This window comes from Onychostruthus taczanowskii, unplaced genomic scaffold (assembly GCF_017590055.1).
Source record: "Onychostruthus taczanowskii isolate IOZ18803 unplaced genomic scaffold, ASM1759005v1 scaffold1, whole genome shotgun sequence".
Lineage (NCBI taxonomy): Eukaryota > Metazoa > Chordata > Aves > Passeriformes > Passeridae > Onychostruthus > Onychostruthus taczanowskii.
In genome coordinates, this window is record NW_024496525.1 from 23,581,924 (window position 1) to 23,684,619 (window position 102,696).

General features: G+C 36.3%; 1 protein-coding gene across 4 annotated transcripts; it reads right to left on the bottom strand.

The window, feature by feature from the left end:
- Positions 1-563: 563 nt before the first annotated feature.
- On the bottom strand, positions 564-91,645 carry EML5 (EMAP like 5). Of its 4 annotated transcripts, XM_041397063.1 has the most exons (44): positions 91,438-91,645; positions 72,124-72,283; positions 69,646-69,744; positions 69,022-69,090; positions 66,672-66,857; positions 59,247-59,382; positions 57,639-57,840; positions 56,392-56,529; positions 55,434-55,690; positions 53,264-53,476; positions 52,192-52,359; positions 50,775-50,881; positions 50,255-50,373; positions 44,526-44,712; positions 42,699-42,804; positions 41,366-41,459; positions 39,430-39,530; positions 38,041-38,243; positions 36,878-36,989; positions 35,791-35,918; positions 34,004-34,145; positions 32,085-32,237; positions 31,132-31,263; positions 29,760-29,848; positions 28,868-29,044; positions 27,808-28,009; positions 26,002-26,128; positions 24,486-24,500; positions 21,512-21,520; positions 18,105-18,183; positions 16,972-17,101; positions 16,153-16,251; positions 14,268-14,288; positions 11,313-11,486; positions 10,199-10,407; positions 8,115-8,272; positions 6,140-6,254; positions 5,464-5,652; positions 5,092-5,264; positions 4,071-4,233; positions 3,082-3,185; positions 1,874-2,027; positions 922-1,022; positions 564-600 (listed from the first exon to the last, which is right to left on the bottom strand). In XM_041397063.1, the coding sequence occupies exons 1-44, from the start codon at positions 91,632-91,634 to the stop codon at positions 564-566; spliced, it is 5,934 nt and encodes a 1,977-aa protein (XP_041252997.1). In that variant the 5' UTR covers positions 91,635-91,645. The 4 variants fall into 4 exon arrangements, with proteins under 4 accessions (XP_041252997.1, XP_041252978.1, XP_041252968.1 ...); XM_041397044.1 differs by lacking the exon at positions 21,512-21,520; XM_041397034.1 differs by lacking the exons at positions 21,512-21,520; positions 24,486-24,500.
- Between the last annotated feature and the right edge of the window lie 11,051 nt (positions 91,646-102,696).

Consider the following 102,696-nt stretch of genomic DNA (forward strand, 5'->3'; position numbering starts at 1 on the left):
ATTATTTTCTGCTTCATCAGATATGATGTTTCCTTTTGACCAGCCATAGAAATATAATTTCTATTATAATAATTAAACATTTATTAAAATACTATATATTTAAGAGTTAATATATGGTCTCTCTCAGTAATAAAATATGGAATACTCTTTTATCTATGCTATTTAGATCTCAAAACTTAAAGGAAAAACATTCATGCTGAAAATAGATCAATGTACAGCACTAGGTCAGAAATAGCATCTCTTGATTAAAACCCCAAGAACTTGCTGTGGAACTGTACATTGATTAACAATTCACTTTTTCCTTTCATCCACATATTTTGTTTTCAACATCTGGCAGTGAGTGGAATACAAACCCAGATTATCTGACACTGAAGCAAAACTAGCAGCCTCAGTGTGTCCATCCTTCTGGCAGACTCCAGGTCCTGTCTGTCAGAGACAGATTGCTCTGTGTCTTGGGTCATTTCTTACGCATGCAGGGCACAGCAGAATGTCACATTGCAATCCTGGGTGTTTCATGCCTGGTACTTCATGCAGTTTCCTCTTTGCAAGTCTCCATGTCTCTCTCAATGAGGCATATGCACACACTTCCAAACAAATAAGCTGTGTTTTCAAAAAGATATTAAATATGAGATATAGAAGACTACAGTGTTGTTAAAGAAATGCCTAACACAGCCAAAAGAAATTCCCATTAAAAGCGTGCTGTTCTGAATATTCATGTGCACATTGTAACTTATTAAATATTAGCTGTTCACATTAACATTAGGGATATTTATTTTGTCACAAATATGTTTTTCTCTGTGTACAAACAGGAAAGCAAGCCCATGGGCAAAAGGCTGAAGGCTGAACTTGAGCTTTGCATTGCTGTGGACTGTCCATGTGCAGTGCTGTGCAGATTGTGGCACTAATGGCAGGAACACCTACCTGCAGTCGTCCCCTCCAGCGCTGACCACGTATCTGTCTCCACTTGTGAATCGAATATTAGTTAAGTGGGCGGAGTGACCTAAAAACCGTTTGTGTTTTGCCTGGAAAAAAACCCAAACAACAACAGAATGAGAGAGTCTAAATATTCTGTATCCTCCTAAATCAAAAAAGGCCTGCATGTTTTTATCTCCCTTTTTATTGCATTACATATTTACAACATTCAAAAGTTATATAAGTTATCAAAGATCTCCTGAAGGAGAACTACTATCGAGCTGCAATGCAGATTAAATTGTCAGCCAAAAAGAGAGCACTTGCAAATTGGAAAGAATGCTCAAGGTAACTCAATAATATTAAATACATCTTGCCACACAACTAATGTCCAAGTTTTGTGTAAAATTCCTGACACTGAAATTATTTTCATTGCAATTATTTTCATCACAATTATTTTCATTGCAATTGTGTGAGCAGTTTATCCTGTGCAGTCTCAAATCCTGAAAATTATCAGAGAAAACAAATTGAAAAAACATTATAAATTAAAATCATGAAAACCAGTGAAACAATTTAACAGTGTTAGTGAAAAATCTGTAAACTCTTTATCCACGAAGATCCACAGATGGGACTAAAATCACCAGCTATCTTCCTCATCTGTCAAATGTATCAGAGATGTGGAAATTACTAAGGGCTTTGAGATTTTTCATTAGGCAGGCACTATGCTAAAGCAGACTGGCAGATAATATCAACACCTTCAAGAGGGTATAGCAAGAGCTCCTGCACAATATGGTAGGGAAACTCTGATGTGGAGCATGTGATGAGACTATGGAGCTAAGGAGGTACTAAAAAGCTACAAATTTAGAGAAGAAAATATTTCTATCACATGTCTTCCAGAGAAACAAGGCAAGATCCTAATATCAACAGTACATGTTGTTGTAACCATGCAAAAACAAGTTCTTACAAATTTTTCAGGACATGGAAAGTCAAACAGTTTGACCATGCCAAAATCATCGCCGGTTACGAGATTGATTCCCGAGTGAGAGACACAAGCACAGTTCACATCAGCTTTTTCAGCATGCCTGGACCAGATCCCAATCACTTCATCCCCTAGAACACTGAAACAGAAGACCAAGAAATTCTTTTGAAAACCACTGCAAAAACAAGAGTCAGGTAATAGAAATCAGATCTCATAGTCTAACTGGTTCTATAAAAATGCAATGTTTACGCTTTTTTTTCACACATGCATACCTTATGTAGCTTTTATTCTGTAATTAATTTTTGAATAATTCCATAATTGCACCTGAAACTGATTCAGTGATATAATTCCCAAAAATAATTTGGCCCACAGCAATGTGAGAGAACCAGAGGTGAAATCAATAGAACTACTGTTGTCCAGTAAGGCATTTGTAAAAAAAAAAAAAAAAAAAAAAAAAAAAAAAAAAGAAGAAAGGAAAATTAGAAATAGAACATTATAGCATAAGCCTCAGATGAATAAGCTTCAGCTTTTGGAAAATTAAAAATTTTATATTCCCTCTTGCACATAACTATGTTCTGTTGATTCTGTAGTGTTTTCGTATCAATCAAAGAAAAGATTTTCTGAGTCCAATGAAGATTCTTCATTATAATCAGAGAGAGAAAAATTGCCCTGCCCTGAAAACATAATTAAGAGTCCAGAAAACTTCCTTTGCAAAGTCTTGTAAAAGGGCTTTTACTCAGCTCTGCTTACAAGGTATATGCATACTTCCAGGAATGCACAGAAACAATAAATTTATCATTTTTTAATAAGTGAATTATTTGTGAATTTTTCAGTGATTCTTTCCCCCCAGTTCAGGACACAGTACACTACACGCAAAAAGGCATGATTTACATCAGACATACTGAACTGGATCAGGAAATACCAGTTTCTTGGGTTTGTCTCAAAAAGGTGACAAAAACTGGTAACCCAAAAAAACCTCAGAAACTGACACAGGGTTCAAAGAGCCCCTGTGCACTGAGGGGATCTGCTCTGTACTGCCTTTTGCAGTGCTGCATTTGGGGGAACTGCTGCCAGAGCAGATGGGTGCATTAAAAGAAAATATCTGACTGAAGGGATTAAATGCTTTTAAATAGTAGGTGCATCTCCTGGAAGTTCCAGGTGTTCTAACAGGTGTAAATACATGAATCATTTACCTTGTCCAAGTAGCCCATGTTATTCTGTCAATCACAGCCTGGTCCACAAGCTGCTTTCCTGAAGGCACTTCATACACTTGCCTTTTGTAAGACCCCGTAGAGACCTTTGAGGTGACCACAGAGAATTTACAATACATTAACTTGTTTCAAAAGATGAAAATATAATTTCAGAGGCCTTTGAAAAACATTTTTGTGAGTTACTTTTTACTCCACAGAGTAACAGCTATCAAGAAAACTTAGTCAATGAGTTGAAAATTCTCAAAAAAATCTATAAAAGCATAAAGCAATAGTGAGAAAGCATAAGAAATCTTGACATTTACATGTCTAATTAGTAAAAAATAACTGAAACAACTCACTTTCTGCACGTATGTGTTAGTGTGTGAGTATATACAAATAAGGCAAAATAAATTCCTATCTTTAAAGCTGACACACAGGTGTTCCTCTTGGGCTGTAAATATTGATTTGATAATGAGAGAAGCTTATTTGTACTTTCAGATGCAAATAAAATATAGAAAGCATACTACATTTACTTCTTTTTTATTTTAAGAAACGTCTTAAGCCCTCCTATAGTTGATGATTTTGGTGCTGCTACACAAAGTCTAGCACCAAAAAGACATGTAATGCCATCATGATGGTCAGAGAGACTAAGAATTTATAGATCCCCAGGTCCTGCAGAATGACAGACTGTACTCCTTTTTTCTTTTAAGATAGCCCATCAGCTTTAGAGGTAAAAAGGCAGGGAGACACATCACAGGAGGTTTGAAAACTGTCTCTCATTTCTCTGCTTATTTTCTGTATTTCATCTCCAGGAAAACTATTCAAAACTAAAGGCATCCACTTACCACTACAACAAGGTAAGTCTAATGTCAGCAACATACTGCAACACTTAGCTTAGAACTCCAACACAAAACTTAGAAGGAGAATACTTGCAGAGTATTTGCCACAAGTATGTTTTCCATTCAGTACCTTGAACAATTAATGACTGATACCTGGAGATAAGAGCTATCAGCAGAGAAGTCCATCTGGATCACAAAACTTGGGATATCCTTGCAATAGCTGATTCGATTTAGTGTGGGACCCAAAGTCAGATCATAAAAATCCACTGCATTCTCACTGGAGCCAACTGCTAGGTAACGAGAATCTGGGCTAAACCTGAACAGATAAAAGGTTTCATGAACACAGGTTGGCACTTACAACAGATTATAATATTTGAGAAGTACAGAAATTTGCATTTCAAGTGTCTGCTATCCAGAACTAGAGGAATGCAGAGTATTCAGTCTGCTAAGCAAAATAACTTCTGAAATTAAATTTTCAGGGAATGCATATCCAGCAGAAGGTGGCAATAATTTTGGGACACATAATTACACATATAAGTGAACTGGGAATATCACTTGAATAACTCTATTCATTATCAGATTTCATGGTCTAACAACTTGTGACATCCCCCTGATGACACTGACTCCCTTATGCTGTACTTACAAGGTTAAAAACTGGAAAATTGAAGTGCTCTAACTGAAGAAAAGCCAGAACTTCTAGATGCAATGTACTGAATAAAAAGTTGTAAATGAAACCTTTTGTTTGCCCAATACATCTTTGCACACTGGTTTCTTTCTTACCGTTTTCCTTTCTAGTCTTGAAACTCAGTAGTTTCCTGAGCTGAACAAATCACTCACAGCCACTTCTATGTTACTGGGGAACTTTCTTTATTTCTGTTCTCTCTGAAACATACCTTGGGACAGCTTTCCAACTCCAGCAACCCCCTAATTCCTAGCAGAGCTCTCCTGCAAGGTCCCTCTTTGCTTATATTTCTCTCCCATCACACTTTGCTATCCAAAACTTTCCTTAGCTGATTACAACCAATTTATCTCACAAAAGAAACAGAAGCAAAATTTTACTTCCAGCTCTCTGAAATATAATTTCAATATTTCCCACAACACAGAGTTGTATTTTTAAAAAGCAAAATATTAGAGATTTCTAGCATACTACAGTAGAGCAGGAATATTTTCTGACCTGATATCTTGAATTGCTGATCTTCTGTCCCGTTTTTTCCCCCAAATTTTTAGAGATGTCACAAGCAGGATAATAAATTCTCCATTTTTCATGCCAATAGCTACCATATCACCTTCTGGGCTGTAACAAACAGTACGAGCTGCATGTCCTAAGCTGACTTTGTTCAGCATCTTCTGTGAAGAAAGAAAAACCCAGAATAGTAACTGTTACTATTTGTCCATATTTTAAAAGCATCTTATGCTAATAGGTTGTTAACATGCTAATAACATTACATGGATTATTTTCAGAGTACAATAAAAAGCAAGTTTTAAGTCTGCAACACCATCACAAGTCAATGTTTTTTCCCCTAAACAGGTATTCTCTAACACCTACCTTTTCAGCAATATCCCAGAGTCTTACTGTGCCATCTTCTGCAGCAGAAAGGAAAAAGTCTCTGGATGGATGCGTTGCTAGGCCCCAGATGGGTCCATCCATATGACCATTAATTAGAATGTTACATGCAGCATTTTTCTCTCCAACTTCAATTATTTCAGCATTTCTTGTCCCAACAAGAATTTTGCCCTTAAACAATAGTAAAATAATTATCTCTGATAAAACACATTAACTTCTCATGATGAACTGTAATTAAAATATCATCTAGAGCTATAGTTCTGTCAAGAAAGTTTGCTTAAGTCAAATTATTAAATAATCAAAGAAAATTTATTTTTTAAAGTCTTCTGAGTTATTAAAGCACAAAGCGCTGTAGATATCAAGATGCTGGCTGAGTTACTGCTTGTCACTTGATATTTGATATCTGAAGTGTGAAAAGAAAAGGGAAAATAAATCCTTAATTAGTCTTCAATAAAATATATATGGAATATTTTCCTAAGAAAGACTGAGGTCTCACAAACTAGATGTTTTTCTGCCACAATATCAGTTGTAGACACCTTCTAGCTTGGTCTTTCATTTCAAATACTAGCTAGAAGAGAAAGCAAGACTAATTTATCTAATATTCAGGAATCAACCACAAATTATTATCTTTATTTTACAGTCAGGCAGCTTTGTTTACCTTGCCTCTACAAACAGAGCGAACACAGTCTGTCATTTGTCCTGTCTCTAGTCTGAAGGCACGACATCGTTTCAGCTCCTGGTCCCATAGCTTGACTGCTCCTCCTTCCTTTGAGCTATGAAGACATCAGGAAGAACCATGAGTACAACAGCTGCCACAAAAAGGACAATTTGATGAAAGAACGACATTATTTAATACTAAAATGCCTCATTTGCATGTTTTAATTGTTAAAGATTCTGTTTGCTTGAACAGTTGATGTTAACATGCTGAGCCTCACAGCCCAGCAAGACAAACTGATTCCAAGTCCTCACTGTACTGCTTTACAGAACAAGTTGAAGGATGGGTGCTGCTCAGCTTAGTCTGAATGAGTAGCTCTGAGGGAATCTGTCTAGTCAGAAGAACCATCAAGCAGGCAAACCACCATCTTAATAGTCTGACAGGCAAAGATTTTCAAATTAGAGTTGAGAGAAACAGAAAAGGTATGTATTTTACTTCTGTGAAATAAATGACAGAACATTTTCACTTCTGTGAAAATATCACTATTTTCACTGCTGTAAAATAAATTACATAGATACAGCAGAAAAACCACACAACTAATAGGTATTAATTATGCAAACACTAAGTATTTCCCTCCCATTTGCAAAAAAACCCTGGTATTTCAATGTAGAACACGTTGAAAAAAAAAAGTTTCTAAAAAGAAGATAATGTTTATTGAAAGAGGGGCATTATGTTTATTGAAACAGGGGCATGAAACCTGACATTTCTAGTTGAGCTAGGACATGGCTTATCTGTCTTCAATGTCCCCTAACAGAAACAAAAAATCAGTGTTCCACAATACCAAGCTGCTTGTGTTACAGCTTTGATTACTGAAGAATCTTACTAAGAACTTCAGAACGTTTAATCACAATTACTGATTTGCACTATTATTATTATTATTAAAAGAACTATAATGAATTATAAATTGATACTTCTTGCAATAGTATATTCTTTGCTTCCCACTAGCACTGTTTTGACATATGACTGATCATTATACTCAGCAAGAAGATTTTACCAAAACAAGGCCGGTGAACTGCAACTAAGGTAGAAAAATGTGTGCAGTCTTCCTAAATGAAAATTTGTTTTGCATACTGTCAATACTTCATTTTCCCACAGGAGATGACTTCTGGGTTCTTATTGTTATTCAATACTATTTGTTTCAGGTCAAATGCCAATTATTAAGAGCCTCTGAAGCTAAGTGGTAGAGAGAACATCCTCCAAATAAAATCACAACAACATTTAGAAATAGTAGAAGGAAATATTTCAAGCACAGAGGTAAGTCTTCAGTTGAGTCTGAAAATATAAGTGGCCTGTGCCCTGCCAAGTGGGACATTGTCATGTCATCAGATGGACTGCATTACAGCTGAAGCATTTTCTGATCACTAGGAAGGCACCAAAAAAATTAAAATGCTTGAGGAGATATTTTGCTTGCAACCCCAGACAAAGAATCTTGCTCTCTAGACTTGAGAGAAGACACCTTGACTCTGCCATCATAAATAAGCAGATCTTTAATTTGAAAGAAGTTGTGCATCATACTGCTATAAAATGTATCATTCATGTATTCAATCACAACTGTGCAAATCCTTTGGGTTAACCAATTCAGTACATCTTCAGTGAAAGAAGTAACCCACAAGGACTAGGTAACTTTTTAGTGTTTAAAGCTAAATGGGTGCTGGAGCTAGAACATCTATAAGGCAAATTTCAGACTAAATGATTTCTCTTACAATAAATGAGGAAAATAGCTAGTTGAAGTTTATATGGGGTTACCTGCACTTTGGAGGTGGTGGCTGCTCTTTTTTTTAATGCCTGTCAGGGATCTGAAAGGGACTGTTCTTCTGCCTTTAATGTCTCGAACATCCCATCGAGCTGATGGGATGAATACAAACCATCTTTAAAGAGTACACGTGCATGCAGAAAAAAACAGAAAAAGAAGACTCACGGCCTTTCTTTGCCTCCTGTAACAATCAAACCATCCCTCAGTGTGGTGTACATGGTGAAAACAGGTCCATTGTGAGCCTTGGCCACAATTCGTATCAACACATGGTCTTTCCAAACACAAACATCTCCACTGATAGTACCTGTAAATGTCAAGTTATTCTGAAAGGGGAAAAATATACTCATCATCTGATTCTGAGTAAGGTAGGAAGAAAAACATTCAGAAATAAACACCATTTGCATTTAGAGGCTAATTTGCTTTTATTTGCTGCTGCAGAAGAGGAAACTGTGGAAGAGGCAACAAGGACCTCCAGGGATGAAACAATGAGCTGCTCTATTCCTTGAAGTCAGACAGATGCTTTCTTGTAGCTTGAAGAAAATCACTGTATTTCTTTTTGCAATGATTTCAGCTTCAGACATATGGCTATCTATGCTTTTAGTCTATCAGGTGTGCAACATGTGGCAAAAAAAGTAGAATATCACAGTAAGTACTGACATTCTACACAAGCACACAATTTGCACCCCCTTGCTATATACATTATGCTTGCAGTAATTTTTGTGGTAGGTGAAGGAGCTCACTCAATTACAGTAACCTTTAGTTCAGGAAGAAAACATTTTTACTTAACTTAGAATTAAAAGCTGTCTGTTCTTTACTTCTGCTTCCTGCTCTTGAAAGGCAATAAAAATAAATTTCATTATCTCTGAAAGTAAAGGATTTTATCCTATTTATTAAATCCTATTTATTAGGATTCCAACAGGAACTGGTTATTGAGCAAAATGGTTTAGTAATTTAGATGAATCCTCAAATTCAGTATCATGTGTAATATTATCATGTTTCAAGAATATCAGTACACATGTGGCACAAACACTTTCCTTGACTGAAGTGGGTTGATGTCCTACACACTTTATTTTGAGGGGGTGTGTGTGGCTCTAATAAAGCAAAAGAGGACCGGAAATGAAGCTGAGAGCAGATCCTCAGACAATTCTCACAGCATTACTGTTGGGCTGTTTCCACCTTCTGTTTAGGGAGAGCTGAACCAGCTCCTTCTGGGACAAAATCAAGAACAGCACTCCCAGAACTGCTCCCTACAGAGGTATGGAGAACACGCCAGGTTTGGCTTTATTCACTTTGCACAGCTTTTCACAAAACCCCTGAAAGCTCTGCATCCTCAAACCTCTTACCAAACCTCAGGCCATGGAGCATACAGCCTGATTCTCACACTAAGAACCTGTCTTTTCCTAAAAAAGTTTACAGAGGTTTTCCAAAGCCCTGACTAATGCCTGGGCTGGGCATCAATAACAGCTATCATTTGGAAAATATCTTGGTGTTTTGAAAGACTCCCATATAAATCAGAGAGACATCACTGTGTAAAAGAGATAGTGTAGCAAAAGAAGGCAACCACAGCACAGTTAAGAGTTTCAAAAATCAAAATCAGTGTAAATTCAGTCGGACCAAACAGTCAGATGGTCAAACAGGACAGAAATGCAGGCAATCAAAACAAAGGACCACTTCACAAAAGGTATCTGTGGCTTTCTGCCCAGCTGAAGATACTGCTCATGCAGAGCAACTCCAGATCCAGCAGTGCTGTGGAACTTAGCAAGATGGCCTGCACCTGTCCAAAACCTCCACAGAAGAAACCCCTCATGCAATTGCCTAAGAACATCCAACATTAAGGAATGTCCCAGGCCAACACTGCTCTCTGATCACCCATGAGCAGTAGCACATACAAATGACAAAACAATCACTTCCAGGTGGGCATAAAATCAGACTCATTTCTACTGTTTGGTTCTTGCAGTCTAGACTCAGTTTTGTTTTACTTGGATTAAGTAACAAGCAGTGTGTTATCAGCTCAAGGCATCTGTGTTTGTTTTTCCAGAAAACATACAAACCCATAGTCTTTTCCACTGTAAAGAAAGCTGGTACTAGTTCTAACTAGCAGGTAAACATTAGGAATGCTAAAGTGAGTTTAATAAAATAATTTATATACTCATTAGCAGGTTATAAAAGACTCACTGAACTGAATAAAGGAAGAAGGGTAAAAAAAGTTAGGTTTTATGCATTTTCAGGTGGTTTGTTGAAGTACGTACCGCTCCAAAAGCTACAGAAAGCATCGTCTGCATGCGGGCATCTTCTATGGAGCTCAGCAGCCCTTTTTTACTGAGGAGAGCTCTTCCAGCCAGCGTCCAGAACCTTACATGTTTTACTCCCACAGAAACAAACTGTGTATCTGAATCCGGCCTGAATTCTGCTACAAATATACGCTGGTTATGACCAGCTCGGCTGGCAATTTTGGCACCTGGCAGAAAGAAAATGGACATTTTGAATTTGCTGAGAAAAATACACATTTCTGGTTAAAAACGTTAAAATAATTTTGACCCATACGAGGATCCCTCAGTTGGGATCCTTAGCTGCCATTCTGAATTTGTATTGACCCTGAAGATGAACACAGGCATGTTCTGACCACACACGCTTCATCCTACCTAAGATTGTATAAATACACATCTGACATTGCATCCACCCCCACAGGATCTATCAGACAAGCTATGAAAGATCACTTGTTATTAACTTAATAGCTAAGATTTAAAATTCTGAGAGTTACTAGTTATCAACAGCAATCCCCAAAGAGAGAGGAAGTAAACCTCTAAGACTAGAGAATCAGATCCATAATCTGGGCATGGCTTTGCCAGGCAGAAAAGAGACAAGGAAAGGAGCTCAAGTCTCTTTAGCCTAAATCAGAAATACAGATCAAAGCTGATCTGAAAACATGTAGCATAGCTTAAGGCAACAATTATATAAGATGCATAGAGGAGCTATCCTGGCACCCCATTTCTGCAATTTGCAATTTTGGGAATAATTTCAGGAGTATGACAACCTAGTCAGTAATCAGACTTTAGAGAAGAATAAAGTAATAATACTAATAGTAATAACGATGACAATTTTTAAGAAAAGAAATCCCTACATTATTCTTACTGGAAATCAGTAAACTATCTTGATCTTTACACAATAGTTTCAAAGGAGATATATTCAGCAGTCACTAGAATGAGTAAACACATGTATTTTAGATCTTGTTGTATAGTGCACAGCATTTATTGTAATATTTTTTTTAATCAGCTGATGCTTTAATGTTACAATTGCTCTTGACTCAAGCCAACATATCTCTAACAATGTCAACACCTTCTACCAAACCAGCCTCTTTCCTACCTTCCTGCCACTTCCAAATGGTAATGGTGTGCTCGGGATCCAGCCCTACGGACAGCAGCAGTTTGCCAGTGGCACTGAAACTGACTGAGCAAACGCCCTTGGAATGGTAGCACCGCAGAACAGACAGTGTCTGCTTGTTCATTGCATCCCACACGTGAATAGAAGGAGCTGTAGCTGCACAAATAGAAAAACATACCATTAGTAGTCATTTTGAAAATGTGCAATGATTTGTTTATTGAAGCAGTTAATACTTTTTTATAAGACAAAATTGCTGTGATCAGATGGGGGAGAAAAGGAAATAAAAGAAAAGAGATTCTGGCCTCCATTTGGAAAACAATTTATGACAAACAGGATCATTAGGTAGAATGAACAAGTTGGCCTCATTACATTGCAGAGGTGTTAATTTGTTGCTTAACTTGTTATGGGACTTGTGAAGCACAGCAAAAGTTCTAAAAGCAAGAGCTGTCTTCTGTTTTTCTCTTATTAAAACATGGAGCAGCATGCTATCTCAAAAACCTTCATAAATAAAGCTGCTCATCAAGAATGTAACTTCTCCATGGGGCTTTTGGACAACTGATAGTTACAGAGAAATCAGTTGACAGTGCAGGGCCAAAATCTCCTTTCTACACAATGGCCATTTGTCTGAAATGTTTGCCCTCTTTGGAGAACATCAGCCGCATCGCCAGCTTGCTTGCCAATGCTGGGTATTTTGTCTGCATTGTTTAGACTGCAAGCTCTCTGCAGTAAAAAATGTTTTTCCATGCTACTAATGTATGTGATTATCTCTAATGTGATGACAGCTGTTTTTTTCCCAGATGCAATGCCTTCTCAAAAGATCTTGCAATCCATATATAATTTATAATCTCTGAGCAGCATCTAAGGCATTTCCAGTACAGTAAGATTCTCATACTTCTTGACTTCTGGTCTCTAATAAATTTGACTGCAGAGTCCTAAGGTTACTGGTTCTTGTCATAGTTCCAGATTCACATAAACAAAATTCTCTTTTGGATTCATGCTTTGTGTTTCTAATCAGATACATCTAGGCCCTCAAAGGCATGCATGTGACGGGAAACAGTAGGCAAAGGGACTTAGGCAAAATTTCAGCCACATGAAACTCAGTTTTTGAGCACAATTCCACAGCTGTTCCAAAACAGTCTTTAGAACACACTTCCTCATTTCTTTTATTTCCCATTTGAATTTCCTCTCATGGCAGCAACAAGATGTCATTATTACCTTTTGAGAGGTACCACAGCATAGTGTGGTCAAGCCATTAAAACAGAAAGGGCAGGAATTGACAGCAACTAGCACTTCCCAAAAATTGTCAGCAAATTGCTTGCTGTTCTTACGGGAAACTGAGGGAAGGGCAAGATTTATTATGGCTCTGAACTGCTTTTCACTTTTCAACACTCCTCTTGGTAAATCTCTGTATTACCCTTGAATTGTGCACCTTGGCCAAAGTTTTCTCTTGGGTGGCAGACAGAAACTCTCACCTAGTTTTCCTAAATAAGAACTGACAAAATCATTCAGAGCAAGATCTGCAAGACAGAGAACATGGACTCAGGTCCTTCTATGTGGTGGAGTCCTTCTGAAAGTCTCTGCCCTGACACTTTCACAAGACAGATGTTCTACGATGTCTTCTCCTTCTGGGAGCAGTTGGATAAAGCTACCATGGGCTGGCAGGACAGAAAAAATCTTTAGTAAGGTGGACCAAAGCTACATCCAGTCATTAGGAAACGTTAATTGCCATTCCAGCCCACTACAAACACTACTGCTACAAGAACACCTGCATCACTGTAGACAACTGAAAACTGGAACTAGAAAAGCAAAGGCCATTGATAAGACAGATGCCCAAACAGCCATCAATAAATTCTAAGTAAAACTATTCAACTTTTTAATGAAAGCAGGCAGCAGCTTGGATTCCAGAGTAATGGCTCCAGAAAGAAGAAAAAAGAGTGCTCATTTCAGGCAGTGACAACAGAATTTAGTAACATACAGAAGCTCAAACTGAAGTTGCAGTAGGAAGAAGGCACCTGAGACAAGGAAAGTGTCCAGCCACCATATACAGGACTATAAATGTTCTTTTATATAAATATCCATATCATCTTTGGTTTTTATATACAGGCTAGAAGTGTGGGAAAAGGTACCTATGTTCTTCCTCCCATCCTTAGAGCAAGCACCATTTGCCATATTTAAGAGAAGTCAACACACATTAAAGATGTCAATGATGAAGCTTTAGATGCACATGAAGATTATTACACTTTCTATTATACATGACCACATTTACGCATCTCTGAAGATTCTTCACAAGACAATTATGGCTGCTCCACAATGAACTCATTCGCACATGACGGTGATGAGTTTTTGCAATCACAGTTGAAAAAATACATATTAATAAAAAATATCTCGGTCAAGACCATCAAAATGTCAAAGACCCAAAATGATAGAGGAGAAATTAAACTGACATCATAAAAAGCATTTTGGATCAATGGTAATAACTGCATGACAATTGTACATAAATGTGAAAGGTGATTCGTTTTTCACTCAGTCACCTAGGCCTCCTCAATAGAATTTACTTTAGAAATGCAAGTTTAAAATTACACTCAATTGAGGGTCTAACCAAATATTGTCAGCCCCAACATGTCTACAGAACTGGCAAGCATACCCAGGAATGCTACAGCAGCAGTATGTATTAGGACTCATAATCACTAAGCAGCAAGAAGGGAATATGCTTCATCTAGAGTAGCTTTTAAGTGTGTTCTAACATTTTTTAATTTTTCTATATTTACAGTATGCTGAGCTGTTTTGACTTATATTCAGTGCTGACAGTAATATGACTGATACATGGAGTTTAATAAACTAAAAATGAATTCACATCACTTATGGCTCTATAAACCTGCAGATGGCTACTAGATAGACTAACTACATCTGAAGATGTCAAAATTTTGTTTCCCTTACCTGACATATCTGCTGAGTCTCCTGTAATGGAAAAGCAGCAGAAAAATCATTAGATCAGAAATAAGATAAGTGCTAAAGAAAATATATGCCACATTCAGTGTAACTTCTTAACACACACCTTGATCTTTTTGTATTGCAGCAGCACCAATACTGCTGTTAAAGATGAGTATTTACTGATGAAAGGAGGTCACATCAGAAATAAATCACAGAATTAATATATTGAATGAATGAATATATTTTGGTTTCCAGTTTCTGCTACAACACAAAAAATCTAGTTTCGGTGTATGTTAGGTCGCTCTCAGCCCAAGTAAATAAAACCCATATTTTTTCATGTTATTGATATTTCAACAAAATAAGTGGGAAAAAATGCTAAGAAGTAGCACGTGAATACCTGAAGATTCAATAAATGTTTTTGAATCATGATGGGGACACTATTTGTGTCACCCATATCAGTAGGAAAAGTAGCAGCAGTTCTTTATAGAGTATATACACTCCTCAATATCACATGAAAATCAGAAAATAAGTGCTCTTTTAAGATATTTCACTTCCAGCTTATTTTTAATTCTCTGCTTAAAAGTATATGTAATTTTAAAGTGTCATCTGCCTCTGATTGGTATGCCTTAATCCACATTGCAAAACAGTTAATAATTGTCCTACTGCTAATTGATGTAGAAATGATTACGAAAATTAAAAAAGGATTAAGTCCTGTGTTTTGTCTTGGGTAAGATGAACACTGGAGAAGAAACGTTTTCAAATCCCTCCACTACAGAAAGGCAAACAGGGCCAGATTAAGAAATGTGATGAAAAAGCAAATTCTTAAAGGCAATAAAAGGTTTGTAATTCCTGCAAATGTTCAAACCATAGACAAATATCTGCTGATGATTTTTTTCCATTTAAATAATTTCCATTAAAAATTTGTTTTAAATTATGTGATGCAAGAAACTCACCAAGAAAATAAGCTATTTTAGCTAAGAAGTTACTATTATCAATGAGTCAATTTTAATGAGACATGCCAGGTAATAAACTCTGCAGAACTGATTTTATTTATAGGAAAATTCTAAAACAAACCTAAAGGAAATACAAAGCTATTTTTGCTGAAATCAAATAAGGGGTTTTTTTGTATTCTATGCCCTGAAGAAAATAATGTGGGTTTGAATCTGCTGAGAACCAACAGAAGATATGAAAATTACAAAAATCACTTCTACAAAATCTAAAATATATATTTACCAGCTATGCCAATGCAAAATGTGGGGGCTTTTTTTTTTTTTGTTTTGTTTTTGTTTTGTTTATTTGTTTGGTTTTTTTGTTTGTTTTGTTTTGCTTTGGTTTTTCTTAACCTGGTTAGTTCACAGATCTTTATGTCACTATGAAATATATATACCTTTTCCTTCTAAATCTCAGTTTATCTGTAGGGAACACCATTAGGTTTTGGTTCCGCCTGGAATATTTCAACTATATCATATCCAACCACCAAGTAGGTATTATAAATCTACCTGATAAGGTAAAACCTAGATAAGATTGACAGGTATTTTAAGAAATGAAGGTTAGCTCTATGCAGCTTCTTTGGAAGGGCAATGACTCTTTGGAAGTCTAACACAAGCTAATAGTTCAATACAACCAGACTAATTTAATGGGGCTTAAGATTTCTGAAAAAAATAGTTTTGGTAATACTCCAAACAAAAGATAAGTTTAATCTTTCATGCCTTAATATTTTTGTCAACTTTATTCAATTACACTCAAAGGAACTTATAAAGAGGACAGGTAACTGAGTAACACTCATACAAACGGAGATAGCATAATAAAATATTTTATGATTTATCATGAATTTACAAGGTCCTGGTTGCATGCTATTATGTTAATTCTTTTTACAAAAATACAAACATACCTACTTGGCCAGTTGCCACTATGTTGGTAAACTTGGGGTGCTGATTCACCGTGAGGCACAAAATGTCATCATTGTGTTCCTGGTAAAATGACTGAGAGCCTAAAAATAAGAAAAAAAAATTCTAACCTTAGTTCAACTTTAAAACATTTTATTAAATTCCATTTAATTAATTTAATTATTAAATTTAATTATTTCATTAAAACAAACACACATAGACATGGCTAATGTTTGAAAATGTTATAGTATTTGTTAGAAAACAGCATTATGGTCATGTTGCATTTTGAAGCTTAAAACCAGAAAACAGAAACTCCTAATTTTTTATCTGAACTTCAACAAAGAGCACTCAGTAACTCCAAAAAATTCACTCAAGTTTTCCACATGAATTTGCTTAACTATCTCAGAAACAAATGACATTGTGTACGTTTTTAAAGGTCTAAGTTATCTAAACTAACTTGCTATTGGGAAGGAATGTATGTGGTACAGATGACTGAAAAGTAAACCAATTAAATATTAACTTATTCTTAGAAAAAAAAAGTAAATTACAATTAATCCATAGTTCAGCTGTGTGATGATTTCAACATGCAAATTTCAGAAAGCTAATACCAAAAAACCGAATCTTCCTTTAAAACTCAGCCTCCAGGAACATTCCAGTACACTTGTTTGCTTATGCAGCTATTATGAATATTCTCTACACACTGAAATTTTAGGAACAAATAACATTTTTCCACATAATTTTTACAATATTAAAGCATATTACTTTATAAACTGTAACTCCATGAGTGTAAAGAAACATTTTCCCCACAATGGGTTTTCTCCTACCTGTTGCCACATTATACAAGATGCCAATAGATGCAGTGTGATAAATTACATCAGCACCATCATTCAAATAGTGCACATTGTTTCTGCAGTCCTTGCCTCGATACCCAAACACCAGCTCCAAAATTAGGTCCTAAAAAAGATATTCACATCAGTAGATTTACCAAACCTTAAAGCAGTTATGAACTTCACACTCCTTTATAGGATTTTATTTTTTAAATTATGTCCTTATGTAGTAAGCAACATGCCAAGCCAACAGGAACTGAGCTCGTGCCTCCCCTGGCATTTACACCGCTGCTCACTCTTGTCACACACAGCTGTGTCACCCTTTTCACCTCGGGGGGATGCTGCAGAACGTGCATGCAATACACACAGACATGTATATACACTGACAGAGATACTCATACACAGGCCCATAAATAAATAAAATGCAGTGAAGAATAAAGTTCTTTTAATGCAGAAACAAAGAAGGACAAACACTGGTCCACAATTTAATTCTAGCCAGCAACTAGAAACCCAAATTACAGAGTGCTGATGTCAAAAAGCTGTTTATTATGCTACACCAAATATCTAGCAGAATCAACAATATTTGGGTTGGTAAAGAAGTGCATTTTCCAAGGTTAGATGAAATTTTCACTTCAGATTAATCAAAAATTGGTATGTTTATTTGCAATTCCCATGTAATGAAAAAACAGATGCCAAAGCTAAACTCATCATTAACAGAATCTTAAAAATTATTTTTAAAACTCTTATCAGTGATTAATTTAAACTGAAGTTTTAAAATAAATTCTAAGAAGATTGGAATAAAAAAATGCTTAGTATTATTAGCAACAATACACCCTTTAACAATCCACTTATCTAAACAAGACATCCTGCTTTCTACAGACAGTTCTAAGGTTTCATGATTACTAAGAATTGAGTTATACTCCATTTTATTTGCAAGAAAATTAAATATTTTATTTATTTATTTACAAGAAAAAATTCTCTCCCACTTTTTTTACTCTTTACCCACTATTCACTATTTCCACCTTTGACATAGTTAGAATAAAACAATCATTTAATGTGTTCATAGGTGTGTCAGTTTCTGGCAAAACAAAATCCTAAAAAGAAGAAGAGAACAGCAACATTTTTCTTACCTCTATGGGTCTCTTTTTTTTCCCCACATTATTTGTCTGAAGTTTCTCTGGCTGTGGCAATGCCCTACTAACTGGTGGTCTGAAACAAAGAACTGTGAATAAGAGAAGGCTGTCCGTCACCCATTCCATACATACCCATTCCAACAGTAACCTTCCAACCTGCTAAGGCGCTGGGAAATCTTAGAGCCCTGTCCTACTCAACTCAACTCATATTCATATTCATCTTCAAAATAAATACCTCTGTCAAAGGAGAAGGACAAAACCTAAAAATCCTTTGTTTAACATGCTAGGTTCTCTAATTCTTCAACAATCCATGGGCTTAATGCAAAAGCTTGTTTTAAAATGACTGAGCACTTTTTAAATATTCTTTGCTTTCTCAAGCTATGTTTTTAAGGCACTTTCACCTTCTCTGCAGCAATTTTACTGAAGAGAGGCTTACCTCATTAATCTAATAATGCCTATTCCCACATGCCTTCAGCAGAACCCTGTTTTCCTATTTTTGTAATAGTTTGTAAAGAAATCCAGATGCACCTGCCCATTCACTCCTACATCAACTGAAATGTGATATTGATCAAAGTTTACATGGAAGAAAACCAAATGCAGGAGTAACTGCCATAACCTATGTTCCACTGTTCTGAATAGCCCAGATTTAATTAAGCAATCTCAATTAGGTATGTTTAACAAATATCCATAACATCTCTCACATTACATTCAACTGCACTTATACAAAGAAACACAAACAAATAAGCTTTATTTATTAAATAGATGCAACTATTCCTAGTAATTTTCAGGAGCATTGATTATTGATTCTATAGATACAGCATTTGTGGCTGTGATAATAACCCTTTAAGCTTGATCTTTAAGAGGAACAATTAATTTTAAAATAAATTCTATGTATAAATAAATTCAGTGATATCCAGATTATTTAATCCAGTAGGCAGTGTAATGCACTAATATCAAACATGAAGCAACAGGTCGCTTTCATATTCCTTTTTAGTATGAAGTACTTCTAATTTCATCTCTGCTTTTGATTCAAAATAATGACTGTATTTTCTCATAATGATAGAATATGATTTGTTTGTACACTGTGTAGTTTGAAGGACAGGTAAAAAGCATTTTTTCAGTTATTCAAATAAAATACCATTTTCTTGGATTTATTTCTTCATTGTTCCTGCCTACCTTTAGTACAAAACAGATTGCCCCAGAATGCTTTGAAAGACTTTATGTTTTTAATTTCTCATTTGTCATGGACAATTCTGCAACAGTCTCATTACTATTCCTCTAGAAATTACCAAAAGAGAGCATAAAAAAGCCCTTCTTCCACTTGTCAACCTGATATTTGGCACAGAGCACTCAAACATCTCTCCTCTTCTCCTACCCTGACCCTAATTAACTTATGATCCTGAAACACATAGAGAAAAATGAGTTGGAGGGAAAAAACGGAGAAAAATTAAATATAGCAGAAGAACATATTTGAAGTTTGATGAAAGCAGTAAAAACTGAAAGGACATGATTCTTATAGAGGTTTACTTTACTGGAACTGAATATTCCTCTGCTGCTTGGTTCTAGAATTTGGCATTTTTATAACATTTGCAGTCTGCAAATCCCTTGTGATAGAATGGGAGAAGAGGAAAAACAATCTCACATTTTACAGCTGCTCAGGAAGACCATCTATACTTAAAGGCTCTACAGACATAAACACAGGTTGATATCATCCTTAAGTAATAATGAGAGTACATTTACATTTGTACATTACCACACAACAGAATAAAGTGAAGGTATATTGGTCAGGAAAACTTGAGAATTTTTACTCAGCTTCATTATCTCACAGGTCACCTAAACAATCTGTCTAAGTATCTGTCCAGGAAAGGCTAATTCTGTATTGATCCAGAGCAGAACTGGAATGCAAATTACAAGCACATATGGATTCTCTTTCCAATTAAATTTCAGGATAACAATTTCAGGATTTGAAAACAGGGATGCTGAAGGATATGAGTATATGTTTTCCAAGTCCTTTTTCAAAGGTGTGAGAGCTGAAAATATTTTTAATTTGCTATGTAATGTGCAGCAAAGTGACTAATGGCATATACAACACACAGTGGTCATATACCTGTATTCATAACCTGCTGCATGCTCAAAAACTGTGCGGAAAAGATGGGAAAGAGCATGAATAACACGTTGGGGTGAATTCAGGTATGGATAGGGTCAGTTTCAGCATGGGGAAGAAGTGTTCCAGCCATCTGTCATAAGGGAAATAAATACCTCAATATTGGCACTTTATTTTCAAAATTAAAATGCATTTGGTAGATGTATTTTAATATTTCCTGTTATGAAACCATCAAAATAAAGTACAAGCATTTTGAAGTAGTTTCTGAAACAAAAAAAAATACCTTGTTCACAGTTTAGACAAAGCTTAAATATTACTACTGATTTTTGTATGACATATTTTATTCTATATTTTCCTCACTGTTACTGAGTATCTAAAGTTACTAAAAGAACAAGGGATGATTTTCTGTTATACAGCATATGTAAATTACCACCAATTCTTTTAGTTCTGTGGTAATTTATAACAGTGTGATTTACAATATTTATTTCTGTTTTAAAAACACACGTATTATTTTTGGCATGATTTGATAGAGCAAATTACAGTAGCTGGTACAAAAGAAAAAGTTCCCTCCTGTGTGGGGCACCAAAGTTACACTTCATATTTAGGGGAACTTGCAGAGAACCTAGCAATTGATTTTGCATGAAGTGTCTTGCACTGCCCTCCCCAAAAGGTGCTGGCAAGCATGAAGTACACAATGAATTTTAAAAGTAAGGAGGACTTCTTTCCATTTACTCTTGGCAAGTTCTTCAAAGTCATTTGTGAAACTTCACAGAGGTCTGGTTTCCATTAGAAGATAATGAAGGCTGGTAGTTTGTAAGTACACCTTCTGGACAAAAATGACTTATAATTATTTCATGTGTTCTATGAGCAGTAAGAGCCAGTTTTACTCACTAATGCAGATACAGGGAATCTGATGCTCAAATAATTCAGTAACATTCAGTAACACCTTGGCCCGTCAGGTGAGACTGTCAAATCATCACATGTAAAAGAGCTGTCCACTAGGGGGCTGGGAAAAGTGCTATCTTTGTACTTCAATAAATATTACTGAAGAATACTACTTGTGAAACACTGGAAAGTATAATAGTTAATGGAGTTGGAGTTCATGCTGGTAGGTAAGAGTATCTAGCTTACTGTGTGAAACAGAACTACAATGCATATATATAACTTTCAGATTTTTCATACAGCAATATTCTGAAGAGTGATAGGTGCATAGTATGGCACCCAACATGACAGATGGCTTTTTAAGGAAAATGGGATGTGGCAGTAAAAGATGGACTAGATAGGAAAATAAAAGCATTACCTGGAACCTCTTTTCAGCAGCAGATAGGAAAGAGAAAAGGATTACTTATACAAATTTGGCTAAAATTTAGGTGTCAGTGAATTATTCATATAGATAATTATTGCTGACTTCTTGGTTTGTATACTTCTTTTTACAAGGAGATTATTCTCTTATATAGACTATATAAATCTATTATTTGTATAGAAAACTCCCATTCACTTAAATGGGAATTATGAACATGTGTTGACATGAGAATATAATTATTTGGAATAATTCTACTGTAAATAGAGAAAAAAAGCAGAGGCAGAAAAAAACCCATAACAACCCTCTGAACTACACAAACTATTCAGCGTCAGCAAACACAACACCTGAATAACACAAAGAAAGGTTGTGCAGGTTTCATTTCCTGAAATAAGCTGATGGATGGAACAGTCAACTCGCTCTTAAAGACAGATGTTCAAGTTTAGTCACAAAAACATTCATTTATACTAAAATAAAATTATCTCAGCTAACCAGAATGTGTGGGATACTGAGTACTACTGATATGTACTATTTTTTCATGACTACTTAATTCAGTTTATATTGATTGAAGACACTTTGCACTGGATAGGTTTCCTCAGTCATGTGTGATGGAATACTCCTATAATTTGGCTAGCCAAAAACCCTCATTAATAATTAAAGCATATGGGCATGTACAGATTATCTCCTAATATCTGTAGTATGCATGGGCACTTTACATTAGTTTGATTAGCTGGTACACTTCCACTGGTTTGATAAGCTCTTTTTTCTAAAGAGCCACTAAACAACTTCACTAGGTGAACACTAGTTATATTTTCTCACTTATAAGTTAAGCAAAATAATTTAGGGAATATTTTAGGAAAAAAAATCCTGAAAATTAAGAACACAATGTTAACAACTCACCAATTTACAGACTGATTTTTTTCCCCATACTGAAAACAATGGATTTTACTGGATGTCTTCTAATTAGTTTTAACTTTATTTTTCAGTGCAAGACTGATCCACTGTTTATTCATACAGGAAACAGCTAAACCTTTCCCACAATAAAATCCAAATGGAGCTTGAAGAGGTTTTGCAGTCAATAGCATGCAATTCTTCAAGGAGTACAAAATTCAAATACCTCCAGATATTTTTCACAGTAAAACAGTAAAAAAAAATTAACTGAAATTCCTGGTTGTTTGAGATCTCTTGGTACAGCCATTTGTCTGTAAGGTACATTAATCACAGCACTGCCCCCTTCACAGCCACAAATAGCCAGCTTCAGGGAGTAGAAGAACACAGTAAGAATGGAGCATTATTCTCCAGAGGCACCTCCCAACCCTCAGTGCTGTGCAGTTCAGGGAGCAGCAGAGTCAGAAGCATTTTCAAAATCAACCATGATAGACTTTTTTCTGAGTAATTTACTAAACACAAAAACATACTAGGAAAGAACTCTTAGTAAAGGATCAAAACAGTTTTCAAATGTGTTTTGTGCTGCTGAGTATCCATAATGTTATTACACAACCAAATTAGACACACAGTACACATCTTTTCACATAAAAATATTACCTATAAACATTATTATTCAGAAATGATAAATAATTCAAATTACCAACCTAAGTGCTTCCTCACAGCAGTGCCATTTTGTGTTTCCAACAGAAGTTAATATAAGTGTTGCAATTTCAATGATATAGCATGGTAATTTCACTGCTAGAGAACACTGCATCATTAGCAGAGCTGGTGTTTAACTCTGCAAGCAAACCTTAGACCAACAGAATCTGAACGAAATCTGGAGTTCCAGTCACAGAGGCAGCTCAGTCTGCAAGTCTGAAGGGTGGCCTAACAGCCTAAGGATTTGTTGTGCAGCAAGTTTAGCAGCATGTTTTTGCATGTGCACGTATTCTACACAGAGCAGGCGCAGAAAACCATAACCCAATGCAGGCACCTACACCAGAGACTGCCGGATGAGCACGAGGCGCAGCCAGCAGCCCAGACCCTCAAGCAGCAGTGGCAAAATGCTGCAGCCAAGGCAGGAATGCTCCCTTCAGCCCTGAGGCTCCATTAGCTCGGCACGGTTCTGCTCACGGAGCGCCCTCAGGCCCCTGTGCAATGCGCTCCCTGCTCTGCTCTATGCCAGAGCTCCCTGGGCTCCAGACACCCACAGGCCCCTGTGCAGTGCGCTCCCTGCACTGCTCCATGCCGGAGCTCCCTGGGCTGCAGACACCCACAGGCCCCTGTGCAGTGCGCTCCCTGCACTGCTCCATGCCGGAGCTCCCTGGGCTGCAGACACCCACAGGCCCCTGTGCAGTGCGCTCCCTGCACTGCTCCATGCCGGAGCTCCCTGGGCTGCAGACACCCACAGGCCCCTGTGCAGTGCGCTCCCTGCACTGCTCCATGCCGGAGCTCCCTGGGCTGCAGACACCCACAGGCCCCTGTGCAGTGCGCTCCCTGCACTGCTCCATGCCGGAGCTCCCTGGGCTGCAGACACCCACAGGCCCCTGTGCAGTGCGCTCCCTGCACTGCTCCATGCCGGAGCTCCCTGGGCTGCAGACACCCACAGGCCCCTGTGCAATGCGCTCCCTGCACTGCTCTATGCCAGAGCTCCCTGGGCTGCAGACACCCACAGGCCCCTGTGCAATGCGCTCCCTGCACTGCTCCATGCCGGAGCTCCCTGGGCTGCAGGCACCCACAGGCACCTGGCAAGCCCTCTGGCTCAGACAGTGAAGTCAAGCTGCTCCTTAGCATCCCCAAAATACTGAGGAAAGGAGGATGAGCTTTGATCACCTCCTCCTAGAACACTCTAGTGTTCACTCACATGAACTCAGAGAGAGAGCTGCACTTAGGTTTTGTCCCTTAATCCTTTTCTACCTATTAAAATGCTACTATTTAGTAGGAAATAAGCAAATCCCTCACTTCTGTTGCAAATTGTAACTACTTTTCCAAGCAGCTAAAGTTATTAAAATGCATTTCATCCTGCACTTCATGTACATGAACTTACCTTACTACCCCCTGCCTTCATAGGAAGCAAAAATAGAGAGTAATAAAAATAAAACAAAAATTAGTATCTATGACAGTAGACTAAACATTTCTAAAACATTTACCAATCTAATACAATATTAACATCAGAACAGAAGTCAAAATGCATACAGTAACCATAGTCTGGTTTTATTCTTCACAAAAAAAAAAAAAAAAAAAAAGTCTCTGAAGTTTTAGGGCCCCAAACTTTTCAACAATGCAGGTAATGGAATTCTTTCATGATATTTTTTTACATTCTGAATCACAATTTAATTACCTTACTACAAAATTAATTCTCTTAGTAATTTATCTGAAACTGAAAAACACAATTCACTCAGCCTCCAGAAACAGCTTTTGAAAGAAACACAAGAGGTTTACAATTTCATTTAAAAGCAAAACAAAATCTTTAATCAAAGCTTTCATGCCATGCAGATTATTTCTTTTTGATTTTCACATCAAATACATCTAATTAAAAAAGAGAAGGACCATTTCTCATAAATGCAAGACAGGGAACCACAGCTTTATACACAAGCATCCCACTCTCTGCTACAGCAACACAACTGAAAAACAAAAGATGATATGAAACTCCCACCAAAGTCACACTGCATTTCTCAACAAGGGTATCACAGACCTGTTCAGCTTCACTGGGGAAAGAGGTGTGAGCATTGCCACAGAACTCCTCACATTCCTGTAAAACTTTCTACTCTCCCAATTTCCCAGATCCTTACACCCCCGTTATACCCAGCCGTTTTCCTCACTTCCCCATCTTTAGTATTAGCATTCCCCAAATGCTAAGCCCTCCTTCCTTTTTCCTCACATACACTGTCCACATCAATTTGGCGGACAACAAATAACTTTCAGGGTCCCATGCTCAGCTGCAGATTCTACAACAGATAACGTTCTAAAGGTTATAAATTGTTATTTTGCATTTACTTTATTTTCTGGATCCTAGTCTCTTTTAAAGCCTACAACAGTGAACCAAGATATAAAACCAACACTGCAAAGCAACCAACTCCATTTTCCAGGATTCATTAACAAAAACTGCACAACTACTGCGGACAGAATTTTTCAAAGAAAAGTAGAAGTTATGAGGAAACTGAAGCAATGCAAGGAGCAATTAGAGCTGAATTCATCACAGCAGTTTGTTGGCAGAACCAAAAAACAGAGCGCTGTCCTTCACTAAAACAATTGTACAGGCTCATGCCTATCTTGCTAACTACCAGTCAGTATTTCAGTTTCAAAAACCCCATATGATTAAACACCAGCAAATAACTCAATCATCTCAAGGAATCCCCCAAATGTAAAAATATGTATACATACTTTTGGGCTCTCTGAAAATATGTACAACCTTTGGATCACTTTTCTTTTTTTCTTCAAAGTATTTAGATTCTTTTTATACATATCCTTTTAAGTTAAGAATCATATATTCCAATATAATTTTGTTCTACTATTGTCTTTTCAGGTTGATTTCTTGGCTAGAATTGTAATTTAGTAATTACCTTTCATCTAAGGTTGGCTCCTTTTGCTGCAGATGAGGCTTAATTCCAAACATTGGTCTAATGTTTGTTGATAAGGCTTTGATGGTGTAATTAATTTCATTTTCCCTTGTCACATCACTGTCATAACCTAAGAACCAGAGGGAAGAGTATCAAACCAAAATAAGGTATACAAGAACAACAATTTAATTTGCGCAGATTTCAACAATGTACTAGATTACAAAAACAATTATAGCATGGATTACTAGTAACATAAATACACAATAGAAAGAAAGTAGCTGGGAATCATGAACATTGTTAATAAAAGACATTCAAAGAAAAAGAATTCCCTACAATATCTTTGCAGAAAAAAAAAATTATTAAAGAGTCAAGGGACTTTAAAAGCTACCCCATTTCTGCCTGGATGGCCTTAACTACAATCACTAACAAAGAACCTCACTACCTGACACCTGCTCTTAAGACCTGTAAGATTCAGTGCCTGGTTTTCTCAGTTCCAGGATCCATAATTACCATGGGATCTATTGATCTGCACAAGGTTCCTACACATTGCTTAAGGACAGCAAGGCATATCAAGATGATTTTTACTACAGTAAAATAAAAATGTTGGACAAGCTAAGTTGTGACAGGATGTTACTTACTCTCCATTATTTTGTTTTTTCAAAGATAGAGCCAACAACCTGATGGTGATACTTCTTAACTCTAACTGAAATTAGTAGGACCTGACCTAGAGAAACCTTTGTGGATAAAGATGTCAATGTCTTTTCTTGTAAATCTGCACACACCTTGCTCTCTTTTAGAATACTTTTGAACATACGGCTTAAGAGGGTTCTGGGTAAACCAGCAGAGCCTAGGGAAGATGATAGAGCAAAGTTGTTCTAACAGGCCTCAAGCAGAGGCTGAACAGAAACTCTGAAGATTGCAATTTTTGACTAAGAAAGTTAAGGTTGACAAGTCCTCCTACAGGCAATTAAATTACTTTGTGTATTCTTCAGTACTTTTAAGAAGAAAGACAATTATTAAAAATTCTTTTCCAATGAATGTTTAATATGTCTTTAATATTTAATTTATTTCTTTGGTCATGTAGCATATTTTAGTGACAGCTGAAGTTAATTTATTACACAGAACTATTTAATGAGTAGCAGTGATAGTTTAAACATTCTTAAGGAATTGACAAGGAGGAAAAGGCACACTTGGGAGAAGAGAAAACAAGTCTGGAAGCTCATAGACCCTTGGAATTGTAACATGAAAAGGAAAACATAAGTAAAGAAAAACCAGCAGAAGTTAATGCTACAAAATAGAATTAACACTTTATAACTACTGATATTGTGACCTTAGATAGATACATAAACAGTCTACTTCAGTCTCCTATGCTTCCATGTTATGGAAGCAGATGCTACAACATCAAGATAACTATGATCTCACATTATGCAGATTTCAATATAATTTCTTAAGAATTAGGGACAAAATTCCAACTGTGATGATTCCATTTTAAACATTTTAAAGATTTTAATATATTTTAAAGATTTTGGGAAGCTATGTATAATTGATACTTAATATTTTTCATTTAGAAGATATCGAGTCTCTTTATGTACTCTGACTCAAAGCAGTAACTCAAACACTTCATCACGATTTTCTTCACAGCAGTTTATCAGTCCTTTCCCCAAAATCAAATTTTATTTAACATTTTTGAAGAGTATTTGCTACTTAAGATAGAAAAAATCCATAAATTATTTCTAAATTTTCAGTTTTTCATTAACGAAGTCTTCTTGAAATAGCACAATCGAGCTAGTTGTATAAATTACTACTGACCTCCATCTTCTTCAGAATCTAGATCAGACTCCTCGCTGTCACACTGCCTGCTATCCCGATGTCCTTCCATCTCATAAGTCCACAGCATTAAGGAGGTGTCTGCTCCCCCAACAGTGACCAGCAAACTGTCATCGTAAGTCCAGCGCACATTTGTCACGTGGGTGCTGTGAGCAACGTACCTCTTAAATTTTCCAAACTTCCCCTGAGAAGGGAAAAAAGAAGGCAAAGATCAAATTTACCCAGTCTGCTAGACAGAACTGAAATAAGTTGCCAGCACAATGACATTCATCTTAACTTCTTCACAGTTCATGCTTCAGCTGTTTAATATTTCATATGATTTTAACACGTGATTTGCCAAGTGCCTCTCCTATAGAAACCTCATTAAATGTTAACCTTATCTTCATATCAAGCATGAAAGAGTTAGTCTAGAAACATTCCCAGCAACAAACACTTGATCATTTTTAATAAAAGAGACAATAATCTAACTGAGTTGGAACAAAATTCACACAGAATATTTTGAATCAGTACTTGTGCACTGTTACCATCCTTAGCATAGCAACATTTCAAAATTGAAAGACACATTTTCCACCAAATATACAGGAGAACTATGGGTACTTGAAGAGCAGTAAAAATGCAATGTGCTTCTGGAATGGCTTTTCTATGATGTGTGATTAAATACTATTAAAGGTCTTTGTCTTAGAAAAAAAATTACTAATATTGGACAGAATGAAGGTCCTTAAAATCATGAATGCAATGTAGGTAAAAAAGACATGTTCATTATCTTCCAAAGCATTCTCATTCTTAAAGTTTTTCCTATTCATTTGCCACAGTCAGCAGCAGGACAATGCTTGATATGTATCTACAGTCTGACCTGGAATGATCATTCTTACTCATTGGAAGTTTAATGCACTGCCAACTGCAGTGTAATACCAAATGCTTGCTTTGATCAAAATGAGAAAAATATAAAAGCATTATTTGCTTCTGAGTGAGGAATTTTGACAGTTTTGAAAAGGCAGATTTATTAATAAATATTTTCCATAAACAGCTGAAAATTACTTACTTTAGCAGGGTATCGAAACAGTTTCACAAATCCAAAATCATCTCCTGTGGCTAATACTTTACTGTCACTAGTGAGGCATGAAGCAGTTACATCTGTGACTTCACCAATTATTGGCCAGATCCCTTCACAGCAAGAGCCCAAAACACTTGTCCATGATGCCCAGCCAATCTTTTCTACCTACAAAAACAACCCATTTGAGACAGAGAGTTCTTCTCAGGCATTTTTCTTCCATATCCAATTTCGAGAAAAAGTCCTTGCACTGAAAGATATATCACATCTAAAAGATAGTATTTTAATATATTAATCACTTATTTTTTTACCATTCAAAATTTCATTTGAGACCTGCAATTTTCCCTCAATGAAATTTCAATTCCAACATTTAAAGAAGTACTTTAAAAATTTTTACCTTAGCTGCCCTTTCAGGCTAAAGAAAACTAATTATGTTTTTGAACCATGCCTTTCAATACCATGGAAAATATTATTTGGAAATTACCCATTTTTGCTCTCTATCCTATGACAATGCTCTATATTTGAGAAAACAAAGCAATTACAATATACTGCTCTTGCCTATATGTACTATGTAAACAGCATTACCTTGTTATATAAAGACAAACATGAGGTTTTCCACAGCAAGATTAAGTAATCTGCAATAAGTTTTCAAAGGTGTTTAGGTACCAGAAGAGACACACAGATGACTAGTGAGATTTTCATGACTAAATCAGCCAAATGTCTGTTTTGTAATAGAAGAGAAAAATGTGAAATCCCCTACATATTTTATTATTTTAAAAGTTTAAAATTACAGTTTTATACGTCATTCCCTCTTATGTAGTACAGGTGGCTGCATCATAACTCTAATTAGCCAGCAAGTTAAGAAGGCAGTACAGTTCCTCACCTCCAAACTTGGAATAGTCTGTTTTTTCCCCCGAGGGGCTTCAAAAAACAACTGCTCTTTAGCACCAGTGTTGACTTGCAAAAGTTTTCCTATAAAACATAGGACATAGATATTGCAAGTTAATGTAGAAGATTCCATTTTACAGAAGGAAAAAATAAAGGTTAGTTTGAATTTTTTATTGCTAACAGCATTGCATCAATTATTTGTTTCTATTGGAAAAAACTGCATATGTAAATAATGGATCTGGAAGTATAGTCTTCTAAAAAGATCTAAGTCCTTTGACCCCTTAAATCCACAACCCTTTCTCCTCTCTTTGAAAACTTTACTGATGTACTAACTTTTCTCCCCTTATTATGGCTATCCCATCAGATGGTAGACAAAATGTACTGGGTAATGTACTGATAATTCAAAGTTTGTTTATGATTACTGGCTGTTGATGTATGTGCTTTTGGGATGGAGAAGCACAGATGCTGCCTGGCCACCAGCTGCTCCCAAGCAGGTGACTTCTTTACACATTTATATTACTTCATTTCTGAGGGAAATTCTTACCTGTGTTCCTGTGCTCTTCCTTTTCAAAATGCTCAAAGGAAGCTAACTTACAACACTCTTTCAAAATAAATCAGACTGTTTCAGAAGGGATTATGTAGAGGAATAAGAACATGAACAAATAGATTGCACAATTGCACAGCCTTGCTTTTTAATGAAACAGGACTAAATTTAGTATTTTAATAAATCACATATTAATACCCTGGAACACAGGAAATCCAGTCTGACAAGAATATGTACTCCTGAGCTACAGATACAACCACATTGTACAGTATATTATTAAAGGAGTAGAAACATACAATCATGGAATGTTTGGGGTTGGAAGGGACCTTTGAGACCATCTAGTTCCACCCCCCTGACACGAGACCAGGTTGCTCAGAGTCCCATCCAGCCTGGCCTTGACCACTTCTGCGATGGGACATCCACAGCCTCTCTGAGCAGCTGTTTCCAGTGCCTCACCACACTTACAGTAAGAAATGTCTTCCTAGTATCTAATCTAAACATCTCCTCCTTGAGCTTGAGGCCCTTATCCCTTGTTCTGTCACTAAATGCCCTTGTGAAGGCAAATGATAAACAGGAAGGATTTTTTAAAAATCCAAACCAATTTATAGAGACAAAGCATTTTACTTCAAATTGCACAACTTCTAAATATGTATGTGGCAGTATAAATCATGGGTTTAATATTTATTCAGATGCTGTGAGAGCATATTCATAAGCTGAAGAATCAAATTTGCCAGTGTTACCATAAATCCATGCTATCCATGTTCTTTATTAGTCTGTAATGTAATCAGTCTTCCAGTACATTTTTACAATGAATGCTGCTTACCTCTTATGTCCCAGTCCATGTGTGTGATATAGCTGGAGGCTCCCTTGCAGATTCCTACTCTTTTACTGCTCATTACATTGTAAATATCTACAAAGTTGTCACAGGATGCCACAGCTAAGTACTTTCCAGCCCCTAAAACACATCAGTACAAACATAAAATATTTTCAAAAAATTTTAGTGCTCTGCGTATCAAACACAAGTAAATTCTGGAATTTAGCTAGATGCAACTTTGAATTCTTTAACATCAGCTTGCTAATTTATACATATTCTCCAACAAACTGACTTTCATATCACATAATCAGCATGAAACTTACAACTATAATATCATTACATTTTCAAACAATAAAAACCATTTGCTGAAGTTTTAAGCACTTATGGTATTCAGAGAATGATAAAGCTCAGGGAATCAGAAAGTAATGTTGCAGGGGAATTGGTATCAGTAATTTGCATCAAATTTTTCCAACAGATGAGTATTTTAGCTAAAGTAGGCTGTGCATTTTGAGTACCTAAAATATGAGCTTTAATGTTGGAAAAAAGACCTAGCCTCACTGAGAGTGCTAAGGGGGTAAAAATAAAAAAAAAAAAAATTGCCAGAAGTTTCTGGCACATCAGTTTCAAGTATTCTTATTATATAAGAGTAACATCAGTGATGTGCCAAACTTTTGCAGGTCATAAAGAGTAACCCTAGGGAGCTGCTGGATATTCACAATTTCAAACTGGCTGTTGTATTCTGTAGGTTACTATAGGCAAACATATTACAATAATCTCATCCTCAAACAAGCAACACAGGATATCCCACCACGGTCTTTCAAAATGTTAGTATTACTTTTATTGACCTATTTTTTACATCTAAAAGTACTACAAATCTTCACTACTTTTATCTCTTAAATGTAATAAGTCTTACTTGAACAACCTTGGTATTAAAATTTTCTTTTAAAAAAGAAATCACTCACCAGGAGAAAATCTGATTTCTGAAATAACATCTTTCCTGTGCTGGAAAGAGACCAAATCCTCCAGGGTATCTGCATTAACTATCAAAAAACTTCCATCATTGAGACCAACAGCTAATGCTTTTCCATCAGGAGAAAAGCAGCAACATCTGCCTCCTATGAGAAATAAAGAAATTGCATTCAGATACATTTACAGTGCATTATCCTTCTTTCAGATCTATTCCATTAGTAAAGGAAAGCTAGTCTCATCCTAGAAAACTTCCAAGGAAGTTTTCCAGATGCTGCCAAAATAATTTCCAAGATGTGACAGCATCTTGGTGCATGGGCCCAGAATCTTAGAATTTGCATATTAATTGATATCTGTTCTACATTAGTAATAGAGATTAATCACTATTGTCTGTATATTTCTAACTTAATCTCCTTCTTTGTATCTGGTGCTGCCTGTTTGTTACCCTTTGCTCTGATAAGGAGAACACAGCTGGCAAATATCCTCTGGATTCACAGAATTCAGTCATTTGCTATCACAAACAATAAGACACTAAGTCATAGAATCCCCCCAATAAACATGCCAGTGTTGTTTGAAAAACAGTCTAATTTCCAATTTAAATTTATGTATGGTCAACTTATATTGATTTATTTTCACGCCAGAATTTTCTGTTAACATACATATATTTTACCCTACTATTTGTTCCTCTGATTAGTCTGTAGACAGCAATCCTCTACTTAGATGGCTTCACCACAAGGCTTTGCATTCATTATCCTGTAGTTCCTTTCTCCATTCTCAACTTTTAGTTTAATTGTATTCAGCTGAACACAGATGAGACATGCACACCAAATATATCCTGATTTTTGTCTTGTAATTTACATGAATACTTCACTATGTCTTGGGGAAAATACCTCACTATCACATGTAATTGTCACCCTGCATTCAACAACATCCTGAGCCTTCTGCTCTTTAAGTTACTCCTGACCTACACAGACATTTTTCTCACAGTCACTGGATCTGCCTTTTATCATTAACAAGTATTATTCCAATTCCATTACTCAGTCTGCAGAAGTATATATCTTGTTCTGTACAGTACACAGGATCTTTTTAAGATTGCCAAAGCATCTCAAAATGTCTCATCAACAAATAGTCATCAGAGACTCTTTTTGCCAAAAGTACTCATAAACATATTAAAAAATATTGGCTTTAAGACTTGAGCAGAGTTCACCAACTAGAAACTCTTGTTTAATCCCTGCTTATGTGAGCTTGTAACTCTTCTACATTTACTTTGTCAATCTAAATCATCTTCAATTAAGCTTCCCATTATGTTTGAATCAAACTGCATTGCTGAATGCCAAATTCAGATAAAGCCTACTGTATTCCTTTATCTAGCAAAGCATACATAGAATTAGAAGCTTGTCAGGGCCAGTCTCATCTAATCCTGAAAAAATCACTTTATATGATGTCACATGAAACAGATTTTCCATCTGTCAAAAGAGAATTTATTTATATCCTCAACAAGTAAAAATTTTACAATTTCTCTTTTTTTTGACATTCCAGATCCTTCAAACATTCACAAAGAAAATGACAACATTTCTTCTAAGATTTCTTCCAAAAATTTCTAGAGTCAAAGTCTCAAAAATGTCTTGCAATATTATAAGCAACATAGCATTTGTACAACTGACTCAACTTTTATTGTTAATTCACTGACTTAAATAAGTTACAATTGCAAATAATCTTCAGAACAGCACTACACAGAACTTTTTGTGCAGATTCATTAGCTTAAGGGCTACATAACTCCTGAACATAGCATAAATAAAATAATTTGAGCAAAGAAAGGAATTTATTCTGCTTTCAAGTCCTGCTTTCAAAGGATTCATAAAGCTTGTAAATGTCAATTGCATCAGTAAATATTTTTTCATACTAAGCATCTTACCCTTTTTCAATTTGCGAACAGCTAACATACAATGGCTAGGAGATAAATCCCATATTCTTAAGGTTTTGTCATCACTTACAGTGGCACATATAGGTAAGTGAGGATGAGTAGCTAGACCCCAAACTTCCCCCTCCATGTGACCCTGAAAAAACACAATGAATTGGATTTCTTTTTATTTTAAATTGAAATATGAAATAATACATTTATGAAAGTAAAAAAAAATTTAAAAAGAGAGAGAGAGAAAGAATATGCATTATTTACAGGATAATAAATATCTGAATAAAAACACAGAATGCATCTGCTGCTTCTGCGAAATTAAAGTAATTTGTAGGACAGAAAGCTTTGCAAAATAATCCTCACACAGGTGTATGCCAGTGGCATGGGCAGTGGGACGGAGCGCACCCTCAGCACGTGTGCAGGTGGCACTGAGTGGTGCCCACAGGCTGCAGGGAGGCATCCACAGGGACAGAGCAGGTGCACCCATCATCAGGTGAACATCAGCCAGGCCAAGTTCAAGATCCTGCATGTGGGTCAGAGCAATCCCAAGCACAAACACAGGCTGGGCAGAGAATGGACTTAGAGCAGCCCTGATGAGAACTTTGAGGATTTGGTGGACAACAAACTGGACATGGCACTGTGCACCAGCAACCCAGAAAGCAAACTGGGCTGCATCAAAAGAAATGTGAGCAGCAGCTCAAGGGAGGTGATTCTGCCCTTCTATTCCACTCTGGTCAGACTCCAGCACTGTGTCTGTCTCTGGGGTCCTCAGCACAGGAGAACATGGATCTGTTGGAATGGGTCCAGAAGAGGGCCACAGAAAGGGACAAAGGGCTGGAGCACCTCTCCTCTGAAGGAAATCAGGCTGAGAGAGGAGGGGGTGCTCAGTCCAGAGAAGAGAAGGCTTCAGGGAGGTATTGTTGCAGCCTCTTAAAGGGGGCTTATGAGAAATACAGGAACACTTTTTAGTAAGGCTTATAGTGACAGGACAAGGGGTAATGGGTTTAAAGTAGAAGACGGTAGATACAGACTAGATAGAAGAAACAATTTTTTTATGACAAGGGCAGTAAAACTGGGACAGCTTGCCCAGAGATGTTGCAGATGCCCCATTCCCAGAAACATCCAAGGTCAGACTGGATGGGGCTCTGAACAATCTGATCTGTTTGAAGATGTACTTACTGCAGGGAGTTTGGACAAGATGACCTTTAAAGGTCCCTTCCAACACAAACTATTCTGTGAACTAGGGTTTTTTTCTTTACCTTAGGTTCTGATATTTTCTTTTAAAAATTACAGTTCTTTATGTATTGCACTGGCCACTCAGAAAGGAGAGAGTCCAGAGATTTTACTTAAATATGAAAGAAAATACTATGTCGATGCAATGTAAAAATCTGTTTAGTAGTCAAACTTAAAACAATGCAGTTGCTTGGTATGGCAAAATTTTTTACATAATTACAAGTAAAATCTCAAAACAAATGACAACTTTTATTTAGCACTCAAGGGAAGTTAATAAGGAATTTGGAGGAGGATCCACTATTTCAGACACTTCTTATTTTTTTCAAAACAGATCTATGATCTTGGTCTGTTTGGAAGGGTAAACTCATTGACCAAACTAGTAATGAAATTCTATATCCTATCTTGCTCATTGAGTCATAATGGTCTACTCTAACTAAAAGTGATAGTAACTCACTAACTTCATTAGTAGTTAAAGTGCTTCTTATTGCACAAGTCTCCACTTGAGAAATAAAATCATGTTAGTGGTGTGACATATTTGACTGCTATTTAACACATACCTGAACCAGCAGAGTTATTGGTCCACTTTTATCCACCTCCAATATTTCACCATTCTTTGTGCCCACTAGAATATGACCATGTCCTAACGATATGGCACGTATAGAAGGATTATCTTCTAAGAGGAGACCTAGAAGATGAAAATGTTAGAAGACAGGATTCTCAAATATGCCTTAAAGAGGATTTTTCACACTTTGGCACATTACAGTCTCACTGTAGAAAAATCTACTCTCTTACTGTAGAAAACATTCCTGCACGACACAACATGTCTGGATTCATTTGTGAGGATTCAGCAATACATCAAGAAGTTCAATAGGCCTGCATGTTAGTGATCAACTATAACACTATACTGCTACCAATTATGGTACCTCCAATTCTAGCTTTTTGTAAACAAGCTATGAGAACGAGACACTCTGGAGTACAATGTTTTCATTAAAGAGTATTTACATCCATCATGTTTGAAAACCAAATCATGTACTTTAGAACACAGCAAACATAATTTTAAGGAAAAGGGATGGAAGAGAAAAAACTATCCAGAATTAAAATACAGGGAATTGTAAATTAGCATTAAGATCAAGAATAAGTGGTAGAAAAAGGAAAAATAGGAATGAAAATGTTCTCTAATTGTTTCAAAAGACATATGCATTTATGGAAAATTAACTACTAATACCTTACAAAACTAACCACAATTCTGAATTCCTTCCCTTCTCCAAAACAAAAAAAGATCAGGTAAGATACTTCATGATCAGAAATAAAAGAGGATTTTTGCTTGCCACTTTAATAAAAACAAAACAAACCAAGAAAACACCTGGATGATAAGAAACTTACAGCTAGATCAACTAATTTGGGCTGATTGTAAACTAAATATTATGACCTGCACCCACCACATGTGCAAACAGACCCTACAACACACAACTCCAGCTCCAATAGAAAAATTACTTACTAAAAACCAATAAAGCTTAAAAAAATTACTTTAGTATTCATTATGTCAAATGTGGATTCCCTCTTACTGTGGAAAGCAATTTCACAAAGATTTCTAAAGAAGGTACTTTAAAAATAGAACAAAACATAGGATAAAGTCTGTGTTACCTTTGGATCCAGGAGCCAGAGCAGCCCTTTTGATGGCATAGGTTTTGAGACAGCGTTCAAAGGTATCGTCCCAGAGAGCCACCACCCCATCCTTTCCTCCAGTGACAAATCCCTGGAAAAGAAATAAAGATCACTAGTTATAACTGATTATTATATTTCCTTAACTCTTCACTGATTTCTGCCAATACTGAAAATGGACTATATACAACACTGTAATGCACAGAGCTACAGATGTTAGAGATGAAAAGAACAGGAGCAACAGAATGAGTGATTTCTCCTCCTGATGAAGGCAGCACAGATTTAGAAGTTCTAACTTAAATGCTTCTAACATTCTAGAAAAATAAGAACCAACATATTATAGTGTTTTTCCTTGATGTTTAGCCTCCATATCCCTTTGGCATTTCTTCTCATTACTCAAAACAAGACTTAGTACTGCAAAAATTTGATTAGGGCTTATATTTTTTAAATATATGTGCATTTGTGCCATTCTGTCATTAAAAATTATATACAGGTATTTAAAGAAGCAACAGGTATGGTTAATACTGAAATCATTAGTTCTTTCCCTTGGAGCACTCAGTTCTTGTAGTACAAATAACACATGTTGTCCAATGCTACTTTTCCAAAGTGCATATTGGGAGGTGGAGTGACTTGGTCTAACACAGCAAAACACCAACATATACATAACATTAAAGACAAAAACAATCTAACTGGAACACTCATGTTTAAAGGCTTTCCTGAGCTAAAAAGAAGCCAAGAATCTGGAGAAAGTACTTAATGATTTACAGACTGAATTTATCTATTGGTAGACAGTAATTACACTACAAAATAGTACAAGTATGATCTTCCTCTCTCACAAGCTCACATATTCCATTGAACATACTGATGCTTAAATCAATTCCTGTTATTTCTTTAGTAAGAGCTTATGAGAATTACTGAATGTCACTGACCACAAGGGTTTGAGAAACAGCATGCTACATAACAAGAATAAGAGACTGCATAAACACTATTTTGCACTAATGCATAAAACACTACTTTGAATCTGGACCCACAAGACTTTTTTGTAATGAAAATAAGGACATGGATTCCTGAGTCTGGGAAAGGTTTGGCTTTATCATAGACTTTTTTTGTCCAGACATAAAAAAAGCAATGAGCAGTTTATTTACTTTTTCCAATGCGTGCATGCTGAACACAGGACCATCATGTGCTTTGACAGTTTTTATGAGAAACACATCTCTCCAAATACACACATCCCCCGTGGAGGTTCCAGAGAACGCCATCTCTTCCGTCCAGCCATACACTGCACACATCATTGTGTCAGTTCTTCCCAATGCACCTATGCAGCCCTTTCTCCCAATTAGTCCTCCTCCTGGTTCAGACCAAAAACAAGTCATTAGACATCTGCTTGGAACTATAGTACAAGAACTATATAACCATACCCAGAACAACAAGTCCTTTTCTTTTAGTCCACACATGCTCCCCAAAAAAATGAGTTTGAGAAGAGATCTCACAAAATAAATTTTATTATCTGTCAACTTTCACTACAATGAAAACCAAAACCAGCCAACCAACAAAACAAAAACCCAAAAGACCCAACCTTACTTTTAACTTAGCTACTTTTTTTTCTTCAAAATAATAATCTCCAAGATTTTATCATAGTTAAGATTTCTTTCTAAAGACTTTTTAGTAGCTCTTTTAGTAAATATTCTGAGACACTTTTTTCTTTATATAGATAGCATGCTCAATTGTGGAAATTAATAATTTACATAGACATCAACACCTCGCTCTCAGGCCATCTTGGTTAATTTCTGTTGGAGCTAGAACTGAGAAAAACAGTGTATTTTTTTCCACCACACAGTTTTCTCTACACAATTAATCTTTATCAGGACTCATGTGAGTTCAAGTACATAAATTCAGCTTGAATAATTAGAACGTTCTTAGCAGATAAACTGGTCTTCTGTAGCACATGTGTCTTTATATACGAATTGAGGTGTGAAACAATCACATTCAGGCAAATATCAGGGAATGGGTTTTTCACAGTTCAAAAATTCTCAAGCAGAATTAACCTTGGTTTTTAATTCTCAAGATCAATAGAGGTATCTAGACAAAGAACTCTCAACTGACAGATGTGTCCTCTTCAAGTAATTTGTCTGAATTTTGTATGTGAATTTTTTATAACCTTAATATTATTTATATCTTAATATTATTTATGCTTTTTTACAGCATATGTGCTGTAAAGATTCTTCTTCCAAAAACTGTTCTATGATTTTAGAGCAGCACCGTAAAATTTTCATATTATTACTAGATATAAAAACAGACAGTAGAAAATGGAGAGTCTTTTCTTCTTATGTAGCTCTAGCTCCATGGCAGATTGATCTTAGAAAGAATTTCCACTACTGCCATAATACCAATTAACATTATTACTGCTAGGGCAACACTAACTAAGAGGCAGACAAAGAAAACACTTGCATTTCATGCATGAAAAATACAGTAAGAGATGCAATAGTTATACTGTCAGTAACAGAATATGCTCTAATTCTGAAAAGTGTTCTTACCTGCTCTCCGCCAGAATTTCATGTGTTTAATTCCAACTGTAATCAATTTATCAGGCATATAAGGATTAATCTTAACAACAAAAATCTTATCTTTGCTTCCCCTGAAATGCAAAGCAAAATAATTCAAATACAAGTGTAATTCTTAATATTTTTAAATAGGGTTGCGAGAGGTTTTTTTGTTTATTTTTATGTATACCTGCTTTATCTTGCTAACATTTACTTTCAAATCAGTACTAACAGTTAATAATGAGGAAGGAAAAAACTAAAGAAGCAACATACTGAGTCCTGTTCTATTTTCATTACTTTCAGTTTCCAAGGCAGGTTAGTAATTATGTTACCTCAAAGAGGCACAAGAAGGCATTTTCTTTGCAGAAGAAAACGTACTTTCATTAAGTTTGGGTATATGGCATTTAGATCTTTGACAGCTCATAATGACACTTAAAGGAGTAAAGTAAATAATCTTATTTGAAGTTTGCTTATCTTGAAAACAAACTGCCATTGTCATTCACCATTTAGCTGATATTTCTGGTTTTGTTAGAAAAAAATTATGCTGCTATTACATCTTCAATGGAAATTACAGTTGGTTCTAAAAACATTAAAACTTCTTGTGTTTTAGATTTCTTACTATTCTTCTATAAAACTAATGCTTCGCTTCAGTCCTACAGTTTGAAAAACCAGCTTTCAACAATGTTTGCCATCTATGCAAAGAAATCCTTATAAACTGTTTTTCTTTACTTAAAATGCAGAAGAGCCCCCAATCCCTAATTTTTGCTCCTTGTTCAAAAGTGGCAATAATCTTTTATTTTCTGTCCTTTCACACCACTAGATGAACTAATGGCTGAATGCATGAAACAGTTTCTTTCCAAACTCACAGTCATCTTCAAAGTAGATACTGATCTCAAAAATTCCAATAAATCCCTTTGATTTGTGGGTGGGGGAAATTAAAAAAAAAATAGGTGAAAACCAGATAAATGTCTTCAGAGAAGCCAAGGTAACTGGCTTCTGACAAGCAACTGGGAATGGAGTACCCTTCTTTATCTACATGATCTATTCAGAATTTTTGTTCCTTAGTGGATAAGAAATTCAACATGTGTTTAAAAATGAAATGAGATTCAATTAAATTAAAGAGCAAGAATGGATGAAAGGGAAGCTGACACTTTTCAAATTATACTGCAGAGAGTAATAAATCTGTTTAAAATCTACCTAGAACAATGTTTAGAGTATAAGCACTGAATCCAGACAGAATGGGACAAAACCCACTTACACTACTGCTCTATTTAAAGCAATAGATCCTTAGGGGGGAAAAAAATGTCAAAGGTTTAAATAACATTACTCAAAATTAGAAATAGGATTCTATCTTGTAGATTAAAACAACTTAATAAACATATATTAAATAATCTGTGCAGACACAAAGAAACTTTTGAAATATTTAACCTTTGTATGTTACTTAGACCATTTTCCTGTTCAAAGCAGAGCTGACTTCAAAGTTAGATCAGTCTGGTCAGGACTCAGAAAGGAAAAGGAAAGAAGACTGAAGAAAAAAGAACTGTTCAAAACAACTGCAAATCACTATTCCCAGAAAGGTGTGACTTCTGATGAAAAAAATCTGAATATACCATATATCCCCATCTTTAGGAGGGCAAACACAAGTGCATGGAGTTTTAAAGAAAATATTACAGAACACAGCAGTGCCTTCTGTGCCATCTTTCTTCACCAGTTGAGCAGTCACTGCAGTAGTTCTTGTTGACTATCAGACCTTCATTTACTTCTTCAACAGAAAGTTTTTAACATGACATAAATGTTATTGTCTGCATCACTCATGTAACAAAAAATGCTGATTTATTAGAGAACTCTTATTCTTTAATTAATATATTCTTCTTACTGACATCTGACAGTAAATCTAGGAATAGATTTTAAAACATAGTTAAAGTCCTACCTTACTGCTGAAAGCTTTTCTCCTTTCTTCCAATCCCAGAGTACAATAGTGTGATTATCATCTATTCCAACAGAAGCCAATCGTTTCCCATCCGCTAGAATAATACATTTATTATTAAGAGAGTAGATGGATAACTATGTTGCAATAATAAGAAACCATATTAAAAATATTATAACTTCACAAATATAATAAGAATTTACAAACAAGCAAATAAGCACATGATGTTTTTAGAGGCATATTTTTCATCCATTTGCTTTTAAACTTGGATGAAGTGTAGCACTTTAAAATATCCTGTCTCAAATTTGAACTTAGATGCTCTCTGTTCATATTAAATCCCTTGTTCAGTTAGCTGCTGACATAGCTGCACAAAAACATTCACTTCAGGTTGTTCTTGTGAAAATTTTATGTTCATTCGGAAAATCTCTGTTTATTTCTGAACAGGAAAGTACTGAAGCCATACCATGAAATTCTAGAAATGCCCTTAAACTTAGCAGTACTATGAAGTCTTGGAAAAGTTTTGACATATATTCCAAATTAACCTTCAATAAAAAAACTGTGCTCTCTCAAGATGACTTTTTGACATGTATCTATTTTTGGAATTGCTATATATCCATACCAGAATTTGAGAAATGAGATTCATATATTGAAAAAGGAGAAACCAAAGTAAGAGACATCAAAAACCTCAAACCATTCATCTTTGTGATTACACATCGTCATTGTGAGTTCAGAGATTTTATTCAGGAAATCCAAACAATTAAGGAATGAATAGAAGCTAGTGGAGCAGAGGAAATTTAATATTGGTACAGTAATTCAATGTAGGGGGTGCAAAAATCTCAAGGGATTTAACTGATAGCCTTATGTTATAGTTTAAGGTGGAGAGAGAGCCTGTGTCTCTGACCAGAACTCCCTGACTGGACTTCCTGAATCTATCAGTGTGCTACCAACATGGCTTTCAGGATTTCATCTAAAAAAGTAAAAATTGCACACCAGATCAATTTGCTCAGAAAAGCTTCTTACACAGTTGTAAAGCAGACACAACACTCCAGATCTCTGCACCTGCCTCGTACAACCAAAAGAAATTCGGAATTGCTCAGCTGTTAAAGAGGACAGTAGCTGTTCTTGCATTTTCCATGTGCAAGCCTCCAAAGAGGTCTTTCCAATGAATGTTTATTATAAGACAGTGCCTCTCATTTGACATTGAACAATGGAGAATACTTTTAATACAAAATTTGCAGTGTAAAGGAACCCCCACTTTCTCGGTAGAACTGGTTATCTTGTATTTTCACATAGCAAAGGAAAAGTGTAAATAAATAAATAAATAAATACTTATTACCTGAAAAATCAACAGCACAAACACCATACTGGTGATAGCCCTTTAATACTGAGAGTGGCTTTATTGTTTCTGTATCCCAAATGTGTATTGAGGAATCTCGACCAACCTGAAAGTATACATATTCATAGCCATTTTTTTTTCATTTCTCAGTTATTTTACACAGTTGTTTAAAAAGCATTAAGAATATTTCAAAAAATATTTGAAAAAAAAATTACAGTGATAGAATTTTCCTAGTATTACTGTTGGCTGGCTAGCAGAATATTATTCCTTTTGCTGCTTCCCAAAGACCATTTCCCAGCTGACTAAGGCACATTAATCACAATTAACTAAAGTCCTCCTGTGGGGGGGAGAAAAAAAGCCCTTCATTGATTGCAGTGTAGCATATTTATTCCATCAATCTTTCATCAATCATTCCTTGTCTAAAAATAAAAGGTTATTTTTATTGCTAGTATGTCAGCTTGTCTACGTTTCAGAAATCAAGGTGACTTCTGCTACTCTGGTGTCATTACAAGGCAGATTCTAACTGATACCTGTGGCACTAAAATGCATTAGTGTAGGCAACAAATCTGGTAAGAAATGCAATATAACTTATTCTTTTCAACTATTTACAAAAGCACTATTAGTCAGCACTTAAAAGATTATTTGCCATTCCAAGGGTTGTGCACCACACAGCATAAATAAAAAGGTTGCAAAACCAGAACAAAACTCTCCTGCATTTAAGGCTCAGAAAAACTAGGATCTATTTCTGGTTTTGTCACAAACCTAACATGAAATATTCATAAAGCTTTTCAGAACATCCACTATCAGGAAGATCTGAACCAGGGTGGTATGAGGAATTTGAATACTGCATTATCTAGTTTCTTCATGTAGCATAGTATACAACAACATGCAATGTGTATGTATAAAACAGTATATAATGCAGTGTATCTTTCTGCTGATAGCATACATTATTGTAAATTCAGGGACATTTTTATTCATAGCCTTTACTACTCCAAAATTGAATCAACCCAATTCTTATATTTAGGGCTAATTTCTTAACTGACCTACAGAGTTACGTTAATCTCAACATTTTTATAGAAATCAAGAGCATAATAAACGCAAGTTTATTTCTATTAATTCAGTTCATATGTTTTCCAATTTATTATACAATAACGAGCAAAAATGATAACAATTATAAGCATGAATAAAAAACCATGAAACATCAGCTCAAACCTTCAAGTCCTAGTGCACAAGTATTTACCACAAGATTTGGCTGTTTGGAAACATGAGTGAAAATAATTTATCTAAAATAACTGTATGGCAAAAGATAAAATTAACTATTATTAGTATTATAAAATGAACTCGAGCAACATACATCCCTTTGTTGTATGCATAATCAGTACACAGTTTGTGTAAAGGTGATAATGAAAAACATAATGTATTAAAATGGGATGCCAGACTGTAACAACAACTGCTCACTTCATACTGCAAAACAGTAAATGAATGCAATGCTAATACAGCTAACTTCATAAACAAGATGTTAAAAAAATATATTTTATCTGCACATTTCCTCCACCTGTTATCAAGAAGCTGCAACATAATGCTGAATAAAAAAAATATTACTCTATTCTTAATGATGTTCAGAAAAACTATGGAGTATATACTCTTACCATAATATAAATACCTGTAAAAACCACTTCTGGGTCAGTTTTTTACAACTATTCCATCTACAACAGAAATGCAGTCCTTCATCTGAATAAATGTAGCCTGGACGCTCTTGTCCCAAGACCTTTCTAAATTCAGTAGTAACAACTTCAGATTGTTATTGCAGATAAACATGAATCCTACCTGGCCAGTTGCCACGTAGTCCTTTAAGGGATGGATAGCAAGGCAAAGGATGTCATCATCGTGACCCAGATAGAAGCGCTGCGTGTTCTGCTGGCGGTTGTACACCACTCCCACTGCCGCCACGTGGTACACGATTTCACCCGTCTGCGTGTAAAAGAGATTGCTTCGGCAGTCGTAGCCTCTGTAACTAAGTCAACAAAAGAGGTTTGTTCACCAAAGCCATAAACATGTACCCTGAAACTGAGATAAAGCTATGCTGATGAATTTTGTGCGTGTAAAACTCACGTTACTTACCAATTATAATTTTTAAATTATGACTATACTTTCTCATTCTTAAAGGAACATCAATTTATCCATCTAATTTACTACTCAGACATCAGTACTACGAGCAATAGTTTAAGTGGCACTTAATTGTTACTTTCCACAGCTAGTTTACAAGAGAAAGCAATAGCTAGTCATTTTTTCACATGGAGAAGTTGGGCATGCAACATGTAGTTAAGTAAAGTAGAAAATGTCTAAAGTATTATTTTTGGCTATTTCCTACTGCTCAAAAATCAGGAAGCAAAACATGACAGTTTCTGGAAACTTGATAACATAAAATAAATGCTTTTTTTAATATATAGAACAGTTTCTTTTTTTTGAAGGAAAACATGTCTGCTTTCTTAGTGATACAGGAACTGGCATGAGTAGGCCAACTCACAGCTAAGGTCTGTATACACTATCTCAGCACACTCAGTTCTTCCTAGATGTGATTAAGATCATGAAGTTACATCCATCCTTCCTTATGTACACAGTGCAACCATAGGCACTGGGGAAGTAATGAATCTGTAAGGCAGCTGACCAACTTCAGTTTAAAGAATATTCCAAACACCATGAATCCATGTTTGTAAACACTAGATCTGTGCAACAACAGAGCACATACTTGGAACAGATTTTAATATGATGTATTTCAGTTGGCTCACCTACATTACACACAATGGTATTTAATGTCATTTTATGTGATTAGAGAAAAATTACTAAGGTCACCACACAAAGTTCTTAAACAGATCAGCAGGTAGTCCAGGTCCACTGCGCCCAGAAGAAGAATATTGTATTTCATGAACCTGTATCTCAAACTTTTGGAAGATGATGAAATTCCTCCCTGCCCAGTTCTAACCTGTCCAGGTCCCTCCAGATGGCAGCACAGCCATTGGGTCTGCCAGCCTCTCTTCCCAGCTTTGTACTATCTGCCATACTGTGAAGTCCAAAGCTAGGTCTCTCACAAAAAAAAGAGAAGTGAACTTCTTAAACCAGCAAAAATTGTGATAGCACAGAAATAAAACTTTTAAATAAGGCTCCCTTCAGCTCACTGTTTAGATTGGTGCTCTCAGGCAGATTCTTAATTTCAGATTTGGTCCCAGTCCAGCAACTTTTCAGTGTCTCCTGAGTTACTGTTCCTTCAAGGTCTCTAGCTATGTCTGCTCCCTGCTCTTCTCTAAGTGACCAACAATTTAGACTCACAGTACAAATGCAGGCTCTTCAGTCCTGTTTTGCTGTCCCTCCCCCTGCATCCCTCACTAACAGCCTTCCTCTGCAGCAGCATGTGCAGATGTCTGGAAGCTGATTTCTGCCTAAACCAGAGTGCTGTCTGCTTGCAGCCTTCTCAGAGGTACAGCCACTAGGTTTTTAAGGAACAGAATATACAATGACCTACAGTAACTATGAAGAAAGGAAACAAAAATAACCTATCACAGTATGTGGTACATACAAATGGTGAACATCACCATGTTAAGTATATGACAACACTCAGTGAGGGGTAGGGATTATAAAGGCAGGCACAGTGCCAAAGAAGATACCTGAACCTATTGCTGCTCAGACATCATTTTCCTGTGCTTCACTCTGCACTGTACTCTGCTAAACACACTGGATTTTCTTTGCAAGCACAAAGTAATTAAAAAAAAAGCCAAATATTCACTCTAAAGGAGAATATTAAAAACACAAACAAAAAACAATGTCTGTGAAAATACACATGCTGAAAGAAATACTGGACATTGAGGAATTTCTTGTAAGTTTAGCAGTCACCTACAAAAGGTGTAAAGACAGCAAAAGGGCTTCAGGTCCTCCTACACACAACCCAGAAACTCAGAATTTTCCCAGATCATCAGAACAATTGCCTATATACCCTTAATTAAACCTAGTGAAACTGAGTACATTAATGCCATGTATCACAGGACTGCTCAAAATATCCAAAATGTATCTAGGATGCAGAAATCTAGTTCTTATTACTCATAACTTCTTGTGACAGAAGTTAATTTTAGTTAATTTCCTCTTATTATTACAAAAATTAGTACAATCAATTGTTTACAATTAAAATACAACATATTTTGCCAAAATATCAAGCAGTGCCAACAAAGACTCTTTGTCACCAAATTAAATACAGACTTTTGTCTTTCCCACATGCCAGTTTAATAACTCTTGACAATACAGGTACTTTTCACCAGAGGTAAAGTGACGGGCCTAGGTTAAACAGCAATGAAAAGAAGCATATTTCAATGCAGATAATTCCCTAAGAATTACACTGTTCCAAAATTTAGAACTGAGATTACTAGCTGATCTCTGAGAAAGCATTAGGGGAAATAACTTATTCACATGCAGAAAACAAGCCAAAGAAATTTCCAAGGCATCTTTATTAGCAACTATAAATTAAATAATAATGAAAGCAAGTTCTGTATTGTAGTAACTGGATAATATATAACAAGGCACGATAAAAATAAGACTGCATTCTGCCATAGTTAATTATCCAGGACTGATTCAAGTTAATGTGGCAGTAACTATGCGAAGAAGATGTAGCTTCCTAAGTGCTACATAGGGAAAAGAAATTGCCATTACCAAAGTCATGAATAGCAGAGGCTGCATTCAATTTGAGATTAAGACATGTAAACATAGGTGTTCACATGCCTGTTAGATACATTAACTCCTACATTTTAATCTACACTGTTGTAGTCAACAGTCAGTTGAACCTGCAGGGCTGCTCAGCTGGCCAACCATCAGCATTGCATTTTACCTGAGCCAAATTACTCCTTATGCTCCACTGAATCTCCAATGACTGGGATGAAAGTTTAGATATACACATAAAACCATTTCCTTTTGGGCACATCACTGTGAACTCTGTAACCTGAAGCTGAACCCCACCCACATTTGCAAGTTACACATCTATATCCAGCTAACAGGCAACTTCACAAGTACTGCCCTCTCTGGGAAAAGAGACAATGTCCATTGCTTGTCTAATGCTATAAGAGTTTCAAAATTTGCATGTTACTTTTCAAAATATATGTGGGAAGCTTCCACATGTAGTCCAATCCTCCCTCAAAATCTCTACAAGAACCAAATGTCAAAACAAACATGATTGAGAACAGAGTCTTTAATGCAAAGGTGGAGACTTAATTTTTTTTAAAAAATATTCTGCATAGCAGTAGTTTTCTCAAGAGAACCTACTCACAGGCTATTCCCTTCAGATGATATTTTCAGGTATTTGTAGGAATCCATGCAAGATGTTATAAGGCTCTCCTTACAGAGCATTCCCATGTCATCTTGAAACTGCTACCTAATTTGATCTTATGGTAAGGTTACTTTATTGAATATCCTGAAATTCAAACTAGATTGTGCTTAAATACTTTGAATATTGAAAAATAATTCTATGATTCTATGAATATTCAAAAATATTAAAAAAATCATTCTTGTGAAATCAACAGTATAGCTCTGAGAGAATATGACACATGAGTATTAGATGTGCATGCTTATTTCCTGCCAGCAAAAAGAAAGCATAATAAGCATTGAGTCCAAGAAAAAAGTTCTTCTGAATAGTTCATGTTTCTGAACCACCACCCTGCCAAATACATGGCAGAATTAAAATGCAGGAATAATAAAAAAGAGGCCAAATTTGTACACCAATTTAACAAAGTGTTTCTGATCATAACTGAATCAGATGTCTTAGAGAAATACAAAATGGCACCCCTTAATAGAAGTTCTTTCCTCATCCATGTTAGTCAGAAGCTGGCTCACATACTCTGAATTTTATTCTCTTCCAAAACAGGAAGTAACCAGAGGTTTAAGAGATTTCTTACAGGTTATCAAGAGATTTCTAAAAGTTCGTCTTTCACAGCAGTTGACAAATTCAAAACACAACACCAACAAGCTCAAAAACAAAGAAAAGAGAAAGAGCTTCTGATTCCCCTAATTAAAAAAAAAAAAAAAAACACCACTTCTTACATTTTCAAGGAACATCCAAGACATTTCCATTGCAGCTAAAGAAAGATGAAGCAAAGCAGACTTCCTGAATCAGAGAATATGCCTATTACTCACTTGGATGTGGGTCACTTTAAAGTTAACAGCCTGGACATTGAGAAAAATCTGTTGTTCAGCATGGATTCTTCATTAGTTTTCTTGATGCCCATAGGGTAACCAGACAGAACTCAACAGGACATTCTACTTCTGGTCATTCCTGGATATTCTGGTCAAGCTTCACTTCTGTTGTGAAGGAAATAACAATAATACCAAAGATCCAGGGCCCTTGCTTGTGCTACATCTTCTTCAGGATCATTTGGTTTTATTCTTAGACCAACTTTTAAAGACTACATACAGCAGCTACCCACCTTAGTGCATTCTCTATACAGATATAAAAATCTTCAACTGAGAATTCGGGAGCACCAAAAAGAGAAATAAAAAACCCCAGCTCTGTACCAAGCTTCCCAGTTGTCATTATTTCCAAAGCTACTACTCAGACTACGTCTTCTGCAGACAAAATTGCTGATTGGAATATTAACTACTCTTATCCAATTAATTTATTAAGCATTCCATGTGGAGCCCTACTAAAATTGTTTGAGTGCCATTGTAAGTAGATAGTTATCAGTAACTTCTCCCTGCATTTAATTATATCTGAAAATAAGCTGTATTCCTGCAAAAAGGTATCTTTTGAAAGGAAAACTTGACTTGCAACATCATACTTGAATAAAGGCTTTGGTTTTGCTTTATATCAAGAGAATTTATATTTCTGATCATTATTCTAATGTAGTAACATCTAGTACTGGTTTGCTTTAAAACACCACCTCTTTTTTCTGATAAAAATGAAGAATTGTGGGAAACTACTAATTCTAAAGATTAAACTGTAAGATTTCAAAGATGCATCCAAACATCATTCTGCTACTCAAATTAGCACCAAAAAAAGAATAAAGTCATTTTTAACAAACTTACAAGACCTATTAAGAATTACATTTAATTCCTAAATTAAGAAAGGAACTTGTAAATTGTTTCAGACTAGGTACAAACAAGTTTTTTTTTAATAAATCACTGCTAGAAACACCACTTTGTCCAGAACCCAGTCATCTTCAACTACACAAAGTTTCTGTTCTAGCTATCAAAATCATACATCAAAGAGAACTACTGCTTTCCAGATACTGAAAAGTATGGGTGAGATTACTGAATACATTATTTAGCCACTTGTATTCAAGCAATAAGTACCAGCTAAAGCTTGAGTTCAAATTCACTTCAGAATTCATGTGTAGAATTAGTATGCTGGCATCAAAGTATTGTATTTTTATTTATTTAGTGTAAATTTATTTCTACAGATATAAATAAATAGCAAATCATAAAGCAATAAACATGAAAGCCTTTAATTAGATAATTAAATTATAAACACCAGTCTACAAAATCAAACAGTGCTTGTATATTTTAAAGAATGCCAGTTTGCATACCCATGAACAAAATGTAGTCTTATACTGTTCCCTGGGGCTCGCTCACGTCTCTTAGAAGCTGCGCTTTTTCTTTTTTCTTTGCATTGCTCTTTAAGTTGAGGTAGATCTTCTTTGTAAACCTTAAAGAAAAAGCATACTTAAAAATTAAAAAACTTATCAGAAAAACATGTTTCTCAGATCACTCACAAAAATGTTATCCTGACATAACTGAAAAAAACCCTCCCATACCTGTATCTGGTAACTATATAGTGCAACTTGGTAACAAATTTCATTCTAGGATTACATGTAATAATTTTTCTCTCTTTTAATATTAATATTCATTAATATCTTAGTTGTAATTATTAATTAATCATTATATTTTAATAAACTTGTTCTTTTGAATGCATCAGGTAACAAAAATCCTAAATGTTTTCGTCAGTTCCCATGCAGTCTCCCCAGTTTTGAGATTTCAACAGTCTTCATAAATGACCAGCTTAAACCCTAGGAAGGTTCCAACTGCCATTAAAGCTAAAATCTTTACCTGTCGACGATAGGTGATCTGTGTCTCTTGTTCAATTTCAGAGTCCAGCTCTGGAACATCAGACTGATCTGAATCTGATTCATCACTATTAGAATCAACCAGACTCTCTGTCACCAAGAAAACAGAAATAAAAAATTTAGCAACCTAAAATACAAGCCAGAAAGTTTAAACTAACTGCTTAAAGTTTCTGATTTTATAATCAATGATTATATTAGCTACAACATAAAATGCTAGTAATTGACAGGAACAATTCTGCTGCTACATAGGAAATAAGCCATAAATATGATAATTTTGGGTGCTGGAGTGAGTTAGCTTTCATTAACTAAAATAATTTCATGAGCTTTAATGTTAGGAGGAAATGAAAAAGAAGATAGTTAAATAATCAGTATAAAGCAGAAACTAAGACTTGCACTAAATTAACAAAGGGTCCAAAGAGAAACTTATATTAAAGTGAGCCACTAATGCAAGTAGAAATTCTTCAAGTAGGTTAGGGAGGAGGGAAAAAAATTACAGATGGGAAGAAAGAGGAAAAAAATATTGTGACTGCAGAGAAAAAGGGTAGTCACATAAAATTTGACATGTAGGAAGAACCTGTTATTGTTCCCTTCTGCATTTATCACTGACAAGTTCAGCACTGCATTTGTATTTATTTACCTGTTTGCTAAATCCATACTGCATATTCATCTGATCTGAGCAATTAAATGGTGAAACAGCCTATTTTATTGTAACTCTATATTCTCATTTCCCCAGAGGATTCTCTAAATTCCTTGAGGAATTTCTAAGGGAGGCACTCAGTTAACTGTTTTGATTTTAGGAAACACGTGAGAATAATTGTTTAATTAGTCACTAGTGGAAACATGATCTTCATTTTTCCCCAAACACTAAACATCTATATTCTGCTTTTAAAAAAACAATTAAATAACCAGTTATAATACTTAAACTATTATCTAAATACTTCAAAATTTTAAACAAATTAGTATAAAACCATACTTTTTCCAGTGACACCTGAGCATCCAGTTGCTGTCAATTTAGTGAAGGGTGATATATACAGAATTCAGAAATTCGTATCTATCTTTGTACTTTTAAATTTTTTCTTTTCAAAAGAAGGGTTTTTCATACCCTTGCTAGCCTGAACACACAGGTGTGATGGTTTGACCATTGGCCAAATGCCAGCACACAGACTTTTTTCATCTTCACCAATTAATGCCAAAACAGGACAACAGGGTACTGGCAAGCATTAAACAACTCCATCAGGTGCTTCAAGCATCTCCAAAGTTTAAAGAACAACAACTGTGGTAATTGAGCAGACTGACAATTTTGAATATTTATTTCAATACCGTCACCAAAGAACTTTACTTCTCTTTTAGCCTCCCTGCCTTCCACCCTTTTTTTGGTGTTTTTTCAGTTAGTTCCTTACCTTGGGGTGCTATATGAAGAGTGTCCTTCAGCTTGCGGTCAGGGACAAACTTCCACTGAAAGACAGAATGATCAGCTCCCCCAATGGAGACAACCCACTGGTGATCGTGCGACCACCTGACGTTCGTCACGTGAGCAGAATGACCAAGATATTTTTTAAACTTTGCTCCTAGAACAACAATAAAAACATCTCTCAAATTTTGTGAAATAATTTTTTCAGAAGCACCTCAGAAAATAATTTTAAAGAACCCGTAGAAAAAGTAGTGTTTAATAAACATATTCTAATTTCTACTGGTATTTTAATCCATAGCAACAACTTTTTTCAGTTTTCACAAATTTTAATGTGTGTATAAGACACATTTTTTAGTTTAGGTTCCAAAATATAATAACTTAAGTCAAACACAAGAACAGAAGACATATGGTAATGTGTGTGAGGTGTACCAGAGATTTTTAAAATTTTCCTGTATTAATTTTATACTACTTTTTACAAAGTAAAATTATTACTTCTACTTTGAAAAAATACTGTTATTTAAATAATGTATATTTAAGTCTGTGAAAACACCCCCATATACATGCTTGCAGCACGGGTTCCCAATGTACAGTGTCAGTGCTAAGCACCTCTAGCAATTCATCCCCTCCCAGGTTCAGCAGTGGAACTGGTAGCAGTAGTACAGCTACATCCAGTTAACATTTTCATGGCTACATGACCACAACACAGTCATTGGATGAGTTACTGAAATGAAGCTCCTAACAGCATTCCATTATAAGTAATCTTTTTAGATCAGAAAGGCTTCATTGTTTCAGAGCTATTTGAAGAACTTCATTCAACACACCATTCAATTTTAATGCTGGATACAACTGCATGGATAGGTCTTAGGCTGTGTCTTCAGTCTTTATGTACTTAAATGAATGTTTTGGGTGTTGTTTTTAAAGACTAGTATTCCCCCATTTTTTTACACTTTTTGAAAAAAAAGTTATATTATAAACCATTTCATTTTCCAGTCTTCTAACACATTTTTCTTGAAAAGTCACAATTAAAAAATATGCATATAATTGAATTTAAAAGGCACTACCTTTTCTTAGACAGGGGTATCGAAAGAGCTTTACTATTCCATAATCATCAGCCGTAACCATAACTTGACCAATAAAATTCGCATCCACAGAATTTATATCATTTATATCAGAATATTTGGGCCAGATTCCATTAACTTCAAGGCCAGAAACACAGGTCCATGATGCCCACTGAATGCCTTTCAATTCCTCCTTGTTTGTTACTTCTTTTCCACCTAAGCAAAAAATAAAGAGCCATTTCTCAATATTCGCTCATGCAATTTTAAAGAATGCAACATTTTAAAAATCTCTCTAAAATCTGAAACCAAGTAGCACAGAATTAAAAACTGACTTCTGAAATGGTCCTGCTCTAGTATTGCCTATTATGACCAACAGTATCAGTAAGAAGACTTCTCAAGACTATTTAACAGAAGATCATAGTTTTGGCACTTTATAGTTTTTATCATTTCTTGGTATCTGCTTGAGGCTGTGTTATTTTTTAAATTTTTATTAAAAATACATTTAATAATTCTAAGATATAGTTCGTTAAAAATTCTGTTCCTGAATGATTGTAGCAACTTGGATTATTTAGAGCAAGAACTGAAGAACTCATATCTGGCCACTGCAAATTACTAAAACCACCTATTTTGTGCTTGTTCGTCCTTGTTACATTATTTCACACCAGCTCTATCTGTAATGAGATTGATCCAATCCCACAAGGTAAGAGCTGAGGAACTGAGTCAGACCAAAGGCCCATTAAACAGCAGCTGTGTCTTCTGGAAAGGCCAAGGGCTGGAGCAATGCAAGAGCAGTGCAAGCAAAGGTGAAAGCTGTGAGTCAGACTGAACACACACCTGCAGAAGGCAAGCAGGACAACAATCCCCTTCTCAGCCCTTCAATCACTAATCCAGGTAAACTGTGATTAACAATACTGTTTATATCCATAACTAAGTCCTGCAGGTCTAGTGCCAGACAACTGTAAGTTCCCTAATTCATTGTGGAATTTCAAGTGTTACACAACTTGATGATTACTTTAAAATATTTGGGAGATTCCTCTAACTCCACTGGCTTTGATAAACTCTTTTTCGTAAACAAGGTTTCACAATCCCACATTCTAACATACGAAGGAAGTCCAGGTTGAAAGCTGTGTTATAACTTCAAATTGCTCCTCCTGTGTCTGTTACTGTCTAATTAAATTCTCACTATCTTTTCTTACACATCTTCTGCTGCATTCAGTGCTCAGAATCAAAGTTGTGCATAGAATGAATGGGGTGCTTCAGCAGAGCATCATAAAAACCTCCAAGAATCTGTGAATAATGTACAGTGCAAAGCATAAATCTTTATAAATCTGTATAAGAATGAAGGGACAATATAAAAAGTAGTGCTAACACACAGCTAAACAAATAAAAATACTACAAAGATGAGTGGGAAGAATACAGAATACTATGTAAAGAGTGTATGGAACAGACAGAAGTCAAGCCTTGGGATAAATACTGATGTTGACTACTTCAATTTTAAGCTTTAAGATAGCACTATGTGTGTATGTCCTCTACAGAGGGAACTACCTTAACAGAAATTATTTCAAAACTGTGGGACATTTCAGTCAAGTTTTCAGGAAAATGTCTTGAAAACAATTCCAATAATGGGGTTATCACAAAGTTCCTCACAGTAAAAGCTCTTTTAAGTTGAATTCCTCAGTCTGCTGCATAGTTTTAGACTTCTGAGCTGCAACATACTGATTATTCCACATATTTTAATTATCATTCAGTGCAATCAAATGATAATTTGTTTAATATCCAAGCTCTATAAGAACAAAGCTGTTAAGCTATTGCACAATTTAATTTAAATGCTGCATTTTAATTCTTCTAAAAAAGGGGGAGCAAAAATTTATTTTTGAGAAACAAGATAAATTGTAAGGCAGCATCTCTAGTATAAAAATATACATTGGAAAGAAGACTACACATGTAAGGATAAAAGTATTTAAGGACCTTTGCCAGAAAAATGCTGTACTTACTCAAATGTGGCAAATAATCTTATGAACTTACAAAACCCTTCATGTATCCCCCCATGCTTTGAACCAGGATTTACATTTTGGTTTGGTTTGGTTTTTTTTTTTTTTTTTTTTTTACAAAACCACTATATGTTATTTCTGTTATAAGTAACAAATAGCACAAAGGCAACACAGAACTTTACCTGGCATTCTGTAAAAAAGTCTCTTTCCATTGCCATCATTGGTTTGCAAGTATTTACTGTCTGAAGACCAATCCATATGTGTGATGAAGCTTAAGGATCCAATACATTCCCCAACTTTCTTGTATCGCTGAACAACTCCATATATATCCACAGAGCTGTCATTGGAGCCAACAGCTAGGAAATTCCCATCTGGAGAATATTTGAGTTCATGAATAGCTTCTTTCCTGTCTTTGATATGAACAACCTCAGTCATATCTCTGTAGTATGAAAGAAAGCATGTCATAAGTAGAGAAGAGCCTCATCATAATGTCATGTTCCCAGTCTAAAAAACTAAATAAATTGTGAAATTATATACTGAACCTAACTATCCTGTGTGCAAACACAACACTGCTGTTTTTAGAGTTGGTTAGGGCTTCATGGAGAAAAAAAAAAGAAGGAAATGGTGACACAAAAAGGTGCTTCACTGGGCTGAAGGACAGTGAACAAAAGGAACTGTTCAAGCTTGGTCCACAAGAAAATTTCATCAAGTAGATTATGAGATCTTTATTCACCCATGGAAGGAAACTTCACTGACGTGAGACACAAATCTCATTTTCCCTTTGAAACTGTGGGATCACAGCAGCACAAGGCAGTTCTCATTTTGTATGCATGATGTGCTGACAGCAGAATTCCAACACATAGAAGCAACTTACAAAGTAATGAAAATTTATTTCTTAGTAATTCAAGGATAATTCATAAATACAAAACCTAAAGTAAAACATTTCCTAGAACACTGCCACTCTCTGCAAATAGACCGTATACTTTTTCAATGTTATAGAACAACCTGTACATACGTAGCACACATTTAAAAAATCTGAGCACCTTCCACAATTTAAAACAAAAACACAAGTGACAACATGCATGGCCACAAGAGATCAAAATATTAATAAGGTATCTATATTTAAGTTTGGTAACATACCTGACTCGAAGCACAGTGAAAGAGCCATCCTTCATTCCAAGAGCCAGATGGATTCCATCAGTACTAACGGCAGCACAGCGAATGGGCTCCTCCATGTTGCACCGGGCAATCAGAGCGTGGTCTATTAAACTCCAGATTCTGAAATTAAATCATTATTTCTAATGGAAAACGGGTGTGCAGCTTTGTCACAGAGAAGATGAAGCCCTCAGTTTCTGTACAATGCTGGACATGGCAGTGTCCCTATTTTAAAATAATTTTCCACAAGGAAAATCTAAGATGTAAGTGTGAATTATGCATACAGTAAGAAATATTCTTATATTTTAAAAGGCAGGATTCTTATATTGTAAAAGGCTCTCTAATGAGAAAATGTGGGGAGAGATTAATTTTGATTTTCTGAATATAAAAAATTACAGCATATGACAATACATACTTTTAGACCACTCCTGAAAAAATTCCACTATTTTGCTAATCATTTTAGCCAGAAATATTAAACAACAATTAAAGACTTTGATCAGTATAAACAACTTTTCCTACTAAAAAGTCATTATTAATAGATCCTTATAACTAATAATATCAAATATGTGAGTTTTTATAACAAGGTAGACTACATCTATTATTTACAAACATCTCTGAAATTTGAAAGTAATAATAATGCTAATAATTGAATTGTTGATTTGCTTAACTGTGTTGCATTTAAGATATTTAACGAAAAGGCCAACACATTTAACTTATAAGAAAGAAAAGGTGGTTTTGACCAAAAAAAAGATGGAGATGAACATGTAAGAGGGAGTAACTTGGTGGGCTTTCTGAGCATTTATATTCTGTTTACAATGCATGGACTAGGTTTGATGAAATTCACACATTAAAAGTTAATTTGCAGCATTTGGAAAAGTAAATATGGAAGAGTAAAATGTGTAAGTTTTTATCACAGTCTTTTTTCATCGCAAGTTGTTCATGCTTAACATAACTCCTGAAAAGGAAAGACTTAAAGGATTGTCCTTGTCTCTGAGTGCTCAACGTCAGCCCAAACAAATTGTTTTCAAATTTCATATATGGGGTATTTTTTAAAATACATTCCACTGTATTTTATTACTGAAGAGCACTCATTTCCTGCATAACTTAACTCTAGGAGTACATCAATGCCACATTTTGCTAACTTTAAAATGCATACATTTCGATTAGGTTACCCACAAAATGAGTTGATTGTCTAAAACTGTATGCAGTTGAACAAAGAAACAAAATTTAACCTGACTGATCGATCATCGCTTCCAGTCATGGCCAGGGGTTTTGTAGGATGGACAGCCAAAGCCCACAGCTCTCCTTCACAGTGCCCCTGCATTATCAGGAAAGGCTTATTACGCTCATGCACCACAATTTCAAAAATTTCACTATCTTGTGTCCCAACGAGTATATGGTCTCCTCTCCAGCAAACACTCCTTACAGAGAGACCTGTAGAAGAGATTGTTACTGAGAGATACATCCTCAGAACTTGTTAAACAAAGGTAAAGTAGCAAAAAACAAAGCATAAAAGCAAGAAAATGTCAAGAAGTATCCATACTTCTTGACATTTTCTTCTCTTATTCCTGGATCTGCTTCTTTTACTCTTTTTATCTGTTTCATAGATAGTGGCATACTTGTCCTTGGAACACAAACGTTTTCATGACTACTTTTAGGATATATATATATATATATAGGCTATACCAAGAGGTAGGACAGTGCAGTAGCAGAAAATGCAATTAAGAAAATGAGCAAGAGGACAGTTCATAGAGACAATCCTCAGAAGTATATTATTAAAAAAAAAAAAAAAAAAAAAAAAAAAAAAAAGAGTGAAGGGAAAAGAGTCAGAAAACTCATTTTATTCAATGTAAGATTTTTAAAAAATCTGCTTGCTCTGTCATGGGCATTTGACAAGCCAAAAGTTTATGGCAAGAGTCTGTTACATCAGAAGTAAAGGAGGCAGCTGGAGGTGAGAACAAGTCTGAAAGAATGAAACTGAATGAAACAGCTTTCAGCTACATGCATCAGAACTGAGAAGCAGCAGCTGAGTAAATTTAAATTTAAAACAGAGCCACTCTACTGCAGGGCATATTTAAAGTGAAATGTGTTCCATCTTGTTGCAATACTTCACAATCTTGGTGGGAATGCCATGTCAATTACACCACACAAAGACTTCACTTGTAACCAACTATGTATTGACCCCGAGTATCTCATTGCTATCAGACATTCTAGCACATTTTCAAATCCTTGGCAAGGTATTAGAAAATAACAAAAGTGACTGCGGATGAAGAAAACCAAATGCCAACAAAAGCAATATCGCAAGTGACACTAGTGCTTCAGTACATATTTGTATTCTTATCCTAAATCATTACAGCAACAATACCTGAAACACTCTATGTAAAGTTTTAGCATGACTGAACTGTAACTGAAATCCTATTTACAAGTAAGATATTTGCAAGTAAGCAGTGTTCTAAGTTTCACAGAACTTTAGATAACATACAAATAGTTTTAAGGAAAATTTGGGTAACTAGTGAATGAAATTGTTGTACTCCACTGCTATACACTGTAGATCTCACTGCCTCAAGTTCTCTTAAACCATTACTGTTCCTTGTTAAAAACTGCTGTGCTCTAGAAACAATGCACATAAAAAAATCTGTGTCTACATCCTCATCACATGTACTGTTTGTAAAAGTAACAGTGACCTTCATACTAGTGGGCATGACCTATTATATTTCTAGCAAATAGCTCATGGTAATGTACATGAAACAACACTTTGGGTTTTAAAGTCTTTTCTTGTTCAAAACACTGATAAATTTCCTATCTTACTGGTATATTGACAGCAACAAACTTCTCTTTACCTTTATAGCCCTGGTCTGTTTCCCTGAGATCAATCACAGTAATTGGTTTAAAATTTAAGTCCCACAAGCGAACGCAGCCATCCCTGCCACCAGTGGCAAACCCCTCTTCACACGCATTCATGCTGAAAATTCCTGCCTAAAGAGAGAAGAAAGTTACTTTTAACAACATACACAGATTGAAGAAAAACAGTATGCAACCAATACAAGCTTCAAATATCAGAAAGTCGGAAATGGAAACGAACTCACAACAAGCAGAATTAGCAAGTGATAAACAGAAAGTGAATTGCTGCAAGAATGCTTTCCTTCTGATGATCATCATCACGGTGATGCTGCTTCTAATCCCTAGTAAGAGCTTAGTTTTGTATCCTCTTGCCTTAGGACCTGGCCCCACTCTAATAAATGTCAGCATGAAGATTTCCCATGATCTCTATTAGGCTTGCTTTAGATCCTTTGTTACTAGCACTCAACTGCTGTACAACAATGCAAAAAACATCTGGGATTTTTTTTATTTTTTAATCCAAGGAAGATTGATTTAAAATTTAAGTTTAGAAATAAAATTTAAGAAAAACAATGATCATGCTACACCATTAAAAAAATAATATACATTCTTATTTTAAAGGCAAACATCAGGAAACAAAACCTAACCCATTTTCTTCAACTCATTGATGCATGTTTTCTTCAGGATAACAAATAGGCAAAGATGATACATGTAGTATTAAAATAAAGATACTATAGCCACATAGCCACTATATTTGATTTAACATGATATATATCTAAATAGCACACACACTATTGGGTTTTTTAATTACCTACACAACTCACTAGCACTATGTTCAGAAATAACTCACACATTTCAGTAAGCAAAGCTACTGAAAGGGCAACTTTAGCTGATAAGCCTATGAGAAGTTTAAAAAATTGCTCTGTATTTAAGTATGTAATATTCAGCTATGACAAAAGTAAACAAGAGAACATTAGAAACAGTGGAAAATAAAATCTGTCTTTCATTCCTGTCCAAAAGAAAGTAGACCATATGTGTATATGAAATACATATACTATGTATTTTAATATATTAAAATATAATATAATATAATATAAGTCTGAAATTTCAGTTTTGAAAAAAAAGTAACGGTAAAGTTCCAACAGTTCTATAGATAGGGTCTAGATTTTACAGTAATGAAGCACATTAACTGCAAAGATGAAAGCAATCTGCAAAGGAGAGATTGGCTTTTTCAGGAAAAAAAAAAGCTGTACACTCATAGAACAAATTAGGATACAATGTGACTTGTGAGAATTCTGGAGTACTCATGACTATTATCTCCTACCAATATGCTTTTTCTTCTTAAATTACAACTAAGAAAAATATCATAATGGACTGGTCATAATGAAATATGGATTGTGTTTGCTTCTCTAGCATCAGGTAGCAAGGACATAATTATGAATGTTACAAAAAAAGAAATCTCTCAGCTTTCACAAAAAAAAGAAGCCTACTAGAATGTCAAAAGGCAATGAAAACTGAAAGACTTGGGTGACAGAACTCTAATTTTGGGCATGTCATGTCCTTTCTCAACAAAAAGACTTTTATGACAAGCCACAAGTTCAGGAGCAGTATGTGTATAAACAGAAATGTACTGGAATTTTTAAGTCATAAGCAGATTAGAAGGCTAACTCTCATTATCTCTAACATTTTGAAAATCTTCTGTTTCTTTAGGAGCCCAGAGGTTTTTGAAAATACAGCACAAACTGTATTTGTTTTTCTCCATCTGTGTCTATCTGTTTCACTGCATTAACCTTTGCTATTGTGAGCAGAAGTCCTGCGAGGAGCAGCTGAGGGAGCTGGGGGTGTTTAGCCTGGAGAAAAGGAGGCTCAGGGGAGACCCTTTCACTCCCTACAAGTGCCTGATAGGAGCCTGTAGCCAGGTGGGAGTTGGTCTCTTCTTCCAGGTAACAAGTGACAGGATGAGAGGAAATGGCCTCAAGTTGCACCAGAGAAGGTTTAGATTGGATACAAGTAAGAATTTCCTCACTAAAAAGGTTGCCAGGTACTGGAACAGGCTGCCCAGGGAAGTCCTAGAGGGATAATTCCTGGAAGTGTTCAAAAACAGCTGGAATGTGACACTTGTGGGAAGGGTTTAGTGGTGAACACAGCAGCACCAGGTTAACAACTGGACTCTAATCTTGGAGGCCTTTTCCAGCCTTAGTGATTCTGTCATTCTAGGTGCCATGGAATAAATATAAATCTAGAGGAATTTCAGCTCCTTTTGTAGCTCATGCTGAATTCTGTCTAAGTCTTTTAAAACTCTTTTTAGAATGCAATCTTGATAATAGAATTATTTTCTTTTCTCTAATTAACTCCTTCCAAAATCCATTATTTAATTAGTCAGTATTAAAAAAATAATCAGACATTTGGCAATGTGGGAGCTGGCGGAATGCTCTGAAGATAAAATCAAGTGGATCCAGCATTAATCTGTTTTCCATTCCACAGAATATCCTTATCTTGAAAAGGACACAGTGGTTGTCAAGGAGATTTGGCAGATGTGCTTGCTCAATCTCTTGAAATGCAATAGGACACTCTCATTTCTGACACTGGAATAAGAGAACAAGATGAAAACTATAAAAATGCCTCTCAATAATGGGGACTGTAAGTATCTAATGGAAAAAGCTGAGCTTTGCTACATTTCATACAATTGTTAGGCTCACAATTAAAGGGAAAAAGACAAATTCTTTAGTGGGGTAGCCTAGCCAGTAAATCCTCCACTAAATCATTCCTTTTGAAAACTGACAGGATTGTTAATGCAAATCAACTTTGGAGTCTTCGTGCTTCTTTAATCCTTCAGCCTGAAATTGTCATCAACATAATTTGATTCTTGATGTTTAAAAACCCTCTAGCAGTAATGAAAGGCAAACAATTGCACTGACTTTGTTAGATCCAAATGAATGTGAGCCACAAAGACTGTGCTTCTGAATGAAAGTAAAAGGTGCAAATCAAAGACTTCCGTCTTGAGACTTATGAAGCTTGGCATACAGACTGCATTATTCTTTTACAAATTCTTCATTGTGCTTCCTAATGAACCTGAAAATTCTGGAAATAATATCTCAAATCTAGCAACATTTTCTCAGAATGCTGAATATTTCCTGTTTTCCCACATAACCACTGGTATCACATCTGTGTTCCCTCAAATTTGAGGAAAAAAATAGTTGAATGAGAGCAAATAAAAAAAATAAATGCCCAGATCTACCAGAAATTATAGTTGAAAGCTGGAGAAGTACAAGAAGAATTTGACAAAGATGATCCCTTCTGCAAGAATACTTAGCCACTACTTGAATCCAAGAAGTTTCCAATACTGAAGCAGTTTATGGTTTTTTACTGCTGCTGGACCTATCTTGCCCCCAGTGTGCAAAAAGCAAGTGTCAGTTTATCTAAATGTATAAAATCCACCACTCTGACTATGCAATTCCTAAAACACATGATGACTGCAGCTAGCTATAGTTAGGACCAAGCTTGGAAAATCATACGGAAACTTAGGAGCAGCTGATTACTACTGAGCAACACGGAGAACAGAGACACTACACCAACACAAAAACAACTCCAGTGCCTCCTTTTTACTCCCAGGTACACTACAGGACACAGAAATGTAAAGCATCACCCATGCTGGGCACTCACCCTGAGACATTGTCTCTCCCTACACACACTGCACAGGAAGGAAATGGATTGCAAACATTTAAGATAGGTGTCAGTGAGTTTACAGAGCAGAGACACTGCTGTGAAATGTGATCTTCCTGTCTAACAAATAATCCAGAAAACAGTTTAAAAATGTGCATACTACTATAAAAATTTAATGTAGTTGTCCATATGCCTCCCATTGGCTAAAAGAAGTCACAGTTACTTTTGAAACCAATGACTACGCAGCAGGAGAAAATACTGCATGACTTAATGGTCATGGTGTTGGTACATGATACCAGTTTAAAACCATTCATTTAAGTTCATTATATTGTTTCCATCTATATTTAATTAGTATCCAGCACACTGACATAGGCGTGCAATGGTTTTAACAGAGTGCCTGTTATTTAACCTCAAGCTTGTTATTTAACCTCAGTTTCTGACATCAATCCACACAACTTTAATGTGTACCTCTGAAAGACTATCTCAAAATTAATTATTCATCTGCTGAGAAAGCATCTTATGTACATTTACTATGCAAGGCAAAAGCATAGCACACAAGAATCTTCAAAACATACGGTGTTTTAACTAAGCATACAATTTCCTTTTCACATCCAAGTAACATCTTGTATGTATCTTAATAGTCATGGACTACCTTGAATTTAGAACATATAAGGTGGTAAGTGGAAGATTCTATAATCTGTTCTTTGCACTGGTACACAAATGAGACAACTATTAATTTATTTTTTTTTTTATTAGTCAAGGTATTTATTAACTTTCCAGAACCAGATCCATCACAGACAAATAACCTCATGTAGTATTACCATTGCCAGTGAATTTATATATGCTTTCATGTTATTGTTTTCTTTCTCCCCTTTAAAATTTTTATTACTAAGTTTATTATTTTAGGAGGAAAATGTAGCATTGACATTTCCCACTGTTATCCACTGTTCCCTCCACATGAACTCTGTACCTTTACTCCTAAAACCTGCTCATTTCCATCTTTTCCTTTCTTTTCATTCCTACTTCTAATTTAAGTGAACTCCCTAATCCTCTTCCAACTAATTCTCTGGTCACCACAACTTACGTGCTTTCAACCTTTTGTTCCTACTCAAACTGAGACAGAAATCTGCAGGAAACTCTACTTTCCTCTCTGTCAGTATTGCTATAACAGAAAACAGATAATCTGTCTGAATTAAGAATTCTTATTTTGCCTGTTAGTTTTAAAGTTGCTATCTGTTTCCTTGGTTGCTCATACTGGGAGACCATGGCTTATTTTTCACATTGAATTCTTCTTAAAATGAAAATATCTTTTCAGCTAGGGAAACCACAACAAAGAGAACCAACCTTTGAAAAGAACAGGTTTTCTATATTAATGCAGACAATGTCTTAATAATAACTTAATAAATCTGGGGCTGGGCTACTTCTCCACATCACTAGTGTGCTTTAGAAACTGCTTTCCAGTATCTCAGCTGGTTATGCTGCAAGAAAAGAATGGTATTTATGCAAATAATGAGACATCTTCCCTCAAGATTACAGTTTATGTCACACCTGTTGAGGAGTAATGATGCAGGATGATGAACAGATATGCAGGGATGACAATTCCAACACTAGCACACTGAAGAGAAATTTGTATCAATTCCCTGCTATGTGCACACTGTCCCTTCAACAACAGACATAAATCCATAGACCATAAATCTTGTTGTTTGCACTTGCATTTCCTTTGGACAAGAAGGACACAATTTATCATTTATAAAATTAAGCACATTAATTTATTAAATTAAGTAGCCATAAAAGAGCATGATAATATTTTAGTATGGCTGAAGAGATACTGTCATTCCAAGTTTCCATATGTTGGGCTTAGGGTAGTCTGTCAATATTATCCTTTAAGACAATTTTTTATTAAAAAAGAAGGTCTCATTTTGTTGGAAAGAAGTTTCCATATTTTATTGGGGTTTTTCCCCCTGAAATTTGTACGATTTTTAGTGACTTGTAAAAATGAATTTCAAAAACGTGAACTAGTGTCCCTACTTAATTTTCAGAACTGCAAAGTACAATTCCATTGAGCCTAGATGACAGAGCCAAAAATAGAAGGCTAGATAAGACCTACTCCAAGGTCACCTGAGCTCTGTCCATTGATGTTACTGAAGATAAGGATGTTACTGCACTTCAAATTTGATCTTATGGTCAACTCAGGACTGACACAGCACATCAGGGAATGGAGCAACAAGCTCTCATTATCTTATGTTTATCAGTTGTGTCAATTCACACTTAAATAGCTGAAAACACTGCATTATTCTGAAAAATAAACTGTTGCAAGTCTAAATAGTCCAAGTAACAAGTATGTTAATATGCAGGACAGCTGTCTCCTACAGCACCAACAGGATGGGAGAATATTTTGGCATCAGTTTTCAACAGGAGACTAAGTGCACTCTTTCCTCTGCATATGCAGACCTCGATTCCCAATGTCCAATCCTCTCAGGAAAACACAGAAAAGAACAGAATGCTACTGAACACTTATTGTGAAGACTGAAACCAGATCTGAAGTTACAGAGAAAGAATAACTCCACACTGTAAATATCCCCTCATACTTCTTGATTCATAATTTGGGCCCTCTTGAATACATTTTATATTTCTACAGATGCATACATGACAGTATGCTTGTCTGGGTTTATCTGATTTTTTTTAATTTATATATATGTACACTTCCATGTATACAAAGAAATCTCAAATGCAAAATACAGTCTCACACAAAGCTGTTCTTCATAACATTATCTTTGTTCATAACCAGAGACAGTGTCATTATACAGCTGACAGAATAAGCACTCCTATCACTTTTGAACTATTAGTTCATTCAACAAGCTGCAATCATCCTGAATGTGTATTTCTAAATCTTTGGTAAACCAAGAGTCTGCTTACCACAACTGACTGCAACCTCTCCCACACACATGACATTCCTTGCTCTGTCCCCTCCAGCCTACCTGATTAAATCAAAGAGTGACTCTTCTACTTCAGTTACAAATGTCAGGCCACCCAGTACAAGAGGCCAGCTAAAGCAAACACATTCTTACAAGCAAGAATCATTAACTGTTATTAATTTTTATCTAGAATTTTGAAGTTGCAATATCAGAACTCATATGCTTGCTTTTTACACCATGTTAAAATGCTAAGATTGGAACTTCAAATATTATCAAGAAGATACAATGCTTTTCAAAACAAAAATTAACATTCAACCAGCAAATCATATCACGTCATAAAGTGACCTTATCAGTTTCATGCTTCATAGGTCAAACCAACAGAAACTGGTTGGCTTTGTTTTGAAGTGATACGTGGACAATTAGAAGTCAAATACTGCCTATTACCAAATGAGAGGTAATGAGGATTTTCACAGTTTAGTATGCACAAATCAGAATGCAAACAAAAAGTGGGTTTTTTTGCTGCCTACTTTAATCACAAACTCATATTCTTTAAAATAACATGGAAAATGTAATTAAAACCTACATAGCAAAGTATAATCACTTTATATTCATATTAAACATTCCAATTAAAAGAAGGTATTACCAAACACTTTGGAAAATTTTTGTTAAACTTTCACTGATGCCTTCACTTTTCAGATCTGTATACTGTTCTAAAAAAACATTCCACTATGACATCCTGAGTATCATTGAAACCATTTCAGAACACAGGCAAGGTGACATCGCGTTGCTTTTTCTGGCTTTCCAGAAATCTATTTAACATTCAACATTAATTTAGAAAGAGATACTTACAGCATGTGCTCCCTGTATTGTCCGTACGAGATTGATTCCTTTCCACACATAAATGTCTCCGTTCAGTGCACCCGAGTACGTCACTTCGTCCCTCGCACAGGCCAGGCACAAGATAGTCTGGAGATCACCGGTCTTGCCAAAGACACCACGTTTTGGTGTCAAGGAATTGCCACACAAGCTCCAGAACTGCAACACAAAGTGATTTAGAAATGGCTGTTTTGCTAAAATCTTATAATTTAATACGCACATCTGAAAGAGAAGTTCCTTGCCTGCAAAAGACATCACCATTCATTCTCTTTTCCATGCCTTAGTTCCCCAGTTTAACAGTAGTTTATGTTATTGACCAACTTTATCTTTCCATAAAATCATCATAACAGAGTGACTGGGAAGGCATTTTGGGATATCACTATTAAATTAAACTAAAATTCTTTCAAATAATAATTTGTGAGTCAGTTGTATTTTCACTTATTTTTGAAAAGTATTTCATAATAGAATTATATTATCTTTCTTTGATGTAAGACTTTTATGCTGAAAATGGTGCATTTGTACTTTATGTTACTTTATACATTTAAAGATGCCACCTAAGCATGCAGATTTCTGATAAGACTCTACTGGCTCTGTTTGAAGGCATCTGGTTTTATTGCAGATGTGTTTCTCATCAGAACCATGGATCACACGGAGTAGCCATCTGAGGCAGAGATTTTTAAGAACTTTCTAATAAACCAGTTGTGTGTAATTACAGCAATCACACAAATGTGAATTCCCTCCTAGGTCACCCAACATGTACCAATGGATCCTGAAGTAAAGACATGCAAAGTCTCTTGTCAGAGCACACCACTGGCCAACTAAGTCTCCAGATAAACACTGTAGTTTCTGAGATCTCTGCAAACAAGAAGCACTTGCATATTCCTTTCAAACCCTCCTGTCCAAACATGTAAATGTGCACTGGAAAGTGAAGCTGCTGAAGTAATCCAACGTAAAACATGAAAGCATCACTGCTGACAGGTTACTCTTACATCCTCTCAGCATACAGAGTCTCCTGCATATGTGTTTAGGGAACTAAACACATACGTATGCATTTCATAGCAAGGTTCTCTGTTACCAATAATCAATTCAAAATTCTGAGCAGACTTCAATTAAAATGGGTTAATATAAGAAGTTACCTTGAATAGATTTTTGTACCTCCAATACTGTAATTCAGAAACAAGTAGAAATTACCATTACTGATTAGAGTAACTAGTACTGATTAGACAAATTGCAGTATCTTAACTAGTTGAGCTGGTTTGGGCTGGGAGAGTTAATTTTCTTCACAATGGCTGGTATGGGGCTGTGTCTTAGAGAAGTAGAAAAAAAAGATCATTATTAAACAAGTTCATGGAATTCTGTAACTGACATGCTAAACATTTGCATGCCAAATCAGACTTATGTAATCCAGTGAACAGATTTAAGACTTTTTCCTGTAGGCCATTAATACATATTACTCTACAAGTTCATTGTATAAAAAGCAACACATTTTCCCCACTATGGGAACCTCCACACAACAGCAATACAGAACTTTCAAGCTGCCATCTGCTGCTGTGATGTGGTAACACAGAAAAGTGTGCATGGGAGAAGACAGCGACTTTTGACTGACGTGAAAAACACTGTTCCTAATCTTTGATAATCCTGCTGACAAAGTTAAATCTGAAAAAAAGCTCTTTCTGCACAGAATTTGCTACATGGATGAAACACAGCATACTTGAAAAATACATGAATTGTCAGAGATACAGGATTCATAATTTGGACAGAGTGCTCCAAATGACAAAGGTATTAATACAAGGAGGGAAAATAATAAAAAGAAAGGAAAATGCTGCTTCTCTTCCTTTCTCTTTCACTGTCTCCCCATACCCTCTCTAAATGGTAAGAAATGGTTATTCAATTCATTTCACCTCTGTAGTGCAGCAATTTATTCACTGTTCAAGATTCAAGAACTTGAGTACCTGGAGTCACCTTAAACATGTACACCATGTCTTACACGACTTTGGATTTCAAACAGTGTTTTAGAGAACATAGATTTTAAATTACAGTCATTACATACAATGCTACTGACAACTGTTCCATTCCTACTACATTACTTCTGCCAGGGCATGAAGTCTTTGAGCACAGAGAGTCTGTTTTTCACTATACAGATCTTATATTGTATCTAGTGTAGTCAGGTGTGATTCATGATTGCAGTTCTAAGAACTAATATTGTTCTTAAGACATTCCATATTATCATTCTATATTCCTTTTAGATTCTATTTTTATGCATTTTATAGAGCATATATCACTGCAGCTTAAATATTTTATAAATGAAAAGTTATTTCATTACCTTGATGTGTTTTACACCACAGCTGACAAGCTTGTTTGGCTGGTATAAATCCCAAGAAATATCAAATATCTGCACAAAAAACCCAAAGGATGTCAACAGAGATGGCCTTTCTAGCACAGGACAGTTAAAACAGTAAAAACTTATAGCAAATTAACAGGGAGTCTGAAATGCTTTAAATTGATCTATTGGAAAGACTTTTTTTGTCTTCCCATTCCATACTGAAATTTCAATATATACCCAATATAGTTCCGGCTTTTTTTCCCCTAGAGTAATTAAAACACATAATAAAATAACATTAAGATTCATTTGCAGACTAAAAAATGTAAGCAATTATTTGCATTTGCATTTCCCATATGGGGATTAGGTCTAAGAAGTGCATTAATTATGCACTTCTCCTACATGTTTTCTGTCTCAACAAACCATACAGAAATAAATACTGAGTTACACATTTTATTCTAGAAATAAATGCACACGTTTTAAATATCTTCACATCTTTATGCATATAAACCTTTAGGCAAATTCAGTTTCTAAAACAAAATGGGTTTTGTTCAGACATCTATATATACAGACATGGTTTAACAAACTAAAATGACACTGATGCTCAGACTATTTAGTTGTACTTACTCTGTCTGTATGACCAGGAGCCATTGATAGCAATTTTCCTTTTCTCCAGTCCCACACACAAACTGTGTTTTTCGAATCCAAACCAACCGAGACCAAACGCTAGAAGTGTCCAAATTCAAATAAAAATAACTCAATATATTAATGAAATCTAAAGTCATTATTTTGAATGAGTTGCAAAAAAATGTGTAATACATTTGAGTTAGAACCAATAGCTTCATTTTGATATAGAAGAAAACATAAGCTGTATCTTACACCACAGCACAGATGAGTCTTTTCAGGTACAACATTATGACCATAAGGTCTTCTTAGATAACAATGTATTTCTGATCAATAAAGTTTAATATATATATATAATTATATATAGCACACAGGGCAAGCTGTGGTCAGGAGACTTTTGCAAAAAAGGAATAATCACTGAACTTAATGAAACTTTATGTATTTACCTTTAATTACATATAATTTGCAGCATGTAGGATTTATTTCATAAGAGACACAAAAAATATTTTCTTCAATCTTCTTGAAAACACACAAAAAATCAAAAACAATTAAATGCTTTAAAAGTCTTTTGCTTGATTCTTCAAGACACACATGAGTAAATACTTCTTTCCAAATCCTCTCTCAAACCAGGACTAAAAAGGCCCCAAATATAATTTCATGCAGTCGTTACAATTCAGAAAGAGCTTGAAGCCATTTACACTGTAAAACTAGGACAGAAAAAAAAATATTCCAAAAAAATCAAGAAAAATAAAATTTTGAGATCTTCCTGTGCTTTCTGCCTGTCTTGTCTTGACTTGCACAGATCTCTTGACACAAATGATTGAGTAAATTAGCCACTTGTATGGTATCTCTTAACCAGTCAAAATGCTACTTTTCCTATAGAAATTCTCAACAGAAAGACTAACAGGATTGAATTATTTAAAAAAAAAAAAAAAGCTGAGTGATTTGTTTAATTTTTAAAGAAAATGAGTATTTTTGTTCCATTTTTGCATGAATTGTGCCATCTTGACATTGATAAATTAAATTTTTTCAAAACTTTTGGGCAAAGCTTTTTTCACTGTTCAGCAGTTAATACTTACACACATTAAAGACAAATTTAGCTTCAGTTTCTACATAGATTATCTAAGTGAGTTTATAAAAGCAAAAACAGACTCCAACCTTGAATTATAATCCTTATTCCCAAAGACAAAAACCTATTCCAAATAACATAATTCCTTCACTGTCTGAAAAACTCCAAAATTATGAGAAGAAAAAAAAACAAGTTAAATACAATTTCTATCCATGCTTCCTATTTATTAATACTACAAAATCTAACCTTTCTATTCCATCTTTGAAAAGTCAGGGTGTTTCAATCCTAATGTGATGTATTTTGACTTTAAATTATGAAGACCATTTAAGTGAGGGAGTGACACAAGTTTACACAACAAGAACAATGCAGAGAAAAGATATTGCTGGGAAGTAGAAATGATGCTCTAGAAAGAAGCTGTCTAGAAGCTGACTGCCTAAACAGTGAGAGGTCATTTCAACAGACTCAGAACTTTCCTACAACAATTACAACATGTTGAACAGAAACAAGTTACAGGTAGGCTTTCCTCTTGTGTTCAGCTTCATTTCATATTTTCTTAAGGACAGCAAGTGGTCTCTACAATACACCCTCACTTGAGTAACAGCAGTAACTAACAGACATTGACCTTTTCAGCAAGCAAAAGGAGCTGGGGATACAGCTAAATCTGGGTATCACATTGCAAGGCTGAGTGGGAAAGAAAGAAGTGTTTCATAGACCAGGAAAGCACTTCTCCAGAAAGGATTTTCTCAGCTAATACCTTTTCAGCTGCTACCTAACGTAAATATAATCATTAAATTTTCCATTTCCAATACATCAGTCAAGCAAGCCTCTTTACTCAGAGGAGCAAGAGTCTGGTAAAAACAATCTCCATTATAGGTAGAAGCTCTGAGAACTAATTTACTACTCAGAAAATGTTCGAAAGCAACAAAATTATAATCCAATGAAACCTTTTTCTTAACTCTTAGATACAGGACACGAGTCTGAATAAACAATCAAAACGTGGAGAGCCAGCAGTGAATGCAGAATGCGTGACAGAGAAGGGGATACTGCCTGAAGGAGTCCAAGGTGAGCAACACAACAGGGCCACCATCACTCTGGGCACAAGACACGTCCCTGCACAGGGGAGGTCCACTGCCCCCAGTTATTTGGTCTAACTCTGAACTATGGCCCACAGACCACAAGAACCTCCCTATCACCTCATCTCCATTCAAAAAGCTTTTGAAGTTATAATTTTCTTGCCAAATGTAAATATTTGTCATTCATTAGTATATGCAACTTGATCTTCCTCAACTTGAGAATTAGCAGATAGAACCTGAGATAATACACTGCCTTTTTTTAAGAAAAACTATGTGACAAGATTTCTAATAGATAAACAATTTATTTAAGTGTTTGAAAAAAGAACATTAATTACATACCTGACCATCTAAATCAAAGGCCAAGCAAGCTATGCCATGTGTGTGAACGTCTTTCAGGACAGATACAGTTTGCACAGTGTATGAATCCCACACACAGATGTATGGTTCCTTCCCAACTTGACCTGTTGCCACCAACACACGTTCGGGGTGCAAAGCAAGGCTGCCAAAAAAAAAGATATAAAATACATCTACATGAAACTTTGTTATTTGCCTAGTTAGCTGCATTATTTTTTTTCCTTAAAAATTTTTTACAATATTTTCCTATGGATACTAGGTAACAAAAAGTCATTTTGTATCACAGATTCCACAGTAGCTGCAAAATTCTAAATATAGTACATACCAACATCTTTTTTGAATTTAGCTTTCAAAAGCCTTCTACATTTAAATTAGTTGCAAAATAGTCAATAACCCTCTGTTCCAAAAGCGTTTACTAAATTTGGTCAGATTTTCATGCACTGAGAGAAATACCTCATTTCCTTTCTTTATATTTCTTAAAACTCAAAACCACAAACAATGGAAAACAGAAGTTGGTGTTTAACTATCTACACATCAGTCATCAAGATGCACATCTCCAGAAGTTCTTTATTCCACACAGTATTTTATGAGGGGACAGCTTTCTGGAGCTGTCTGTCTGTTGATTGTACAGCAGCAACCCAAAGCACGCCTAGCTTAGACTAGAGGCAAGGACTACACTTCAGATGACTGAATTTATGAGCAATTAAGATTATCTTAAATGCCCTTCATTTTAATATAGAACAATTGGGAATAGCTGGGTTTGAATAATTTTTAACTCTCACATTTCTAATATTGTAGAGATTTTTATTATAGCTTTTATTTCAGTCTTTCAAAGTGCACTAGACATTCATCAGAACTGTTTTGCTACATCTGGGACCAAGCTAGAAAACATTCTAGTCAGCAAGCTATTTCTTTGTTTTGTTTATGCCAGCAAGCTGTATGGGAGAACACGAGGTCTGAGGGCTCAGATTTCATAACAGAGAAAAGTAAGAATATATTCTAACAGAAACCCAAACAAACTACTTGATCACATTCCACACATAGTAGGTACAGCAGTCCAGAATGATGTAGAAATACCACACAGAAGTCAGGAAGACACAATTTCTAAAGCTGGTTGTTTATTTTGGCTAAAAAATTTCCTAGCCTGGTGAGTGCCAGGCTAATGAATGATCTTGAGAGACTGGTGGACAGAATCACTAACAACACACAGTAAGTATATTTATCTTCTCAAAATTGTTTGGGAAGGAGAAAGGTTGAGCACTTTGCAAAGGTAAGATGATCTTTAACTTGAACACAGGTTTTGATAAATAAAGTTCAAAGGGTGGAGACAAGGGAAGTATAAACAAGAGAAATATAAACAAAAACAGCAAGGTTAAGGCTAGCCAGGAAATTACCAGAAAAATCTTCTGATTCAAAAGATGCATACATTTTCTATATACAGAAAGAGCAAGAGGAAACCACATTAGAAGACGCTTAATATTTTATGAAGTTAAACTACAGTACACAATACACTTCCGTATTTTTTCTGTTTTAAAATAGCAGCTCAGTTTGTTGATATTGCTTGATGAATTCCACATGCAAAACTGAACAGAACTCCTAACTTCAAAGTTGAAAAGGTAAAAAGCCTTGAACCTTTCCCTTTTGCTATGGGAATTTCTGCTCTTGGCTTCTCCCTGTTACCCTCAGCAACAGGACCAAGTAACCAATATTTCCCCATTTTGCTTCACAACACTTCCAGAGTTGTTTATTTAGTTCTTCCCTTCTTGTTTATTTGATAGAGCAACTTCTCAATTAAAAAACATTGCAGAAAGGAGCTGGCAGCAAAACTTAACCACATTTCAATTTAGTTCTGCCACCTAATCCTGACTAACACCTGCATATCTCCCAGAGCACACAAAGGCAGATGGTGTACTCACAGGACAAAGGAAAAGCATCTGGAGGGAGACAAAATGCTGCATCCAAAATGATCTATGTTTTCAGAATGGCACCACAGAAAGGGAGCAATTAGACCACATGGACAATAAAGAAATGTGAAAAAGGAAGTGAAAAGAATAAGCAAGAAAAAAGAGACAGAAACTAAGAGGAAAATAGGAAAAACACTGCAGTCTCATGCCTGATTCCCCACCTATTCAACCCTGTCCTGATGTGTGCTACAAGCGCATAGTGCATTTTTAGACAAGCCAAAACCACACCACAAGTACAAAAAACCACTCACTGTATGTGTACGGACACACATACATGCAAAAGAACACCCACACCACACCTTAAAAATCAATTTATACCAACCATACTTGAGAACCTTTATTGTTAGAACAGTCCTGAGCTGTTCACTTTAAATAGCCTCCTGGTGCAGACAGAAAGAGCTTAACTGGAATGAGTGCCCAGAAATAAATAACAATAAACACTTCCCATGGACTATAGGAGTTTGTGGATGTGATGCAGTTAACAGGATCAAACAATGACTTTGAGCTCTCTCTGGGTACTCTGGGTATGACCTTCAACACACCTCTACTGAGGTGTCAAAATCATACAACTATTGGGATGGTATCTGCAATAGCTGCTTGCCATTCATCCATTCAGTTCCTGAGATCAGGCAGAAAAGTATGGGTATGGTTCAGCTCTAAAGGCAGCTTTAAAATCTCTTGGTGTGGGACTTGTGGGCTTAGGTACAGTCCCTCACAAATATTCTCTTGCATTTTTTTTCTTAGGGAGAAGGAAGAGATTGCTTAGTGGCATAAGAAGCTCAGCACTCAAGTAAAGGACACATATTCCCTTTACAGCACTCAGAAGGAGAGAATTCCCTTTCCTGTCCTGGTAATGAGAGCTGGTATGACCTATCCAGGTTAGCCTGCTGGAACTGTGCTTGCATCTAGCCCACACTGCTAGACTGTAAAAGGGTGCTTGATTTCTTGTCCTTGAAGGATGACTAAGCTGATGAATGAGATACTGTCCTTGTCCAGAAAAGGAAACAGATATTCCTAATGAGCAGTTCCTCAGTGCCTCTTCTTGTTTGCCTCTGGCCTTTCTGACCTGGGCTCTCCCACAACAGATGTTAGATCTAATGCAGTAACATGTAACATATGTGAGAACATGTCCAAAAGTCAAACTTTATAATGAAAAAAGCAGGTATTGAGCTAACAAACTGCTAAGTCAAATTAATTTTTAAATTGACTCTAGAACTTGGCACTTCTCAGAGGAGTTCAGAAATAGAAAATTTCAAAAAAAATTGTCTGTCACTATTGCAACAAACCAAATAGCTGGACTTGTAGTGAGCTGAGGTTTCCACCACTATATCTGAATGACAGGTCTTTCTCTAGCCAGACACTCCAATTGGGCTGAAATGCAGTAGTAGAGTTTTAGCAGCATACTGAAAAATGATGTGTTTCTCACTGTAGTACATTCAAGCTCCTCTTTTTAACACATTCAGGAAAGGTTCTTTCTCCCTTTCAGAGCAATATGTAATCATTCCCCAACATTTTGACCGGATCCATGCACTGTACAAGACCAATGTTATTATATTAAATACTAATGGCAGCCAATTAAAAAAAAAAAATCTGTCTATGTTGTGTCTGCATGGAATGAGACTAGAGACATGGACAAGATCCTCCAATTTGTGTGAGGTTTGAAGTGGCAGGGGATCCTATAGGAGAATAGTCAATAATAAACTACTTGATATTTAAAGAAATTAAGATTCTTTTTCATCTTTACTTGGTTTGTGCTGAGGATTACCAGGCATTGATTAATACAGACAGGCTGCAGACAAGGATACAGTATTAAAGATGATGTTTCCTTAGCAACAATATTGGATGAAAATCCAAGAATACATTCATGTGACTACTCCTGAGCTTCATAAAACTAGGGCACCAGTAAAAATGCACAAAAGAATACTGCAGTAAAATAACAGCATCTCGACATCTATTAATTAAGAGTTAATTTCAAGTGTGAAATTGTTTCTATGCTTAAATAAAGCAAAATATTTTCATGGTATGTTTACAGACATTTTTCATACACTCGAGAATATTTTCTTATTTGCTGTAAATTATCCATATTTTCCAGAAAGAATAACAGGGGAAGCTACAAACCATTTCTGTCACACTATTTAAGATCTTAAAGCAGAAAGAGCTGCAATTAGCAAACACCTCTCATCAAAGTTTAAACAGATCAAGTCAGAGCACACGTATTTTCCACAGAAAAAAACAAAGCAGGATTCATCATGGAGCACCACTACCAGCCTTCCATGCAGTTACTGCCCCAGAGCCAATAATGTCAAATATAGTTTTCTGAAGTTTCCTTAAATTGCACAAGCATCCAGCTTCAAAGTAAGAGAGGCTGAAGTGGAGACAGGGACAGTGAACTCAAATTGTAGGTTGGTCATTCCCAGGTGCAGTTTATCTCATTACCATCCATACTTTCTCCTATTGGATCTGAATGTTTTTAGATTAACAAGAAACATTTATAAACAACCCAGAGACTGCTAAAGATTGCTTTGGGCTTCTATTTGTCCTGAACTCCAAAGAGGGACAAAAATAAAAAAACAAATGTACTTCAAATAGAAGGAAAGAGTCAGAAAGTGACTAAAGCAACACTGATGCAAAGTTCCCACATCATCAAATATGAGAACTGAGTAAAATATTCTGGGAATTACATGGCCCTAAATGAAGATGTCCATTTTTGTCTTGCATTGTCATATCCTCCACTGCTGAGGAAGGGATTGGCTTCAGCTTTCTGGTAAGTCATCATCTCTAGAAAACTGATTAAAAATAAATATACTCCCCTTCTTTTCAAATATGAATGATTTTGCCAATGCCAACAGGAGAACTCATGCTTTGACTGAGTGGGGTTGCTGGATTTTTACAAATTCTACATGATTGTGACAATTTAATCACCAGGTTTTCACAATCTGAGGAACAAAATTCTTTTCTAATATGCTCCTTGAAAAAGAAAACAGCAAAATTACTTACATGTTCCTAGCTAAAAAAAATCTCCTCACATGAAAGTTAGAAATATCATATACTCCAGATTCATTTGGAGATAAATTTGCTAAGATAATGTCCTGTTATTCTTTAACAGCTATTAATATTAAAGAACTGGTGGTCCAGTAATGGGACATACTAGACCTTGATGGTAAGTAAGAATCCCACCTAAAAAAATATCCAACGGCCTTCTTTCCTTACAAGACAATGCACAGACTTGACCAATTATTTAAACTATTATTACATATGAAGTGTCAAATATGACTCTCCTAGAACCAGCAGCAAGGGAACAAAAAAAAAGAAAAAAAAAAAAAAGAGAGAGAGAGAGAGAAAAGAGAAAGAAACAAGGAAACCAGAAGTGCAAGATCTGTGGAGAGAAGACAGTGCAATCAGCTGTCAGTAACTCAGGAGACAGTGCAGCTGTTCAGCTCCTTTGGGTCTCTAGATTTGGTGACCCAAAAGAGATCCCTTAACAAATCAAGAAGTACTAAGAAATTATTTGGTTAGGATGTGTCAGCCACAAAGTTAGAAAGCAGTCCTTTGTTCCTGAACACATGGTGAAAACCATACAATCCTACAAAGTAATCACAGATTTTTAAAAAATGCAGTTTAAAATTAAAGTGGAAACATCTATTTCCCATTGTAGCCAGTTGATAACAAGCTACTTTACTAAAAATTATCATGCCATAGCCACTTAATCATGGGGAAACTGAGACAAACATGTCTATAAAATCTGAACAGAATTAATTTCAAATAATTTTTGTAATGAAATACAGTCTAGAAAGTGTAATTAAATGGCAAAAGTTCTTATCACATTTAAAATTACTCATTTTTCAGTGCACAAAGACTCATTCCATTGCTGAGTCAGAAATCTAAAGAATAAATTATTTAAGGTCAAAGAAGCATTTATGCCAAATTTTTCAGCCAAGACCATTTCAAAAGTTACTTTTCAAAGGAAGGTTATTTTGGATGCTTCTGACCATAATTCAACTAAATAAACTTGCTTGATATACAAATTTCTCTTGTTTCTAAATCTTCCACTACTACTAAAACTCTTTGAACATCCCTTTACCCAGTCATTACGATTTGCTTCTTCTCTACAAGATTTAGAACAGTTTTTAACCACTAGATTAACATTCATCTATTACTTTAAAAATTTATACTAGATCTTCTAGTATCACACAGAAAAAAAATCACAGAATGTACCATTTTCTTTCATACTTCTGAACAAGTATATTAAACAGCAATTCAGTCTTTTGTCCTATGGGAGAAATGAAATATTAATGAAAATCTCTCAATGTGCAGGAACTTATCATCTGAATATTTGAGTGGATTCACAGAACAACCAGTGACAATTTTTGAAAAGTTCTTCTTTTATACAGAAAGATTATCCTGACAAAATAAGGAGTTGGTTTAATGTAAGGACTGGTGAGGAGAAGGCAGTGGCAGAGCTGCTATTGGAAAAAGCTGAGATAAGCACAACATCCATTCTGTGCTTCAACTGACTCTACTTCATTGCCAACCAAAGAATGAAGTACAGTCAGTTGAAGCACAGAATGAATAAGAAAATAAGAAAAATAAGAAAGAAGCTTTAGAGCAGAAGAAAACACCATCTTGCCAGCCATGGACACTGCAGATACACCAGATTTCTTCAGGAGTTCTTGAGTATATCAGGCCTGCAGGTGTTCTGCAGGTGTTTGACAGAGGTGTTTTCCTACAGAAAAAAGTCATGGATATCTCTAACACTGGTCACAAATTGACCATCCCAGCATCTAACTTTGCACCAGAAAAGTGAAAGGAACCAGGATACTACTTAAAACTGGGACAACATCTGAACTCTTGTTTAGAAAAAGGCTATAAATACGCTATAGAGGCCACAAAAGTATTTACACAAAAGACTGTCTCCTAAAACAAACAAAATCCCCACATGTACCAGAACCATAAATAAAACAGGAAAGAATCATAGGAAAAGTCGAGAATATTAAAGGGGACTCAGAAGTCAGTGTGGAGTTAGTAGGCAATGAAAGATGTCATCCATATAGGCTCACAAACTTAATCACTGAAAACCAATAAAAAGGAGAAGATGGATAAAGAACATTCATGTGTAACACTCTCAAGAAAATACAAATCTTCTGCTTAAAAATTATGTTTATCTCAAGAACACTGATCCAGTTGACTAATCCTAATGAGGAACATAACATAAGGTAATACTCATAAGCATATGCTGTAACCTGTACAAGACAAAACCATGATTACTTATAAATTATTACTGAATAATATTTCAAAGGCTATTCATTTTTGTGGTATTAATTTATATGGCAGAACAAACTGCAATTGAAAAAAACAGTGAGCAAAAGAGGAACCTGTAACTAAACAACACAAATACCATCTAATGTGCAACCTTGATCTGAAAAAAAAACCCAAACCAAACATTTACCAGTTCTTCAAATATTTCTTTTATTTCCTCAAGTACTCCAGAAGGCTTTTTTACTTAAAATGTCACACTCACCACAATAAATCTTCAGGCAATTTCCAAATGCTGTCAGATGCCTTGTCTTGATCTAAGATAAAGCATCATTCACCTTGCTTGCTCTTGTGGAGGGATTATAAGCAGGGAACAGGGATTAGCATAGTTCTAAAAGTCAGAAGAAGGTTTATACTGTTGTCAGCTAACCAAAACATAGAACTAATCCACTCATTCTGCGTGCAAGCTGTCTTGATAAAATGGAGACATCTCACCCCCACAACTAAAATGCATAGTTTCTTTAAAGTGATTTTTACATTTAAATACATTTTGGGGTTTTTTTTCCCCAGTGGCATGTATATATAATATTTGTATGCACCTCTATCACACTCTGACATTTACAGGAGCTTTGCTCTTGAAATAAGCTACCCTATGGTTCAAAGAATTGAAGGGTCACTGTTATTTTTAAAATATCCAACTAGATTTAGTCACAAGAAATGTACCACATAAACAGAAAGAATCAAAGCAGTAAAACACTCTTTTAGAACATTGTCATAAAAATATGTCATATCTACAAATTTCATTCTCAGTTGGGGTAAAGTAAAGTAAAACATACATTAAGTAATCAGGAGTGAAATGTATGAGCGCTGTGAGAACACAATGATTTTAATGTAACTATGAGCAATTTCTAAACATGACTTTCAGCTTGGACACATTTTCTTTATTAGGTCTGGTCCTTTGCCTCAGTTTAGTTTATTTTCTTTCACTTGAATTTTTCACCTGAATCAAGTATTTTATTTACATAATAATTTCATGCCAAATATCTCATCAACATACTTCATATGAAGCCAAAGGAAGTGTAAGGTGTAATACTTTCTGTAGTCAACACAGTCTAAAAGGCAAATGAAAGATTTCCCTAAATGTAATCTGTCATCAATGTGGCTAAACCACCAGTGGAAGCACTACTGCAGGTACCTCTAGAGCTGATGATTTTGTTCACACTGATGTTACTTTCTCCAGTTATGCCACACACTCTCTGGACACATTTCTCTCAGTTTTTGAATTCAAACCCCAAAAAAGGAGCCTCTAAAAATATTTATCAAAGATGACACCATGAATATTTGAGCAATTAGAATTTGGACATTACTGTTAGACTAGAAGATTCAGTTTTGGGATGGGTTTTGGGAGATTTATGTGGAATTTTTGGGTTTTTTTGCTAAAATGCAATGTGCTTTTAAAGCAAAATAATCAAACTGACCTTTGCATACAGTTACGAGGCTTGATTCATCCTGTCTGCAGTCCAAAGTAATAGGCACTACAAAGGAATTCCTCTGAAAAAGCTTGGAAGATCAAGCAGTGAAATGAAATTAGAAACCTATGAAAAATGGTTGGAAGGATTGTTCACTGTATTTTCTGAAGGAATACCCAGGGCTTTCATAGAAGAATAAGCATCAGGGACCATCTTACAGAACTCTTTCAAAAGAAAAGGAGTCCAGCAGGAAGCCTCTCAGCAGTAATGAGGATTCCCAGTTAAAGCAAAGTCTTTTGCAACTAGGCTGACGACAGCTACTCAGAAGAAAATATATAGTATTTCTTTGGCAATTTAATAATGCAGGTATCCTCTAGCAGCTAGGTAAAATAACAAGGAACCCTGCTTTTCAAACTGAAGTGGTCTCACAAAGACATCTTGCTTTAAATGCAGAGTAGTAGTGGTGGGACACACTGATGGGACACACTGAAATTCTTTGTGGTTTCTACCTTTTGCAATATAAAAGATAGGAATCATAAACCTGGCCTAAAAATTCAATCATAGCTTTTGCTACCAAAAGTTAAGGTAATCTTGGCTGATTCTGACCTTTTTTGTGCAAATCAAGCACTGCACTTTCAAAGTCTATTACTATGGTAATAGCTACCAGCTATTACTATTACTATGTAATAGCTAACAGCAATGCAAATAATGATACTGGGTATTTCTTGTAGAAATGGAAGTCTTTTGTAGCCAGTGGAGTAATCAGAGCAATCTGTCCTCTAATGAAGGTGATTTGTATATATCTATAACATTCTGTAAAGTGCTTCACTGTTACACCAGGGGAAATTCACATTACACCAGATGACACACCAGAATCTCATTGGGCAAAATATCTTCACTACATGTATTTTGAAGAGAACATTCAACACCACCTAGGTCAAATATTCAACCAAATTATTAAGATGGTTATGGGAGCTTTCACATTCTGCTATGTAAATTCAAGGAAAATTACAGCTTTATTTTTCTTTTCAAGGGATTTCAAATGCCCAGTAGCTTTGCTTACCATGTGAATGTAGCAAAACCAATAGTTTATGTCAAGTCAAAAAAAAATACTGTGAATAAGTAAATTTCCTTGATCATAATATAACAGCATTATCATTTAAGTATATCTTAACAAATCTAAATTTTAATGTGAGCATATGCCTAATCTTTATCAGTACAGATTAGACACCTTTGCCATTTTTATGAATAACAAATTACTTTTCCATTAAAGTTGTTGATGCTAAACAGAAGTGCTGTATTAAATCACAAATACAACTCTGCAAATTGTGTAATAATATTTTGAAAAACTAGGTAAACTATATTTTGAAATTAAAAAAAAATCTCCTTGATATATCATAAAAGATACTATTAAAATCTATGGATTTTTTAGCTTAATGTCAGTGTCAGCTTAAACTTCAAAAACCTCAAAATGTAGATGACACGAAACTAGAAATATCTTTTTGCAATTATTACAGGTTCTGTTTCAAGCACACATCTTTTAAAAAAAAGCCTGCAATGAATGCTTGTGTTATTAATTACAGTAAAGTCTAAACTAATTTTTTGGTATGTCATACAGAACATGTACACTACATTTTCAATCTAAAAAAAATTAGAGGGGGATAAAAAAATCAACATTTCAAAATTATTGAAACATGCTAAGTTACTGCCTATCACTACCATAATAACACAGCAAACACAGTATGCTAACCCTATAATGCTGTTAAAAAATCAACCAGGAACACAACCTCCTTTCCTCCCTATATCAAGAGAATAACTAACATACTTAACCATTGAAAACACAGGTAGGAAGAAATATAACTTCTTTGACTGCAATTTGGAAAAACTAAAAGATTAGGGAAGACCTCAAAATTACTGCAGAAATACTCCAAAATTTTTAGGAATCAATTATTAAGCTTTTGGGTACCTTGCCTGTTCTTCTCAGACATTGTCCTAGAGCCTCATGTTGTTGCAATAGTTCTGAGAAAAAAGACCCAACTACCAAATGAAGAAAAGCATTTTCTACAGCACCAAGACATTTTCCCATTTAAGTATTGACCTGACCTGACCCTGCCTGTGAGCACTGACAGAATCAGATCAGAAGGTGATGTGACTGCTGGCTATGAAAAGCACAATGCATGAAAGCAAGCTCCCAAGCCTAGCTCTTTGCTGTGTTGATCTACTTTAATCAACTTCTAGTATGTTTTATATGTTCAGTTCTGGTTTGATATTTTTGGTATTTCTATTTGTGTAGTTTTAATTAGGAAAAAATAAAGTTTTCAATGGTATGCAGGTGTATTAAACAACAGGCTTATTTAGTCACACTTCAAACTGAATCCAGGAATGTTTTTATTCTGTATTCCTAAAATATTTTCATTTTATCAGAAAATCCAAGAAAAAATATTTTCTCAAAAAGATGCTGTACAAAACTGTAGATTTTAAAAAAATATATTAATGAAGTTTCAACACTAAATCCCTCAAAAAACATCTTTCAGACAGTATAACATGTTCCAGAACAGGTCTAAAACTACTGACAAAACTTGGTTTTCCTGAGAGAGAAGGCACATAATTTTGTCTTTCATTTCTCCCCCTGATCTGTTTAAACATTTGACAATTTGAGACCACTTGGCATGAAAAGCTGGAAAGAGTTTAACTGGGACTTCACCTTTGTGAACCACAAATATAAAGTATAAAATGGTCAGCAGGATAATTATCTCACCGAGTAAGAAGAACTTCTTACCTTCTGCTGTTAGAAATGCCATTTTTACTGATAGACAATAGATACTGAAGTTAGAGGCTTATAGGAGGACTGCTTAGTTTAATTACAACACAATTAAGGTTTTAAGTCATGACTTCTTTCATGGAGGGAAATAAACTGACTATACTCAAAAAGATCATCTGGAGATGGTAAAGTGAGTTAATTGATTTATCATAAGTATAAACAAAAAAACATGACACCACATATGCCCTAAGAATAAGCTAAGGAGAATACATGATTTTTCAGCTGGAAATATAAACTTTCAGGGGAAAAAGAGAAATCATTTCCTCAAAATATATTCAGAAAAGAAAAATGCCTTAATGGCTTATTAACAAAGTGCAATAGCTTGGTGATTTAACCTGCTCAAGTGATTTAGGTGCCTGTATTTGACAGAATGGTACATCACATGACTTCAGCATTACATTGCTTTCATCCCTTGAAGCAAGAACATTGTTTCCTCATCAAGTGCAAAAGGAGAATGAACCCCAGGTGCCACATTTCAGCAGGAACCTACCAGCAGATATCCCAAAGCCCACTCTTTGTTAAGAAAATACTGTTAAAGGTATTTCATTTCACAGTAAACATTCTATTGCATACCAAAACCTCACGATCTCTAGTTCATATCTAATTTTCTTCAAGAAAAAATTATCTGGAAAATTATTTCCTTAACCAGATTTACATAAAATCATTTTTATTTGAATTTTCACATTGGAAGAAAGTAATAAATAATGTTTGTAGTCAAAACACTGAAACTTTCAAACTGAACCACCAGTTCTGGAAACTCCTACTGTTCAACATAGGCCTACAGGTTTTATTTTTGGTTGGAAAGTTACTTGACTTGTCATTGAGCACCACTGAAAAGAGCCTGGATCCATCTATCTTCTTCACACTTTTGCTTCATCAATTTATTATATACATTGAGCAGATGCTCTCTGAGCCTTCTTCCCTCTGGGCCAAATGGTCCCAGCTCTCTCAGCCTCTCATCAGGAGAGATGGCCAAGATTCTTCATCACCTTTGTGGCCCTTCCATGGACTCCCTTTAATAGTTCCTCATGTCCTGAGGAGCCCAGAATGGCACACAGTACTCCAGGGGCAGCCGCACCAGCACTGAGCCAAGGGGAAATACTCCTACCAAGGACCTTCCTTGGGAATTGAGAACAAACACTGGTTTCCCAACACCATACCTAACAATCCACCACACCTAATAATCCAAACAAACACTGGTTTCCCAACACTATACCTAATAATCCAGGCTGTGTGCACCTTGTCTGTTTCCTACGTATTAGTCAAGCTACAATTTGAGGCATCTCTATGCATGATCCATTTCACATTTGAAGCATAACTATAAAATGGAATTTACTCCTGTTTTCCTCCAGTTATTACAGGCTACAAAGGGGGATGATGGGCTTTCTTTGATGCCTATAATTATTGAAATAATTTGGGAGATTACCTTTCTGCAAATGAATAAACAACAGATTTCTTTTCTACAAAGAAAATATGGACTGTATAGAATTCAAGTGCATACAAAGAATTTCTCTGCTTAAGCTTTCTTTCCTCTGTCACATTCATAATTCAAAAGACACAAGAGGTTACACATGATAATTAGAAATTTCTCCATACGTGGCAACCTAGTATTCATTCTGTTACACTCCCTGAAATCCAAAATACACAACTAATCATTAAATTCCAAGTGAAAATTCATAGATCTGCTGCCAAACCAATTAACAGAATTTCACCTGACAAAATGCTGTAGCTGTGCTTAGTATCCATTCCCTAATATTTGTGCTTGACTGTCATCTGGAGTTAGGTCAGAAACATACACCATTTTATTCCAGACAAGAACAAGACAATAAACCTGACAGCAGATACCCCAACATTCAATTGCTTCAACTGTTTGTTGAGGTTCTTCGAGAGCTCTTAAGGTGTCAGACGACTGGGGGAACACAAAACATGGAAAGAAACTAACTTCCCTCTACGTTCTTGTGAAACCTGTTTGTCTCTTTCTGAGAAGATATCCTCTTCTGTTCATAATTTTTTTTTTGATTACTAGAATCTAATGAAAAGGGATCAAAGACAGGCAGAATGATACAATGAGGTGGTAGAAATACTCAGCATCTTTACTAAAAAAGTCCAACAGCAGGTCATCCAAAGTCATAACACTGCATAGTTAATGAAAAGAGAGGGCGAGGAAAAGATCTGTTGCCATTCAAAACCAGGATGTGACTAATCACTGCACTGCTAGAATTTCTGCTTGCAAACCACAGCTGACAGGCACACAGAGGAAGGCTGGACCTGCCTCCCAGAGAGCATTATCTAGGAGCAGTCTTAGAAAGCAGCCGACAGAGTCCAACAATTCCTTAGATGTTGATGGCTAGACTAACACTCAGAGTGTGACAATAAATAGAAAAATCAGAGTTGGCAGACAGCACTAACACCAGAGAGAAGAGATGATTTTAGTGGTTTTGGTTCTCACTAGAACCCAAGTAATGTTGACACTAAAATGAAATGGTTTATTTTGCCTTGGAATACAGGATCAAAAACATAGTATCTTAAGCAGGAGAATAAGTGGAAATTTGAAACATAAAAAGATGACAGTGTTAAATAAAGTGCCTGAAAAGATCACAGTTTAGTAGCCAGAGGTTTGACTGTTTTTATTCCTTGGTAAACAAAGTTCAGGTAATTCCTAGAATTCACAGCAACAAGAAAAAACTGTCTTAAGAAAAGCCATGATTTAGACAAGCAAATTATTTTGCTGGAAACAGCCAAACCCTGTCTCTGTGAGAACAGAGACAAATGCTTTGCCATTCTTTCTACCTGTCTTGCATATACCTCTGCTCTCTGTAAACATGCAACTTTCCTCTCTACAGTCTTGGATACAGAGGGGCACAAAGGTGGAAAAGAACCAAGTTTTAACTAAACTGAAAGTACAACCATTTATTTCTCCTCTGTCTTTGTAGCATGGTATTGGTTAGTTTCTGTTACTAGAATTCCTAATAATGAAGAATTTCAATGGCTTCTGAATAATCTTTTAAGTTATGTTTGCCCTAAAAGCAGAACACTGCATGAGTCCTAGGGCAGATGAGGCATGATTTCTTTCCCCCAACTTAGTCCAAGACAAGGAGAAATATACAGACTTCAGACGAGAAGGGAAATTAACTTAGACACAGCCTAGAGTTGCTCAATAGCAGAGCCATAAATGCCATTATCAGCAGAGATTCAAGAGTTCTTACTAGCATAAAATGTGCCAGCTGCTATCTCAAGCAATAAAACCTAAATGTACCACAAACATCTTAATCAAGTAGTCACAGAGATTAAGTTCTAGGAAGAATATACAAAAGTACTATTATTTGCCAACTAGCTGACATAATGGATATTAAAAAAGTAGGACAGATAACAACTCTTCCTCATTTGTTTCATTCTGACAGAGAAAGATAATTCTTCTTTCTGTGACTGGCACAGTTGTGTGGCTGTATTGTGTCAGCATAAAGATAATGGTGCACAAGGATAATTACAAGTGCTAAAGTTGGAAATCAAGAACAGACATCATGAAAAGCAGAATATAAAATCTTCCCAGGTCTACTAAAGCTCTCAAAAAGAGGCACTGGTTTAACCTTATGTTTTGATTTCATTTTTCAATAGTATCGTCAATGCCATATGAAAAGTTAATTCCCAGTAAAATTCCAGTACTCTGAAGCAAAAAAAAAGATGGTCACAGGGCTAGAAGTATGGAAGAAGGAAGGGAAGGAAGGGAAGGAAGGGAAGGAAGGGAAGGAAGGGAAAAAAAAAATGCATCAAAAGGAAAAATTATTCTACAAGTCACCTTGGAGCATGTCAGCAGTCTCCTTGGAGCACATCAGCAAAGAGAATTGTGCTAGGGACACCAAAGGCTTTTGCCAGCAGACAGCCATTTAAAAAGGTGGATAAGTTCAGGGTTTCCAATCTTCTCATATATATATATATATATGTGCTTTAGCTATCCAAGACAAATAAGTAGCCTCAATGTGAGTATGAGTTTTACAGTATGACAAATTAATACTCTGAGGGGACATCTTCTGAAATCTTAATTCAGATCAGATTTAAATACAATCTAAGGTGTCTCTGAAATGGGAAGATCAGCCAACATTAAAAACCCTACGATCCTCTAAACCAATAAAATTATGGAGAACAAAGTTAAGACCTGCCCTGAACACCAAGATACTGTTCCTTCCTCAGCTACCAGAAAAGCAAATCATTCTACAGATCACAAGCTAGTTTGGTGATGCATACACTTGAAACCAGTAGCTTTGCAAGAATAACTTGCATTTTCATTCAGTATTAGTATCTCCTACACATACATACACAGCCATGGTTGGACAGGGGAACTTATCTTCCAGATAAACACAGCAGACAACCAAGTTATGCTGCTGGCAACAGATCAAAGCCAGTCACCTGAGATTCTATGTACAAGATTGTTCTCCTTATTTACTCCTGAAAATATAACAAACTCAGTTAACTGCACTCCTGAAAGATGCAAATTTTCAAAGCATGTCTGCATCTGACACTTTCCACAGGTGTTTGCATACATTCCTGGACCTCAACCATAAAAATATTCAAATGAGTAAGAAATGGGAGACAAGTGAGATTGAAAACATGTAACTGTGTTCTCCAGAATACCGAGTTGATTTCTGGAAAATAATTCTCAGAAGAGATAAAAAAAAAAAAAAAAAAAAAAAAAAAAAAAAAAAAAAAAAAAAAAAGCTCACCAGCAAGCAAGAAAAGTACTTTTAAAAATGAATTACAATGCAGATAGTTCAAATTTAAAAACAAACAAACAAACCACCAAAACAGACAAATAAAAGATATTTTAAATTATCCTAATTATCCTCTTCTAATCTAAAAGAGTTTTCAATAGATCTGAGGAACAAAACACTGAAAGAGAGTTCTCTTACTATACAGTTAACTGAGGCTGAGGCGTTTGGGGTGTGGACACCATGAATAAAATTAAGATTAGACACTCATCCTGAAAACAAATCATGTTAAAACACCTAATCATATTAAAAAATCTTACAACAGATTTACAGGGTTTCATTAACCAAAGCAGGTAAAACTTCAAAGCAGAACAAAAACTAACTGCTAGTGTTAGAAATTTCCTATGACTGTCCATTACTCAAATACTGTTTTCTACTACTAAAGAAATGGTCTCTGACTTCAGAACTGCAGTTCCTGTCTCCTGACTGATGTTTACAATTACAATGTCATCCAAAGAATGCTAACAATATAGAAGTTCTCATAATGAGGAGTACTAATAATATCACCATGTAGTGAGCAATATTTATGCTTAGTCCTTGTAGCTATGGAGCTAGGCTCATGAAAGTTTGATTCTTTAAATACATAAGATTTTCAGACTCCAGAACTGCTTTCACAAATTAGACCCCATACTTGTAAAAAGACACTTAATCCTCCCATTGCTTTCACTAAAAAATCGCAAATATGTCAGCATTCACAATACTTGCTGAGACTGCTTGAGCACAAAATATATTCATTCTTTTCCAATACAACGGTTAAGTTTACCTTCAGAGAGAAAATTTAGTAACACTGATTACTATATTATATAATCAAATTTTTGCACCTGCTTTCTGGGCTTTGGGTTTTGTTGTTGGGGTTTTTTTGTTTTTTTTTTAATATTTGACCTTCCTATGTCTCCTTTAAATATTAAGAACTAACATGTTTAGATACTCAAGTTTAGTCAGCAAAAGTGTGAGATGGCATTTAAATGGTACCACATTGCATTTTAGAGAAAGTAGCAAGAGAAAGACTTATCAATGCAAGTCTAATTGTACTATGAGAAATAGCCAGGCTGCTTCTAAATCAAGCATTCCTCTTTATGCATACTAATATTTCTGTGTAGCTTTTGCATTTAAGAACCACCCAGAATTCTAACTGCAAACATATCATACTTTTATATTCTCGCATCAGTACAATTCACAGCAGGAGAAACTGCTATATTTGAATGGGCCATGGTATCATTCAAATCAAAGTACATACACAAACCAGACACACTTTCTCTCCAGTTAGCTGACCTACAGCAGATTTTTGTTTGTTTATTTGTTGGGTTCTGTGGGGTTTTTTTGTTTAGTACTATTCTAAACAATTCTGTCACATTTTAGCCAAATGTAGCACACTGTACCAAAACTGAGAGAGACTGAGCAACAAACTGTTACCACATGCAAACAAAAAACTTGCCCGGTTGTAAGCCAAACCATTTAATACTTGCGCTACAAGAAGTGCTACTGAAACAGAGTCATTCGGAAGCACTCCTGAGTGCATGGTATTAAATGTGTAATATTACACTGCCGTGACCTTAGAGCGAGCGGTGAGCCACGGCTTCCTCAGCACAATAGCAAGGTGCAGATCTGGATTTCCCGCAGCACCTGACATCACAGGTGGCTAGCAGTTCTTAAGAAAACAGTTTTTCCTGGATTAAAGTGAGAATGTTGAAACATTAAGCAATGCAAATAACAGCGATTCAAACTCCCGACTCAACACCCCCAGTACAACACTCTGCCGTGGTACATTGACTAGTTTTCTTCACATATTCAGCAGCAAGGAGAAACATACTATGAAAGTGACACCCTTCTTAGGAACATTCACAGCCATACTTCAGAACTATTTAAATTCCTTCCAAAAGATTTAAACAAAGGAAAAAAGTGACCATTATGACCAAGTTTTCTAGCGCGTCTAAAAGCTTAAATGAAAGACATAGCATCTACTCTGCTCTCTACAGGCAATACCTGTTACTCATGAGTAACACATACAGAGGTATGCCTTGGAGCACTAAGCATCATAAGAACAAATTTTGTGCTGTAAACGTACAAAAGATCTACAAAAATATCTACTGCTAGCTCTTACCCCAACAGGAAGACCAAAGGAAATCAGAATTTAAAATCCATCTGCAATGACACCTACTGTAAGGGGAAAGAGTGATGACTCAGGCTCACATCTGCCCTTCATACTCCTCAAATTCTCTTACTGATCTCACAACACCACTAGGCTTTCAAAAGCATCCTTGGAGTGGAAAGACATAAGAAATCATACCAGCACACTTCTTTTGCAACATCAGTTTGTAATTTTTTTTTTTAATGGACTCAGCGCCTGGTAACATTCCCTGCCAAATGAACTACTGAGCTACAAAAGAAGCCGCAACTTCTCAAGAAAGGCTGCTCTTTTAAGATTACCCTAAAAGTTGCGTGAGTTACAGGCAGGCCACTAATTCCCCATGTAATCGTCGCCTTTTAAACACCAGACAAAGGTCTACCTGCTACAGATTAACCTCCTCCGCAGCCCAAGTGCTCCGGGAACACACACGATTAATGCTTCTCCTCCCGCCGGCCCTTTGACATTCAGGGGCGGCCGGGGACCGAGCGGCGACCTCGGGCTGCCGCGCCGGGCACAGGCGCTCGTACGAGTTTCGGCACCGCACACCGGCGGCAGTGGGGGACACACAACACGGCTGATTAAATCCGACAGCTAAAAGCCATTTCCAGGCTGTTTCTACCCACGGCGAAGCCCGGGCGGGGGGGGGCGGTGAGGAAGCGCTGACTGTCCTTGATGTATTTCGGTCCGACCCCCGGATCCCCACAGCACCGGCGGGACGCGCATCACCGCCGCTGCCCGGGACGGCACCCGGGGCAGGCGGCGGCTGGGGGACACTCGCGCCCCGCTCCAGGGGGAAGGGAGGAGCGCGCGGGGGACGAGCCGGGCCGCGGGGCCGGGACGGCCGGAGCGGCTCGGAGCCCGCGGCGGGATGCGGCCCGGGGGCGCGCGGCGCCAGCGGTACCTGATGATGTCGTCCTGGTGCCCCAGGTAGAATTTCTGCCGGTGCTCCCGGGGGCTGTAGACCACGCCGACCCCCGCCACGAAGTAGACGATCTCTTTGGCGGCCGTGTAGTAGAGGTTGTTGCGGCACTGATGACCCCGGTAGCCGTAGACCCACTCCAGCCGCAGGTGGCAGCTCGGCGCGCTCCGGTCAGCCATGTCCACCCGCCCCCGCCAGCCGGGTACGGCTCGCTCCCGCCGGAGACCCCGCGGGAAGGGGGCGACGGGCCGGCCGCCCCCTCCGCTCGGCTGGGTGCCCGCCGCGCTAATCCCTGCCCGCCGACATGGATGCCCGCCGTCGCCGCTCGTCCGCAGCCGCCGCCTCACAGAGGGCGCCGCCGCCCGAGCGCGCCTCGCCGCCCCGCGCCGCCAGACATGGCTGCGCTGAGACACCGCCCGGGACGCGGAGCGAGGGCGCGGCGCCGCTCCGGCCCCCCCCCAGCGGGGACCCAGCGGGGACCCAGCGGGGACCGGCCGCCGAGCGGTGGCGGCGAGCGGGCGGGACGGAGCGCGCATCACCACTGCGCGGTGTGGCGTGGCGCGGGGCTTTTCTATATTTACCTTTATTTTTTTTTTCTTTTTTACCTTCTCAAGCGAGGCTGTGTCTTCTCCCCTTTCCCTAAGCTGAGGGGGTTTTTTGTTTTTACTGCCCCTTCGGGGAACATGTCCGTCCCTTGCCTTTCCCCCCACACAGCGCCGCCGGCTCTCTGGGGCTGGAGGAGTCCCAGCCCCTTGTCAGCCGTGCGTGGAAGCCACCCCCCGCTCTCGCCGGGGACCGGCGGCACGCCAGCTCCCTGCCATCCGAGAAGAAAATGTCAACTGTAATTTTTAATGACGATTAGTTAACCCTTTCAGCCCACCGCCTGAGTCATGCGCCGCACACAAAAAATTACTTCCCCTTCAAGCCCTAATTTCCCCATACACAACTTTTCAGCCTCAGTTCTCAAAGCGTTTCACATGGCAAAGTCACCACTTTCCGACCTCACGTACGTGGAAGCGACTTCTCCGTGCCACATGAGGCAGCAGCGCCGGAGATCCCCCTCGCCAAATCCAGAGTTTTGGTCAGAAAAACGTGCTCCCCCCGCCAGCTTTGTCACTCTATAGAGTACCGCGCTGGGTAAATAAATGTGAACAGCTTTGTGCTATAGAGTTTAATTCTGTTCTAAAAGCTCCTGGGTAACTGTCTGCTTTGACAATTTAAAATAAATCAAAATTTTGCCCTATTACTTTCAGCACAGGTTTGGCTTTCCAAGTGTATTTATTTTATTAGGATTTATTTTTAAATCTATATTTCTTTATCTTATTTTGCTCTTTTACTATATTATTGCTCATACTGACTGTTCTCTCTCAAAATATTTACTCTTAACTAGTTAGTTTGTACTGGAGACATTTTTCTGTGCTACTTTATTTTTATTTTAATTAGAGGGAGTTTTTTATCTTAAATCTTTCTTACATAAACTTAGTATTTTATAAGTCCTTTCATTGTTTTAGAAAAAATAATTCTTTTTTAAAAATGCATGCATTTAAGCATTCCAGTCAATTAACTTTATATTAACATATTTTCACAGTGTAAAATATTGAGAGACAATATTTTTCTCAAGCTCTTACAATGACAGTGTTTGTGACGCCAGGCTCAGATGCAGCTTTCAGTCCCACAAGTTTAAGGAAAACAACACAGCATGGAAGAGAAATTTGCAGAGAAATTCATGTAGCCTGAAACTTACACCCAAGGAAACTTACCTTTCCATAAAACATACAATTTTACAAATTAAAGGAAAGGACTTTATTCCATAAGCAGGAAAAAAATGTATATTAACTAAAGCAAATCTTACTCTCAGAAAATCAAAAGTGGCTTTTTCTCCTTCTATTTGCTTCCTAACCAGCTGGATCACCTTGGGACTTGGGGAGCCATAGTTTCTCTGTAAGTTTCAGGAGGGGTACATAGCCAGAGAAATGGACTAGACAATTCCCAGCTAGCTTGTCTTAGAACTGCAAAATGTATTATTCGTTCTAATCAGATGTTAACTCTGCATGGCTGTTCTGTGTTGCTATCCCATGGGAAAGGTGCTTAGAGAAAAAGTCTATAATGATGCCTAATCTCATTCTGGAAATTGGATTGATTATCAGCAGACATAGGCCTCTGATATATTTTACTTCTGATGTTGCAAAAGCTCATTTGAAAGTGGGAGTATTTTTATTGTATAAGTTACAAATATATTTCTTTTCTATTTACTGCCTATATAACATATATTTATGTATGAATGTACAAAACCAGTAATTATAGTTATGGTCTTTACTTTCTTCTACTCTACAAATACATGTTTTTCTTAGATTATTTAAAGTGAAATTCTGAATCTCCTGAGATCAATACTAATGTGCAGTATTAACTTCAGTGAAACTAAATTTGTTAATCTTGTTGTCTTACTTGCAACTCAGAAATTAGAACAAGAGAGTATTTGGTAGAGGAAAAAAAAAACAAAAAAAAAATACACCAGCAATCAGGAAGAAAACGTAATATGTAACAACACTGTCTCTAACTGGAAGTTGCAGATCATATTTTGTGTAATTAACAGAAGAACCCACATCCATACTCAGAAAAACTACATACCAACAGTGTGATGAGGGCAACAGCTGCACATTACATGCACCACACAAACAGCCAGCATTTTCTTTAGATTTTTCAAGAATTTACTACAATCTCTAAAATGGGGCAATGCCTGAGGGAAAATTACAAGAGGAAAACTACTCATTGTCATAGTTTATTAACCTTATGCTGATGCACAAGGGGTGCAAGTGGAATTTTACACACTTGGCATCTATTCTTGACAGGAATAGGAAGCAGTGTAGTGTAACAACCTCTTTCCTCTCTCCTTGCTCTGCCTAGCGTTCCCACTCGGACACACATCATTCCTTTGGCCTCTGGATGTCTCCACCCATATCACTCACTCACAGCGGGCACTCAACGCTTTGGGAGCCGCAAGGCCGCACAGCATCCCTCCATCAGTGTGGCATTCTTGTATGCGTTGCACATTTACCCCAGAACTCGGACACCAGTCCCTGCCGTTTCTCTTTCTCGGTAGATGCAGAAGCTGAGCACGGCCAGGCCTGCCCGAGCTGCTCTGGAGCCGGGAGCATCCCCGCTCGCTCGCTCGCCCAGCCCGGGACGCGCGGCCGAGCCGGCGGGGCGGGCGCGGCGCTGTCCGAGGTGCTGATCGCGGCTGGCAGCACACACCGCGCCGGGCGGTGATCGCAGGGAAGAGAAATGTCACGGATTGCACAGAATATTCTGCCTTGGAAGGGACCCACGAGGGTCATCGAGTCCAGCTCTTATATGGATGGCCCATACAGGGTTTAAACCTACGACCTTGAGTTTAAACAACATCAACACCATGGTCGGGACGGCTGAGCCAACGGCAGGGTCAGGTATGCCTTATTGCCACCACAGCTGTAGTGGGAAACAAATGACCTTTTAGATAAATAAGACATTTGACGTTCTTCCATTAAGGTATTTCACAAGAGTTTGTCTGTCTTGCCTTAGGTGCCTGTGGTGGGTGGGGTTTGTAGCTTTCCTATTATGTTGTATATATTCCTACATATACATCACCGCAAATCGTGTTTCATTAGTATACAGTGACACAGCTACTTCACCTCCCTAAATGAAATCCCATAAGTGGCATTTTTATGTCTCACAGTGCATACATACACGCAAACATAGTTCTTAGCATATTGCAAATATATTTACAATGTATCTTATGTTCTGCTAAATGCAACAAGGCTTAGAGAAGTGATTTCTTAAACAAATGCTCTTGGAACAGCTAATTCCAGAGCACACAAGATGAGGGATTATTCTCTGTTAAGTCCTAAGTAATACAGAGTAGCTGGTTCCAGTAGTAATTATATAATATGAAAGTGATGAACAACAGTGACAACATTAATTTCAACATTCTTGGGGATTAAAAGGTCCCAGTCTATTATGAGAACACAATATTTTGCAAAACTAAGAAACCTACTTAAGAGAGAATAATAAGAATTACCTGCTACTATTTAACAGCACTGAGGCAAACATGTAGGATCACAAAGGCCTACTGGATAAAAATAAGAAACTGAGGAAAAAAGACAGCATCATAAACTCAAACACTAGATGAGTTAATTCTCCTTCAGAAAATGAAAGTTCAGTGAGGTATTTTATACCATGTCAGCAGCATACTAGATGCAAATGATTAAAACTTTTAAAAGAACTAAGATATTTTATTGAATTAACAACAGAGATTTTTTTGTAAGAATAACATTAGAAACAAGAAGGCTTGACATAATCAGTAGGTTCTACTGCATCATCAAAAAGCAAAGGAATTCATCAAGGATAAGAAAATGGCACAGAAAAAATTACTAATTTCTTCACATCTCATCTCAACACAGAAGAGTCTGAGAAATACAGAATGGGAGCATGTACAGGGTATGGTCACATAAGGAGGATTCTTTATAACAAGGTGTTGAGAAATTATGAGCTAAAGAGCAATAAGCCATGAGTACATTATACTTCCAAAAATTCTGACAATTTCAAAATAGCTGACATGCCTTGAAGAGAAAAATGCAACTGATTTTTAACATCATGTGCTATGTCAAAGCAACATCCAATTCTGTAACCATTTTAAATGCAAGTTCTATTATAAACTTGGTAACTACGAATACATGTTTTCTTTTGGTACTGATTGATGAACTCTATATAATGGTTGACATTAAAATATAATAATTATATGTGTATAAAATTACATCTTACAGACATTATTTTTTCTGTTACTGCAAGTTAAATTACACCTTGATAATTATAGAAATTGTATTAATTTGGAAAACATTCATGCTAGGCACTGGAAGAAACAGGCAACCTTTTGAAAATACAATGAACAAGTCACAGTACAGACAGCAACCAAGGCCACAATAAATTTATTCACAGAAAATTGATTTAGAAATGTCATCAGGTAATGGTTCCCAACTTAGGTCTGGCAAAGGGATGAATAAGATAAAAACATTATTGAGATTAAATTAATCCATAATTAGTATAGAAAGCAATAATTTCTGGACATTTGGAAGTGATGCAAGCACATCAGTAAACAACATCAGCTGAAACTTCTTTTTAGTCTGCAGATAAAAGTCTGTGTTTGTGACTGCCAACAAACTGACACCAAGATGCATTGATGCCCCTCAGTGGAGCACTCAGTTTCTTTCAGAAATGATACTGTGTTTACACACCATGGGTCTAATCAATGTACACACAGCTTGGGTCTAAACAGCTTTCTTCAGTGTGCATATTAGGTAAATTTATGTGTGTACTGAAATTATTCATCTAGGTGATTAGAAGAACTTGTATCAAGACCAGCACTAGACATAACATAGGACAACCTCAAGAAGGTTTAAAGGTTTACATTCAGCACAAAGTTTAAATGCAGCACATAAAGGGATGGAAGTTAAATCCCAAGGCATTTTCTATCAATAGACTTATGATAAAAATCTGATTTGAACTCTTAAAATTTCAAATCTGTTTCAACTGTTGACTAATGATTAAATATAGAATGCAATTTACTTTAAATTCTACTTATGTGACAGCTATCTTAGGCTCCATTTTATGATATGATCAAAACTAATGCGAAACAACACCTTTGCACTCAGTCGTAACCTTTATACCTGTTTTAAATCCTTTTTTTACAACTAGGATAGTGTAGGATGATCAACCCCAAAACAGGTTGTTAATATTGTTTGGAAAATGAATCAAAATTTCAGCTAGCTTATGACAATTATTAGATTAAAATTGTGGGGTCAAGTTGACCTCCTTTTACACAGTAGTTGACAAGGTTTTCAAAATACAGTGCACAGTACTGACTTTGCAAAAGGTCTCAAAAAGCTTAGCTGTCAAAAGGAATCATGAAACATCTTAACCATAAGTCTATGTAGCATCTACATAGCATCAACATACAATACTGCAGGTTTATCAAGTACGACATAATTTACTAGCAGTGATACAAACTTTCAGAAGAACTGAAGGAAATAAAATATATTAACATTAAATAAAGTATTAACACTCATAATGACAAGAAACTTAAAAAGTAACATAATACTATTAAGCAGTGGAGCGCAGACCTTGAATTAATTAATTTCATTTTATGACTTCGTACTACCAGATTTAGCTGAACTCTGGAACAGATCAGTTAAGGACTGGAATAGAGTCACACTGCACTTCACTCAGTCTGCCAACTGAAGTAAAGTAAACCTACTTTTAGGACAACAAATAGTTATTTTCCACTGCTTCCAATTGTAAAAGAAAACAGGGGCCATAAACATGATATAATTTTCTAGTGTAACCCACTGTGCACAAGTCTATATAAAGGCTTTATACAACAAACACTCCTCATAAAACTCCACTCATCTTCAAAATAGACATTTTCCCCACATTTTTGCTCTAAAAAATTTAAATTAATAATAAAACAGACTAAGACTCCTAAAAGGAAGAAAGTAGATTTGTAGGGCACCCACATAATTTTTTGTTTTTGTTTTTGGTTTTTTTTTTTGTGGGAGCTAACAGATATATAACAAATGATGATGCTGGAATGGCTTTGTAATTAATCCAGTAGGCTGAGTAACAGGAGATCCGTATTCTCCCTCCACTGCAGATATGTATGACCAAAACTATTTCTTTCCAGGCATGACTGCTAACTTAGTATTATTACCAGGTTTCCTACTTTGATATTTAGGATCCACTGCAAATAAGTGTGTTAGTCTAGCTGCTCTGAACTCAAAATGGAAGAAAAATAGTAAAGTCCAAGTATTTTTAAGCTTAACATCCAGTTATCAGTGGATCCTTTGCAATTTTTTGCAACTCATCTTTCAATGGGAATAACATGCAGCCTTTTTCATAGGCCACTGTTTGGGTTTTTATAGCAGCATTGATTTCTTCTAGTGTTATGAACACTGATCTATATTCAGCACAGCATACAGAGCATCAAACAAGAAATAGTGCCTCATATGAAGCACTACAGATAAAAAGAAAGGTAATAATCTCACTTGAAAAGCATCCTATTCATCCTGTACACTGAAGGAGATGTGGGTGTGATTACAAAGACTGGGTTCAGTCAATGTATAAATAACAGAGGACAGACAAAGTCCTATGAAGGAAGGTTGGTGTTTAGGACCTGAGCATTATTGCCACCTCATTTCTGTTATCAACTGCTGGATGGTCCATTTTCAGCTAGACCATGGTAACCATGACAGATTATCATGTATGGTAAGAAAGAAACAGCAGAATTCGCATTTATGATTGCAATAAATTGCAATCTTTGTGCCCTTCTGCAGCATCTGTGTGCCTTCCCCGGGCATGGCCTGCTCTGTAGTCCTGTTTGGGTTCCTTCAAAGAACACAAAACAAAACCTGCCCTATGCTCTGTTTTTCTCAATTCTCCTGACACCAAAGGTATCTGATTCACCAGAATGAACCTTTTTTGCACGTCAACTTTCAATATGCCAACTCTTACTCAAAGGTGAGCAAGACATTTCCAGCTGAGGCAAGCTGCAGGTAAATATGTCACAACTTCAATATTCGTCTCCAAGCCCTGGTTAATTGTATTGAGCTGTAAACTACATCTTTGTTCTGTAATCTTACATCTCAATAGAGATGAGTAATTGACAGAAGCAGTAGCCTGCATCTAAATGAGTTAGCTACTAAGGGATACAGGACATTTCTCCTCAGAGCTGCCTAAGAAATTTCAAGACATCAAGAGAATTTTAGGATTTATTTTTAGGTTCTGTTTCTGGTTTTATTGTAAGAATGCACATTCATGAGGAGAGATAAGGCTGAGTATTTTCAATACTTATTCAATAATTAAGTATGATTGATCGGGGCACAGAAGACTCCCATGGGAGACTTACAGTCATGGGAGACAAAGTCAACCCATAGCAACTATGTTTTTGATGCTACGAAAAATGAAAGGTATATTAAGTGTTGATGGGTCCTGTTTTACTCTCTTCTGTACATACTTTGTAAGAAGCTAATTCATGTATCTTATGATACATGAGATACATTCAAACTCAGAGTTTAAATATTAAGAGAAAGAAAAAGAAAAGTTATAAAAAACATCTGGAAAATGCAAAGCATTTTAAGTATCTCAATCATTTATTCTAGAGGAGTGTATAAAGATGAAAAACATTAAAGACATCTATCCATTCAGAGCCAGTATTCAGTATTAGTTTTAAAGTGTCCTTCTTAGCAAAAAGGAAAAAAATATTCAAATAAAAGGTAAAAATGTGAAGCAGATTTAAATCTCTAAGGAACATTTAATTGTGACATGGTATTGAACAGTTAATTGAAACACGACTAAAATCCAGTACACAGTTATCATTGTCACAAAACACGTGTTTTTAAAAAAGCAGTTATACAAACCCATATGTTTTCTGAGTAAAGATAAACAATAATTCATATATCAAAATATCATAATTCATGATATTTTCATCTATAAATAACTACAGTGAGAGTTTTTATTGCAGCCTATCTCAGGAACAACTAGTTTTCAAATTAAGAATAAATAATAGACAGAAGAGGAACTGACCCTTCTGATTTCTGAATTTTTTGTTCTTTGTCCAAATAAATGAAGCCAAGGTTCAAGTTACCTATGACACAGTGATACCATTGCAATAATCAAGCTGTAAATCAGCACCACTAAATTTCCTGTCCATTCACAGAGGATGACAATAGTCACTCAAAACATGCCAGCCAAGGTCAGGTCACCTCTAATACAATGAATGTGCATAGTTATACAAGACAAGCACATGACTTTTCTTAAATAAACCTTGGTGATTTGTGTAGTTATGTCACATACCTATCATTGTCCCAATATAGCAATGACTCAATAAACATGGAGGAGTTCATTACAGTTGGAGAACATTTGACTATTATGATCAATTAAGCTTTTTATCTGAGGTAATTGAAAGGACTAACCACTAGACTACAAAACTTTTGGTAAAAAAATGCAGACAAGCCTAAATTGCACTAAAGCCAGGCAAATTCCATCTTTCATAATATCACACAATCAGACACTACTTGTAGCATTTTGCATGGCAAAATGTTTTTTCCACCTGGACAATCTCTCCCAGGATGCTGCAATTAACAAATTCTGATTTTCTTTTCTGTCCATGTTAAACAGAAAAATTACAATTTGTTCTTCTCCTACAAATCAGGTACATCTCAGGTGTAAATCCCCAAATTAATTTTGTTGAACTTCCCACAAAATTAATTTTCCTCATTTTGAGAGGGTGGGTGAAATAAGTGGATAGTTCTAGCAAACTAGAGTGTCATAGCCCTAAGCTCTGGGAAAGAAACAAAGCATATTCAAAATATTTTTTCCACACTCTACACACAAGTATGCCAAAAATAATTCCTTAACATTGAGATTTAAGCACTGCTAATGGTACTAAAACTAACCACTGATTTCCCATAAGCCACTGAAAAGTTGTCTTGTGACAGATAACACTTCCAGCCACATGGCAAGCCTGTGCTGGAGCAGGCTCCTTGCAGGACCTGTGGCCTCATGGAGAGAGAAGCTGGAACAGGTTCATGTTAGGACTTGTGACCCCATGGGAGGCCCACACTGGAGCAGCCTGTTCCAGAAGGACCTGAATATAATTCCTGGCTATTTAGCTTCCATACAGTTACACTGGAGGGGGACTGACGTACAGGGCTCTACAAAGAACACAAAGACAGCCACAGGACTCTCTGTGTTGTATTCCAGGATTTTAGTAAGTTAGAGAAGTGGAATGTGGCCACCCACAGAGATTAATATTTGGAGAAAATACTGGTTAAAAGTTCAAATTTGGGGATTTCAATGATCAATATAAATGAGAATCCCCATATTAGAAAGCTCAGAATATTCCAGCACACAGGAAGTGAAAAGCAGTATTACGAGTGGAAAAGACTTCAGAGATGATATGCATAGGATGACCTGTAGGCCAATACCAGAGAAAAATTTTATGGCTTCATATATCATGTAGAAACTGAAAAACCCCCCTCCTTTTCTGCAACCAAACAGAGAACAAAAACCCCTTGCAGGGGGTGGTTAGAAAGAAGGAAAATTGATTTTCCTATCATTTGCAACACTGCCAAATCTTATTGTACAAAAGCTGAAGATGTGTCTTGATCTAATTGCTACTATAGGACAACATTAGTTCTGCTTGATCACTAAGTGCAATGAATACCCTTCCCAGCAGTGTAACAAAAACAAAATTTGCTGCAGAACCATCTTCCTCTTCCTTTTGCTGGGAAGCTACACGACACTATCTACCCATGTGACTTTGGAAGACTGTGACCTTTCCACAGGCTCACAGCTTCCTTTGAGCAGCACCTGCTTCCTTCAAGCATCCTGTACTCCTCCATGGTCCTCCATGGGCTGCAGAGGCACAGCTGCCTCACCACACTCTTCACCACAGGCTGCAGGATCTCTGCTCTGGTGACTGCAGCACTGCTTCACCTTCTTCTTTACTGACCTTGATGCCTTCACAGTTCTTCACATATTCTCAGATCTGTCTTGAGCTGCAGTTGTGCAGGCAAGGCTTTTTCTCTCTTTTTTAAATTGTTATCCCAGAGGTGCTGCCATCATTGGCCTTGGCCAGTAGCTCTATCCTGTCTTGAGCTGCAGTTGTGCAGGCTTTTTCTCTCTTTTTTAAATTGTTATCCCAGAGGTGCTACCATCATTGGCCTTGGCCAGTAGCTCTATTGGACATAGGGGAAGCTTCCAGCAGCTTGTCTCAGAATCCACCCAAATGGTCTCTCACCAAAGCCTTGCCATGCAAACCCAATAGACCTGGGCACAGTTCACCCACAGAAGCCACCCAAATGGTCTCTCACCCAAAGCCTTGCCATGCAAACCCAATAGACCTGGGCACAGTTCACAGGACAAGCAAAGCAAAGCTGCCTGTAACTGCTACTTCAGTTCAAGCCACTTAGTCTCATATTTGAATAAGTGATAGTCCTGGGACTGCCACTTTTGCTTCTCCATCTTTATACCTGATATTGATCATGCTAGCTTAGGTATTAATTTCATACATCTTGAACAAATTGGTAGTATAGGTGCAACAAAAGCAATAAAACTAGAAAGATCTCATTAACTGGCAACAATATGATTTTAGCAATATTGTTAGTGTTCATCCCTCAAAGATTTTCACACCACAAATGCAGTTACTGCTCC

Bases quoted from the DNA above. Each gene is read 5' to 3' on its own strand.
- EML5 (XM_041397063.1), bottom strand. From the start codon at position 91,634: ATGGCTGACCGGAGCGCGCCGAGCTGCCACCTGCGGCTGGAGTGGGTC. The intron at 17,102-18,104 runs GTAAGAAAAATG...TATCTTTTTTAG, and splicing joins AAAAAAAGAGACCCATAGAG to GACCTAATTTTGGAGCTGGT. The intron at 601-921 runs GTAGGTGTTCCT...TTGAAAACACAG, and splicing joins GCTGGAGGGGACGACTGCAG to CTTATTTGTTTGGAAGTGTG.